Source organism: Drosophila busckii, chromosome 2L, assembly GCF_011750605.1.
Source record: "Drosophila busckii strain San Diego stock center, stock number 13000-0081.31 chromosome 2L, ASM1175060v1, whole genome shotgun sequence".
In the NCBI taxonomy this organism is placed as follows: domain Eukaryota; kingdom Metazoa; phylum Arthropoda; class Insecta; order Diptera; family Drosophilidae; genus Drosophila; species Drosophila busckii.
In genome coordinates, this window is record NC_046604.1 from 18248433 (window position 1) to 18382903 (window position 134471).

Consider the following 134471-nt stretch of genomic DNA (forward strand, 5'->3'; position numbering starts at 1 on the left):
TAATGCAAAAGAGTAAACGTTTAATACAAAAGTGAAAATAAATTTAGCTTTTGCAATTATTAATAAATTAATTGTGCGCACATGTGATAAATGTGATAAATAAAAACTACAGAGTATATGCTAGTTGAGCATTTTAAGTGCTGCTGTGCCATGTTTTCATTTAATTCCAACTGTCTCCAGGCAGGCCGCAAATTCCAGGGGTAAATTTAACGTACTGCGAGCCACAAGATGTGTTCAGTTTCATCTGAAACTTTTGGCGCAACGGTCGATAAATAGCGGAAAATAAAACTTTAAGAAAAATCGAACTAAAATCAGCGCGAAACGCGTGTGCTGGGCCTTTAAAGCACAGCCTAAATATTTAAGCAGCGAACGAACAAACATAAATTGTGACTTGTAAAAACAATAAACAATTTGGTGAAATCAGTGCCATTGACATTCAAATTGCCGTCGCTGAGCGTAGCTAATTTTGCCGAGCCAAAAGTTTTTGTCTGTTGTGATTAACCAAGGGCCCGTTCCCGTTCCCGTTGCCGTGTGCGGGCAGCGGCTGAGGCTTTAAACTGGGCGAATACCGCAAAATGACACGTGTCAGGCGCATTGTGGTAAGTCTTTTTTCCATTCTGTTGCCATCTTTTAATACAACAAACTCTGCTTAAAGTGCTGCCGCAAAAGGCACACAGACACATATAAATGTGACCCAGCTGCATGTAAATACTTAACACACACTCTCACAAGACAAGCAAACTTATGTATAGATTAAAGCTAAACCCCCAAGACCCACAAGTATTAAATATAGAACACACCACATTCAAGTGCCTGCCAGCATGCCGAAACTTAACTAAATTCAATTTACACATTTTAACGCGTTTGCATGCGAGTGTTGAGCAATTTCACTGCTAATTTCACATATATATTTGTTTTATTTTACGTTCGGTATTGAATTTACGCTACTCTTTGAACTTTTTACGTGCTGCACACATTGCGTTTCATGTTTAATACTCTACTGCAGATCCTTGTGGTCGCCATTGCGGCATTTTTGTTTGTTTATTAAGTTGAACACAGCTTGAAGTTGAGAAAAATATATTTGGGTTGAGCGTTTAATTATAAAGTTGTAAAAATATAATACAAGCATTAAAATACTTGCATAATATTTTATTTATGCAGCTTTCAAACTTCCTTATTTAGCTTGCAATACATAAATAATTTTTAAACACACTTTTTATATATAGCACTGATTTTTATAATTAATGTTGTAGCAGAGTATTGAATAGCAATCATAGCTGAGCGCCTTGGTCACCTTTTTCGGTAGTCGAGCGCAATTTATATATTTTTTTTACGATTATTGCCCAAAAAAACAGCAACGTTCAACTGACGTATACGTAATGTTTGGCAATCTGTATACAAGTGTGTGTGTGTGTGCCACAAGTTTACTGCCCCAAATTGTTGAGGTTAAATTTAAACACACACAGTCGGGCGCTTGGCAGACAGACAAACACACACACACAGGCACACACACATTGACAAAAGGAATTGTTCACATACTTTTCAGCCTTTTGCAGAGGTTCTGCTGCCGCCCGCTTGAGTGTGGCATGCAGCTGCTGCCACGTTTTATCAGAATCAGCGCGGAATGTTCTTTGCCAATTTTGCGCAGAGCGCACAAAAAAGTTAACAGTATGAAGAAAAAAAAACGAAAACGCGCATTAATTTCCCACAGTCTTTATCTAAGCCTTGAAACTAGCCAACAGGCAGCAGCTAGCTGACCAGCCAACCAGCATAAAATGAACAAGAAACAAGACACAAAAAAATGCAAATGCAACGCGCTGAACTTGGCTTCATTTCCTTTTTGCTTTTGTTGCTCGCTGTCAGTCCATCAGTTTTGCTTAGTATGTATAGTAGTTTATAAAAAACTGAATATATGAAAACACCTTAGCTAGCTAAAAAGCGTTCAAGCGCGTAAACGAGCGGTGCTTAATATTTATTGAGTATACGCCAGGTGTTGCATAAAATAACTGAGCTATGAAATTATCGCAGCTTAGTTTTAGCTGCTGCTATTAACATGGAAATGAATCTGTTTTTAATTCGAGACGTTGAAATAATTTATTTTGTTTTTATCGAGCATCGAGCTATAAATCACACATTGGGCGCAGCTAGGCGCAGCCTTTGCCTTTGTCAATTGCTTTTGTTTAGTTTCGAGTTGAGCAGGGACTGGTGACAATTTTCCAGCTTGTTCGCTTTTCAAAGTAGGTCGCTATGATTGTTTATTTATTGGTGCTCTGAAGTTTGTGCTTCAGCTTTCAGTTGTGTGTGTGTGTGTGTGGGGGCAAACAATTGGTTGAGTTATTTGTGAGCATAGCTAAGTGGTTCGAATGCTTTAAGCTTTAAGCGTTGCCAAGCTGTCTCGCTTGTATATAAATATGCGTTTTGATGTTAACAGAATTTGCGTACAATTTCTTTTTGCTGTGATTAATGATGCGTAAACTGAGCTTGAGCTTGAGCTTGACTCTTGGCCTTTGCTCTCTGGCTGCGTACATTAAGCTAATTTAAAATAATTTATGTATGCGCATCTAACTGTTGCAGCAGCTGCAACAAATTGTACAAAAGATAGCGAAGCTGGCAGTTAGCTAAGTGCTGTGGGTTACATTACTCATACGCCCCCTCCCCCATATGCGTACAAGCTGTGGCATTAACCTGTTGGCCTGCTGACATTTTGGGGCACACACACACACAAATGTCCTGTCCGCCTTAAGCGCTCTTCGGTTTGCCGTTTGTTTGTTCTAAAGCGCGTCACGTTTGCCACAAAAGCGCAATAAATTTTATACGCTTGTCTCTCGCTGACAAACATTTTTATGCTGCTCTTCAAAATTTTGACAACAGCAATAATGTTGCTGGCTTCGCTTTTTTTATTTTGTTGCATGCTAAAAATGCAGCAACAAACAATGGCAACATTTTGTATACGCGTTGAAATATTGTTGCTGCTCCTGTGGCCTGACACGCCCTACGCTGCCAAAAACACAAAAGCTTATTAGCTTAGTGCGAAATTCTGCCAGCCACGCCCCCCACTCACTCACTCACTCACTCACTTTGGCGGGGCGCACAACTAAAACAAACATTTTATTTAAGCATTTTGATTGATGGCTTAAGCTTGACATTTTTGGTTTTTTTTTGCTTCGCTCCTTGCGTTTGCTTTGCTGGCAGTTTTGTTCCGCTTTAATTAAACTATGTGCGCCCCCAAAAAGTGGGCGTGGGCATGGGCGTGGGTGTGTGTGCTCGCAGCCTTCTGTTCATCAACTTGTGGCAGGCTTAATCAGTGCGCTGCTGCGGCTGCTGATGCCCCAAAGGCTTCAAGAGTCGAAATGAGATGTGTGGCTTTCCTCGTTTTTTTTTTCCGTTTGCTGTCGCTTGATTATTGCTGCCACACACACAAACTATGACTTTGACTGTGGCATGCAATCATTAACAAACGTTGCCTTAGGTGCTGCTTGCTGCTTGCGTAGCCTAAAATATGCTTTGATAAATGAGGTATCGCGTTAAGTGGCAAGTAAAGTTGTCAAAGTCCAAATTCAGGCTTCAGATGGCAGTAATGAGAAAACAATTGCCAAGGCAAACAATTGATATAAATTGCAGGAATGAAGCTTTAAGTGCTTGATTGTTAGATTAAGATTTTCATTTTCATTTTAATTTGGCAGGTTCACTTTAGTTCGCAATCAGTAATGTTAGTAGTGAAGTCACGATCTGTTATACTTACAGACTATGTTACTAAGCTTAACAGTTTATGTTAAAGCTGTACTGTAGACTATGTTATTATGCTTAACAGTTTATGTTTATGTTAGGTCTATACTTGTAGACTATGTTATTATACTTAACAGCTTATGTTAAGCTTAGAATCGATAGGCTTTTATTATCGAGCTCACTGGCCTTTCATACAATTTATTTAGACGTTGCTGCAATTGGCAAATAACAAGTTTGATCTTGGCTTCTGTACTTTTGATAACTATCTTAAGTGTTTCATTTTCATAAAGTTTATTGTTTATTTAAACTCAAATCTCTTATTAAAAGCAATAAAGGTAGCAATTTCACACCTAACTAAGCAAACTTGGTAATATTTTGAAATTGCGTTACTCAAATTACCACAAGCGCATTAAGTATACGCAGCATTAGCTCAAAATAAGTTTAATAGCTGAGATTAGAGCAGCACTTGTGGCCACAAAAGTAAATTGAAACTAAAAAAAAAGTGAAATAAAAAACTAAGAATTTTTTTTTGGTTGTAAACCCAACGCAGTGAATGTTTAATGTACAACAGTACGTATACGTTATGTATAGGGACAAGTGTCCACAGCAGCCACAGACCATTAGCCAGTTGCCGTTATCAGTTGTGTGAGCAACTTTAACGTTGTTGCTGCTGCTGCTGCTGCTGCTGTCGTTATAAAATTGAAGTGGCAAAGCCAGCGGGATATCAACACCACAAACTACAACAACAACAACAATAGCAAATTGCTGAGGGACAGCGACAACAGTGAAAGCTGAGCTTGGTTGCTTGCTCTGGTCGCTCACTGTCAAAACAAAATTGCTTTTGCTTTTTTTGCTTTTTGTGCTGTGCAGACCTCAAACCATGCGATGTGTAAACAGAGCACGCAGCAGGTGGTGGCCAGCAGGCGCCTTGGCACACAAAAAAAAAATTATGCAGAAAAAAAAATGTTAATTTTTTTTGTGATATTTAATATTTGGTCGCACGTGCGCTGTTTGTATTTTAATTAAGCTAAGCACACATACAAACAAATCTAACTGTGGATTTTAGAGCTATGCAAGTTTACAGTTTCCGTTACACTTCATTAAATTTCATGCGAAGTTCAGTGCGCCTTTTGCTTATGCTACAGTTTGTTTTGCTTTCGTCTTTGGTTGCCAATTATGGCAGCAAAAGTTGCTTTATTTTTATTTTTTGCCAAGCGAACACACACATTTGCCAAGCTCTGTAAGTGGCTCTCTTTCGCACACACTCTGTCTCTTTCGCTCTTGCTGCTTTTACGTTTCACACTTTTGTTTGTGCGCCTGGCAGCGTCAACGCCTTGGAAGCTGCTTTATTAAACCTTAGCCAGAACGCAATCTCAAAAATGAGCTCACACCAACACACACACATGACTGCATGCACACACACACACACACACAGACACACATATGTTCTCATATGTACGCTGTACTTGTTTTTAGCTACAAAGGTGTGGCACGTGCAACATTTGTATTTAAATTTGTATGACTTGCCACACACACAGACACACACACACATACTATAAAAGCTAGTTGGCAACACGTTTGTGTAGGCTTATTAAATTAGCTGCAATTTTCTTTGAATTTATTGCATAATTTTCTCAAAATGTTTATGTGTGTAATATTTTTGGGGTAGCAAGCAGTAGAAGAAAATGTTGAAATAAATACAGTGCGCATTGTTTGCTATAAATAAATCTACATATATATTTTGATTAAATTGCGTATGCGTAAGTGCACAAAATAAATTAAAGTTAGGCATATAAATTTAAATAAAATTCTAAGTGCAAATTATTTGCGTATGCGTAATTTTCTAACTAAGTGCATAAAATAAATTAAAGTTAGGCATATAAATTTAAATAAAATTCTAAGTAAGCGCATGAAGAAAATTGCAAATTATTTGCGTATGCGTAATTTTTTATCTAAGCGCACAAAATAAATTCAAGTTAAACATATAAATTTAAATAAAAGTTCTAAGTAAACGCAGCTCATGGATGTTTCATTGAAGAAAATTGCAAATTATTTGCTACAGCTGTTGATTATTGCTCATTAAAAGTTATTATAATTATTGCTTGCGTATACGTAATTTTCTAACCAAGTTCAGCAAATAATAAAAATACAAATTAATTGCAGAAAATGCAAATTAAATAATTACAATAATCTTTATTTAATATTGCTGTCGTTTAGTTCTACCAATTTCAGCTTTGCGCCAACTTTGCCTTTAGACAATTATTCAGTTAGTTACTGCGCAAACTTTTTATAAAGTTCGAGATGCCATTTCAAGCAACATTTAAGCTGCACTTAGCAACCTATACCAATTATTTAGTTATGCCAAAGGTAAACTCAAAGCTCAAACTCGAAACAGAAGCTGAAGCAACTTCAAAAGTTGTTCAACTTGCCCAAGCTCTGGGCTAATGCAGTCAATTTTTTATACAAATCTGACAATTACCTAAGTGCAAGTTACGCTTCGTGTGCTCCAATAATGGGGCCACATATATTTTATGTGTTCCCAATGGATTTGTTAAACGCGTTTGCCCAACGAACGAACGAGTGGGCGCGCGTTGATGCTCAATTTTATAAAAATGTGTTCGCATCAAACTATACGCGTGTATGTTCATAATTCTTACAGTTCGTTACACATATAATATGCAAGCAAATTGCCAAGCTGTGTGTGTGTGTGTGTGAGAGAGTCTTTGAGCCTTTTTTTCTCGCACAGCAACTGAAGCACATACCTTAGACTTAAATGATATGCAAATAAAAACGTAGCGTCCCTAAAAGCACGTGAGAGCTGCCACACACACACACATACATATGTGCGCATGTGTGTGTGCGTTGGCTAGGGAGCTATTTAAATTCAAATTTAAATTGTTTGCTTCATTTAAGCATCGTAAATCGCAACTCAGCATACGAAATGTGATCAACTTCGCTTTTTCATACACATTTTTGCACTTAATTAACATAATTATGAAAAGGCAAGCAAATCCTTTGAAATGAATATGTCAAACTTGCAATGAAACGCAAAAAATTGCTTTCATTTTTAAACATATTTTGGGTGCAACTGTTTGTGGCAGCAAAAATTGCGCAAATATATAAAATTTTAATTGAAATATTTGCTACATTATTTGATTATGAAACTTTTTGCTACACTTGCTGCAAATTAAATGCGCATAGTATCAAAAAAAGATATCTTATATTTTTAAAAATTCTTAGAAAAATAATTGCTAAAAAATATTTTGCTTGCTAATGAAATTCGCTTTTGTTTCTCAGAATGTTTTTATTTTCACAGAAAATTTAATTTTAAATTTTGCTTGTTTATTATTTAAATTTATTGCTTAAAAAAATAAATTTTATTTTCCTAGCAAGCTAAATGTTTGAGTTTAATCTTTGTATTTAAACTTTGCTGTGCACATATGAGTTGAGTGTACGCATTTTTATGTGCGCTACTGTGCAGGAAATTAAAAGCCAAGTGCTATGAATTTCAAGTGAAAAACTTTTGCTTACCTTTTTTTTTTTTGCTCGAGGGGTGGGGAAAGTCAAAGTTTCGCTTTGGTGCTGAGAGAATTTGCATTGCTGTAAAACCTTTTGGCTGGCAGAGATTTGTAGTGAGAGCAGCTATTTATCTTAAGCGCCTCAGAGTATGCAACACAACACTATTGCACACACACACACACACACACACTAATAAACTGCAACTGCTACGTGCAGTTTGGCTTTAGAGCAACTAAACTTGCAGTCGCTGCTCTACTTTTCATTATTTGTGTTTAGCGCACGCAAGTCGCGCATAACACGCTGACAACAATACAAAGTTGCGCACACACACACACACACACATACATTGTCATTTGCGCCTGAGCATATGCTCAAGCTCAAGCGTCACATGTCCAAGCACTAAAAATTCCATTTTAGCTGCAATTTCCACTTGTTAGAAGCGCATACTATTTTCGCTTGCCATAATGGCAGACAACTGTAAACATATACACACATACATTTCTGTGTGTGTGTGTGCGTGTGACATTTGAGCTTAGTCTAAGCTTTGCCGCAGTTTTAAATTACAAAAATCACAAACTTGCATTGAGTGCAAGCTTTTAGCTGCGACTAGATGATAATGGCGTCTGCTCGCTGCGAAACTGAGTGCAGTTATTAAACATAAAGATGTTTATATTTAGCTAAGATAGTAATGAGAGAACTCAAGACAGCAGAGCTGGCTAGCTATAAATGCTTGAAGATTGTAAGAAAACTGACAGCGAAGATTCAAAATAAATTTGTAAGACGTTCTAGATTTTTATTAAATTTATGTAACTAAGAAAATTCACTTAATATTGCTATTAAAATTAAAAATAAGTTTGGCAGTCATTAAAACAAATTTTTTAAGAATTTATTAGCCTATTAGAGAGATTACTTTTTTTTCATAAGTTTTTTTTTAAGATATGTATATTTTATTATTTAACCAGTTTTCTGCTACCTTTTTAGCAGCTTGGCAAGTTATATATTACAAAAAATTCTAATAGTTATAAATTACAAAAATTCTAATACGAGAGATAACTAAATGTTAATATACAAATTAAATACGTTCGGCAGTCATTTAAACAGCTGCAAAAAATGTAATAAAATTTTTTTTAGCTATGTAAAATTATTTAAAAGCTCTTTGCTTTTTTCTTTGTCTTATAAAAGTTACAACATTCAGCCAATTAAAATCTTTTGCATTTAAAAACTGCTACTAATTGTTAGCCTCTACTAAACTTAAAATATTCAGCCTAGAGCTAAGACTTGTGCCACTGCTATTTTAAAAATTAAAAATTTTGTGCTCAATAGAATTTTTAATAATTTATTAGCCTAGAAAAATTATTTTATGTTTATATACAAATTAAGATACGTTCGGCTGTCATTTAAGCAGCTACAAAAAATTTAGGAATAATTTTTTAGATATGTAAAATTATTTAATAGCTCTTTGCCTTTTTTTCACTTATAAGTCTAACAACATCAATATATCTTCCAAAATTCAGCCTTGAGCCTTCAGCCAATTAAAATCTTTTGCATTTATGAACTGCTACTAATTGTTAGCACTGCTACTAAATTTTAAATATGCAGCCTAAAGCTGAAACTTGTGCCACTGCGAGTGCCCGTTGCAACAGCAAATTTTGTGCTTATTGTCACCAAGACAAAGGCAAAGGCAAGCGAAGAAAAAAAAATGCCGTATACGCATTTTATGCATTTTTTAGTAGTCCTTTGAGCCTTACAGCATTTTGTGCTTAGCAACTGACCCGCTTAGCTGTAAAATTCTCTCACTCGACCTCCATGTTTGTTTCACAGGCTTAACGCCCCAAACTTATGCAGCAAGTTTCGTAAATTCTCCATTTTGGTTTTTTCTGCTCTTGCTGTTTGTTTGCTTGTGTCTGTTCATTTCTGCTGTGTTTGTCTTTTGTTATTTGGTTTTGACACTCTTGTGTTTTTTTTTCGAAGCATTTTTTCTGTTTTTGTGTGTTTGTCATGTCTGTTGATTGTAAAAGTTGCTGAAGCGCTTTTTAACAGTTTTCGTGACATTTTTATTGTTAGTGCAGCTGTTGTTGTTGTTGTATCGCATGCAAAGAGCTTCAATGTGTGTGACCTCTGACCTGCTTAAAAGTGCGCGCCATGCTCCGTTTGCTGCCAATTTAACTGTCGCTACACATGAATTTAAATTAAAATTGCAATCGTATCCTATCAATTGCATAATTCATAAGTTCGCCCATGCACAGTTTTCAATACAAAATTAATTGGCCTTCCACTCGATTGATTGACCAGCCACCTAGTCGAGTCTATATAGATAATTTATGGCTCGAAATTGCTTCACTGCACGCTTCGCTTAGTTAACAGCTGCAATTTTCACATACAATTGCTTAGCTTGGCTTTTACTTGTGCTGCCACAAAAGCAAAATGCAATTACAATTACAGTTATTACAAAATATATATACACAAACAATATGTAAGCAATTCTGAATGTAGCTAAGTAGCTGCAACTAAGAATAAACCATCACTTATGCTTAAGTTTAGGTAGAAAACAAATTGCATATGGCAATTAAATTATTATTTATAGTTTAATTATTCAGCAATGAAATTATTATTAAGATGTACTAAGATTTATCTAATACTCGGAAATGTATGAATTGATTTGATCTACTGCTTCTAAATGATTAGTACAGCTATTCATTATTGTAGTCTATTTTATATTATTTTTTTTAATATTAATTTTCGCCGGAATCGTTCAGGGTCTTCTGCACATAACCGGACGTTTAACAAAGAAAGTGAGATATGGTACAAGAAGCCTTAAATATTTACATTTATTTAAAAAAAAAAATGTATAAAACTATGATATTATACGGGTAGAGAGATCAGTGGGTAGTCTAAAGTTGATTCTAGACTTCATCAAAATATGAAATTGATTGTCATTTTAATTATCAAATTATTAATTTCGTTTTCAGTTTTATGTTCTGTACTTCAAATTTGAATGGCTGACTTATTATTGAAAGTCTAGGTTTATTCTAGACTTCATCCAAAATTTAATTAAAAATGAGATTGATTGTCATTTTAAATATCACATAATTAATTTCGCTTTTAGTTTTATGTACTGAGTTTTAAATTTGCATAGCTGAATTATTATTGAAGTGTAAGGTTAATTCTAGACTTCATCCTAAAATTAATCATTTAATTTTACACATAATTATTTTTCGCTTTCACTTTTTATATATTAAATTTGATCATAAAATTTTTAGTATTATTGAAATGACTTTAAGCATTTTGCTTCTCCGACTCTGCGTCTAACTCTAAGCCTAAGTTAGTATGCATCAAAGCTGCTTAGCAGCAAAATTGTAGCTTGAGCTGCTTAAGCTTAGCTTCAAAGATTATATTGAGCTCTTCTCGCTGTGTGACTCAATTTTACAGCCCCAAGTTGCCTTTGCTCTTAGTACCAACAATAGCTCATTAAACTTTTTTCGCAACTTTTAGTTTAATCTTTGCTTTGCTGCATTTGCTTTTTACTTGAGCTTGGACTGTGCGTCCTTGCGCGCGGCAATTGGCAAATGCAATTGAATTCATGCACGTAATGAACTTTGGTTGTATTGCCTTATTGCATTTCACCTTGTGCGGCAAATCCAAGTCCAAGTAGCTACTTGGCCAGCAAAGCAAAAAATGTGTTTCTATTAAATTCCAGCTCGAGTGGCAATTAATTATTTTCAATTGCTGCTGCTACAAATTTGCTGCATAAATCAGCACTTGATATATATTAGATATATGTTTTAACTAATTGTAGTGGCAACGCATTAATTATTTATGCAACACACACAAACGAAATTCATTTGTTTACGTTTTGGCTATAAATTTTTCGCTTTGTTGAGGCATTTTTCAATTATGCTATAAATAATTTTATGCGTTTATTTTTTAACTAATGAGCACAATAAATTAGCAATTTTAATTAACAAAAAAAATACAAATGTGCTTAGTTTAAACTGGGGCATGCTGCACTCACTGTATGTCAAGCTGTCATGCTGTCAATCATTTGGTTTGGCTTTAATATTTACATCAACTTTGGCTAGTGCACATTCCTTTTAGCTCATTTGTATCTCGCTTTGTTTGTTGGCTTAATGTAAAATATTGCGCATACGCGCTGTTGTACATTAAAAGCTTTATGTCTTGTCTAAATTTTCAGTGTGTATTTTTATACACTTTGCTCTGTGGGGCCAAATGACAGCGTAGCTGGATATGCAGTTCATTTTTATGAGCTACTTTCAAATTGGTTTTAAAGCAAACACATTAATTTATATTTAAATTCTCGCATGGAAAACAAAGCCGCAATGCGTAGAGTCCATAAATCTGCCATTAAGCAGTCTTTTAACAGCCCATAGAGGTCAACCGCAGGTCATCAGCACTTCAACTAGACCTCTGTACGTAATCAACAGCTATATATTTTACATCAGGCGGGGCGTATATAAACATTTAAAGTACACTGCGCACAATTTGTATGCACATATAATTATTTGAAATTTAATAAATATTTGCTTATATTTTTTATTTAATCATAATAAAGTTAAAAGGCGTTTTTATAATCTTTAAGTACACTGCGCACATTTTGTATGCACATACAATTTTTTAAAATAATAAAAATATTTGCTTATATTTTTTATTTAATCATAATAAAGTTAAAAGGTATTTTTCTAAGCTGAAATATAATATAAAATTATTTAAAATAATATAAATATTTTTCTTTATAATCATAACAAAGTTAAGTGACGTTTCTTTATTATTTGAGTGCACTGCAAACAATTCTTAGTCACATACATTGCTTTAAAATAATATAAATATTTTTCTTTATATTTTTCACTACGTTTATTTAATCATAACAAAGTCAAATGGCGTTTGACTGCACTGCAAACAATTCTTAGTCACATACATTGCATTAAAATAATATAAATATTATTTTGCACTTTTTTTTTTATTAATTTTTATTTAAACATAACAAAGTTAAAAGCGTATTGTAGCTGCGTGTGCTACCAAAAATAATTTTGTGGCCGCCGCTTTGTTTATGTTTTCTTCTTTTTTTTTTTGTGTCTTGTGGACCGTGTACTTTTTGTTTATTGATCTTCATGAACTTGACGCTAACGGCATCGCTTATTGATTTCCATTTTCAATGTATTTTTAGTTTTAAATGCTCTGGCCACGCCTCCGCCTCCGCCTCCTCCTGTGTCTGTTTATTGTTGTAAAATATTTGCACAATTTTCATGTGGATTTTCACATTACTCAGCGCGCCGCGCCGTGCGCTTGTTTATTTTGATTTGCTGCCTGTAATTTTGCTATTGCTATCTCGCTCTATGCGCTGTACTTGACTTTTACAAGGTGAAGGCAGCTGTAAGCTACTTTATTAGCAAATCTTGCTCTTGCTCGTTGACTGATTTTTTGTATTCAGTCTACCCAAAATAGACAACAGTTTCCAACTAGGCAAACATGTCGAGCTGTTTTGTTTGCCCGGCGGACGGACGGACGGACAGGCGGGCGGGCGGCCATTGAATGGAGAAGACGAGCTGACGACCGAGTGCTCAATGACTTGAGCCATAAAACGGCGTCAGTTATGTTCAAGCAGAGGGGGCAGCCAATGCCAGTTAATAGAGATGCCGACGTGTATGAAAAACAACATTAAAGCGTTGAAAGAAACCGCTAAAAATGTTTATAGCGCTGCATTGTTTGAAGAATTTGGCATTCCAATAATAGAATTTGTTGTTTTTCAATAAAGATGCGCGCCTATGAACTATTAGATAAAATTAGTTTATAAATTCTTTTAAGCTAATTTTGATGCGCTAATGGAAAAATTCGTATAATTGTTTAAAAAAACATTGAAAAATATTGCATATAATTTAACTGTATACAAAATAAACTATTATATCAATTTAGAAGCCTTTGCTAATAGAAAAATTCATAATAAAAATAAGGCAACTTCTTTTAATTTGAATGCTCTTGACTTAAACAGCAAACTGTAGACAAAATTATTTACATATCCGTTGAATTCTTTATAAGGCCTCAATTTAAAAAAGCTATAGAATTTATATCTCAGATATAACCACAACCACAGCGCTTAAAATTATTAGATAATGCTAAATGCTGCTGACTTAGCTTAGGCATTCGATTTCCAATAGCCAAACAGCAAAAGAGAGAAATGAGTTTTTATTCATTTGAGAACATTTGTGAAAAAGCAGCCCAAGCAGCCCGATTTAGAGAAAAACAAACAAACAGCATGAGGATAGAGAGAATTTGGTTAGAAGTGAGCGCCTACGAATTTGTATGAATTTTGAATTTCAGAGAGTAGTTGAGTCAATGAATTATGAGAGTAGATAAGAGTTTATTTATTTTTTTTTGTAATTTTTGGTTTTTGTGTTGATCACTTAAGTAACATAAATTAAATAAGCGCTAAATTCTATTTAAAATAATATAGCTATAAATGTTAAGTAACATAAATTAAATCGAATGCCTGTAGCTAAATTTGGCATTTTGCTGCCTAACTTATGATGCTCTCGTACTCTTTGGCTCGCTCGAGATGCCAAAAGCAATGTAAATTGAAACCACACACACACACACATACAGTTGCAGAAAAAAGTATACACACAGTCCGTGTCATATAGCAGGCTTAATTTATGTGTTTTTCTTTGCTCTCTGGCCGATTAAAGCTGCACACATTTATTATTTTTCTTAATTAAATCTTCATTTTGCTGCTGTTAAAATAAATATACAATACAAAACATGCATGTGCCACTTCCGGTGGCGCAATGGAGACGTTGCAAGGCTTGAGCTTGCGATTTATATGCAATATTGCGCCACAGGAGGCAATGCAATAATAAAATTGCATGCCAAACGACACAGGCCGTTAAAGCAGCAGCAGTTGCTGTTGTTGCTGCTGCTGTTGTTGTTGTTGTTGGCACAGCAGCAGCTTAATGCTGGCAACATTGAAACTCATTTAAGTTAAGCCCGGGCACAGGCAATGCCACTAATTAAGCCTAATGGCGCATGAAACATGCATTAAAACTAATGTGCAATCCCAGCCTGCCTCACACACACACACACACACACACACACACACACAAACACATATTATCTTGCTTTAATAGCCACTGCCTAATTTTATGCCATAGCCACACACATTTGTGTTTTATTTTGCTGTTTGCGTTTTTATTGCCTCGCACCGATGATCAAACTATTTATATAGATTGCAATCTGTACAATGTGTCAGCGCTAATGTTAACGTAACGTAACAAAGTGTTAAGGGGCTGCGTACTTTTAATTGCCACAACAGTTGCAGTTGCAGTTGCAAGTAAATGCAACATTTATGTGCAAATTAATTTGATGTATGAGTCGAAATAATTTTTTGCATTCATTTGTTTGCCCTTGGCAGTTTTATTGAGCAATTAACAAAGCAAACTGTCAAATGCAAAAAATGTCACATATGTAACTTATAATTAAAAAAAAAGGTAAAATTGTTTGTTAATAAATATCACTGCTTATATTCCGATTTCAATTAAAGCTTATTAGTTACGATTTATAATTAATTACGATTTACATTTGCAGCTTAATTGCACTTAATAAAATATTTTCTACAATTAGTTGACTGCCAATTATATTTAAAAATATTTGTACAACAATTTCAAACAATAATTAAATGGCAATATTTCTTTTATAAATAAATTTGTTCGACTTATTAAGTTGTTGCAATTTCTTTACAATTTCTTTTCAACAATATTTTTGCTCATAAGCATCCACCTTTGTTGCAATTTCTTTACAATTTACAATTTCTTTTATATAAAAGGTTGCAATTTATTTTTATAAAAACTTCAGTTTCATAAGCCAAAAGCTTTCAGCTACTTTGGCTGCAGCTGCTTCATAACGAATTAGTGTGAAAAAATGAAATGCGTAGCCAATTTATTGATTCAGTGCCAAGTGCTTAGCACACACACACGCACACACACATACATGCAGTTATTTATAGACATGCTGGACACTTGAACTCAAAGTAACTGTGGCTTACACACACACACAGACGCACACACATTGCACAGACTGATTGCAGTTGAGGGAATGAGCAAGGACAGTTCAGTGGGGGGGCAGAGGCGTGGACGGAGCAGCCACTAATGAAACATTATGGCTGTCGTAACCCAGCCACGCCGCACAAATCCACTAAAAACGTTTACGGCTTACGTGCAACATGGCTGGCTGCCAGTTAAGTCTACGACCAACAGCAGCAGCAGCAGCAGCAGCAGAAGTGGCACGTAGCGCTGCCTCTGCCAGCAGCAGCTAGAAGTGCTGCTGCAACACGTTTTGTGGGCAGTGCCTGCAATTGATTTTTGTAGGTGTCACACACACACACACACAGGCACACTTAGATAGCGCTTAGAGCCGGCTGCGCTCAAATGTAGGCAATACTTTTAGCACATGCATCAATTTTTTGCTAGCGCATTTGTTGTTGCTAAACAATTCACATTTTGCCGCTTCACTGAAGCAATAAATTTAAATTTCTAGCCAAAAAAAATATATATAACGATATGAAAACATTTGACAATGATATATGCGTAGCGCTCGAGAGCCTTCATCTCCCAAGCGGAAGCAGCTTACGCACGGTTGCATTACGCCCGGAAGTCAGCCATACTGCCAGAGCAAAAGCAGTAACTGTTACTGTACGTGTGTGTGAGTGTGTGGGTGTACATGAATGTCAACATGTTGATAACAAAATACAAGCGCACACACTTTGGCACAAAATGTTTTGTTTAGTATGACAATGAAAAGTTTTTTGCCTGCTGCTGCTTCTTTTTATTATTTGGTAAAATACCCTGCATGCAAAATCGTTTAAAATGCAAGCGGGTTATACAGACTTTATATATAGTTAGCGAATCGTTAGGTAAACAAATTTAAGCAACAAATTTTTGGAAACAAAAAACTTTGTACCAAAACCAAAGCAGCAAATTTAAATTTACATATACTCAATACAATATTATAACAATAAGATACTTAGTTCCTAGTTACGCTTGAAAAATAATTAATTTGTTTATAAATTTGTAGCTTTGCTGCTTATTTTAAAATCGTTTTAGCTTTAACACATATTTACCAATAGTCTCATATATTTTATTATTAGTTTTATTTGCTTTGTAATGTAGTTCAACATGACTTTGTATATCCTTTTGTTAAGGGGGCGTTGACTTTTGTTTATATTGCGACTTTTATATAAATCTGTAGCTTTTGTTTTCTTTCGGTCAACATACAGCCAGTTAGTCCGCGAATTGCTGTTGCATTGCAATTTTTGTTTTAATTTTTATATGTCACATTGTTTGCCTCTGTAAAAACAACAAGCAAGGAAAATATGAAAATGATTTTTATGAAAACAATAAGCGCGCCGCTTGGCTGCTCAGGCGAAAGCTTGTGGCAACAATTTTGGCAACATTAATGAAATTTCAGCATGTTGTTGTCACTGGCCTAACAAAAACGAACAATTTCTTTTTTTGTTCAGTATGTTGCAAATGTTATTTTAATTTATAGCTACAGCGCCGAGAGTTGCTGAGCTATGGCCGCAACTTTTGCTTTGTCATTTGGCTTTATGGGCGGCCAGCAGGTCAATAGCGAAGCTTTGCTTTGTGTGCTGGGGGGGACAAGCATAAATGCTTTAAGCTATTTGCCAAGTGGCTAAGCAATGGCACAAGTGTACATTAAATAAAATGGAGAGTATGAATATCTCTGGGGTGTCATTGCGCTTTTGTTGGTATTTTTTGTTGAGTGGCTTTCAAGCGAAATATAATTAATTGCGTTCAATATTAAGTATACGCAGAGCTTAGAGTGAACATTTATCAAAGGCCAAATAAATTATAAGACTATCTTAGCATTTTTAAATTATACTTTATCATATTTAATGCACTTTATATCCTAAATTTAAGCACTTTACTACTTTTAACTGCAGCTCTAGTTTTTTATATAAAACTCCAACACATGTAATTTGCATATTGCAGCTCGTAGTAAAAACTTTGCGCTACCTGAAATTGAAAATGTCATTAACACACTCTAATATACACACACACACACACATACGTACAGCGGCAAGCGCATATTTGCATATAATAAAAATTGTTAGTTGTTAGAATTATAATGAAGCCAAAGCTGCAACTGCAACAGCAACAGCAGCAGCTGCTGCCCTTGTACGTTTAGCGCATGGCATGGCAACATTTTGCATACTAAACACACACACAACAACAAGCAAAAGAACAAGCATCATAAATGTAACCTACAGCGTGCGAGCGAGACAGCAAATGTGGCACGTAATTAGAAGAAGAAGGAGCAGTGCCTAAAAGTTTTTTGTTTTGTTGTAAATATTTAACACTAGACTACTTAACCTACATAAAATGCATGAAGGCAAAGGAAACACACGCACACAGCCACACACACAAGCAAATGACTCACAACTAATGCGCCTAAAAGTATGCAACGCACACACACACACACACACCTAAATTGGCACTTACAACAACAACTGGACAACAACAACGTGTGTTTTATATATTTTAAAATTGTTGTTTTCTCTCTCCTCCCCCCGCCTTTCCCATCTCTTTCAATTTAGCGCGCGCAGCTTAAAAGTATGCAACATCATTAGTGACAAGCTTGCGCCTTGCAAGTCGCCGCCTCAGTCTCAGTCTCAGTCCCAGTCAGTTTGCCTCATTAGAAAGGACGACAGCAAAAGCGCATTACGAGGGCCAAACGACAAGTTCCTAAACTTAAAGCAATAATTACAAAGACCAGCAAGGACAACAACAACAAGCAGCACAAAGCTGCTGCTAAGCTAAATTCAAGGGCAGCTCAAGTGTGTCGTTTCCCTGCCGAATATTTGTGAAAAGCATGAAACGCACACAGGCAACAACAACAACAACAACAATAATAACCAGACGTCACTTGTGCTGCTACACAAAGCTTGACAGGATGCCAGCAAGCTGATGCGTCTCCACCCACGCACACAACTTTCATTCAAAGCTGCAAGAGCAGAAATAAATAAAGCAAGTCGAAAGTTAATATATACAAAAGCCAAGCGCACGACACAAATTAAGAGCACTTGCGAAATTGTTGCCAGCAAATTGATATATATATTCGATTAGCAATCTCGAAAACGACAAACGCAAACAGCAGCAGCGAGAGCAGCAGCAGCAGGTTCTACAATCAGCGCATAGGTTACGCCCACTGGATGCTTGCGCGCCTCCAACGTGCGCCAACGAACGCTTTTAACGCAATTTTAGCTGCTTTAAGCCACATACAGAGCCAGCGAGCGACGAGCTAAACAAACGCCAAGTCATGCCGGAGCAGGATAATTACGATGATGAGGTAATTTCTTTGTCGCTGCTATTTGTGCATAACAAAAGGGACACAGCCGTTATATGTGTTATGCATAAATATCATTAAGCATAATTAATTTTAAAACAAATATTTATGCACGTGTCTGTGGTTGGCACGCCATAATTATGGGTAGGGCTGCCCCCCTCCCCCCGGAAACTCACGGGGCTAAGTACTAAAATAAATGCTAAACATATTTTGGAGCATTATTTTGCTTTCACAAAATTATTTTTAAAAGCTAATTAGCTTGACAAATGAATTAAATTAAGGGAGTTATAACTTTTGCAATTCCAAGTGCTTTTTAAAATTTAAGAGTTATTATTAGTAAGTACATTTTGCATAAGACTCTTATACAACAGTCATAACAATGTTAAAAAACTGTTATACAATTGACATAACATTATCACAAAACTGTTATACAACTTGTATACAACTGTAAGTGCCATAAAACTCATATAAAACTGAAATAAGATGGTTAGGCAACTGTTATACAAATGATTTCAAGTGTTCTAAGCAATTGTCATAAAAGTGTTATACCACTCTTACTCAACTAATTTAAATTACTCTAAACATTTCTCATAAAAGCGTTATACCAATCTCAACTAAATTAAATTACTCTAAACATTTCTCATATAAGTGTTATACAACTGTTATACAGCGCTTTTTGAATATTCATCACTCAAAAAGTTGCATTATAAATCTGCAGCTGCATTAAACAAACTTTTACTCATGTAATTCGCAACAAAAGCGAAACTTTGTTTCAACTGTTATAAACAGACACTCTGGGCTTAAACTGCAAGTGATTTATAGCTTTTAATTATGTATAAATTCAAAGTTAAATGAGTAGCTAATGGAAGCTCGAGCATAATAAGTGGCTATGTCGACTACTTCAGCATCTAAGCATACTACGCTCCACTTCAAACATGAAACGCGCCCCTTTGCACTGCTAAAAAAAATTGTTGTAGCAGAAAAGTTCACTCAACAACTTGAGCTGCGGCGCTCTCAACGCCAGCAGGACTAGTTTCGTCGCTGCTGCTGCTGCTGCTGCTGCTGCTGCTGACGTTTGGTCAACTTCAGTTGGCCACTTGCACGGCTCGTTGCACACTTTGGCCTAGCGGCGTCGGCAGCGGCATTAACTTTGACGCAGCTATAGCTGCGATAATTGAAATTTATTCCGCGTGTAATTCAAATGCGCTGACAAACAATTGAACAATGAGCAAATTCAATTATCAAAAGCTATGGAGACACTGGCGACGGCTTATCAGCGCAGAATTTCAGCATTTCGCGCCAAGTGTGAAGTGTGAAATGTGAAATGTGCGCTTGTGATAAAAGCATTCAGTTCAGTTGGCATGTCAATTACGCATTCGAGCGTAAATCAATTAGCTTTTCGGCCTCTCATTATGCGCAAGTTCAAAACTGTGGCATATCCGACAGGCGCTAAATGCGTTACGGCCCCCGTGTTGCCACAAGCAATTATTAGTTGATTAATTAATGCCGTTAACCAATGCTGACAGTCAACAGATTTGGGTTGTCCGGAGCGCCCCTCGACAGTTGAACCAACTGACACCTTATTGTGTTTTGCTGCTGACGCTAAAAGTGTTGGTAATAACTGTTATACAAAAGTTTATTTGGCTAAAAGTCATTTAAATGACAAGCTGCAACAAATAAACTGTTATACAAGTGTTATACCAACAATTATTATGAATATTCAACGCCAGACATCTAATTGAAGTTAGTGAAAGCGCTCTCATACAACTGTTATACTGAAAATATGCAGTTCAGCCATTTGCAGTTGCATTTAAGTGTCATACAACTGTCATACAAGTGTTTTACTGTCAATTATTATGAATATTCAACTTCAGTAAGCTAATTGAAGTTAGTTAAAGCGCTTTCATACAACTGTTATACTGCAAATATGCATTTCAAGCATTTGCAGTTGCATTTAAGTGTCATACAACTGTCATAGTGTTTTATTGTCAATTATTATGAATATTCAACTTCAGACAGCTAATTGAAGTTAGTTAAAGCGCTGTTATACAACTGTTATACTGCAAATATGCAGTTCAATCATTTGCAGTTGCATTAAAGTGTCATACAACAGCTAATTATTATTAATATTTAGTGTCAGACAGCAATTTAAAGTCAGTTAAAAAACTGTCATACAACTGTTATACATTTTCCGCTGCATCTAGCAGTGTCAAACAAATTCTAATATGCCCATTGGCGGCTCTGTCAAATAAATTTTGTACGTAATGAAATGAAAAATGCATAGCAACTTGAATATTTGTTAAGCAGCCAGCATATGACACATTTAATTTCATTTATCAGTGTCGCCATATTCAATTCTTTTTTGTTGTTATTGTATAATAAATGTATGGAACATAACAGTCGCGACACCTGCAGGCCAAAGTGAATACGAAAAAAATAAGCAATCATGGCCGTGTAATGGAAGCTCAAGTATGTGTTGACATAGACGCGAACACAGAAAGCCAGACACACACACATGGGCACACATAGGTGGTTAGAGCTTTACACAGACAACATAAAGATGCGCGTGGCAGTTATAGCAAACGCTATGCCGTTATGGCCTTGAGCTAAACTGCTGTTGACAACGGCAAATGCTGAGGTAAAGGTAAAAGGTAAAAGGGTAGGATCAAGCAAACGGCACAGACAATGCTACTACGACTGCGACTAGTGGCGTGCCGGAAAGCCAGACACGAACGGCAGACACTGAATGGCTATGATGACGACGAGGACAATAAGAGTACAGCGCAGTTACCTAATGCGAACGCCTGTCCCTGCCCCACTATGCAATGCGGCAACATTGTAGCATGTGTGTGTGTGTGTGTGTGCATATCCCTTGCAATCGTGCCCTGAAGTGCTGTTTATGGATTTTATGTTTGGCAGGAAAGCCAGCAAGCCATAAAGATTGGTTTGTAATGTCGCCCCAGTTGTTTCAATCGACAACAAATGCAATATTGTTCCAAGCGGGGGCGCTTACTATTCACTTTTTTTCGCTGCCGTTTGCGTTTTTTTTAAAAAGAAAGGTAAGCATTTATGCTGAGGTGGAACAAGCCGCGTGAAATTGAAGTTTGAGCAGCTTGGAATATCCAGCGCAGCTTTGAACTCTTAGCTCACATATTTTTCATAAATGCATAAAGAACTTAATTGAATATGCTCGCTACGTTTGTATATCAGTTACTTTTCATTCATTTTAATGCGCTTAAGTTTCAGTCATTTCTCTCTCTCTCTCTCTCTTTTGTTAATACTTTTGCGCTCGCCGCTTAATAACTATGGCAACTTATGCAAATAACTTGAGTACGCTGCTGTCTCTTTCTGGCAACTTTGAACTTTTGGCGCGGCAACAACAAAAATCACAAAAGTTTTCAGTTTCAGCCGCGTGCCTTCAATTTCAACCGCACAAGCAGCTAATGCGCTCACTGCCCCCCCACCTCACCCCACAACGCCTTCTCTTTCGCACTCAGCTGAGTGGACTTTGAAGGTTCTCGCTCTCTTATCTTTTGCCGCCTCCAGCGCATCACTAGCGCTCCATTAGTTGCTGGCAGTTGGAATTTAAGCAGCGCCAAAGGCTATAAGTTGTTGCCTTTGGTTTTAGGGCTAAGCCACGGCACTCGGCCAGGTAGCCTGGAATTTAATCAAGCAACAGGCTAGGGTCAGTTTCCCCATGGGCGAGGCGAACGTTTCGCTTCCAGGAAAAGGCGAAATGAAATAATAACATTGCTGGCTTCGGAAAATTCCACAGAATTTCAGCTGCCACGTGGAATTTAAATTTTGTAGCATGGAAAATTGTGTTAAAAACTTTAGCATAAATCATTTAGCAATAGTAAACTTTATGTGCAAAAGTTAAGCTTAATAAAATCATTTGATCAGCGCAAGTTTGTCAAGTTAATTCAATGACAAACGCTATTGACTTCACAGCAGTGAAGCCTTAACTTGGCTTAATTGCAGCTCATTAAAATTGTATTGAAATAAATAGCGACTCGCACACACTCAAGCGACAATTTGTATGTGTGTGTGCCGCAGGCAAAATTGATGAGCGAAATTACTTTTAATTCATTTAGCGTTAACGGCAACTCATCAAGTTGAGTGTTTAAATTTCATTTATGCGCACATTTCATTTGCCATATTTTCGCTTTATTTTCTTATTTTTATTTTTATTTTGCATATTTACTTGCTTGCACGCTTTATGGCCAGCAAACTGCAATCAAGTTGAGTGTTTCGCTTGCTTATGAATTTCTTAAGGTCGTCGTTGACCTGCGGCTTGTCCTCTGCCCTGAGCCTGAAGTGCGCGCTCTGCTCGCTGCTCTGCAGCATAATAAATTCAATTCAATTAAACGTTTATATTTATTACGTGCATTATGTTTGTTTGGCAGACTCAAGCAAAAGCCAAAGAAATTGCTACAAAAATAAAGCCATTGAAACTTTTCAGCCACATTTGTTATTTGATAGTTTGTATTTTATGTTGTTTTCGTAACGAACGCTTCAGGGCTTCAGCCATAAATTCTGCGCTAGTCAAGCAACAAAAAACGCTTACATGTGTATGTGTGTGTGTGTGTGTGTTGCTTATAAATATACATGGCGCACATTTGTATGCTACACGCTCGGTTATTAATTAAGACCCGCAGCAATTGTATAGAACTGCAGTTTTAGCTCTCACTAATTGCACACGACACTAGCAAATATTTATGCGTTTTTAATTGACAGCATTGGGTTTGGCAAAAAAGCGTAACTCTGATCGATTTAATTGCAATTTGTAATTCAATTTACTTACATGCATAAAATTTGTAGTTTTTGCTGTCTATTGTTTGTTTGATTTATGTCGCTGTAATTTAAGGCTTTTGTTACAATAATCAATTGATGGATTATTTATTGCAAACGAGCATAAATTATGTGCTTTATATATTGGAATACAGCACATGCCTTGAATAATTTAAAATGCTAGGCATATGCATTTTTATCAAACTATTAAACAAAACGGCAATTAAGCAATTATTCAATATAGAAACTTGCTCGTTGGCACGTTGAGCTTCAATGTTATGCTAAATAATTGCGCTCAAATCAGCTGTTGCTTAGCTAAGTCTGAAGCCAGACTGCTGCTCAGACTGTAGCTGCAAGCGTCGCTGCTTTGTTGCTGAGAGAGCGCATCGTACGATGCATCAATGCGCTCTCTCAACTGACTCTCACACACATTGATCAGAGTGCAATGCTAGAACATGATACAATAATACAAAGTAGCGGACTGCACTCTTCTTTTTGAGTGTTTGGCTTCATTCGCTCTCGCTCACACCGTATACAAAACGAAAAGAGCGAGAGCGAGAATGCCAAAGCAGCAAAAGAAGAAGAAGCTAAGTAACTTAGAGCGCAGTCCGCTACCTTGTATTATTCTACCATGTGCTAGAAGCTGAGAGCGCAAGCCACTCAGAGAGCGAGAGCGACAGCTTGACCTACGCGCTCGCTAGCGTGGGCAGCGCTGCTTTCGTTCGTATGCGCTCGATCGCTCTCAGCTGTTGCGACTGAACGAGAGCGTCGCTGCTTTTGTTGCTGAGAGAGCGCAACGTACGATGCAGCTCATCTTCTTAGCATTGCACTCTCATCAATGTGTGCGTGAGGCTGGCAGGTAAGGCAGCTGGCGAGGCCTCTTAGGTCAGTTGTGTCTGAACTGTTGCTGACTAAACAAGCAGTGCAGGTGCTGTGAGCCTAAACTAAGCTACAATTAATTTATTGTGCTAGTTTGAGCAATTTATTCTATAACAAATGCATATACTGTTGATATTATTTAATTTTGAATAGTGATATATTTTACTTTGAATTTTAATTAGTTTTCTTAATATAAATGTTTAAGATTATGTTTTCTCATATTTTATTTGCTGGCCAAAATTTGTAGGCAAAATAAAAAGACCTATATATTTAATGTTAACTTGTGTTTAAAGCGCTCTATACTTTTTTATTACTATTATTATTTATTTATACATTTTATTTTTCAATTATTTATTGCTGACTTTGCCAACTTGTATGCGTATGCGTAATATTGTGTAGTCATATTTTAATTATTCACTGCTGGCAGCTTGTTTAGTCTGCATTACGCGTAAATCGTCTGTATTGTTGTTAATTAATTGCTTGTAGATAGAATTGACATGATTTACATCACAGACTGACTAAACGACTTGCTGATTATGCCACCTAACTCGAACGAGTAAGAATAATAAATACATAAATGCGTGGAATACAGCACGAGAAAAAAAAGTAATATAAACGGTGTCAGCGCGTACGAAGTGCGTGACATGAACACACATACACCCACACACACATATGCGTGTGTGTGTTGCAAAAATTTGTTTTATTCTTGTTGACTACATTAAATATGCATTAGGCGTAAATTTCATAGGCATTCGCTGTTCTGTTAATTTGTATGCATAATGTAAGTTGCGATGTAACTGCCAGACTAAGTATAAACATGTGTGTGTGTGTGTGTTAACATAAATTAGTCAAATTGCTAGATTTGCGGTGGGTTCAACAGCCTTTTGGCTTTGGCTGCGTATCCTTTTTGTTTTTTTTGTGGCTACATAAGTTTGTGATTGCTCAACGGTCATAATGGCCGCAATTCAGTTGCATCCCTTTTTGTTTTTCTTTTTTTGCTGCCTTTGGTTAAACCAATTATTTGCGGTCTGTTTAGTATTTTGACTGATTTCCTTTTTTGGGGGGCCACGTGCCTTTAATGCTTTCGACATTTGGCTTGGCAGTGGTTTTTGATATTTAAATCGTTTGCTTTTTGAATTTAATTGTTTTTAATTGTTTTTCCCCACAGTTGGTCTCCAGCAATCCCAACCAGCGCAACTGGCGTGGCATACTCATTGCACTGCTGGTCATAATCATAGTGCTGGCCTTAATTGTAACATCGGTGGTAAGTCTATATATGATACTTCAGTTTGATAAATGCCACAGAGCACAAATAAATGTGAGACAGCTTTAACAGCTCTACGATCTAACACGATCTGTTACGCTTACAGACTATGTTATTATGCTTAACAGTTTATGTTGAAGCTTAAATCGATAGGCTGTTATCGAGCAGAGTCTGTTATTCATACAATATCAATAGTAGCGCAATAATTTAATTAAAGGCTACATGTTTTTGCTTTTAAAACAATGTAAATAATATATTTTATGCAAATTTCAAGTGCAGGCTTAGCCCAAATTCAAATTGCAGCTACTTCAAATAAGCCGATTTTGCAATAATTATTCAAATGAAACTCACATTGTAAATAAAACACAAATAGCTGCTTAAACGCAATTGTGTGGCAATCATTTACCAAACTGAATACACAACAACAACAGTACAACACTAACACCAAAGCACTCGTTATGCCATGGAAAATGGAAAATGTTTTTCCCGCAATATACACGCACTCACCATAACCGTAATCCAATTGCAATTGTATTTTAATTTGTTTACACCAGCAAAAATCAAAGAAACACACAATAAACCCCAAAACTCAAATCTTAATTATAATGCATATATGTGTGTGTATTTGTGTATATATTTGTAAATACGTTACGCTCATTGTACTTTCTTTTATACACTTTTCTTTCGTACACATTTCGCCCCCTCACCAAACAACAAATTTTGTTCTTTCTTCGCCTATTGTTGTGTCGTTTGTTTGTTTGTGTCTTTGTCTTTGTTGTTGTTGTTTTTTGTGTGTATACTGCATGTAGAAAACAACATATAAAATTTCTGCATTTATCAACAAAGGTGCTGCTCACGCCCCCCGATGAAGGACCGCGTGTTAAAGGACAACGCATTAAGCTACAGGACATTGTCGATGGTCTCTATGTGCCCCAGCGCGCCAATGGCAGTTGGATTGATGGTCAGTTCCAACTCAGTTTTGTTATCTCTCTCTCTATAGTATGCGACAACAAATTGCTTTTAATTTACGATTGTTTCTCCGCTTGTTTTTCATTCGATTCGGTTTGGACTCCTGTCTGCAGCTGAGGAGTTTCTGTATCAGGACCACTTGGGTCGCATCTGTCTGCTAAATGCAGCCAATCGAAGCGAGCGCGTACTCATGTCCAATGTCACATTTGTAAGTACACAAAGAGAAATAATAAATTAAGTGAGCTAACGAAATCAATAACAATAAATCAATTGTATTAAAAAGCATTAGAAATTAATTTAAGTTGCGGCAGTAAGTTTAAAAAACTTAGAAAGGAAGTTCATTAATCACAATATAGAATTATAGAGTTTATGTAGTTTGATATAACTCAAATTATATATGATATTCTTTAGTTAAGATTCCAATAGTTTTGTTTTTTATAAATGTATAAAAAATGTATTTATTTTAAACAAGCTTGCTGTTACCGCTGGGGCAACTTAATCTAGTTATATATAAGGGAAAACAATAACAGAGGATCACATGGGTGCATACATATGCTAACTAGACAATATTATACTTCTTCCTAAAATATACTATATTCATATTCAATTATTTACATTTAAGTGATGATAGTTGAATTAATTAACTCAAATAAGTATTTACTTATTTGCTATCTAAATTAATTCATAGAATTTATTTAGATTTATATAATTTAAAGCATTACTATCTCAGCTTAAATTTCAATAGTTAAATGTGCGTATATATTTATCTAATTTAGTTACCTAAACAACCAAAACTGTTAACTTTTAGCGTCAGCATTTTCTCTGAGTGCAACTATTAATATTTAACTTAGAACGTTAGAACATTTATTGTTTGCTTATTGCTTATCAAGACAGGCAGTGCACAAATATTTGCAGTATATTGTTATTTACGATTGGGGTGGCGTGTGGGCGCGTGGGCGTGGCGCCTATCTCAAGTGTATACACTTGAGTTGGCAGCCAAATGCTGTTAACTGTTCTACACAGCAAGCAGTGAAAGTAGGCTAAAACAAATGGGCCAAGTTATCGCTACAAACATAACGATAAAAAGACGCAACGATTTTTATGTGAATGCGCACAAGTTAGAAGGAGGGTGAGGGGGGGGCGGCGGCAATGCATAATGCGTGCGATGTGCTAGCAAATTGCAAAGCAAACAAATAAATACGCCAAATGTTTATGGGAGCTGAGCCAAGTTTTTGGCTTGTGGCATGCAACAAGTGGCTTGCAACTGCCAAGTGCAAGTTGTAAAGACATTGCTTATGTCAACAGCTGCCAGTTGCTGCTAGGCAAATAATTAATATGCGTAAGGCAAATGAGCAGACACAATGCGAGCAGCTCAAATGGGGATGTGAGTCAAACGGAAATTTCAATTTAAACAAATGTAATGCGCTGTTGTTTGTCAAGGCGCTAGAGTGGCTAAATATTTGCTTACGAGTTAGTTGCAGATAAACAATTGTCAACATGGCGTATGCGCTATTTTGAAGTTCAATGTAATATTTATAGCTTTGCACACGCTGCGTATACTTAATTTAGCGTATGCTTTTATAGCTTGCGCATTTACGTGTTGGCATTAAAAACGTAACAAATAACGAAATTAACATACAACAATAAAAACTTTTGTTTCGAAACAATTAAAAATTGTAATTACGCATACGCAGCGTAAGTCAATTGTAGCAGCTATATTGTACAGCTTCTTTTTCTGTGTTATAGAAAAACTTGGCGCCCCTAAGCTTTAGCATATCAGCGGATAAGCGTTACCTGCTGCTGACACAAAACGTGGTAAAGCTCTTCAGGCATTCGTTCCTGGCCCAGTACACGCTCTACGATATACAAACCAGGTAAGTGTGCACCTCACTCTCTCACTCACTGTTATGCTAACTCATGCGCTTTGCAGCGAGTCGATTAAATTACGCCAGCAGCAGCCGCCGCAGCAAGAGGATTGGCCGTATATGCATTATGCGCGCTTTGGCACTACGGGCAATTCTTTAATCTGGGTGCATAACTACGACATCTATTATCGCCCCGAGGCGCGTGGCACACACAACTATCGCATCACGCACGACGCAGTGCCCGGCGTGGTCTATAACGGCATACCCGATTGGCTTTATGAAGGTAAGCGGGCGGGCAGACAATGCACTGGGGGCTATTTGAGAGTGAGTATTATAGCTGGTTGAACTTTATAGAGGAGCTGCTGCATGAGAACAACGCCATTTGGCTTTCGAGCGACGGCAGTCGACTGCTCTACGCCAGCTTCAATGATACGCACGTGCAGGAGCAGCATTTCGCTTGGTATGGCACCAGCTCAGCGCCGCATACGCCAGGCAGCGGTTCAAAGGAGCACGCAGGAGGAGCAGCAGCTGGTGGTGGTGGAGTTGGCGCTAATCCGCATGCCAGCTTGTATCCGGAAATTAGATCCTTACGGTAAGTACATGCTGCCATGCCAGGGCTATATTACATTCCGATTAGGTGTTAAAGCTCGTGCTCGTGACTGTCATTAGCCTTAAGAGTGTTGACGCTCAATCCTTGTCGCACTCGCTCTATATTTCAGCACTTAAAATTCATGAACTGCATTTAGTTTTATTTCTCTTTCTCATTTTTTTGGGGCACCCTTTTTGCCGCTTGGCCTGGCCTGACAAGTGCCTCACTCAGCAGGTGACATTTGTGGCATTAAAATTAGTTTTGCTGCCAGCCAGAGAGACAGACACACACTAAGCTGAGCTGTCATTTTCAATTTGATAAATTGCCAAAACCTTAACTCTTACTTTTCAAGTGGTAATGTCATCATTTTGAGGTTTACACAAACTATGCAAATGTCTACTCGTTAGCTCATGGAATTAGCTACAGCAAACTACTTTACCAACAATCTAGGCAAATCCACTTTGCCTTTGTAACTACTCAACGCTTGTTTCTATGCGAGAATTGATGGCTAAAGTTGGTCGTGGGGTGCAAGTTAATCAAAGTACTAAGCTAAAACAAATTTTGTATTTAGGTAAAACATATTTGGGGTGCATAAATTTATGCAGCTAATATATTTATATTATGGCATTAGGCTTAAGGCATTAAGCGCTCTATTATGTTAAGGAAAAAGCTTAATATACATAAAAAGAAGTGATTTATATGCATATTAGATTAGTGTATACAACTAAAATTCTTTTGATTTAATTGCAGCTATCCAAAGCCAGGCACACAGAATCCAACAGTAACACTACGCGTAGTTGATTTGGCGGATCCAGCAAAGCTACGCACAACGGACTTGACACCACCGCAAATTATACAAAATACGTAAGTTGAAGTTTACTAAAGCGTATTGTTAATGTTGATTTGCCTTTTCTTTTGTGTAGGGATCACTACTTTGCCAGCGCCAGTTGGGTAAGTGCCACGCAGGTAGCTGTGGTCTGGTTAAATCGCCCGCAAAATATATCCGCGGTCAGTGTTTGCAAGAGTCCCTCGTTCGAGTGCGAGGAGGTAAGTTGTAATGGCCTAATTAAGCGTAGCAATGTGCACTGTTCTATATATATACATCTGGCCATATATAGACACATCGAGTGAGCGGAGATGGACGCGGTTGGGTAGACACTGTCGCTGTGCCATTGTTTGCGGCCAATGGCAGCGTGTATGTGGCCATATCGCCGATGCGCGATGGTTCATTTGGTAAGTGCGTCCATATGTCAATTTGGCTCTTTGTTTCCCAAGCTCAAGTTACTTACGCACACGTACACACACACACACACACAGGTTATTTCCGGCACATTGTGCGCGTGGACGTTGACAATAATCGCGTGCTGCCACTCACACATGGACCCTACGAGGTGAATCGACTGCTGCATTGGGATCAAGTGGATAATTGGATGTAAGTAGCCAATGGCACACATAGCGCTAGCACTCAAAACTGAATAGTTAATGTCGCGTTTGAGTTTTGTGAGCCAAATAAAGTGACTTTAATGTGAGACCGTTACATATACAATGTCAGTTATTAAACGCATAAATGTCGTTGTCATAAACTCGCAAGTGTCAGCTTAAGCGTGTACTATGCATTAAGTACCTTTGACAGCAGTTAAAACGAATTACCAAGCAACAGCCATTTTGAGCTTTAACGTACGCTTTAGCATAGATTTCAAACTTAACAGCAATGTTAAGTTACATTCGTTAAGCTTAGCTTACAGAACTTGTTATCGAGTAGTACTTATCGCAAGTGATCGCTCGCAGTGTGTGTTAAGTTGTGTGCTGTTAAGCTTACAGCTGTTAAGGCAACAGCACATAACGAGTCGTGACTATCGAACAGTGACAATCGAACGCAAGTCATTTGACAAAAAGTGCAGCTTAACTTAATTTTGTCTTTTAATTAAATAAAATTTAATATAAAATTAAGCAGTGGGTGCAGTTTAAGTTGCCATTAGCTGTTGCGCAGCTGCAACTACAGGATTTTAGTTTTGCACGCCTAAATTGCAATTTGCAGCAACTAACTAAAACTTGTGCATTTTTTACAGTTATTTTCTGGGCACACCAGAGCGGCATCCATCGCAGCAGCATTTGTATCGCGTCTCAGCGCTGCCAGCACGCCAGGGACAAGCGCTGCATACGCCGGATTGCCTAACATGTCCGGCCCAAAAGGAAAACAGCGACAACGCTGAAGAGGAACAAAATCAGACCAAACCACCGCCTAAGCTGGTAACAGCCTGGGACGATGACTGGGAGGAATCGGAAGAGTCAGATGCTGTGCCACCACCACCAGCACTGCCCAGCACCAGCGGCACACGTGGACGTGGCTCGCTGCCAGCGCAGCCACTACTCGATTGTCTATACCATGAGGCAGAGTTTCCGCATGCGCTGCAAGCGCGCTATGTTTTAATAGAGTGTCAAGGTCCAGTGGTGCCCAACTCTATAATTTATGGCATTAAATCAAGCGCTGGTCCCAAGGCCAAACGTCAGCAGCAGCAGCCAGCGCAGGGCGAGCCAGCAGCCGCTGAGGTAAAGGAGCCCAAGCTAAAGTTTCTGGAGCTGCTGGTAACTGTGCAGAATAATACGCGTCTAAAGGAAAAAATAGCCAAAGTAGCGCTGCCGCAAATACGCAGCTTTCCAGTGATGATCTCGGGCGGCTTTCATGCGCAAGTGCGTCTGTATTTTCCGCCAGTGCTGCGTGAGGATGAGATAACACGTTATCCAACAATACTGCATGTTTACTCTGGTCCTGGCACACAGCTGGTGACAGATCGCTGGCATGTGGATTGGAATACATATTTGTCCGGCAGCAAGGATTACATTGTTATGGAAATCGATGCACGTGGCTCTGCTGGTCAGGGCTATCAGCTGCTGCACGAGGTGTACAAGCGACTGGGCAGCGTCGAGGTGTCCGATCAGCTGGAGGTCAGCGAATATTTGCGCGATAATTTGCATTTCATAGACTCGCGTCGCATGGGTGTGTGGGGCTGGAGCTATGGCGGCTACACCGCTGCGCTGGCATTGGCTTCACAACAGTCGATATTTCAGTGCGGCATAAGCGTTTCACCTGTGACCAATTGGAAGCTTTATGGTGAGTTAAGGCGCAGCTATAAAAAACAAATAATAATGTGTTAATTGCAGACTCCACTTATGCTGAGCGCTACTTGAGCTTTCCCAATGTGACCGACAACTACAAAGGCTATGAAGAGAGCGATCTTACCAAATTTGTGGACAACTTGCGTGAGCGTCAGTATCTGCTGGTGCATGGCACTGCCGACGACAATGTGCATGTGCAGCAGTCCATGGTGCTGGCTCGTGCTTTGACCAACAAGGGCGTGCTCTACAAGCAGCAGATCTATCCGGATGAGGGGCACAGTTTAGCTGGCGTCAAGCGGCATCTTTATCGCTCCATGACTGCGTTCTTTGAGGATTGCTTCAAGAAGCTGGTAAGTCGCCAGCTCTAGGCTTAAGTTGGTCTCTTTTGTATATATGCTCCAAAAACTCTCCTACTACCATAACTCTCTATTTCTCCTGCTCTCCAACAAAACTACGCCCACCACCACCACCACCACGTTCATTACTTAAAAATTAAAACCACAATAACAACAAATGTCACTTTCAATCTGTCCATCTGCCATTAAATTCATTGCCCAACACCCATATGCGTGTAGCTCGACCAGCAACAGCAAAATCAATCAGATACAATGGATTTTCTGGATTTCCATAGTTTCTATGGCGGCTAAATATTGCTAAGGCTGTTGTCCTAACCAACCAAATTGCTAACTAGGTACAGTCGCCGTTGGTGACAACTAAAAATTCATTGTCGTCGTTGTTATTTGTTGTTGTCATTAGACTTCTCTAAAAAATGCTATATAATTAATGCGACAGGAAGAATGAATATACAAATATTTAAATTTTATTTTTATTCAAAGCATGTGTTGCCATAAGTTAAATATTTTTATTAAATTTTTTTAAAATCAAAAGAAGCTAAAATAATCCAAATGAAAAGTTACGAGTAACAAAAATATTTTAAAGCTCTTATTGTTTAATTGCTACAAGACTCATGTGTGTAAATTTAAAATTGTTTTAGTTTAGTTTGCTACACATACTCGAATGTAAAACTTGTGTGTGCATCATATAAATCATGAACCGTTATAGTTCCTGTTGTGTGTTCTTTGCCTGTAAGAATCCAAGAAAGCTCTCTGAATATTTCACTTTCTTGTTTTCTTACTTTGCTATTGCTGCTTCTTCTTCTTCTTCTTCTTCTTCTTCTTGTTTTGTTATTTTGACTTTCTTGAAACGCAAGTTTTGCGTTTATGTTTTCAGTCTAAGTTTACTTATTGCTATTTCTTGTTGTTTTAAGTTAGTTGCTGCAAGTTTTACTTCAACTTTTACCTACTATACTTGATGTGCGTACGAGAGAAAAAGAAAACTATATCTTACTTTTGTTTTCTTCAATTTGTTGCCGCAAGCGAGATATGCGTGTGTGTGTTACGTATACGTAATATTTGTATTTCGGGGCTTGAGCAAGGCAATTCAATGTGCTTTATGTTGATTTATTTTTTTTAACTGTGTTTAGGTGTAAGCACACACACACACACACACACTCAAGCACACACACACTTGCTACTATACCTGAATGTTGCTTATGCTTATGATTGTGTCTTTTGCTTTACATAATGTCTCTTATGCCCGTTAAACGTACGCGCGCATTAAATTCAATTCGAAACTAAATCGTAAAATTTGCTTTCTCTTCTCTTATTCACGCCCAACAGGTGCCGCCGGAAACGAAAGCGGGTCTGGGCAGCGGCGGCGATGCGCAGCAGCAGCAATAAAAAAAAACAGCAGTGGCAATGGCAATTTCAATGGTAAGACAGCAATAACAAACATAACAATAAAAGCAACAACAACCAACAACAACAACAGCTGATAACAAAAACGGCAAAAGCATAAAAATAAGTGAGAAGCGAAACGTGCGAGAGAAACGCTTGCGTAAATTACATTTAATATAATTTATCATAAACACAGACACACACACGCACACATACAGTGACACCCACACACAGTCAGTAGCAACAGCCATTAAATGGTTAAATAAAAAAACCTGTAAATGGCATTTTGTATAAAATTAATAAGCAAAAAGTAAATGCTCGACAAAAAAATATGCAAAACAACACGAGAAATCAACATGGTTGTGAACACACACACACATATACATAAATACACGCACACACACACTCACACACAGACGCAACGCGTTGGCGCAGAAATGTATGCTATGAAAAATTAAAAAAAAAATGAAACTAACACACGCGTTACGGCAATAAAAATTGAAAAACTGGGCAAACCGCACACCACACCACGCCACGCCACGCCCCCTCAGCAAAACCACCTTTTATAACTGTATAACTGTCACTTGGGTTTGCTCCCACTTTCTCTTTTTGCTATTTGGTTTTGTTGTTAATTTATGCATTCGGTTTTGCATAAATTCGCAATGCGTCAATATTAAATATTTAAGTGAGAGAAATGTTTATTTTCTTTTTTTGCTACAAAAAAAGGGCAAAGGTTACAGCACAGAGCTATTAGCTGCGGTTAGACTTGTGGCTATCGGCTGCTGGCCAAATATTTGTGTGCGTGTGTATGTGTGTGTGTGTGTGTGAGCGGAAATTATCTACATAAATCAAATGTGCAAACAGTTTCAAAAAAGCAATCTAAATGACATTTACAGTTAGCGGTAAAAGTCGATAAGCAAACTTAAATTTATAGCCATAGTTGCTCAATTATTAATGCTCAACAAAAATGGAATAATAATAATTTAAGCAATAGTAGAAATTTATTTATAAATTGCTCAACCTAACGACATTTCGCTCAGTGTAGAGAAGCAACAGCCTTTGTCCTTTATTCAATTTTTAGCGCGTATAAATTTTAATTAAACGCAATAAATTGCAAAACACAAACAAGTCGTAAATAATGAAATGAGTGAACATAAAAAGAAAATATATAATACATAAAAGAAAGCGTATGATTAAACATTTAATGAAACTACGTGCTGTGGCAAAGCGGCAGCCAAAAGGCAAACAAATCAATTTAATTGAACTTATAGAAATTTAAAAATTAAAAAACGAAAACAAAATTAATGGCCAAATTGAAATGCAATTTAATTGAAAAAACAACTATTAAGCGAAATTAATTTATGCAAACCACATACACAAGTGTAGCAATAATTCTAGTTAAACGTAGATGGAATAACTGAAATTATTTGAAACCACAAGCAAATAATACTCACTAAACGTAGTGCAATATATATAGCGTATATAAACTTAACTAGACATAAGTAAAAACCAAAACGAAAAGGTCAAAAATAGCTGCGATACACGTAAAAAAAATATGGAAAACAAATTTGTAAGCGAAAATGCTGCGACATTTGGGGCAAAGGCTACGAAAGCCAAATGAGACAGCGAGTTAAGCATATGCGCCAAAGGATTAGCTTTAATTAGGTTTTTAGCACACACACACAGACAGCTTTTGAGAGCACGCGTGTGTGTTAGTTAATTAGCAGTCGCAGGACAATTGCGGCAGCTTAATTATATGATGGCTGTCATACATCTACAGATGTGTAAGCTTCATTTGCATTGACCTACTTAGCCAGCCAGCAATTTGTATTTTCTTTTACTAAAAAACTTGGTTGAGTGGCTCGCAATCTGTCAAACTAATTTGCATATTTCAAGCTTTATTAAGTTAAGGCAGCAATTTTATGACGCACACAAAACGCGCAGAATTTATCTAATTTATTTAGCAGTCAGTTTACATTAATGCTGCGATCATTCCAGCAGTGACAAACTGTTAGCTTACCGACTATGTTATTGTTTAACAGTTTATGTTAAAGTTAGAATCGATAAGCTGTTATCGAGCGCACTCAGCTGGGCCTAATATTAATTTCAAGCTTTATTAAATTAAGTCAACATTTTATGACGCACACTCAAATTTTTCTAATTTATTTAGCTATAAAGCTAAATGCTTAAAATATGCGCATAAACAGCTGTGCATGTGTGTGTCTGTGTGTGTGAAGGCCAACATAAATTTATATTTGACTGACACTTTATGTGCGGCTTAGGCGCTGCTTTTGCTTTTTTTACGATTTCGTGACACACAATTAACAAGTGGGCGTTTGCCACGCCTACGCGCATACACTTATGCACACCTGAGCATTCAAGCTTTCGGGCATTTCATATTCATTTTTAGTCTGTTACGGCCGTCACAGCTGTGGCTGGCATCAGAAAAAATCAAAAAAAAAAACACAGCAAAGGGCAGCTGTTGGTTCTAACGTGTTTCTCTTTTTTTTACGGCTTGCAGCTTATCTACATTTCTTTGTGCGTATGTTGACACAAAAAGGTGTTTGCTTTACTCATGCATGTGTGCGTGTGTGTGTGTGTGTGGTCAGACTGTGCGCATTTGGCTGCCTCGTTGTCTCTTTTGACTGTGGCGCCCTCAAATGTATGCTATGTTTAAAATTTAAATGTTGCTCTACAGTTTTCAAACGCTTTTCTAAGTAGTGTACTAAGGACCAATTACCAAAAAAGAAGAAAAGTACTTACATTAATATTGAGCTAATAGCGACATTATAATTGTAGTAAATTTGTTGCATACACCTTACGCAAATATTAATTGATAACTATTGACTTAGTAATTATACAAGCAGGAGCGCATATTTATATAGCATATACATTATTATATACGATTATATATTTAGTAGTCTAGTTCATTTAGTGGATCAAGCGTTTGCATTATTCGAGTTACAAATTTATATATAAATTAAAACTATATAGGCAATATTTTCCCTTGTCCTGTTTGTTAGCTCAGAGCGGCATACTACTATTGAGCGCAACTGTATAAATTAATGACTTTAAGATGCTGTACGTATGCTGCCCCCCGCTCCCCCCAAAAAAATTCCCCGTATATTACCTATATAAATAATTCAACTTTGATATACTGATAAACATATATATTTTATAAACAACTTTTACTCTTACAAACAATAACATTTTAATACTCTGTCTTCAGCCTTATAAACAAACCAAGTATATATTTAAAGTATGGTTATGCAATTGTTTAATAATAATATATTACAAACTAAGCTGAACCAACGAACTCTATGCAATTGTTAGTTATGTTTAATGTAAATAAGCTTTAAACAAATGTGGTTAATTATACATTTAACTCCCTATTATTTGTTGTTACTATACTTAGCACAACAACATCAAAAATATTTAAAACCTTTGTGATGCAAAAACAATTTCTTCGCTTCCATGCAGCAAACCAAACAAAAAAAAAAAGAATTGAAAACCAAGTAAATAATTAAATTAAATTTAATTAAATTATAATATTATAAATTCCAACTAATTATGTAATTACAATTGACTTAATTAGCTGACGAATGTTGAATAATTTCGCAAACACATTTAGCAACAAAAACAAATACATAACCTACATAAACAATAAACCAAAGCATGAGATACTAAACGATAAAAACAATACGCACGCATTTTTAAATTCATAATCAGCGTTGCATAAATCTCAGCGCACAAATGAAATATTACATTGCCAAACTCTGTGCGGCGGCTAAAAATCGAAAATGCTAACCAAATGAATGAGGCACCGAAAATCTGCATAAAACACGTAACGGTAACGGTAACGAGGAGCCCTGCAGCATGCACCGCCGCGTTGCACGGCACGCAAATGACCAGCAAATGTGCGCGTGGCATGCAACGTGCAGCGGTAAAGAGTAAAGGGTGTTGGGTAGGTGCTACAAACTTTCAGCTTAATTGGCCAATTGTTTGGCAAAAGGCGCTGAGCAAGTAAAAACTGGGTGCAAACAAAAAATGTGTTGCATATTTCATGGCGCAAGGTGGCTCGACTGCGTTTGCGACTGCTGCTGCTGCTTTAGGCGTTCGACTTTTTCAACTGCTCTCTGCCACTTGCTACAATTTATGGAGGCGTCGTCTCGACTAATTGCCATCTAAACGTATTTCGGCCAGCCAGCCATAATTATTATGCCAGAAATTACGAACCACTTAAGGTGCAAGCTGAGCAGGCAGGCAACAAAAGTAAGTAAATATACGTATAATCAAACTTAAATTGCTTAAAGCGAACTTGGCATATTTTTCTTAATTTTCTCTTTTCTGCTTTTTATTTGTAGGCCGGTCACACAATTTATATTTGGCGCTGGACTAATGCCAATCAATTGCTGCCTCCCTCCCACACGGACACAAATGCTGACGAGGGTGAACAACAGTTAACAGTTGCCAACGGTTTTTTATTCGCTCATTTTCGTTGCTTTTCTTGAAATAAGACGCCAGGAGTTGGCAACTGCCAGACCGTCGCTAGCGAGGATAATGCCTCCTGCTATACAGATATTTATATAAATAATTTACATTTCGCATGGTCACGCACAAATCATGTGAGTCAGGCCCCAGACGAGCCGACAACAACGCACTGCCCCCTCCCAAACAAAAAACAGCGCCCGCCTCCGATATATCTCTGTCTTGGAATTTGACAGCATTTTTATTTGGATGGAGGCGAAACTTTGCTGCTGCTGCATCATGCGTACGAAAGTGACAGTTTAACATGGAAACACACTCAAAATGTTAATTGATATGCAACGCCAGGCGGATGATAATGGGAGGCACAGACTGAGAAAGTTTGTTTGCTTCTCTGCTCCGCTGGCGCGCCAATGACAATGAGAATTGTTTGCATGACTGTGAAGTTTTATTGACAACAGTTTTTAAGCGTCATGCTCTGCTTACTCCACATATCCAGATTAAAATCTTCTGTGACATCATTCACAATAAATTATGCTAATAAAGCATGCATTGACTAAATTCATTTGGCAATGCTTGCTACTTGCTTAACAACATGCTGTAAAAAACATTTATGTTGTTTGGTAATAAAATGATATGAGTTAATAAAACTAAAGCGAGTAGAGTCCTTTAAAGGATTAGCAGCAGCAAGCACAGGCAAATCGTCGCTGGAGCGTAAACGCAATGAGCAATTTTTGCTCTAGATCCTTAAATATGCTTCCAGGATCAAAAGGACATTCATTTTCGTACTGCTGCGCCTCAAATCTATCGAACCGCATACAAGAATTTTCAAAATCGAACAAAAAATTTCGCAATAAAAATTTACAGGGGGTGGCTTGCAAAAATCGGTCAAAAAACACAAAATCCTGTTTTCCTGCCAAACTACAAGGACAAGAGTGATGTCCTTTGGCATGCAAGTAGTGCTCCTTAAGACCTTTCAGAATATACCAATCAAAGGACGAAAGTCCTTACAGGAGCTGAGAAAAACAGCTTTTTTCGTATACAGAAAAATGGCTATAACTCCCGAATCCTTGCCAGGATCAGGACGAAATTAATGCCAAACAACGCGGATTAAAAAGGACTATCGACTGATCGTCCTTGTAGTTTAGGAGTAAAACAGGATTTTGTGGTTTTGAACAATTTTTTGCGTGCCCTTGGCTGAAAATTTTCAAGTCGCTGGACCCTAGATGACCTCATAATCCTTAAATGCAGTTCCATAGAGTTTGCTTCTGTGAATCTCAACAGCCATAAGTTGTGGTCCTGCGGCAGGATATAGCCGAGTTATGGCTAATTTTATTTAGTGTAATTGCTTGCGCTAGTAAAATACCATTGCATACTTTTATGCACATAATTTTTTTAAAATTCGTCTTGCAATAATAAAACGCATAAATTTCAAAAAATTGTAAAATCGTTTGTTTATTTTACGCTTAAAAATCTTAGATTATAGGCACTATTTGCTGCTTTGCTCTAACTTTAGCTGATTTCGGCCAATAAACGCTGGCCATAAATTTGTTGTACATGTTTTATATATAGAAACGAACATAACTGTTCGCGTTGCAGTTCATACAGCGGCTAGCAAAAAAGCAGAGCCTGTTTGCTTGACATAAGTTTTGTAACAATTGCAGCCAGTTCGGTTAGGAGCCATGCAAATTGGGATGCTGCCCGTTGCTGTTGTGCAGCGCCTTAGCCACCTCTTCCTGCAGTGTGCTTGGCGGATCCGAGACAATATCTGTGTGCATTGATAGGTACTTTAATTTGTTCGTGACAGCTGCAAGTGGAATTGAAGAATATAAATAAATGAAGTAAAGTTTAAATTCAATTACTTACCGGGTCGCAGATCAATGAGCGAACAGTGCTGGTCAACCCAAAGGAAAGCGGTGCGGCGCAGCTCATCGAGGCTGGCACTCGAGACTGTGGACGTATATGAAGCAAGCAATGGCTCTAATATAAGACCCAACTGCAAGTAATAAAAATGTAAATGAAATGCAAGCTCAAACTGTGTGAACGGCGCAGCTTACAATCCAAAACTTCCAATCGTTCATCGTATTATAGCGCACATAGTTCTCGAATAGCTGACGCACATGCTCCGTGCCCTGACGCGTTACCGGCGCGCCATTTGCAGGCAAAATTGAGTGCAAATGTCTGTAATTATATAACATAAGTTAAGTTTCTATCATAAATTATATACTAGATAAACATACGTCAGTGAATTGTTAAGCGCATCGCGTTCCATTTTGAGCGCTTCGATTTTATCCTTGAGCACATTGCGCTCCTGGCGCAGCTGCTTGATGTGCTCGGCGCCCTTTTGCAGCATTGCCGCCTTGCTCAGCTTGGCATTGGGATTCAGCTGCAGCTGCGGTATCAGCGCATGCAGCGTATCAAAGCCGTTTTTAATATTATAGCGCCGCTTCTGCTCGGCATGAATGTGGCCGGCACGACGCTGCGTGTCCCGCGGCAAATACTTTAGGCTCGATGACGGCGACAGCGGCGAGTCCTGCGAGTCGTGAAACGGCGACTCGGGCGACAGGCTCAAGCTGCTGCCATAGCTCGTTGTCGTTTGGCCAAAGCTAACCATTTTACTTGCAGGCGGACTGTGCAGCGACGTGGCCGTGCCGCTGGCTATGGCCACAGGCAACGAGGCGGACTTCTTTGGCGAGTGCTGCTGCGACGGCACGGGCACGCTCACAGGCAATGGCAATGGACTCGCTGTATCGCTAACTGTATAGTAAGTGGGTGTTATGGCATTGACGGAAGAATTTTGATGCTGCTGGGATTGTTTGCTGTTGGCAACAACTGCTTGCAGGCGTGTGTCTGTAATTAGATCGGAATTAGCAGTTGCTACTGTGGTGAGTAATCAATGCAACTTACTTGAGGTGAGCAATTGCGCTAAGGTGCTGTTGAGCATGGGATCGCTTGTGGCCTGCGATAACAGCAAATTGCTGGTGCTGCTGTTGTTGCTGTTGCTGCCATGGCCATTGCTGAGCGGCGAGCCACCGCCTGCAGCCACAACAGTGTGTTGCTGATGCATTGAATTGCTGCGCACGCGAGATTTGCCCTTGGCATGATATTTGGGCACAGCAAACTGCTGATGTTGCTGCTGCTGTGGCTGTTGTTGTTGTTGCTGCTGCTGCTGCGGCTGTGCTGGCTGCTCATGATGTATAAGCTTGGGCAGGGATACGTTAAGCGGTAAGCTATTGGAGCGATGCATCTCCTTTGGCAAGATGTTTGTGCTGGGCGTGGCCCAAGAGGCAACGCTCACAGCTGTGGGCTGCTGTTGCTGTTGTTGTTGTAGTAGACTAGTGACAGTTTGTGGCTGCAGCTGCAATTGCTGTTGCTGCTGCTGTGAATTTGTTGCCTGTTGCTGCTGCTGTTGCTGGCGTGTCATTTGAAACAATTGCTGTGTGCTTAGACCCAAAGTAAGCGAAAGTGATTGCTGCAGCTGAAACTGTTGCGGCTGTTGCTCCTGCTGCAAATAGTTTTGCTGCTGTTGTTGCTGCTGCTGCTGCTGTTGTTGCTGCTGCTGTTGATTGACGCGTGGCACATTCAAAAAAGTGCCTGTCGATGCGGATTTCTTAAACTGCGGATAGGGTTTATAACTTATTGTATTGTAGGCACCATCGTTAAGCAAAGTTATTAAATCCGTATTATGTGGCTCAGCCTTAACATTAAGCTGCTGCTTGTGCTGCTGCTGTGGTTGCTGCTGCTGATAGTTGTTTGCATATAGAAAACTTGGCATATTATATTCATTTTGTTGCTGCTGCTGTTGCTGCGTTGGAAAGTGCAAACGCGTTTGTTGCTGCTGCTGCTGTTGTTGTTGCTGCTGCTGTTGCTGCTGCTGCTGTGTAGTTTGATACGGCTGCAGCACAACGCCTGCAGCCATTTGCTGCTGCGTCTTTTGCTGCTCCGCCAGCATTTGCTGATAGAGGTTCGTCTGATGCAGCGTGGGCTGCGCCTTGTCGTAGTTGTGCGGCTCGCGCGTGCTGCGAAAAGGACGCAGCGTATTCTTAGCAATGCGTCCATTGATGACGCTCTTGCTGCTGAAGCTGTCGCCGGACGAGCAGCGATTGCTCATATCGCTGCTGCCAAAGTGTTTGCCCACATGCTGGCGCACCGAGTTGCTATCCAACATTTGTTGCTGCTGCTGCTGATGCATTTGCATTTCATTAGCCGCGCGCGTTACCTCGAATTGCTGCTCAATGTCGCCATAGTTCATATTGTTAATGGGCGTGTTCAGCTCCAGCATGTTGGCATCGTTTACGCTGCTGCTGCCCACCACATCCATCATGTTGTTGTCGTTGCTGCTGCCGCTGCTGCTGTAGAGCGTGTGTGGCGCGCCAACAATTGCTGAGATGCAGTAGTCATCGCTCTTGAGCATGTCGGCATCGGTGCCCTCCTCGGGCACGGGCGGCAAGCGGGACGATGTGGCGGTAAGCAAATCTGCAAGAAATTTTAAATCTGATTTAAATAAATTGTAAACTGAGCCGTGCCACATGCCAATTCACCTGAGAAAGTAATGTCGATATCATCTAAATTCGGTTGCAACGGTCCCAGACTGGGCTGTATAAAGTCCGCAATGCCCGCACCGCGCGCTGCAAAAACACACAAATTGTTATTAACAAATGTTAAGCGTAAATAATTTAAAGGGCGCTTACCAATTTCTCTGGAATCGGGAAAGGGAAATGGCACATTGATGGCTGAGAACAAAGTATCTGTAGTCCAGTCGTCTGGAATCAAGTTTCTATCATTTGGCGGTGACCATTCCAGAAAGTCCAGCTCACTCTTCTGTAAAAAGGAGAAAAAATAAATTAAATATTTGATACATTCTATAGGTTTCTATGTTGAATGCATGGATTTTGAAAGGAATACAAATTATTATTTATAATAAAAAATATTTTATTTAAGCTTAGACATTTCTAAACTCCAATAACTCATTGTACGATGAATTTGAATATTTTCAAAATATTCTAGACAGATTTGAAGACACTTCTAACAAATTCTATCAAAACTAATTGCTATTAAAGACTCCAATATTAACAGATATCATTCTAGTTAACTATATTTATGCTTGACAAGCAACGAAATGTGTATAAAGAGCTGGTCTAATCAGTTAAGCCGCCACTTGTATCGCACTAATTACTTTAAGCGATGGTTTTAGATGCGCCTAAGCGATTCAGAGCTGTCGTGTCACTTTAGTTGCAACAACGCTGCGTGTTTGAAATGTCGGTGAGGCAACAGCGACTGCTTAACATTCTGCACTACCAGCGCTATTTAGCCCTCACCGATATAGACTACTCCACCAGTTTGGATCAATATATAATCAATGGCAATTGGCGTTTGTCTAGCATACAGCTGGGACTGCTGGCGCTTATGATATGGACATTCTACTGCATTCTAGTGGAGCAGTGCATCTATTTTGTGGACATGAATTCGAGCACTGCCAACAGCTTCTATCATCTGCTGGTGCTGGCTACGCCCATTGTGCAGCTGTTGATACATTGCTGCTGTCGCTTGCAGCAGCAACTGCAGTTGCATCTGATACAAACGCTCGCGGACTTTGCTCAACGCTTGCAGGTGAACACTTTGGAGCTGGCAGCGCCTTGTTGGCTTTGTCGCCTTTGGTTCGTCACTAGCGTGTTGTACGCTTTGCATATCACAACATTTGGCTTATTCTATTGGTATGTCGATCGCAAATTGGCGCATCTGCTGTCGCTTATCGTTTTCTATGTGCATATGGTGCGCTCTAATTATTTAATCACTTGCTACTCGAGTTTGGTGTTACTCATAAATAATTTGCTGCAAGCAGTTGCTGAGAAATTGCAAACGAGCAGCCAAATGTCACTCGAGCAATTTGCTAGTTATTTGCTGCTGTTCGATGAGCTGCATTTAGTTTGTCAGCAACTGTTGCTGCAAGTCTATGGCGGCGTCTTGCTGCTCATATATCCGTATCTAGCGCTGGATACCACCTGCATACTTTATATATCTGCCATGAACGAACGCTATTCGGTGCTGAAGGTGCCTTTGGTGCTCAGTTGGCTGGTGCCGCTGCTGCTGTATTTGTGTCTGCCGCTTATTATAAATAATCTGGATAAACAGGTGAGTGCTTTAACCATTTGGCAGAATTTCACCAGTTAAAATAGTTAAAAACATAGCTAGGAATAGCTAAGAAAAACGCTTCCGATTTTGTTAGATTTTTTTTTTAACTATGTTGAGAATTGATGAGCGTTGAGAATTGTTTAGCTTTCAATATTTGTTTTAGCTTGAAAAGTAGCTAACTTTAGCTTTAAAATAGCTTATATGCTAACACTAATAAATCGATAAACGTTTTGTAGCTTCTTTTGCCAATTAGTTTAATTAAGATCTACAGATTGCGCTTGTCGCTTAGTCACAGGCTAAGCGACTTTTAGTTCTAAGCATGCCTTTCACATTGCTGCACTACCAAAGTTTTTTGGGTCTAACAAACTTGGCTTACTCCAAGGCCTCCAATCGTTATACGTTACGCAGAAGTTGTGGCTCCTGCTGCGCTCAAATTTTGTTGCTGTCGCTTGTGCTTGGCTCTTTGTATGAGTTGCTTACAGGCAAAGGATTATACAAGATTAGCATGCAATCGAGAGCAGGCATAATCTTTCACTTTCTGATGAATATAGCAATTCCCATTACCCAACTGGCCATAACTATTTGGCTGCAAGTGCAACAAGAGCTGCAGCTCAGTCTAGCGCAGCGTCTAACTGAGTTGGTGTCGCAATTAAAAGCGGAGCAGCGCATTGGAAACGGTCCGCGCTGGTTGCTGCGTGTTTGGCTGTGCTGCTGCTGCTTCTATTCCGTCCAAGTGGTTTACTTTACGTACGCCACATGGCATCAAGATTCGCCTTGGGATCGCATATTGACGCTCTGCTGCTTCTACATGCATCTTGTGCGGCTTGGTTATGTCTTCACTTGCTACACTTCATTCGTGCAAGTTGTTCAGACTCTGCTGAGCGCTCAATCTAAACGAGTTGTCAGGATTAGATCGGAGCAGCAATTGACTGAGTGGCTTTGCATTCACGATGAGCTGCTGCTGCTTTGCACCGATGAGTTGGTTGAAATCTATGGCGTTGCCTTAATCTTGGGCATATTTTATTTCATACTGGATGGCACATTCATTTGTTATATTTCCACCTTGGAGGAAAACTTCTCATTGCTGCAAATCGTACTCATACTCAACTGGCTGTCGCCCATTTGGATATATATGTCCATGCCCTTAATGATCAACGATGTAGCCAGACAGGTGAGTCGATTCAAAATCTTTCTTCCATAATTTCATCGATTCTTTGCTCCATTACTTCAACTTATTGTATTGGCTGTGAATTCATTCAAGCGCATTGCTGTTGATTTAATTCAAAAATGTCGCGCAGCCCCTTTGGGAGTTTCCACACAAACACAATTAGTTTAATAGCTTTCAGTATAAGCCATAAATGCTCCATGACTTTGTTCCATTTAGTTCAGTTCCGCTTAGCTATGGTCGAAAATCAACGCAGCGAGCTTTATCCATTCTATTGGATTTGTCGTTATCTCGGCATCTTTTGCGTTGATTTCAATACGAAACTAAAGCGTCTCGAATTTCGCTACAACCTTTTGAGCTATTCGGTGCATCTTTTGATGCAATCCTATCTACTCGGCTGCATGGTGGTGTTAATTTTGTTCTGGAGCATGGGCTTTGTCAGTGAGATGACCACAACGGGCAATCACTTTGAGCGTCTCGTGCTATTTGCCGCTTGCATTTCGCAGTTTCTGCAGAGTCTTTGGACGCTCGGACTGCAGCGCACTCAAGTGCACATCGTGCGTCAGTTGGAATGTTATCGACGCAAATATTTGTCAGCAAGGCGACTTCGACTGCCGCTACGTCTGTTCTGGCTAATTCTCTTTGCTACTGCCGTTTACTTGGTCAACTATATGCGTTCCGGCTTGATCGGCTGGTGGTATAATCGATCGATTTGGTTTCTGCTCAGCACTTTGGGATTCCCATTGCGTGTGCTCATCACCAGCTTTATGCTTGGTCTATACATCTGCCTCATTCACGTTGTGCGCTCCGTGCTGCGTTCCAATCAAGCGCAACTGGAGGCATTAGCTTGGGAGTTGCAGCAACGCAAACGACTGTGCAACGTTGTTGTAAAACTACGAAATTGTCTGGATATCCACGATCGATTGTTTGCCTTGTGTTCAGATGAGTTCAGTCTGATCTATGGCTTTAATATTTGGCTGTGTCTGCTATTCTCATCGCTGGATGCCACCAGCATTATCTACATCGTTACAGTGAGTGAAACAAATGAAACTCTATTGGCTCACATAGCCATGACTGCCATTTGGCTCTCACCAACGATGCTAATTACAGCGACTGGTTTCATCAGCAGCACTGTTCAGACTCAGGTATGTCAAAAGATTTGAATTACTTCACTTTAAGCTTGAGCAGGCACTGCCTAGAGATTTTAAACCGACTATTCGGACTATTAATAAATAAATGTACCCCTAATAGAGAATTCTGTGTCTTCTAAAATTAGCTTTAAGCTGATTTTGTGTTAGTTTGAGATTCATATGGCCATTGAGTATATATAGTGTTGATAAGAAAGACTATTTCAGTCGTTGCTTCTATTAAAGTCGTGTACTTAATTTTTTTAAAATGTAAAACAAATCAAATTGATAAATCTTGAACGCTTGCCCCACACTTCAAGTATACAATATATAATTTATAGCAAAATATTTGAATTACTTCACTTGAATTGAAATTGTTGGAGGCGCAACACTTAGTGATCTAAATGGAATATTATTAAATAAATGTAGCCCTTTGGCTTCTAATAGAGAATTCTGTGTCTATTAAGACTAATGATATTAAGACTATTAAGGCTAATTATAGCTTTAATTAGCTTTAAGCTGATTTTGTATTAGTTAGAGATTGATATGCCCATTGAGTATGTATATTGTCGATAAGAAGTCGTTGCTTCTATTAAAGTCGTATACTTAATTTTTTTAATGTAAATCAAATCAAATTGATAAATCTTCCGCACTTCAAGTATTCAATTTATAATTTATAACTTGTTAGTCATTTCAATATCAATTTATAAATGAAATACGTTGTAGTAAAGGATTAATCAATTATGCAAAGCCCATTTCTTTGATTAGAACAAGCCATTTAATGTTGCTGCTTAGCCATGTCGCTCAGTTGTTGCTGCTCGCTCATGTCTATCGGTGTTGACCTGCGCGTATACTTAATAAGCCTTAAGTGCTTGGGCCTGCTCTGTCTAACGCACAATGCAGAACTCGCGGCTAGCAAAGCGAATGAGTTGCAAGCTCTGCTCAGTTTGCTGCTGATGCAAATTGTCGCGGGCTCAGCATTCGCCTATGCTACGTTCAATCCACAGCTGTTCGAGCTGCCCATTTACACGCGCGTGGGCAACATCTTCATGTTGTTCAACTTTCATCTGGCCTGTCTGTTTATATCGCTGATTTACCTGTGTTTCTATATAAAACGACGCAGTTTGGCCGCATTGCTCGCGCTGCTGCTCGAGCACAATCGCCTGGATCTGAACAATCGGTTTGCGCGCAGTTTTGTGATTCGCTTTGCCATCTATGTGGGACTGTTTACACTTTGCGGCATTACACACGTCAAGGCACTTACTCACGCCCAGTTGGCACCTCTGCCCTGTGCGCTGCTAATCGTAATGTTCACCTACAGCTATTTGCTGATTGGGCTTATCGTGGTGCTCTACAGCTGCTTGGCGCAGCTTCTCGCTGCCCTTTTGCATCTTTACAATCGAGATTTGCTTGCTGCAGCCGCAATCAGTGCGAGCCACTGTCGCTTACGTTTGAAGCAACGCAATCGCTTAATCCACATTTGCCACCACCAAGTGAACTCGCATTTTGGACTGCTTATGATTCCTCTCGTAATCTACATGGTGTCCACAGCGCCCGGCGGGCCTTTCTACTTCATAACAATTGTCTTGGAGCTCAAAGTGAGTCGCGAGGGTCTTCAGAATTTCGCTCATGCATTCGTGACGAGCTTAATGTGGAACATTCCCTGGCTCTACTCATTAGTGTTGGCACTTGGCAATGATTTTGTTACACACGAGGTGCGTATCAATCAATTCTAATCGAATTGTTATTAAACAAAGGAGGAGTTTGCGTTAATTAATTTATAGAAAATGTAGCTGAGACGAGTTCACAATTAATTGGAATTCTATCTCACTATATTTCAATCAAAATTATAGAAAGCAAAGCAATTTTTGGGTTTTGTGTTCGTTTTTGAATAATAGCTGCTGCTATTTAATATTGTTTACTAATGTAGCTGAGACGAGTTCACAATTAATTCAAATTCGTAATAAACAGGTTGCCATAGAAATCTCTAGCTAACTATCTCCCTACTTTGGTTTGAAATCTTTCAATCAAAATATATATAAATATAAAGCAATATTTGGGTTTTGTATTCTGTGGTAATTCCCCAAACTTTGTTTACTTATAGGTTATATTTAGATTTGGCTCGTCTAGCCTGCAAGCAATTACTCAGCTTGAATATAGTTTGAGCGCTAGTATATTAAAAATTTATCTTAGATAGCGCCAATTAATTAATGTAATGTGTACTCAGCAATTATTGTAGGTCAGTTCAGTTAATGTCGCCATGTCTGTCTGTCATGAGCTGCGCTTGTACTTGAGGCTACTAAACCTCGCGGGCATGTTGTGCTGTCAGTTCGAGGCGGAGTCGTGTCTGCTGCAGTGCACCAAATCCTCAGAGCGCTACGCACTCGTCTATGCGTCTTGTGTGCTGCTGCTGACGTTGAGCGGCTTTGGCTTCGCTCAGCTGCAGACGCAGCTGCTGTACATGAGCATACAAAGTGAGACTGGCAATTACTACGAAACTGTTAACTTTCGTAGCTTCTGCTTGGTGCTGGCGCTGCTCTATGGCTGTCTCTATGGGCGACGCCGGCGACATCTCAGGCTGGTGCAGCAGCTGCTGCAACTGAATCGACTTTGCTATAGCCCAAGCTCCGAACGCTGCTTTCGGCGCTACTTTGTCATCTATCAGTCGCTGCTGCTGTTGTGCGTCTTCAATTATGTAAATGGCGCTATTCAAGCTTATATGTTCGATCCAGCTGTGCTGCTGTTTATCACAGTTTACAGTTATGGCTTCTTTGTCATTGGGCTGCTGCTCATATTCTTTGTCTGCCTGCAACGCATTGTGGTCGCCGGACTGGCCCACCACAACGAGTTGCTGCAACAGGCTGTGTGCAGACGCGTGCTGCTCCAGCGGCAGCAGCTGCTCACGCTCTGCGCCGGCGAACTGAACGATTGCTTTGGCGATGCTGCCGATTGTAGCTCTGGTGCTCATCATGGCGCCCACTGGGCTGCTCTATTTACTTAGCACAGTGGTGGATGGGAAATTTTCTCATTACTATCAATACGTCATTGTTTTCATTTCGTCGCTGCTTTGGAATGTGCCTTGGCTGTTAATGGTGGCGCTTATGTTAAGCGTCAATGTTATTAACATTGAAGTGAGTTTAGCCGTGACAGCAACCAGTGCGCTTTACATTTTTCGTTTGTTTATCTTTGCAGGCAAATAAAACGGCCAAGATATTGGCCAAAATCCCACGCACTGGCAGCGGCATTGATAAAATGGTAAGTGTTAAAAATCAAAAACAATAATAAATAATTCTTTTTATATGCAGGTTGAAAAATTCTTGCTAAAGAATCTACGCCAGCAGCCTATACTAACCGCTTATGGTTTCTTTGCTTTAGACAAAAGCACGCTGTTTAAAGTAAGTACAGCTAACTGGGCTTAAACTAAATTCTGTTTAACTTTCAACTTCATCTACAGTTATTTACTGCTATATTCACCTACATGGTTATATTGGTGCAATTCAAGGAAATGGAAAACTCCACAAAATCTTTACAGCAAACATAACTTACCGAATCGTAGGTCAAGCAGCCAATTGCTTTTGATTTATAATTTTTGCGCCATTTTCTGTACTCAGCTTTGATAACAGCTGCATGACGTTTCCAGTATTTGCCTTCAAGCACAACGGTCTGTGGGTGGAAGAGAAGTTTATATTGTAATAATAATGTTGTAATCTGCTTATCGCTATATATATATATATATATATATATATATAGTGCTACCTTGCACATTTCGCTTTGAGTTGGCTCTGCACTCTTGGCTGGTTGCTTATGAACTGCGCTGCAAACTCAATAGTTAAGCTAATCATGCGGCATTTATTATAAACAAATTGTGAATTGTTACATTTGTTAGCTCTCGATAAGATAAATCTTTATACGTTTGCCTATCTCTTCAGTGCTTAAGCTTACAGACAAATGCGATAAGGACAAAGATTGAGTGAGCAGCGCGACGATTAATCTGCTAAAATATTTAGTTTGTAACTGCTTAATCTTTGATCTATAAATAAAGCAGCAGCGTTAATCAAATATATAAATATTTAAAGGGGGGTGCAGCGGCTCTTATCACGTGCTGCCTGCTCAGAGAATTCGGCTATATTTATATACTCGGGACTATTACTGCCAAAAGTCGTGCGACAACGATCACGCGTCAATCGAATGATGAAGAGTCAACTGCCTATGGCTTTGGGCTATGACTGTTGCCTCACAAATTTCATGCCGATAGCCAAAGTCGCGGGGATCCCGAAATTATTGATAAGCGCATTCAGTTCAGCGCTTCATAATTGATATTTTGATTTTGCATTTGTTAATCTTCGCACTTGGATTGCACAATCTGCTGAAAGGCTTACCGCACAAACGTTTGTCGACTGAGCGATCTTGGTTACTTACCTGAGGATTACTATGTATATCAACGTCCAGCGGCGATGCGAATTGACACACCGGCGTTCTGCGCTTTTGTATAACTGCAAAGGGAACAGATAGATATATACTCAAAGTCGGACAGTGCAAAATATAAAAATAAAAACAGCGTGATAAGATTCGAGCAGTGATAAGACTTGGAAGATACGCGCACTGATGCTTTGCCCAGCAATTAAGACGCGTCACGTGTTGCCAACTTAGTCAAAGTTTCACAACAAGTCAACAAACTAAACGATATTTATCAGTTATATTTACATGTACTAGCAGCTTAGGCAGACAAACGTGACTTGGCTGCTTTTGTTACTAATTTAATTTAATTGCTTGCCCATATCTATTTCAATTTGCTTTGTATTTAATGCGTTTTTAATGCCAAATTTGTTTGCCAAATTTATAGCAGACGCGCCCACTAAATAGTTAACTTATCTGTAATCTAGTTTAAGTCTTATAATTAGTCAAACTGCAAGTGTAAAGCGCTTTACAGACGTCATTGTAATACAAAGTTTATATTGTTTATATTTAAAAATAGCGCTTAAAATTTTCCACTGCCTGCGTCTTGCTGTTGTCAACGTTTTTATAGAGATAATCAGTTCTGCATTTGTTTTGCTTCCGCAAATGATGTAACGCCCCATGGAAAGTTTCTCTGCCCCAAGCTGGGCACAGCCTAAATCGCATATCACGAAGATTTAAGCAATGTCATGGCTATAGATTTTTAGTCTATAAATAAATTGATTGTGCTAATTAAGCAAATCTCAAACAATGTTGCCAGTTTAGAAAATATGTTAAACATATGTTTAAATTAAAGCAGCCAGCAATCAGTCAAATCGCAGGCAAACAAAGTCGCAGAGCAGAGCAGAGCAAGTGTTTAAAATATGCCAGACAGGCAACGCTGATAAGACGCGTTCCACTGATAAGAAAAGTAAGAAAAGTGCGACTCGACGCGAGTATTGAATCTGAATCTGGGCGCGAAGACCAATGAAAAATACTGCAATAAATGTAAGTAATATACTAACGCTATAAGAAGTTGCCTCATTTAAATATTAACTAAAATTATAAAAATATATTACAACAGCTTGTCATACAATTTTCTTTTTTATAACAATTATTGTTGTATTTTTACTAACACTATTGAATGTTTATTGCTTTAAATTTAATTTGCCATATTGTTTTCTATTGTTTATTTTATTTTCTATTTTGTTTTGTTATTTTTTATATAATATTATAAATATATATATAACAACAGCTTGCCATACATTTTTTATATTTATTAAAATTATTATTGTATTTTTATTAACACTGTTTATGGCTTTAAATTTAATTTGTCATATATTTTTCTATTGTTTTGTTATTTTTAGAGCTGTTAATATATTTGTGCACTTATCACTTCATTGACCATTTGTATGGATTAAGTCCACACATACTTATTAATTGCTTAATTAACTGTTTGCTCCACTTACACTGCATATGCCAGCAACGCCAGATGACATTGTTTAAACGTATTTTGTCCTTCCAACGCAATCGCACACCTTTGAAATGGTTCCATTTGGGTGACGTGAGCTTCTGGCTGCAATGCGAATTGACAAATTGACCAAATGTTAATAATGTAGTTTACATATTTTTGCATGCTTCTATAAATAATAAAACATTTGTATACAAATGGACAGATTATTTGCTAAATATAGATTCACCCATAACCCGACAATGGGGCGACAATCTCTAAAGAGAATCTGCGTTCGAATCTACGCTCCCAATTGAGAATTGAGTACATCAAATGCATTCTGCGCTCAATTAGATCTATTATTATTATTTATAGCAAATGCGTATAAAACAAATAAGAGTATCAATAACAATTTCCGCATGTAATAAACTAATCAATATTAAGTTGAAAAGATGATTATGATTCACATACTCAACTCAATAATAAACAAGTGCCCACTTAACAGCTGCATTTGTTGTTATTGTTGTCATAGGCACACACCCTCAAAAGCGTTAAATAAACAACTTAACTTAACAGTCGACTGCATTCATAAAATGTTTGCAACTAAATTCCCAGCACCCGTATAAAAAATCTCGGAGAATAACAAAAAACAATGAGGGGTATCACCCCAACAGCTGTTGAGCATAATTATTAACATTTAGCCTTTTGTTCGTAGCAGTAGCAGAAATGACGTTTTAAGCTAAAACTGGATTTGAAACTGAAACTGAAACTGGCTAGACAAGTCACTGATTAAGTTAATAACAAAAACTATTTGTGGACTAGTTAATAAGGCATTGAGCAGACAAAAGTTGTCACTTTTTTAAACATAGAGCTAAAAATAAATAATTAATTATTTATTATATATTGTGGGCACATTTTGTTATCTAAGTGAATTTAAGCGCGAAAAACGCACTGAATGAAAGTCCTGCAAAATATATTTACAAGCTGATAACAGTCAGAGCGAAAACATAAATAAAATTAATCAAACTGATAAGCGCTTGAAGGCAATAAAATATGTTTAACAACAATACACAAACAATATCGATATAATATTCAAATGCACTTGTGTGCGTTTGCTGATGACTAAACCAGAACAAGAGGACGTGCTTGAAACTCAATATAAGCGAAAAGTTTATTGAGTTCAATAGTTTATATTGTAGTAGTAGTTCATTGGTCTAGTTCAGGCTGCAGCGCATACAAAAGTCGGACAAGCTTTTTATTGTTTTGATATTATTATTGCAATATTATTTTTTCGGTTGCTTTTGCCAACGTGCGCAGTAATGGGAGCTAAGGTGCTGGGGGCCAAAGGCGGCGCAAAGTTTGCGCTTAAGTAACCCGAGCAGCAGCAGCGCAGTCGGCGTCGACTTCGACTTCGCTGCAACATGTGCTACGCTTTGTAGCCCATACCACAGTTCCAATTGCCATTGCTTAAACATAATAAAATCACGTTCTGTTTGCATGTTAATGGCGTCTTACCTGTAGGCCAGGTTCATGCATTTAAACAGTTTGGTCAGCGAAGTTTCAATCTCCAGATGCGAGGTGACCATGCTCATGTCGTTGTCATCGCACTCGCGATCCATGTCCATGCGCGGAAAGTGCACCACAGTCTGTGGCACATACAGCTGCACGTCGCGACAAGTGTTTGCCGGCTCGCCGGCTTTGTCCAGGCTGGGATCCTCTGGATCCAGCATTTTCACCTCACCATCATCCTCGAGATCATCCTGCGCCTCCTCGGCCTCAAAGTGCGACACCATAAACTGTCCCGAGTGTATGGACTCGCGCTCCGCCTTGGAGGCGGCCAGCATAGCCGCCGCTGCCGTCAGCTCTGCTGCAGTGCTGCCCGCAGTTCCATATTGCAGCTGCGACAATTGGTTAAGTTGCTGCTGTGAGAGCTGCTGCTGCTGCTGCTGCGATTGTTGTTGTTGTTGCTGATGCGGGAACATATTGTTTGTGCGTTGATAGCTCTCGTATTTGTTCAACATCATTTTTTTCCTTTTTGTTTTTTATTGATTGTGGCACTTTGAGTAATTACGTTTCGCTTGTAGTAATTGTTTGTTTATTTATTCTTAATTGTTGCAGCAATTTCTTGCATTTTATACATTTTCAAATTATGTATAGCTGTAATTGTAATTAATTGAAATTTATTATACAAGCGCGCACATGTTTCAAAATATTGTGGCTCAAATTAACACTTGGAGTTTATTTATGACAATTTAGAAAATTCACACTGCGCTCCACTATTTTGTTGATATTTATAAATTAGCACATTTTTTAATTGCACCCCAAATTTACACCACACACTCGTACAAATTATTGTTCTCTTTTTCTACACACATATAATTATTTTTTATTTTTTTTCCTGCACTTGTTGCGTTGCCTTGTTGTTGTCCACTTGACGCCTTTCACCGACTCACGATGGGAAACACGCCCGCTTTTTACGCGTGTGCCGACGCTATATCTATGTAGTCACAATAATCAGCATTTGCACGCATACAGGCGCACTCTGGTCTGTGTTTGTGTGCGTGTGTATGGCAGATAATAAACGCTCAGTAGCTGATATAACAGTTTAACTGTAGAATCTCTCATAAGCACTCACGAGTCGCGACGCCGCGTCGCACTTGACGACTTTTCAATTTCAGAGACAGAGACAGAACTGATCAAGCGATCCACGAAGCAGAGCTGGAAACCTGTGGGATTGCCATTGGTGTGTGATTACATACACACATAGGCACACAATCAAAACATAAAACAGCTGACACTAGCACCTTGGCTCGCTCTCGCTCTCTCTCTCTTTCTGGCTGTCTGTCGAGTGCGCTCTCCCCAACTATCTCTCTCTTTTTGTTATCAACAAAGGAATTTTTTCTGGTCAACGAACAAAACTTTGCTGTACTGCTGCGAACGGCAGCGCGCAGAAGAAGAAGCACAACAAGTTATTTTTCTCTTCTTTTCTAATGCAAAACAAAAACAATTACTGCCGTTTCATTAAATATCATGGCATACATAGTATTAATTTCAATTCACGTCATACATGCATTTCAAATGCTGCATTTTATTTGGTTTGAACTGGTTTGCTCAACGCCAACGTGCACTTTTGACCTCTGCTTTTAGTCAATTACATCTGAAATAGTATATATGTACGCACGCACACACACACACACACACAATCACACACTGCTGCTGTTGGGGGCGCGACTTGCAATTAGTATGCATCTGATTCCGGCGCACTCACGACAAGCAAACGACCTTGACCTTGACCGCGCACGCGTACGTTTTCACGCAGGTTTACTGCTAAATTAACCACTCATATCAATTTATTTGTCCCACTTTTGCGACGACAACTAAACATCAAAATTCAGAGTTGTGATAACTACCCACCTGTTACTTGTCACAAGTAATGCTGACGAAAGTAGCAGCTTTCGCGATAGACCGCAAACCGATTATTCAGCACAGCTGTTAAATTCCGACTGTTCAGCCCTGGCAGCATATTGAATTCTGTTCGCCGCAGGCGCAACTCTAATAATTTCTTACTTGTCACTGTTGTTAGTGATGGCCATTTATTGTTTAATAAAAATTTCACAGTGAACAGCAAATACACAACTGATACATCGAATGGTGTAACATATCGATTGCCTATCGTGTGCACGTTACGCGCTTTGCAACACTATGTCATTATATTTCCAAATGAAACGCAAAAAGGTTCAATTATTTTCGCTCGAGTTTTTTGCATTTATATTAACGTGAAAAATGGATCTATAGTTTGCCCCCAAGCAACCAACAAGCACGTCAGTGCCCCAACACACAAGGAAATGAAAATGTACACAAAAAAATTGTAAGTAGCTGTGAAAAAGAAAATTGTAAAAACTGCAAACTGAATCTGCACCAACCATTTAACTGTTGCGAAAACACACATGTATGCACTATTTGTATGTGTGTGTGTGTGTATTTGTGTTGCTTGTTTTTGTCGATTCATGGTAACGTGGCAGAATTGCTGGCCAAGTGCAGCAAACGTTTGTTGTGGCATGCAACATGCGACCTGCTAAGCAGCTGGAGGGACGGAATTGGCTGATGCAATCGTGAGGGAAATTGAGTAACTCACCTTGCCACTTGCCGCAGCACGTGCGAGGGTGGTCGTGAGTCATCAGCCCTTATAAACAAGCAATGTTTACAGTCATATCAATAACAATTGAAAATATTTGCATATATAAACAATTTTGTTGTTGTGTGTGCATCTAGATCTATTATTATTATTATTGTTTTCGCGACGAGATCTGTCTGGAGAGAATGCGCGCTGTCATCGACTGCAGTTTGAAATTATCACTGTTTAATTGAAATAATGCAATGTAATGTATTTTAATGAAAAATTTGATTTTGTGCATCATTTTCAGTGCCACCATGGCGTCCTCACAACAACAAGAACAACATCAATCGCAACAAAAATCAGCGTTCATCACAACTCTAGGAACGGAACTCATCTATACAGCATCAAGTCTTGACATACACTCAGATCAATCATATGAATACAGCATTAATGACAATGGAAAGTTTGGATTTACCCAAGGAACTCTACTGGGATCTGAAGATGGAGCCAGCTTCGCCAACTTCGGCTGTGGCCAGCGAGCTCTTTTCGCTTAATGAGCCCACAGTATCCACCTACCTATATGACGATAACTTTGCAAATGGTTAGAGAAATGAATTTCAAATATTTTGCATTTTCTTATATAAAGTAATTCTAGGACTAACACTAATGAGCGATGAGGAGGTTGTTAACCTAACGGAAGCTGCTGCTTTGGGGCTGCTCAGCGATGAGGATTTGGTTGTGGAGTTTTTGGACCAGAAGGATGAAGGCAAGTGCCAACTACATTTAAGATATAAATCGATATATGCTGGTATTCACGAAATTTCAAATATTGAACTTTGAACGTCTGAGCAGCGTAGACGGCAATCTTGATTAACAGCTTCAGGTTACTCAGTGTTATTTTGAATATAAAAAGCTTGACGCTAATATAATTTATACATTTTGTTTTAAACTTGTTTAAAGCTCTATAACCTGACTTTAAAAATTAACTGTTAGCTATAAAATCTTATACTTTGCTTGGAGATAATTTTGATTTTTCTCAAGCAAACATTTTGCTGTATTCATTGTTAAAACATTTATGTAATACTTTTTTGTGTTTAGATTTTATTTACGTTGTGCTCTTTGACAGAAACCGGTTTATTGTTATGGTTTTGTTATTTACACGCTTTTCAGTAGTTGCTGTTACCCTAAATCGGACAACGTAATAATTGTTTACAAACATAGCTTTGATTGATCAACAAACAGCTTTCAAAAATAAATAAAATAATTTCAAATAATCAAAGCAGAATTTAAGCGCAGAACAGATCAAGTTTTTGAAAAGAATGCAAGATTTAGAGTTGAAGGACGGCAAATTCGAAAAGTTTTATAAAAATAGGTGTACTATTCATAGTCAAGGTTCAAGATCAAAAATTTAAAGCGAGCAATGAACCACAGCTGCTAGTTTGGCATAAGTTTGAGTAGTAATGGAAATTTTTAAGTGCACAGGTTTCTTTGTGTTAAATTTAAAACTGAATTTTGGGACGTGCCTCTTCACGCTCTGAGGCTTGGCCGCAGTTTTTTAAGAAACGAGAAAGCTGTATGTAGGACATATGATCGAAGGCGTTGTATATATGTAAGCTGTTATTTAAGTTATTGTTGCTTGCACTGTGGTGTAGTTCAATGAACGTTTGTAAATTGAGCTGTCAAAATTATAGAACAGTCAAAGCTTGTAACTAATAGTGTAAGAATGCAGCTTAATTAAGTTAGGGCATTAAATGAATGCACGTATAATTAAACCGGACTAAATATAAATATAATTAACATATTAAAAAACGCGCTCAACTCGCTGAGAGTATAAAAATATGGTCAGCAGCTGTTTTTTGCGCTCAAATCTACGTTTGCACTCCACTGTAGTGAGCTTTGATTTGCTGATAGCAGAAAAGAGAGCGCGCTCCGAACTGCGCTTGGGAATTCGCTCTCTCGCTTGCTGCGCTCTCGCTCAATCTCTCAGTCCGTTAGTGCAAAAGCGAGCGCACCACGCGATCAGCGCTCAGTGCAATTTGTAACTTTGACGCGTGCGGTCGTCCCAAAAACTCGGTTTCGATTTCAACGACAGCAATAAAAACAACAACAACAACAACAGTAGCAGCAAAAGACTGGAAACAAAGAAACTGCCTTCAAGCGAAAACAAGACAATAACAAATACAAAACTCGAACGTCGTAACAACAAAGACTCACGTCTTGGCGTTTTAAAACGCGCATAAAAATAAACACACACGAGGCGACGACAATTTTATAATTGTTTTGTATTCGAAAAGGAATTTAATACAACTACATTAGTTAGTTAGTTACCTTTGAACTGTGCTCGCTCGAAACTCAAAGCGCTTTTCGAAACGGCGCCAAACAAAACGAAACGTGTACGCTTGAGGAGATATGCTATAGCCAACTATATGTAGCTGATAAACGGAACAACTTACAACAACTCCTCCTCCCCACACTCATCCTGAACCCTTTGCCTGGCATTAACGGCAACGAGCTGACGTCTGTGTATTGCAACTGTTTGAGCTTTAAACTGGAATATCGCTGGCAAGCAAACAGTCAGAATTCCATTGTTAGCGCACAGGATTTTGTGAGCATGATACCACACTGTGGATACCGTTACATGTGGAACCGTGAAATTGTGATCAATTCGCAAAAGTTGGTGAAGCGACGTTAAGTGCGCTGCCCCCCCCTTGGCAACTCTCAGCTGAACACGCATCCACAACTTAAACTTGCGGCAGCAGTTGACCCAGCAAACAGAATCAGAAATAAAAAAACAAAAACTCTCAAATCGCAAAACATCAACTCAAATATAACGAGATTTTTCTTTTAGTAGCTAACTTTTGATTTCAAAATTAGCTGTGATTATTTCACAGGTGCTTGTGCCTGATTTTTCAATTATATATATATTCTATATACTTTTAAGCGCATCTCGTTAAACTAGCAGCTAGTTCAAAGTTTTTATATTTTAGTTAACATTTTTTATTGTTATTTACCTAAGCTACACACACACACTTCAAGTTCATATATTCCCATTCCTTACTGCCTTAGTTTAGTTTCTTTTTTTGCATTACACATTGAAATTTGAGAACTGCCTTCTGAATCTTCTGAGTCGCTGCTGCCGCAACAATGAGCAGTTATATATTTATGCAACAAGCCTATGGTTAGTATACCCCACCCAGATGTTAAACTAGCAACTACTAAAATTTCCCTTATCTCAAACTAATGGAGAGTGACAGTCTTGTTGTTATCTTCATTTCTTTTGCTCTGAGACGCTGTTTAAGTCTCGATTGCAGTGCAAAGTCTGTTGAGTTACTCAAGATACTTTACCGGTCAAGCGAGTTTATCATGCATGTGTCTGTGTGTGTGTGACACTCTTTATTGTTTTCCATTTGCTGTGATTGCTACGCTTTCAGTTTAATATTTATAAATTTCATTTACTTGTTTATGATTGACTTGATTGACAAGCTCTCGAAAAGGGTTTCTAAATCAATATGAGCATAAATTTGAAATATATAGCCTACTAAATAATTGATAGGCTTACAAATTATAGTAATTTATAGCTGTACTAATATAGTTTACTTTATAATAGACTACATATTAATTGTTGAGCTAGGCTTTGAATTTCCAGCATCATATTTCAGCGTTACTTTGTTCTTTCTATAATTATAACTGACCTTGGCCTTCTTAAGTAGTAACTAAACTAATACGCAATAGTATTTTAAGTTTAAACTAACTTTCTGGTAAATTTCCCTTTATTAAAACTGGGGTTTTTTTAATACCGACTAACTTGTGTACAGCTTATAAATTTTTCAAAAAGTTTTTTAACGCCAAGGTTGCTCCCATTTGTTACTAATATATGTTTTAGTATGTATTATATATAATATAGTGCATGCAGTTATTTCTTTGTTTTTTTTTTTTTTGCTTTGATAATAATAATCTTTGAATTTTGCCTCTCTAGAGGGAAAGCCTGATTTCAATTGTCAATTGCGTAGTTTGTGCGTTATAGATCGAGGTCTGCTTAGACATATGACTACATAAATATATATAGACTTATCTGCTAGTTTTTGCAATTTCAGTTCATAATTATTTTACTCTTTAGCTGAACTGTATACTTTAAAAATTAAGTCTGACAAACACCTGATATATTAAGTAGTATATACAGCATATATTTATATTCGCAAGTATGTTGCGCCTTGATAAGAATTAGCAGGGCCCGCCCAGACTGTGTTTCAAAAATTATACAATGAAATATTTCAACAATTTAACATGGGCTGGGTGTGGAAATCTCTGAATTGAATTGCAAATTTAAAATTAAAACAAGATTTTTATGTAAATCAATGTAATGCAGTTACAGTTGCAGTTGCTCTGCTTACAGCTGTTGCGAAAACATTTAACGAACGTGTTATGCTAATTCACAGACAGTTGAGTTGAGTTGGGAGGAGAATGCGACCCAGCACAAGGTGTTGGCCACAGGTGCCCAACCGAAGGTTGTCTATGCCAACAGCTATCACTTTTTATTATTTATATATTTGTTTGACTTGTAATTGGTAACTGAGGGGGGGGGATGAAGCACTGATAACCTCTGCTGACCGTAGTCAGTCAATTCATCTTTATTTGGTTTGTTTGCTGCTGCTCAATTGAAATGAAATGGAAACACACTCGGCGACAAATAATCGGATTGGCGACTACTTGGACTGCGTCTAATTTCAATGTGTGTTGCCTTCTCTCACTTCGATTAAGAATCAATAAAAGAATTGAAACAACAACATCGGGCCACAACACATTTATCAATATGCAAATGTTTACTATGCGCTCGCCGCAGCTTCCAGCGTCCTTCAATTCAATGCAAATGTACATTTGAATATAGAATATAGAAGTAAACAGTGCTCTGACATCACAACACACGGCATAGTTTCGAATGTAACGATTGTGGTGTATATAGAAAAGATTCCGCTGATTATCAAGAAAAGATTTGGAATATGTAATAAGTAAGCAAAACGTTTGGGGAATGTTCTATAGAGTTGAGAAATCAGTTTGAGTGAGAAATTTAGCATATTCGATATCGAAATTTTAGATAGCAATAACTCAATTGAATATACAGTTGTTGTCTATATAGCATATATGCCACTGATTAATAAGCATATGCTTAAAAACAGATTTCGAATATGTAATAAGTAAACAAATCGTTTGGCATTTACATATTTCGAATTCGAATTCGAATCTTAGTGTTATTTGATTTAATTTTAATGTGATTACTGATTATTAAGCATATGCATAAAAAGAACTTTAGCATAAGTAATAAGTAAGTTTGGAATTTACATATTTCGAGTTCGAATTCGAACTTATATATTCGATTTATTTTTAATGTGCTTTTCCTTTTGCTTACAGAGTGCCTGCTAGATCAAAAGGCGCCCAGCTACATCGATTATGATATCAACAGCTTTCATTCCCACTTCGATGTAACCTCTGCGGATGGTCTTGTGTCCATAACCAAAGTACAAATTGCTGATGGCGGCGCTGCCACTGAATCTGCTGAGTTGCCACAGGCGGATGCGTCAATGATATTGCAACAATTGACGCCGCCGCAGTCGCCACCACAATTTGATGGCTACCAGCAGCAGCAGCAGAAGGAAGAGCTAGTTAATGAAGAACAAAAGCTGGTGAGTTCAAGCAGACAAAATGCAGTGAATTTTAATTAAATGCTAACTTTCTTATAGCTCTATGCAACAGCAACAACAACAACAGCAGCAGCAGCCTACAACTTTAACAATGGGAACAACTGGACAGCAGGCAGCGAAATTGCACGCGAAATGCAGCTGGTCGATGAGATTGTCAATATGCGAGCGCAGGAGATGCAGCTGCCCACCAATTGGCAGCAGTACAACGACAACGATGATTGCGACTCGCAGTCGTCTTCGTCTATTGGCAGCTTATGCGACAGCAGTGGGGCAGGCAGCAGCATTGCGGATGCGGATGAGGATGAATGGATGCCCGCAAGTAGCAGTAGCAGCAGCTGTGGCGGCGAGGAAAAGTCTGCAGCTTCAGCTGGTGCAAGCGGCAAGAAGCGCACGCGCACCTACGGACGTGGCGTTGAGGATCGCAAGATTAGAAAAAAGGAGCAGAACAAAAATGCCGCCACACGCTATCGCCAGAAGAAGAAAATCGAAATGGAATCTGTGCTGGGCGAGGAGCAAGTGCTGCAGCAGCTGAACGACAAACTGCGCTGCACTTTGGCTGAGAAGCGCAGTGAGCGTCGCTATCTGCGTCAGCTCATACGCGAATTCTATCAAAGCCCCAAGCAAGCTTAAGCTCCCAATGGAAGCAGCAGCAGCTGCTGTCTGCCCTCTGCCCACTTCATCAACTCACAGCACTCAACTCATTCTCTTAGTCTTAAACTATTTGCAAAGTAATTGTTATTATCACGTTGTTACTTCCCCCCTCCCCAACTATCCAAATATTAATTTTAATTTCTGCACAGTTGTCCAAGCATCAGTTTAAACAGCAGTCGGTTCTGTCCCCAACACATTTGGCACCCATGACAAGTGTCTGCCGGCGACGGCGACTTTGAATTTACCTCTGCCAGTGCTGGGGCAAGAACAAACCAACAGCGTAGCATGCCCCACAGGCCAATGTGCCTATTTCGATACCCTGGCATACAGTTAAGCCCTTACTGTCCATTGTATACACCCTGTGGGGCGGCTGCTGTCCAGTTGCTTGTTGCTCTCACTTTTTAAATACAATTTATTTACTTTTTAACACAAATATATATTTTTATGCAGAAAATCAAATATACACACCAATAAATCTAAAGGGTTTAAAAAACAGCAGTTGTTACTCTTTTTTAATTGACTTTCAATAGCTTGTAAATGTTGCTAAGGCAATTCGCATATATAAATTAATGTAAATTGTGCAAAATTTGGTTGAAGTGCAATTCAAAACGTAGCTAAGGCCCATTAAAAATAATTGTTGCTTTAATTTCATTGAAAATTAACAGATTTTCAAGCTGTCATTCAATATTTTGTTTATATTTTATATGCTTAATATTTTAAATGCCACTAGCAGTCAGTTTCCATTTAAATTTGTAATATAATTTAATAATATTGTATAAATATAATTTAGCAAAGCCATTTACAACTTTAAGCTGCAAAAATTTGCAATATTCGTTTTGATTAAGCATTTCCCAAAAATGTTTTAATCTTCAAAATTAAATGCAGTTTATTGTATAAATCTCATGAGAAGCTATAAAAATCTTTAAAAATCGATGCTATATCGCCAAGTTCCTGAACTACAAAATTTGTTTGCATAATATTTGGCTATTAAAATTTTCATATCAATATTAATTCATTTAATGACTGAAATTAAGCGAAGGGTTCCAACAAACTTTGGTGTTTTATGTATTTATATTTTAGCCTTTAAAAATGTTAAAAAGTAGATAAGACGAGCGTTATTTTCTCCTTTTTATGCATAAAAAAAGTAGATTTTATAGGATGATAAGCTTAAGAGCTTGATTTAAACAATTCACAGCTAATATGTTAAAAATTGTTGCAATTTGCTGTTTGATCAATAAGCTTGCCAATTTATAATCAGCGCTCAAAGCTTAATTCAATGAAATTAAGTAAACAGCGCCTTCTTTTTTATTGCTGTTAGCTTGAGTATGAGAAATTTTTTGTTGAAAACTTTGCTTAAACAATGAGCAGACTGTGAAGAGCCCTTGGCTGTGCTCACATGTGACGCAGTTGGCGATTGATACGGCGAAGTATAATAGGATTATGTTTATGTCTATGCGGAAGGTATTAACGACAGTGGAGACATACAGAAAGAGAGAGAGAGAGAGAGAGACAGCTACGTTGTTATTAAGTGCACTACAATTAAATCAGAGCGCCAATTAATTGAAAAATCGCAGCGACATCAGTGGCGAGATGGAGATTGATGCAGTGAGTGCCAAAAGTGAATCCAAATTACGGTGGGCCATGTATTTATACCTATGTGTGTGTGTATGTGTGTGCATGTGTGTGTGCGTTTACCCAAAACAACAGCCAAACGATTTCTCAACACAGATTTGCGTTGCGCTGTGGATTTGTGCGCCAGAGCATTTGACTGATGAGCTGGCGACGTGAGCTTCGAGCTTGAGCGACGCTCCTGTTGCTGTTGCTGGTCCTGGTCCTCTCCATTCCATTCTATTTGCTGCTGCCACTTGGACCTTTCGACTGCTTCGGGGCGCCATTTTCACTACTAAACTAAATTTTCCACATCGTTAATTTATATTAATATGATTTCTGTGTCAGCAGCGGTCGACGCCGCCCAAGTCTAGCGACATTCTCTCAACGCTGCTCTGGGCGCTCGACGCTCGCTGCTCGCTGCTCTCCCGCCGTGTGTGACACCCACATATACATATACATATATATATATAGCCAGCCCATAGCTGTGAAACGACGCCCATGGAGGTCGGCGGGTCTCGACGTCGCCGTCGTCATCATCGTGGCAATGTTTATCTAAATTGTTATTTTTCACACTCACACGCAGTTCAATGAATTCGTGAAAATTACGTTTGGGACTTTGTGTTTGCTCGTCGACCGACGCTCGCTCGTCCTACTCAGACTTGTCAACTTGCTGTGACGTCCTGGCCTCTTCCTGGGCACGGCCTGGCTTGGCCTGTTGCAGCAACTCCGCGTGACTTTAAGCGTGTGTATTGGCATAAAATTCAATTTGCCTCCATTGTGCTAATCCTGTTATTAGCCCGCGTAGTCGTCGAATCCTTTTCTTCTATTATTAAACGCACGAGACGGCGCTGAAATTCGAACTCAAGTGTTTGGCAGCGCGAAATCAATTTGATGAGCGCTTGTAAAATAAACAACAAGCACATTTCGAATATTTGCAGCAGCCAGTAATATAGTGAAGGCCTTAACCGAGATTTAACAACATAAAAAGTAATAGTAAAAGTTGAAAATTTACAACACAGCTACTTTAATAAATCAATTAATAATGATTTATAATTATTTTGAATGAATTTTTTAACAACTTTGCAGGAATTATTGACGTAGAGCTAAAAAATCAGCAGAACTATTTAATAGAGGTTATCAATTGTAGAATAAGAAGTTTAGAAATCGAGCCCTTAGTTCAGACTATTAATCCTGAACTTCTAAAAAGCTTTACTTACATTTTTTCATTCACTTTTTGAGGAATTACTTAAAGCAAAAATTCCATTTTAAATGCCACTTGTACTATTTCTTTTTACACTACTTCCAAAATAGTTTTTTATATTTCAAAAATGCAAAACAAAGTTCAAGCATAATAACTGAGATTCCATTTGTAACTATTTACGCTATTTTCACTAAAAGCTAAAAATAGCGCGAGCACTTCTAATCTCATTTGGCAAGCTACAATAGCTACCCCTTGCTCACCCCTGTTGAGTTCACAATTTGAGTACAGTAAAGTTTGAATTTAATTGAAATTGACCCGCATTGGTTAGCCAGACGATTGAAACCCGTTTACACACAGGCTGTTTACATATTATTTAGCTTTATTTTATTGTTGTTGTTGGCCAAAAGGTGCAAATAAAAGTGTAAGCGTGTGTGGCCTGCGGGCTGAGATAAGCAATCGAGGGTGGGTGGTTGGGAGTTTGTTTTGCCACTCAGCGCGATTAGATAAGCACAGCACACAAAATAGTTGAATAAATAGTAAAAATATATATGTTGAGCTGTTGTTATTTTGGGCTGCATAAAAAACGCTTTTAAGGCTGCTGCTGGCTGTGGCTTAAATGAATTGAATTTTGTTAGCTACTGACATTATAATTATTAGATCTAAGACACTACTGAAGAGAGCCTCATGTGGTGCTAAACTAATTTGTGCGTGGTGCGTGGTAATTACATAAGCTCGTTTCGCATCTTTCTATCTTTTGCTATTGCTTCCTTTATATATATATATATATATGCGTTAATAAAATTTACACTAATGGACACACATAATGCAACTAGCTGTGAGTCACGCCCAGTCGCCCACACTCCACTCCCTCTACTGGCACATGTGTTTATCTAAATCTTATGCGTAATCTATTGTCTCATTAACACTTGCCCAGGGGTTAACTCAATCTCATTACGATTATGTTAAATGTTATGTTAAAGAGTGTCATGTTTTTGTTGAACTCTCATTCCAGCCACGCCTCGCTGGCGACTTGCAAATTGAGTCCACCGAGACTCTCTGGGACTCACTGGTAGTGGCTTTGGCTTCCCTTTGACTTTTAATTGTGTTTTAAAGTGCCGGCGGCGGCGGCGGCAGCGGGGTTGGTGCTGATTTTAACACGCTTTGGGTCGCTTACAGGCCATTTGGCTGTTGATTTAGCTCGACTGTTTGGTCATTTGATGCCTAATTAAATCTAACGATGGCGTTGATTTCTACTGCTTAACCCCCATTGCTCTCTCTCGCTCTCTCTCTCGCTGGACTTGGAGGCGATTCGAGGTTTTATTTTACATTTATGAACCAAAAGCAATTGAGTGCACTCCCAGTGGTTTACTCTTATGTGTGTGTGTGTGTGTGTGTACTTACTTTGATTTGTAGGCAATGGAAATTCGAGCATAGCAAATGACAGCATAATGAAATTATACTAAACCACAAGAGTTCCATTTGGGACTGGAATATGAAAGAAAAATATTCATTAGCAAAAAAGTAGGCAACGTTTTTTGTTCTCTTCATACTCTAAAGCAACTTAAATTTATCACAGCTTCAATATCAATTGTTGTGCGGATTTGAACTTTAAATACAAATAAATAGAAAGTGGTTTAGTCTCATTTGTTGCCAGAGCCAAATCGAATGCAATTTCACGGCTATTTGCATGGCTTGTGGAATATAAAATGGCAAATAAATAAAAACTGACTGCGGCGTTTGCAAATAAATGCAATAAATGAGCGCAATTTTCAATTTACCCAAACAGATGAGCCACAAGCAGCTGCCCCACACACTGCAAAGTGCGTGAGAGTTTGTAGCACGAGCTTAAGCCAATGGCATACAGCGACAATGCGCCTTGTGCCTGCCTGGACAAGTGCCACAGGTAGCAATGCAACAATTAGCGGTTGGCTGCCTCTTCTGGCAATTTACATGGTGCACGTTGTACGTGACATTTGGGCAATTGGGCTGCCACAACGAGTGGCCAACTCCACAGTGAACGCTGCAGGGTTTGGAAGCTTGACAAATGTGCATTTAATTAGCAAGTGCGCGGATTCGCATTTCTTTTGCCATTTTGTTGATTTGTTTGCCTCGTCGTCGTCGTCAGTTGTCATTGCAAAGGCTTCAAAAAGACACGCACACAGCGACCGCATGCAATGCAGAGAGTGAATGAGTGAGAGAGTGGAGAGTGTAAGATAAATCAGGATGTGGCATCATGCAAACCAACAAGCGACAGTTGAATCCTTATAAAAATCAAAAACAATTAAAGTTTGTTCAAGAAAAACAAAACTCATCAGCGTACACACACACACACACACATGTGTAGAAAATCATGCTAACATGTGTGTAAACATGTTCCACACTCTCTCCCTCACACACACTCGCATTCGCTTGAATAACGTTGCCTACTTTCGCGCGCTCGCCAACGCAAACAAGTTTTGCGTGACGTCTGACGTTCGCTCCCCCCCCACACTCCCACCCAACGCTCCCTAACCAAGCGCATTTGCAGCCAACCCAGCGATAACTAAATTTGTACATTTGGTGTAAATCTAAATAGATTGTTGTTGAACTCATGTGTGTGTGTGTGTGTGTATTGGGTGATTAAAGGGTGGCCTGCTCTAAGGTCTGACGCTGGCTTCTAGGTCCTGGCTGCGCTGGCTGTGTGTGCGGCGTCGCTCGCTCGCTCGTTTTAGGGCGTCGATTTTGCGGGCTGGTCAAAGTGGCGCCAGGCAGTCGCCAAAGCAGCAACCGAGGCTGTGTCGCCCCCTTCCCAGCTCTTCACCCCCATCAAATGGAAATTAAAATATGCATTGCTGTTTGTTATATCGGGTACTATAGAGAGCATCGAGGGCTGTTGTTGACGCGAGTGTTTGCAATAATTCCAAGTAAGCATTAGGTCAATTTTTAAAAATTTAAATAAGGCTGGAAAATTTTCGAAATTTCTACTTTAGCAAGCAGTTAACTCAGCGATTGAGTTAGATTTATATTTACGTAGCCTTTGTATGTATAGCTATGGTATGGATCAATCCTAACCCATATCATTAATTCCCATTTCGATGCCCAGTCAAAATCTTTGCAATTTCTGCCTATTTAAGAAAATATAAAATTTTAAAATTAAATACAAATTTGCATAGTTGTCTCACTTATCAGACGTAACTATTGTGCTATATATAAATAAATTAATTCATAATACGCCTCGCTGTTGCTCCATTGAATCTCCAGCTGCTCATTTACAGCCAGGTCGGTCGGTCGGGCGGGCTGCTTGTAAAAAGTTTTCTTTAGCCAACATTGGATAATGCTCTGCTGCCATCAATAACAATTATCGGTCGTGTCATTGCCAGTGCATTGCCGCTGCAAATCGCGGCGGCCATCAAAGACAGTTGTCCATGGACGTCACGGTGTCCATGTCCATGGCAGGATATTCCAATTAATGCTGCTTCATTGAACTGCGAGCTGCTAAAAACTAAGCGCGCGCAGCACGCGCGTAATTTAAATGCTAATTTTTTGAGCACCTTTTTTTTGCCCTACAAGTTGCACCTGGCGCCTGGCGCTATGCAATGAATTTTTAGCAACATTTTCATAATCACAAATCAAGCGTAAGCTGCTAAAAAACTTTGATTACATTTACATTGTAAAGCAGTCGACGCTCAGACTCGGCTCAGCTCAATGCGTATTTAAAGTCATGTCTTCTTAACTTTTTAATGACACCAATTAGCAACTGTTGCGTCAGCAGCCAGAGAGTTGGCTGGGGCAGAAACATAAGCCCACTGAGTACATAAATGACGCAGGCTCTGCCCCCCACCCCCATACATAGCTTGTCCTTTTGCTCGTTAAGCCAAATATGTGTGCTATAAATTCACTCGCTGCTGCTGCTGCTGCTGCTGCTACTGTGTAAATAATAATTATTTCTGTGCGCTTTTCAATCGAGTCGGGCAGACGACGTCAAGCGCCTGAGTTAATGCCAAGCTATATACAAATATATGCACACATATCTTCAAATTTGACTACGCTTTAAAGTTAAGCCTTAAATAAGCAGCAGGCTGAGTTATAAATAAAAGTCAACATACATTTATAAAATTAAAAAATATATAAGCTTAAATATTGCAGTTTGGGTTAATTTAAAGCATTCTTAATACTCAAAATATTACAAAAGATATTTTGAATAGTTCAATATAAATAATAATTACACAAACTTAGATTAGTACAGATCGATTTGATTGATGAAAATGTGTAAAATCTTTTTTAGAATATTTATCGCCATAAATTCAACAGATTTTCAACTGTTTTACTATTTTGAGCGCATCCTGATGTTAATTAAACAGTTGCATTTATAAATTATACATTTTTATTTAAAAGGTATTTTTTTAATTAATCATCTATCAATTTGACCCAACATGTTGTTGTTATTTATATCAAAAACAAGTTGGGACTAACTTTAGTGATTAAAGTTTTTCACTCCACATGCATTTTGTCTTTCAATTTGATATTTATTGCTTTAATTTAATATTGCACTGCATAAAATTCATATAATGTTCAAAATCATTACTGATCTTTGCACTTTATATGAAGCACACCAGAGATGCACCCTTCAGCGCTTGTAGCGCACACAACTGTCCTTATCGAAGCGTCCTTTGAAAATCTCCTCGAAGCCAATGCCCAGATTCATATACGAACGATACTCAATGGGATACACCACAGGCTGCCGCTCTGTGACCCAATCCGCTGGCTTCATTAGCTCCTCGACGCTCTTGTCCAGCTTAATGCCACAACGTCCTTGATGCAGCTTGAATCTATCAGGCTTGTTCAGCTTATTATACGGATCGCGATAGTAGTCGCGATAGTTTTGACACTCCAAATAAAAGTTGTCGCTTCTTTCCGTTTCGGTATAGTCCACAATGGAGAGTCCAATGCGTGGCGCAAAGCCCAAAATGGCGCGTCTTGTTTTGCGCGATCGCGCCGAGACGGCGAGCATATCAACCTCGGGTGTGGCCATAATTGATTATTTTTTAAATAAACGCAACAGCGAAATTAACGCAAATTTAATTGCAACACAAATATAAATAAAGGGGGAACGTAACAAGAAATATTGTGTATATAATTCGTTTTGAAATGAAGTTTTTAACAACTGAAACTAGAACGAGCAACAAGAGAAATGAAAAGCTAACTAAGATTGTTTTTGTATAATTGCTTAAGTGTGTAAGCATTAAAGTAAAAAATTTGCATTAAATATTTATAAAAATTAATGTTTTTATATGAGTGTTGCATTAAAGAAAGAATAGATTGCAGTATCGAAGCAATATATATAGATAGAAAGGAACAGCATTGATTTTATGATATAAATATCAATTTTCTGGAATTTTATAACTTAAGACAAGATAAAGCTGCCCTAGAGCTAATAAGAATTAAATTAAGTAAAGTACAAATAATTACAACTGTTAGTTATTGAAGCTTTATTATAAACTAAACTCTTATAATTCTTAAATTGTGTTTAAGCTTTATAGATTTGCCTTAAACTACAAAATAAACCCGCTCGACTTTACTTCAAAATCAACAATTGAATGCTCGCATGTCCCTGAAGCAAACTGACCCCAATATTGAATATTGAACTAGAAATGCTCACACTACAGTCCAACGCAAAGTCCTTGGCGTAAATACAACAAGGGCCCGATTATAGGTATTTAACAGGAACAAAAAATACGCAATGTGCTGAAGCTGAAGCGTTTTGGCATAATAAATGTAAATATGCCAACTGACTGACCCTGTCAACAAGACAAGCAGCAGCAGCAGAGTGGGTGGTGGGGTGGCATGTCAACTGCTTGTTGCGGTGATCAACAGCGAGCGAGCGGGCGGGCGGGCGTGGGGGCGCATGCTGAGCAGCTGTTGACAAAGAAGTCGTCGTCGACTAGATTTTGCTATTGACATTTGACAGGCCGCGTGGGTTAGCCTCTGGGCATGAATTGGCTGAGAATGGGGTGTAAGTAGACTGACTTTTCATTTTATTGCTTCATAATATTTTCTCTTGTTTTTAGCATTTTTTTTTTAAATAACCGCGGGTGTGATTTTGCTGCACCCCAGCTTGGAATAGAATTCCCCGTTGGGGCTCTATGATTAAATTTTGTGCGTTAAGCGCTCTTAAGTCGCTGCTGAGAAAAATGCTGATGATGTTGCTCCTGCTTAAATATGCTGCTCGTGTTTAGTGGCGCCTTTGATTGCATTAAAGCGGACCCCGTTGCTGTCTTTGGAGTTGATTGACAACGCGGCGCTTGCGGTTGCTGCAACTGAAAGGTGTGGCAACTAAACTTAGAATCAAAATAGCTGTAACAAATAAATAATTATCAGGGGCTATGGCAACCAAGCTGCGATTTTGGCTAGCAGTTTGCCCTTTATAGCCCAAAGCAAGTAGCTGCTATTTATTATTATATTTGCTTGCACTTGTTGTTTTGTTTGAGCTTGTCTAGTACAATGATCGGTTTAATATGTTAGGAGCGGCTACAGTCGATGACGACCACAACAGCAGCAGCCAGCATCAACTACTACTACTGAGGCATAATCATAGAGGAAGCGCCCACACACACACACACACACACGCAAAGCCTTTGGCCTTCGTTTGCTCAGCATCTTTTTCCTGTTTATTATTTCCACATCGCTGTGCGGTGCGTTGCGGGCTGCAGGGCGGCTCCAACTCGAGCCATAGATTTACATAATGTCCTTGTCGACAGGCACGGCCCTGCCATGGCTGTCTACCCGCGCTGCTCGCTGCTCGTAGTTTAAAAATATTAACTGTCAATTTGTATTTGGCAACACTTGGCTGAAGAGGCATTTGCCAAGCGCCAAGCGCCAAGAGAGCAGCCCAGCCCAAGGATGCGCAGCTAGCAAACGCACTTAATAGTAAAGTTCGTTTATTTTCTAGCTTGCGTTTAATTGGTGCAGAGGCAAGAGTAAATCAATAAAAAATATGCTAAGTGAGCTTAAGTTATATTTTAAAAATGAGTAATAAATAATAGCAGCGATGTATAAATAAAATGCTAGATGCCATGCCAGACATTTTATAAATTTAAAGTTTAGCAGCAAATACATTAAAAAATAATATAATTGCAAATTTTAAGCAACTAGCAGCAACAATTATTTTTTTTAAAATTTTTAAATATTTTTATGAGCATTTAAACATGAACTATTTGCTTTGAAATTGATATAAAATTAATATAAAAAGCTTAGCTTACTTTTATATCATTAACAAACCTGAGTCTTCATTTTGCTCATATATATCTTTGCTATCTGATAATATGTATAAATCACACTGACTAAAGCTGATTAAAAATTAGTAATAAATAATAGCAGCGATGTATAAATAAAATGCTAAATTTCCATGCCAGAAACAACTTATAAATTTAAAGTTTGGAAGCAAACACATTAAAAAATAATATAATTTGCTAATTTAAAACAAATAGCAGCATCAATTATTTTTTTTAAATTTTTATCATTAATATGAGCATGTAAACATGAACTCCCTGTTTTGAAATTGAGCTAAAATTAGTATAAAAAGCTTAGGCTACTTTTATTCCATTGAGTCACCATTTTATATATTGCTTACATATATCTTTGATATCTGATATGTATAAATCAGACTAACTAAAGCTAATTAAAATTATGTTCGATGCTTAAAAATTGCATTAACTTTGCCGTTTGCGTTTGTTTACAATGATATAATAAATATGAAAAGTTTCACTTCAGCTGCTTGGGAGTAATGAGGGCAAGTTGCAACTTTTGTTGCTGTTGTTGTATTTCAACTTCAATAAAAGTTGTGTCTAACACTAGACAATAGTTTATCAGCCAGAGCCAGATAGATAAACCCCTTTTTCGATAAGGACATAAGCACAGAGTTGTTGATAAGCGAACAACAATGGGCAGCACAACATAACAGAGCAGAGCGGAGCGGAGCGTGGTGGACAAACAAACGAAGAGCTAATAATACATAATGCGAGTGTGTGGAGGAGACTGCAGTTGGACGCCGAGCACTTTCACATACGTCAATGATGCTAATCAGAACGCCCAACGCCCCATGGCAGCGCCCCCGCTCTCTCCCTCAATAGCTGCTACCCTCTCATCAGCTCTGGAGTTGGGGCAGCCGAGACTTTCAACTCCAAAACACGCCACCCCGCGGTGCAAGCGGCAAACTCCAGGGTGTTTGCTACGGCTGCATGCCCAGTGTGCCCAGCAAAATTCCACTCAGCTGGCAACACTCCCAGTTGACTCACTCCGAATTGGACTCAAGCATTTGAGCGTCATGAGCAGTTCTCGATTCGTCAGCCAGCGTTCACTAGTGTGGGTGGGTGTCTCTCACCCCGCCCACGCGCTTGAGTTTTGGACTGCAACAAGTCTGCTCGGCTCTTCGGCTTCGTGTGCGGCAGGCTCGTGATTCGCCTTTGGGCCTCAAGCTCACTCGGCTGGCGCTATGGACGAGCCGCTGTTGCTGCTGCTCGTCGTCGCGTTCATTCCACAAGTGGCCGTCAAAGTCGTCACCGCGTTTCCGGTGCTCAGCCTGGCTAACAACAGCTCCAAAAGCCAAAAAGTTTCAAGCGCCGTTCGGTATTTGGAAAACTCAAAACGTTTTCAAACTGTTTGTTGTGTTGTGCCATTGAAAAAAAAGCAGCAAAGTGCATTCTCAAAATATGTTTTCGTTAAATGTGCGTAATGCTACTAAAAATTGTATCAAAGCATGCGAAAATGCTTGATCAAGTTCATTGTTAATAATTAATAAATAAAAAGTGAATTATACACATTATATATTGAAAACTAATACTACACTTGGCTAACTAACTTCATATTCAAAATTTATGTAAGTTTCAATTTTGAATACATTTATAAATTTATAAAAGTGATTTGAAATCATTTTTTATTTATTTTGAACACAATTGTGAGTGATTTGTTTATTGCATCTGTCTAAAATAAAACCATACACAAACCAAACATAGCGAGAAATATTTTTATAATATATAATTTTCTTTCTATATTTCTGCATAAATTTGTATGTCTCGTAGAAAAAATAATATAAAAAGCATGTATACTTTGCCGATCTATTTAAAATTTAAGTTAAAATATAAGTTTGGCATAAATTTTCATCTTGTTGCTTCATAATAATATTTAAATCTTTGTTTTGGGTGTTGCAAATTCTTTCTTCATAGTTCCATAACGAAATCTTATGCAATCATTGAAAATTATGCAAGATTCGAATTCAAAAAACAACAAGTTTCAATTAAAGCAATAGCTAATTGATTTAATAGAAAAGTGACGAGTTCTTAAAACTGTTTTAAGCATTAAATCATTAATCTGCTTTTGTTTACACATTAATGTCCGCTGCAGTTGGCTTTTGTTTTTAAAGACGGCATTGAAAGCGTGAGCAACAAAAGAAGCGCATAAATGTATGCAACGCTTATTTAATAGAAAGCACAATAAATTTTACACAAACTCAGCTCAGGTGCTAGTTGGCTGGGAGTCTCTCTTAAAGGCATTTTCGCCAAACAAAGCCACATAAACGTTGGCCTGCATTTTCAGTGTCAACAGCAGCAGCAGCTACTGAGGCAACAACAACAGTTATAAATGTTACAATAGTTAAGATTCGAGATGCATTTGAAAGCATCACCGACGAGACGAATCTCTAGCTCATTGTCGCCATAAAAGAAAACAAAGTGCGCGCCTGGGCAGTCTGAACAGAGAAAACTTAATTCAACTTCACTTTTGCTAACGCTGATGCTGATGCTGACGCTGTTGCCGCTGCTTGTAAATTACACAAGCAACCATTACATAACATCATGTTGTAACACTATAACCTTATGCGCATTATGAGCAGCCCCGTTCATTGAGCTGTGGCTCTTGTAGCAATTCTTTTAAAGATGCGATGCAGTTAAATAATAGCGACACTTTTGCTCGCTTAGGGTCACAGGCAGGCAGGCAACAAAGGAAATGCGCGCCGCAAAGTGCGCGTTTTGTATTACAACAAGTCAACGGTTTAAATGCTCCACGCTGTTCCGGTCAAACGTTCCAGCGAGCCAAGCCAGGGGGCATAACCATAACAACTATGTCGTCGTCGTCGTCGTCACCAACTGCAGCAGCGCCTCAAATCAAAGCAAACCGTGTTTGCTCTACGCGTATTTAAAGATCAAGCACACAATGCATTGCTCCATATCCCAGGAGCAATACAAATAAATATATAGCCAACTAAACTGGGACAATTTGTGATTGCTTTGATTCTATTTTAGAAAGTGCATTGCATTAAAAATATATAGCAGCCTTTAAACTTTAAGTCTAACTCAATGCGTTGACTTTAATTTATTTATAGTACTTAGAATGCGTTTTTAGCATTCAAAACTAATTTAGGCTTCTCTTTGTTTCTAATAAATCTTTTGCAAAACAGTTCAAAATGAGCAGCAAATTGTTTTGCGTAGAACTTAAAGTTTCTTGAAGTTTAAGAAATTGTTATAATTCCCGTAGCTAAGAATCTTTAGATCTTTGGCAAACATATTCTAAGTCTAGAAACATTTTATTGGTTACCCCAGCCTGAAGGCCTTTGTTGCTCTTAAAATAAATAAATAAATATTAGTTACCCCTGTGCTATTTATAGCTTAACCTTACTAAAAGTTATTTTAATATAATATTAATTGAATTAAAATAAATTAAATTAGCAGCCAATGACAAATCGTTAGATACTCAAAGATGTTAAATCAAACATTGTTTCCTTTTGTTCGCAACTTTAAAATAAATCTAAAGGCAGCCACTGCGATTTTGCTATTACTATATAAATTTATATATATACTACGTACATTTTGTGCGGCAACAGATTGCTTACCACCTACGCAGATGTCAGGCAAAGTTCAGGGTCTATTTGTGTGAATGCTGACATCATTGAATATTGTACAATAGAATGCGATGAAATGCAACTGAAAGCTTGCATAAATAATTCGAAACATACCTGGAAATAAAAGAGGTATATTGTATATGAGATATGAATAAAATTCAGATAATCACGTGTAACTGTTTGATATTGATTTTCGATAAGACTGCGGTGTAAAAATGACGCAAACTTTGATGATAAGGCAGACATAATAATACTGTTGACATATAAAATGGCCACAAACTGTCAGTTCCAATATACAAAATCGTATATACATATTAAAGATAATACATACAGTACAGATATCTGCCAATCAAAACAAATAGTCAAACTGAATTTATCATATGCATAAATTTATGATAGTTTGTGATGCACTGTAGATAGAGCTTGAACTTAAATATATATTGTATAGTTATTAAATAAATAAATAAGGTTTACGCTTAGGCAGAGAGTTGGATTTACAGAATTACTAAACAACAATTTTTAAAGAATTTTTACTCGAAAAAGCCAAAGCAGAATTTCATTTCATATTCAAATACTTTTCCCTAAAACTTATAAAATAATTCTTCTGCTACTTCTTACTCATTGATTGATTTCAATAAATAATTTCGTACCAATAAATAATTCAATCTTAAATAAATAATAAAATACACTTTTAAAATAATTCATTTACTACTTCAATTCAACTATTTAATTTGCTTATAATTTTAAAAATAATTTTCCAGGCTCGCTCTTAATATGGACGCCACCCAAATGACCGATCTGATGGGCGGCCATGACTTTATGCAGCTGCAGCAGCAACTGCAGCACAACAACAACAACTACAACACAGATGGACACAACGGGCTGTCGCCAGAGTCCGCAGAGCGCAGTTCGCGTCCCGTGCGTCGTGCCACAAGACGCACCTCACAGGTAAGGCAGCCAGCTAAGGATTTACTCCAATTCATTCGCTACACATTTGAATTTGCTTACAGCTAAGCAATAATACATACGATCTGGAGATGACCGACTCCAGTTCGCAGAGCGATGACACCAGCGGCGGCGGCGGCAGCAGCAATGGCGGTGGCAGCAGCACCAACAACAACGGCAACCAGCAGAGCAATGCGAATGGCCAGCAGCGCACCTCGAGTCGCAATCGTGGTCAACAGAACGCTGGAGCTGGAGCCAATTTGATGCCCAACTCGCAGTCGAATCGACGGCGCAAGGGCGCTCTGAATGCCAAGGAGCGTAATCTGCGCCGACTGGAGTCCAATGAGCGCGAGCGCATGCGCATGCACAGTCTCAATGATGCGTTCCAGTCGCTGCGCGAGGTGATACCGCATGTGGAGATGGAGCGACGCCTGTCCAAGATTGAGACGCTGACGCTGGCCAAGAACTACATCATCAATCTCACACACATTATACTCTCCAAGCGCAACGAGGAGGCAGCAGCCATGGAGCTCAATGGCGGCGCTGTGGGCGGTGTGCTGCTCTCGGGCCTCACAGCTGACAGCAATGGAGGAGCAACAGTGAATAGCGTTGCTGCTGCTGCCAGCAATGGTGGACTCTGCTTTGAGGATGCTTTGACCAATGGCGGCGCCTACGATTGCGCTTTGCTGGCCGCCACCGATGGCAGTCTGCTCAATGCTGCCACCGTGTCAGTTCCAGCTCCCGCCATACAAAACTTGCAGCCACCGCCCATGCACCTGTTGCCTCAGAGTCAAGCGCCGCTGGAGCAGCAACAAACGCAGCAGCAACAGCAACAACAGATTCATACACATGCTCATCATCATCACCAGCAACAGCAACAACAACAGCAGCCACCACCTCAGCAGCAGCAACAGCAGCAACTTTTGCATGCTCATGCTCATCTGGGCGGCAACATGTTGCTGGCACCACAGCAACAGCAACAGCAGCAACAACAGCAGCAATCCCAGCAGCCAACACTTTTACTCAATGGTGGCCCAACAGTTGGAGTTGGCAGCGTTAATGTAGCCATGGGCGTGGGCATAACAGTGGGCGCTGCTTTCCCAGATGTTAATGATAACTTTGATGAGCCATTTCGAGAATTTCTCTAAGCTTTAATGTTAGATCTGTGGTAAATGCGTAGACCCGAAATATAAACTGTGGGATTTATGATATACTTCATTTAAATTTCATTAATTTTGAATTATATTTTTGAGTTTAAATAAGTTCGCGCAAGTATTGCGTAAGCATTATAAAAGTTTTCTGATCCAAACTCATTTCCCAGCTCTCCTTAATTTTTCAACATTTTTTTTTGCCTATTCAAAATCTTTCCTGTAATACTTTTAGCGCCTTCTCTACAGTTATGCCAAGTTGTTAATATTTATAAACAAAAAAAAAGCTGCTAAGCTTTAGATTAAGAATTATTAGTATCTGCACTTAAAGGACGAATCAACACCAATGTAGAAATGTTGACATAAATCGTAGAAAATCCTTCAACTCCTTTTTATGTACATAACATAAATACAAAGTATATTATTGTAATTGCCAGCAATAGGAACAAGAAACGAAGCATCAATTAACGTTAATCAAAAGTACTGGGATAAAAGTAAATGTTGATGGGGCAGCATTGGCAAATGGCGAACCGACAAACGGCGTCACTTGCCAACTTGCAACAGTGAGTGACGCGTCGCTTAGTTAATTTACCACCCATGATCTTTTTAATGCACTTGAAATTTAGTGTCGTTAGCATGGGCAAGGGGACAAGGGGCGGGTGTGGGCGTGAGCAACAAAACAATTAACACACAAAGCCGTTGAATGTGCACTATGGAAACTCTGACACACTTCCGCTGTGTGGAGCCAACAACTCCTAGACCGAAATGAGAAAACATGCTATGGATATTGCTGACGTCTCTAAGAGCGAGAGTGAGAGCGAGAGCGAGAGAGCCTGCTACGGTAAACAGTAATAAAATAACGATGCTCAGTGGGTGGTTGTGTGTGTGCATACTTAGTGTGTATGTATGCGTATGCGTGTGTTTGTGTGCGTGTGTGTGGGGCTTAGCAATAATTAAGTGAAAAATAGTAGTTAGAGTGACTGGAATGTTCATGGGTGTCAACTTAAGCCTGTTGATTATGTTTGATTAGTCAAGATTTAGCAACTTAGTAGAAGCAAAAGGTTATATACTAGTTTATAGCAACTAGCAGTCAACGAATGGAAAGTGAGGTTAAGTGTGCTTGCATTTGGTGGGTGCTTCAATTACGAGTTATCTAGTCAAATTCAGCGTAAAATATTACAAAAGATTGCAATATAGTTAATAGAGAACAGTAACTTGTTGGCATAGCAACTGAAAGTCTTAGCTTAAGTTATATGCATGTATATAGAACGCATAAATAAATATACTATACAAAATGTACTTAATTATAAATGTTGAATATCACTAACAGATTTAAAGTCATATTGTAAATAATATTAATCTTGGTCGAAGAATTCAATGAGCATTTGGTGTGTACAAGGAAAAGAGTACTCGTGTGTGTATTGTGTATTGTATATTAATTAAGAATGCATACACATGTATATATATATTTAAATATTTATGTATCAACACTATCAATATTAAAAACATACATCTACCTATGCATACTTTGAGCGTAGATTAAAGTACAAGAGTGTGTTGAATAAAGTCTACAAATATAAATTAATCGCATTGTTTTATTTAGAAAGTCAAACTAGGCAATTGTACAGTCTGCAGCTTCATGCAAGTTTGTTCATGTCATTAAGACAGCTTCAAATTATCTTATGGCGCTAATACGCGATCGACGCTTATTTTAGCAATCAACAAGTATTTCAAATATATCATCTTAATTTCATAATTTTGTTGTAAATTGAATAAATATTTACCTGTTAAGTTCAGCTTGGCAGTCGAATTATGAAACTTTTTACAGTTATTTGCAATCATTTGCCAAGATTTGCAAAAGATCATCAAATTGCATCACATCCCAAAATTTCACATAGTACGTCATAAATTTATAGATAATTACATAATTTACACTAAATCACTGTTATATTATAACATAAAAGCTACGAAAAGCTTATTTATATAGTTTTACAAGCTTTTTATTTATTTTTACACACATTTTGCGCGCCGCGCACTCACTAGCCCCGATAGACTGTGGCGGCAGCTCAATAAAAGCTTGCCAGATGGTTGAAAAGAGAATGAAGCTTGAAAATATATTTAAGCGGAATTGTTTTGTGTAACGACAATATGCAATGATCTTATTAGGCATTATGATACAATAGCTTAACATAAGTGATGCAAACAACAGTTTTACACAAATTAAATTCACACAAACCGCACGCGCACTCGTTGGTATTCGATTTAAATTAATCGCGATGCGTCCACACGTTTGAGTCGAACTCACACAAGTGAGACGATAGATCGCTTACAACAAAACAACAAAAACGATAGCACAAACATTTTCAACGGTTAAAGATAAGAGAGCGGGCTAAGTAGACAAAAGTGTAAATACACAACAGACGGTTGGTTACAAAAATATTATTGCTAAGCGAATGTGAGTATAAAAACAGGGGAATAACAAAAAGTGAATATACAAAATATTGTTTGTGATTGTTTTGTACATAAATAAGTGCTAGGCATTAATTGTGCAAAAGATAACGGTGAATGCAAAAGTGGTATGAGAAAAAAACAAGATTTAGTGCAGGCGGCATAGGCATAGCATAGTGGAGTTATTTCTTGTTTTCAGGTTCACTACCTGCTTCCGTTCTACTTAACTGGCCTTTTGTTTGATGCTCTTTGTTTTACTTCTCAGGAGTGCTGTGGAGTGGGCATGGACTAGTAGAGAGTATATGGCAAGCAAACAAGTTGTGTATTGTTGTGATTTTGTGTGTGTATATGTAGGAGAGGAGCAAAGAAATTTCAGGTGTTAAACAAAAACAAACCGAAAATTGCATCGCTATGTGCGTGACTGTCTATGAATGCTGATGTATACATATACATATGTAATATATAAATGTAAAATGTACAGCTGTATTATGCATTGCATCCGAACGGTGCTTGCGTGCGCTCTACGCTTGAGTTCGTTAAAGTTTATTAACCTGCCAGACGCTGGCGCTGTTGCTGCGATTTGGATTTAGATACACTTTTGGTCTAATTCTTGTTTTACTTGTTTCCTCAACACTTTCGTCTATTGCGTTGCAATATTTATTACTCTCATTCTCAAGCCAATACATAGGCCGAACTTTTGTATGTGTGTATATATCTAAGTGGAACAATGGACAGTCGGATTCCTTATTTACGTCCGTTAACTATGCCTGTAGGTAAATTTCCGGAATTAGTCGATGTCACGCAACTCACGTGTATTATTATTATGCGCACACACACACATGCATACATATATGTATATAAGGAAACTTCATAGCTCTGTGTTGTTGTTGTTATTTTTACCCTCAACAACCCACTAACCCCAACACGCTCAACACTCTTTGCCAACGGTCAATACGGTGGCACCCACAACAATGACGGCCTATAAAATATTTTACAGTGCCCCAAAATCATTGCATAATATTTGAAATAATTCTAAAAAATCTTTAATTTATTTTGGTTATATTATAAAAATATAAATTAGAAAATATTTATTGCTCTTAGCCAGCGGCTTCTTATCGATAAACTCATAAAAGTTTTGGTACTCTTCTAGTAATTTTATTGACTTTGGCATAAATTAACGCATTTGCTATATTACAAATAATTATGAAATCATTGGCAGTTTATTATTCATTGCTTGTTATCTGCTCATCATTCCCATAATAACGTAAATAACCAAAGGTGAAAAATAGATTACAAAATGCGATTATTTTTTTAAACATATTTTTATTTACTTTGCTTTTGTACTACTGTGCAGTAAACGGACCCATCGTGTGTTCATGTCTATTGACAAGGCGTTTTTATTGGTTTTGTCTACGCGAGTGGGTGGTTGGGTGCTAGTGGGTGTGTGTATGTATTTGATTAGGCCATTCTCGCGCCAGGTGCGACTGATGAACAGGTGAAGCTTTTCACTTCGGATTCATTTTTAGCACTTATTTATTTAAGCTGTCCAGCAGTATTAACCACTTTTACGCCGCTGACACAATTCCAAAGCGATCGATTTTATTGGAGCGCTACGTCTAATTTGTGTAGTAGTTTGTATAGAGTGATTTTAGCTGCTATTTTGCAATTGGATATTATGCTCGTTGGTCAAAGTAATTGGTACAGTAACCTCTTTCAATTAAAGAGTTCAAATGATGGGGTTGGGCACAGCAATGCTGAGAACTCAAAGTTTGTCTAACAATAAGAGCAGTACTTTAATTAAATAGAATTTATGTTTTGCTTTGCATGACAAATTCAAAATTAGAGTTCTATATATTCTTGTCTGCGCGTTATATCGATTTTTTTGGGCTGTTGCATTTAATGCACTATGCGTTTGGGAATGGGGACAGCTAACGCGTCCTTGTAACCAAAAGAAAGCACTCACCCGATTAGTGGCACTACCAATGATATATACATACACATAAGTATAATAACAAATAATGACGCGACAGAACTGGGGCAGCGTCAACTAAAGTGCAAAATGGTTAAATGCAAGCAAAACTCATTTGTATGTAAATATGCCATAACTGATGAATGTGTGTGTGTGTGTGTTAGTAACGCTGCAGTTGGTTAAGTGTATGTGCACCTGACAACTTTCACTGTGGGGGAGTTAATCCATGGCCAGACGCAGGGAGTTACGAAAGAGAACAAAGCAGATGGTCACAGCACAGAGAGTGGCCAAAGCGTTTGCGTGTCTGTGATTTAAGGGTTGGCTTCGAACTCTTATTTTAGTTAGTAGCCAACTGCATATTGATTATAACGCGTGCGTTTTTAATCTCAAACTAATTGTATTTATATTTGCAGCTCGACTTGAACTTTTGGCGCAAAAATGGCATCCGGCGGTTTGGCATGTGTCAAGTACATAACTTTCTTTTGCAATCTGCTGTTTGCGGTAAGTAAATATAAATATAATATAAAAATATAAACTAAACTCTTTGCTCTTCTAGCTAAGTGGAGTGCTCATCTTGATGGTGGGCGCCATGGTGCAGCTGAACTATGCGCACTACTCGAACTTTGTGAGTGATCACATTTGGACTGCGCCCATTATTCTGATGGTTGTGGGTGCTGCTGTTGCATTCATTTGTTTCCTGGGCTGCTGCGGCGCCTTGAAGGAGAACAGCTGCATGATCTTGAGCTTTGCCATTCTGGCGGTTATTATCTTTTTGCTGGAGATCGGTCTGGGCATTGCGGGCTACATCAAGCATTCGGGCTTGCAGGGTTTGATGGAGACGCAGTTCAATACGACCATGAAGCATTATAAGGAGCGCGACGATTATCGCGATGCCTGGACTCTGCTGCAAACCGAATTGGACTGCTGCGGCACCTATGGACCCAACGACTGGGAGACTGTATTCCAGAACAAGACACTGCCACCAGCCTGCTGCAAGGTCATCAATCTAAGCGAGGCCAAGGAGTGCACCACCATACATGCCGTTCAACAGGGCTGCATGCGCAAGCTGCTGGGCATACTCGACTCCAAGACATTGATCCTGGCTGGCGTAGTGCTTGCTGTAGCTGGCATACAGGTGAGCTTACATATATATCATGTGCTGCTTTATATTAATTGCAATTTATTTTACAGCTGCTCACTATACTCTTCGCCTGCTGTTTGTATCGTTCGTTTCGCCGGAGCTACGATCATGTTTAGGCTGCGCAGCGAGGATCCTCTGTGTCGTCTGTAAAGTGAACACTTTTTTGTAGTTTATTGTAGTAGCCGTAACTACGCGTTGCCGTCTTAAGAAAACCTTTTGTTTTTCATAAGCCCTAAATATATACTCAACACAATCTCAACACAATCACAATTGATTAGATCTGAAACGAAAACATTACCAACACACAATTTGTTATGACTATATGAATACTTTTAAAACTTTGTTAGTGTTTATTTACATGTTCCATATGTATATACATATCTCAATTTGCTGCATTGTTTGCAATTCTTTTATAATTTAATTCCAAAAGCATATCAGAGACATTCATCATCTATGACATTCGTATGAATGTTTGACTGATGCTTTAACATACAATCGCTCATCTGCTCAACCAATTCATCATTTCATCAATTTACAAAGTGTCCTTGTAACGAGTTTTTGATTAATATACCCTTTTTATACTGAGGCTTTGAATCCGATATAACCCACCATTTGATAATTGCTTAATTATATTATGCTCCTTCATTAGAAGCTACTTATTTTATTATATGTATCGCATATTAATATTACCACATTGTGTGAGACCAATTTATCTATATGTATGTCACACATTTATCTATAATTTACACACACATGCAAATACTCATACAATTACAATTACAATGCATATAAATATGAATTGAACTCGCAAACTGCGTGCACTCAAAATAATTTAATCGAATTTACAAGCAATTTGAATTAAAGCAGTGCATTTTTAAATTTGTAGCTTTAGTAAATGCGATTTTCTGGACGATCACAAAATATATAAACTAGACTTCATAAATAAATAAACTCAATACGTATAGCAAACTTTTATGTCACATGTATTTTGAAACGTGTATTTTCAGAACTTAATTGAATATGTTAGTGCAGCACTGAACAATTTTAATAAAGAAGCAATTTTAAATGGTACATAAGCAATTTTTTTTATTTTATTAACAACCGGTTGTCAATAGCAACTGTTAGCAATGTTTGTTCAATAACAAAACAAGCGCTGACATTGTTTGTTTAAAATACTAGTTCGTAAAGCTAGTGTACAATATATAACTTAAAATTGAATCTATAATATATACAAACTTAATTGAAATAATGTCGCAAGTGCTGGGCGCAGTTGCGCCGCGTAAGGAGGTGACAGGCTTGAAACGCATGACGCCCAAAGGATTGAGAGATTTGTGTAAAAAGGACAAACTCTATCAGACTCCGCGTCTCAATGATGTGCTCTATTTGCACTATCAAGGTGAGACTGCAAAACAATTAACAATTGCACTTTAATTTATACTTATTTATTGCTAGGCTATCAATACATTGAAAGCTTGGAGGAGTATACGGAGCTCAAGTGTTTATGGCTGGAGTGCAATGCTATATCCGAAATTGAAGGCTTGACACAGCAGAGCAAACTCAAGTGTCTCTTTCTACAAAATAATCTTATTAAGAAAATTGAAAATCTTGGACCATGTGCTGCACTGGATACGCTGAATCTCAGCTTTAATCACATACGCAAAATTGAAAATATTGGCAGCGATATTTTGCCTGTTTTGAATACGCTAAACATTTCCTCAAACTATTTGAAAGATAGCGAAAGCATTGCTCAGTTAGCTGAGTGCAAAAACTTATCCGTAGTGGATTTATCCAATAATCGCATTGATGACATTTTAGTTGTTAAGATATTTGAGCAAATGCCTTGCCTCAAAGTTTTGGTGCTACAAGGCAATCCTGTTGTATCTCGCTTGCCACAATATCGCAAGACTCTAATACTAGCTTGTGTAAGCAACAATTAATTAAGTAATTAACAACATTTATATTATTATTTTTTAATGCAGAAAGAGCTTACCTATCTAGACAGTCGTCCTGTGTTTCCACGCGATCGTTCTTGTGCTGAGGCTTGGTATTAATTTATTGTTTACGCTTATATAATTATTAATTATATATATTGCAGGAAAAAGGGCGGCTATGAAGCTGAGCGCAAGGAAAATCAGCGTTGGAATCGTGCTGAGCGCAAAAAAATGCGCGATAGTGTTAACTGTAAGGCAATGCATTTAATTTATGCAGCTAATAATATTAAACATTTTCTTTTAGATACCATCAAGCTCAGAAATAAACATTTGGCAGAGGATAAGCAGGAAAGTTTGTTAACCTCTACTGATTCCGAAGCAGAAAATGAAGTTGACATGCGTTCGGAGCAAAATCGTTTAAAATCAGCTATAGAGTATGGTTGTGTGGATGACATGTGGAACGAAGTTTCGGGCTCAGAGGCCAAATCAGCGTCATCTGATGAAGAAAATACGCGCCCCATAGTTGAGCAGTCAAGCAAGCATAGGCTAGCGCCTTTAGATGGACGCCCTAAGGTGTTGCATGAATCACAATATGATGATATGGATGAAGCAGCAAAGCAGCAGCTTGTAGAGGAAATTATAACAGAAGTGGCAGATGTGGGCGCAGCTGACAATATTGAAAGTATTAATATTGATAAAGAGTCTAAAATTGAAACTATCAAGCAGCCAGAAGGCAAGCGCTTAGTTATTGAGGAGGGCAGCTTTAATGATGTTAAAGAACAGTCTGAATTACCAGAGGCCAACATACATGATGAAATTAATGCGCTAATTGATAAGACAGTGTCTGAATTGCCTGTGCTGCAAATTGAAGCCAAGAATAAACAAATGGATTGTCCAGACTTGGATGAGAGTGATACCATCTCTGAAGATCCAACACTTGTAAACAGTGAGCCATCAATAGGCTTGGAAAATGATAGTGAAATAGGCTCAGGCTCAGATCTGGAGCAGTCATGTCAGGCCTTGGGTGCTGTAGCCCAAAGCTATGAAGAAAAAACCAATGAAGACTTAGTGAGACAGTCTATTGATAAAATGTACAATGATTTTGGCACTGAGATGTATGCAGAGCATGCAAAGCCACTTGGTGCTTTACTAGATGAAGGCACAACCGACTTTGAACTTAAACTTGATCTAAGCAGCGCAGATTATCCGCCGTTAATAGATAATGAAGAGTGTGCTACTGAGCGTACTAAGCGTAATACAACTGATAATGCAGTTAATATAGCAGAGGCAAATGCAAGAGCAGCCAATGATTTTGAATATCTAAGCTCAAACTTGGATAAGACTTTGGAAGCAGTAAGGCAACCCATAGAGCAGCTGCATGCCGAACCCAATAAAGACTCTGATGACAGTGATACTGCAGCACTAGATGATAAGGAATGCATTGAATTAATCACCACTGTGCGATCACGTCGCATAATAGAAGAGTTTACTGTGCGACGCGAGCGCATAAGCGACAGCAGCACTAAGTCAAAGGAAGAAAATGTAAATGAAAATGAAACAAGTGCAGCTCAGTCCATTGATAAAGAATTGAAATTAGAGCACATTGTAACTAAAGTAGCTGAAGCCGAATATAACTTTGCTAAAATACTGGATGAGGCCACTGATAATGTGCCGAAGCGTGTGTTTGGCGCTGGCTACGATAAGCCCAGCCACGATTGGCTTAATGAGGAGCGCTGGCGTCAGCTAAAAGTAAAGGACATGTTTGATGACTTGACTGAGGATGAATATGAGAACATTGTACCGCTTAGAGAACGTGAGCTCACAAGTGCTGAGCAGGCGCATGAAATTTGTGAACAAATGAATAAAAAGCTAGCAGAGGATGAAACTGATTTGCGCAATCTGCTGCAGCAGCTGGAGAACGAAAACGAAGCCTTGTATGCTATTTGTGATAATCTAGAGGCTGAAGATTTGGAGCCGCTGCCTGAGCCAGACACTGCCGATGTATGTCAATCAGTGCTGAATGGCATTATCGATGAGCTGCAATATCAGGAAGTTATAAATGCACAAAATATAAAAAGCTTTGACTTTGGACTCATTGAATCAGATGAAGAGTACAGCTACTCTGCTAATCCCAAAGTAGAGCGCATTGTGCCAGCTGAGCTGGAGGATCCTGCAGGCGGCAAAACGCTGCGTGAGTGTCTGGATACTTTTGGCGACTTCTATGGCTCACTTAGCGAGCGCGAGTATCAAAGCGGCAAACAGCGCAAACTATCAACAAGCTCTGAGAAAGTTACAGCAGCCAAGCAGCTATTAAAATCAAAAATGTTAGCCGAACTCAATGAAGACAATGTAGACGCTCAGCTAGCCAAACATGAGAAGAAAACTAAGCGACGAGCTGCAGCAATTGCAACGCGTTGTTATGAAAAACGCGAGCAATATGAAGATACACTTGAAGTTGTTGACGGGCGTTTGGTTATTGTTAAAAAGAGTACTGGAGATATAGAAGATTTGCCGCCGCCACCTGAGCTTATAAGCGATAGTGAGCTGTCTTCATCATCATCGTCGTCGTCGTCGTCTGCTGAGGATGATGACTATGAAACAGCCGAGGAGGAGTCACAGCACGTGCTTGAATCCGATGGGCTGCATGTGTCGCGTTTAACTACAACTCGCGCTCAGGGTCCAAAGTCTGAGCTGCCAGAGTCTGAAGTGTTTCATTCAATGAATCTTTGCATAACTGAAGACGCTGTAGAAGAAGAAACTGATGCTGAGCCAGAGTCAGAGTCAACAAATGAGTTTTTCTCACTGGAGGCCAAGTCAACATTTGATTCTTTGGATACGCAGTTTTTGGAAATGTTAGATCTGCAAAAGGTTATAGGCAACGATGGAGAAATAACAACTGATGGCATGCGTAACTATAATGAGCTGACTAAAGATGATGCAGAGCAAAGTGTTGTGCAGTCGCTTGAGGCTGATGAGGTTATAATAAATTTGGTTGAGCGGCAACATGCGCAGGAAGAACGCGAGCAAAAGCTGCAGGAAGCTAAAGAAGCACAGGAATTGCCTGTGAACAAATATAAGCTAGTGGAGTCTGATATATTTGGAGATATTGATGAAAACAAAACAAATCATTTGTCTATAGAAGCAGCAGCTGTGGAGGCTGAAACTATAGAAATAAATGCAAGTACAGTGGAGAATCAGTGCAATGTTTTAGAAAACGAAGACATTGAGCAAAAGTTGCCAAACGAGCAGCTTAATGCTGAAGAAAATATTGAAATTAAAGAAAATGTGCAAGCAATAGAATCTGATGATTTGGGCGCTGCAGCTGCTTTAGGCCCCATCAAGTTAACATTAGGTAGCTGCACTATATACGAGCGTGAAAGTCAAGTAGCAAATGAGAATATAGAAGCCAACCAGACTAAAACAACTGAAGCTAAAATTGAGCTAAGCAGTTTAAATGCTGCGAATGAAACTGAGCAGCAAATAGAAAAATCTAAATGCACAACTAGTGTTAAGCTAGTGTCTGAAACTGAAAATTTGGCAACGCAGCAACAAAATGCTGCTAATGATAAAGTTGATGATGATATATTGTCAGATGATTATACAGATTATGAATCTGATGAGTCTATTGCTGTGGTTGAGCCTCCCAAGCTGCCAGCTGGCGAGCTGATTGAACTTTGTGCCAATCAGTTTGAGGAAAGCTCCAAAGTTGATCGCGAATGCGACGAAGTTTTGCGTAAAGCGCTTTTTAATTTGCCTATAAAGCAGCAGAATTTCGAAATAAAAAAAATGGATGAAGATGAAACAGAAAATCAAGATTTACAAACAGTTGAGAACAGTCAGGATGAAACTAAAGTAAAATGTAAAATATGCGAAATTACAGATATAAATAATCAGTCAACTGAAGTTGGCGAACAAATTGTTAAGGTAATGGATGAAAATGATGAAGACGATGCTACAGATGCTTTTGGAGAGCTGCAAATGAATGCCAAACAGCAATGGGACAAACTATCCAAGAGGCTGCATGAATTTATAAGTGCAGATGATATGAAGTTGCTGGAAAAACAAGAATTTAAAGAGTCGGAGAACGAAGCTGATGACGACGATGAGGAGGAGGCAGAGCTTATGAAAGATTTGAGTGATTTACAAGCAGTAAATGTTGCATTGGATGGCAATATAGATATTAAAGCTGCAGGTGATTCAACAATGATAGAAACTGATGCAGAAAATATAGAAAACAAAGATAAAGATATGGAAGCCAAGTCGCCATCAAATGATAATCAAACTGCAAAGCCAACAATTAGGCTGGACTATTTTGAAGACCCCAATGTGGATGTGGATGCTGCAGACTTTGGCGTGGACAGTGTGCTAAAAACCGAAGAGATTGAATGCAATTTAGAAATACTCAACGAAGATGATGATACAGTTGTCAAAAATGTGAGCGTTAGCGCACAAGTGAAGTATGAATTTAAATAGTTTAAGTAGTTTGCTTTTTATAATTTAATAGTTCAAAATTTATTTTACATATCGTAATCTAAGCGCCAGTGTAAACAAAGCAAATAATGAATGAAAACAGAAAAAAGTAAATAAACGTACGAAAAGTCAAATATATGTAGTTTATAAACAAAGATTAGTTGGACTTAATTGGAACATTTTGCACCAGTTTAAACTGCTTTAAAACATTTATAGTGCAGTACTCGAACCGGTTTAGTTTGTTTGTTTTGCGCACTCGGGTTATCAGTGGTCAATAAAGAATTGTAGCAAAGATTAGCTATAAGCTTGCCTAGGGACTTTTGCTGGGATCAATGTAGTGTCATCAGCTGTGTACTGCGTGCTCTTAGCATAGAGACATAGCAGATTGCATAAGTCTGAAGCATAGATCAGTGATTTGCTAAAATGAGCAGCTAACAACAGCTAATCGCACCTGCAAAAGCAACAAATTATTTCATATCAGCAGCATTGCTGGGGGCAAATTGAGTTTAAAGATATTTTTATAAATGTAGCACAGTTGTAGACAAAAGTTTTGTGCCTAGATTGAACCAAATTGCATTAGCACAATGAGATAAGTGACCATAGCTGTAAAAATCTAAGCAAATTAAACATATAATATTAATATTATTTATATAGCGTGTTAGAACGTTAGACGCACCGACATGAGCAGACTGTAGTCAATGTCCATAAAGCCTTCAGCGCTTATAGCAAGCGCATCCTGCTCCACCTGCATGGTGAACTCGGCAAGCACCGAGTTATAAGCGTGTATAGCGGGCTCTCTAAGCCGCTGCGAAGTGCAGGCCAAGGCGCGCACATGGCTGCCAATGTGCATGTGCTGCAAAGCAAAATGAGTCACTGTTGGCAGTCACTGTTATGGACTCACCTGACGCCTGCAGTACTCGCCAGCGCGACAAAAGGCAAAGAGCAGCACGAGCAGCGGCACAAACGTCGATATGGTCATGTAGATAAAGACAAACGAGTAGATATCGGCCAGCACTAGCAGCGTCCAATAGATGTTCACCATGCTGTCCAAGAACATTACCACAAAGATGCACACAATGGACCAGCCATACAGCCCATTGAACTGCCCAAACAGCAGATACAGCTCCATATAGGCGCGCTTGCAGCTCAGCAGATACTCCAAGGAGCAGAGCTGCTCATACTTGGCGTCCAGTGCGCTGTTGGACTGCCGGCAATTGAGCACAGCCTGCAGACGCAGCTGCAGCTGCTCCACATGATAGCCCAGCAGCTCCACATAAACGAGCAGCAGCAGACACTGAAAGCGAATGATGAGCACGGAGCCCAGCGAGTACCAGAAGTAGCCAATGTAGTCAATGTGCTGCACAACATAAATCGAAGGCACAATGCTCAGCACATTGAGCAGCGCCAGCGCAAAGAATTTTACATAACTTGGCCAACCCAAATGCTTCAGCGTCTGCTGCAGTTCGCACTGAAAGCGAAGCCGCAAACACTTGAACTGCAAACACAAAGCGTAGTAGCGTCCATATTGACACATTGCCTGCAGCTCAATAACTAATTTAAAGCATAAACTAGAACATTAGAGAGTTAAGTGTGTGACTGCTCACCTGACATGGTGACAATTTGTGTAATGAACACAATGCAACTGACGAGCATAGAAACTAGCAGATCCTCCTCTGGCGGATCCTGCACTACAATATAGAATGCCACGCCTATGTGCAGCGCTATCAACGCAATCGTATAAATCTTTTGCAGTCGCTGCTGCAGACGCTGCTCCGCCCAAGGCACCAGCCCCAGTATAGCAAAGCATCGCAGATAACGTTGCAGCGCGTACAGCATGTTGCAAGTTTTAAAAGCAAGCTGCAACTAATTGCGTATACGCCATGCTAGCAATCGATTGCTAATTCAATTAAAATGCAAACTTTGCTATCTAGATGGCGTTTAATAAACAATTTAGCTTAATTGTCGCTCAAAACTTTCCATTTCTCCAGCCACAAAGTCAGGCCCACTTTTGCTGATCATGCTTATCAATAATTTCTACTGTGGCGCGCGCTTAGGCTTTACTCAGCTGATAAGGCAACACGCTTTATAGTCGCTAGCATTATTTAATTTCATTAATTCTTTATTATATTACATTTTGTGCAACTACTCGCATTGTCTTCTACAAATGTTGCCACACATGTCTCTAAAATTTATTACTAAGTTCATTTTCACTGTTTACATACTTTTTGCTGCAACTGTGCACGTTTCGAAACAGCAGTTTTCAGTCTCATTTTTTTACTTTTGTCATAATCAGCTGATAATATTTAATGCCTTAGGTATAAATACAACATACAAATGTTCGTCGAGATTCAGTTTATTAAAGTAGTTCGCTCGCATTGCTCGCATTAAAAACAAAGTGCGTGGCTGCTCAATCAAAATTCCAATAAAAAATTGATTAGATTATAAAGTCTAGTGCAGTGAAATTAATTGTGAAAGTGCATTACAGTGAAATAAAATGGCTGTTAGTATAAAATTGAATAGACTGGCAAGAGATTTTAGTTGAGCTTTAAAATAAGCTGGAATTTTAAACGTTACTAAAACTTAAATCAAAACCAACTGCGTGCTTAATTCATAAAATTAATTTGTGTAATAAATAATTGTGCTTTATGAATTTTAAATTTACTGCTTATATATCAAAAGCAAATTCTTGCAAAAAATAATTTGCATATAAAACATTTGCACATAAAAGTTTTAAATTAATTGGAATTGTTTGAAAAGATTCAAACTAATCTGCTAGCGAATAATATTTTTATTGTAGTTAATTATATTATTTGCCTATAAACTTAATACAATTTGTGCTGCAGAATTATTTATAAAATATTTCTGTTTATAGACGAATCTGCGCGTTGCAATAATTGGTCAGAGCAACTTTGCTGCGGATGTGCTGGAGCTGCTGCTGGAGCGTCCGCATGTGCAGGTTGTGGGTGTGTTCACCATACCCGACAAGGGCAGTCGCGAGGACATCTTGGCCAGCACGGCAGCCAGTCAGGGCATACCGGTGTTCAAGTTCGCCAGCTGGCGACGCAAGGGCGTGGCGCTGCCCGAAGTGCTGGAGCAGTACAGATCCGTGGGAGCGACGCTTAATGTGCTGCCCTACTGCTCACAATTTATACCCATGGAGGTGATTGATGGCGCCGCTCTGGGCAGCATTTGCTATCATCCATCGATATTGCCGCTGCATCGTGGAGCGAGCGCAATCAGCTGGACGCTCATTGAGGTGACATAAACTTTAAAGTCAGTTAAGCCTTAGCTAACCGTTTGAAATTGGCAGGGCGATGAGGTCGCTGGCTTTAGCATCTTTTGGGCTGACGATGGACTGGACACGGGTCCGCTGCTGCTGCAGCGTCAGTGCAATGTGGAGCCCACAGATACGCTGGACAGCATCTACAAGCGCTTCTTGTATCCCGAGGGTGTTAAAGCAATGGGCGTGGCTGTGGATATGGTAGCCAATGGCACAGCGCCGAAGATTACACAAACCGAAGTGGGCGCCAGCTATGATGCAGCCATGTTCAAGGCAGAGAATCAGCTGCTGAATCTGCAGCAGTCGGCGGCGCGCATTTGGCAATTTGTGCGTGGACTGGACTCTGTGCCAGGTGCCATTGCTGTGGTGCAGCATGCTGATGGCGTGGAGGAGCAGGTGCGCTTCTTTGGCGCGCATCTGTACTCAGCGGGACCGCTGAAGTCGTGCAAGCCGCTGCAGCTGCAGGGTCTGGCCAAGCCCGCCTGGGTGCATGACTCGGGACTGCTCATCGAGGGCAGCGATGGCGCCTTTGTTAACATACGCCGCATTAAGCGCGGCAGCAAGATGATCAATGCCTGCGATTGGTTCAAGCAGGCGCAGCACAAGCCCATCACAGACTTTAGCGAGGATGAGCTGGCCAAGCGGCAGCTGTTGAGTGGCATATGGCAGGCTATACTCAAGCAGCCAATTGAGGCAAGCACAGATTTCTTTGCTGCTGGCGCTGGCTCCATGGATGTTGTGCGTCTAGTGGAGGAAGTCAAAGAAGCATTCGATGTGCCGCTGGAGAACGAGCAAGTGTTCATGGCGCCAGTGTTTGAGGAGTTCTTCGAGCTGCTTGTGCTAAGTTTGCGCCAGGGCAGCGGCTTGACTGGCGGTCAGCAGCTGGAGTATGAAGGCTTCACGCTCAATGCCAACAAGCGTCAAATACGCGTGCCCACGCAACTCTTCATCAATGGACAGTTTGTGCCAGCGCAGGGCAACAAAACGCTGGACATTGTGAATCCCAGTGATGAGCAGCTGCTCTGCCAGGTGAGCTGTGCCAGCGCGCAGGATGTGGACAAGGCAGTGCAGTCGGCGCATGACGCTTTCTATGGCGCCTGGCGTCAGGTCTCGCCCAGGCAGCGTGGGCTGCTCATGCTGCGACTCGCAGAGCTGATGGAGCAGCACAAGGAGGAGCTGGCCACCATTGAGTCGGTGGACTCGGGCGCAGTCTACACGCTCGCGCTAAAGACACACATAGGCATGTCCATTGATGCTTGGCGCTACTTTGGCGGCTGGTGCGACAAGATTCAGGGCAGCACCATACCCGTGAATCCAGCGCGTCCCAATAATGTTTTGACTTTCACGCGCAAGGAGCCCATTGGCGTGTGTGGCCTGGTCACACCCTGGAACTATCCGCTGATGATGCTGTCCTGGAAAATGGCCGCCTGCATTGCCGCTGGCAACACCTGCCTGATCAAGCCCGCGCAGACTTGTCCGCTGACTGCGCTCAAGTTCGCCGAGCTCACAGTCAAGGCGGGCTTCCCACCTGGCGTCATCAATGTGCTGCCCGGTCAGGGCTCTGTCGCCGGTCAGGCCATAGCAGATCACACGCTGGTGCGCAAACTCGGCTTCACCGGCTCCACGCCCATTGGGCAGCATATAATGAAGTCCTGCGCTGACTCCAATCTCAAGAAGTGCTCGCTGGAGTTGGGCGGCAAGAGTCCGCTCATTATCTTTGCCGACTGTGATCTGGACAAGGCCGTCAAGCATGTAAGCAGCTTACACTTAATTTAGTTAATTTTCTTTAATATTTCCTTTTGTTTCCAGGGCATGTCCTCGGTGTTCTTCAACAAGGGCGAGAACTGCATTGCCGCTGGTCGTCTCTTTGTCGAGGATCGCATCCACGATGAGTTTGTGCGTCGCGTGCTCAAAGATCTGCGCACCATGGCCATAGGCGATCCACTCAATCGCTCCACTGCGCACGGACCGCAGAACCACAAGGCGCACTTCGACAAGCTGCTCGAGTTCTGCGAACGCGGCGTCAAGGAGGGCGCGACGCTCGTCTATGGCGGCTGCCGTGTGCCCAACATGAAGGGCTATTTCTTTACGCCCACTGTGTTCACAGATGTGCAGGATCATATGTTCATTGCACATGAGGAGTCCTTTGGCCCTATTATGATCATCTCCAAGTTCAATGGCAGCGACATCGACTCGGTCATGCAGCGCGCCAATCGCACGGAGTACGGCCTGGCCAGCGGCGTCTTCACCAAGGACATTAGCAAGGCGCTCAACTTTGCGGATCGCATTGAGGCGGGCACAGTGTTTGTCAATGTTTACAACAAAACGGATGTGGCTGCGCCCTTTGGCGGCTTCAAGCAGAGCGGCTTTGGCAAGGATCTGGGCCAGGAGGCGCTCAACGAGTATCTGAAGACCAAATGCGTTACCATTGAATACTGAAAAGACTTGAAACACTTAACTTACTTACACTTAAATGCTTAACTTTAATAAAAGTATCAACAGTTACGTATACTTAATATGCGTATCGCCTTAAAATGTTATTAAAAGCATACAGTATCTACTACTACTGTACAGTTAGAATAGAAAGAAAGACAGTTAGCATTACTCAGTAGCCATTTATTGTTATTCAATTATTTAAAATTTGCCATGAGTCAGTCAAGTTCGCTTTCATTAAATCACAGATTTTATTCGGCAAACTCTTTTATTTACAGCGCCGCAGCTAAACCATGGCTAACCATATAAAAATACACACATATGGGCTATATATATAATGGCATGAGCCAAACTAGCAGTTGCCAAGTGCTTAAATAAATGTCAGCCGGCTAAAACGGCAAGCCAGCAATAAAGAAGCCTGAGCTTAAGCACTTAACGAGTCGGCGTAGCGAAAGGGATGAGCATGCGGGCGGGGGCTATGGGGGGTGGTTGTTGTAATTCAAGCATAGTGAAGATTTGTGGGAATTCGACCGCTATGCGGGGGTGTGTGTGGCCTGTGGCTGTAACTCATCTCGAGTCCAGTCGATTGTGTAACAGCCACAGTAACATGAGAACAGCTGAGAGATGACGTAATTGAATAAAAGGGGCGCAACAATCGAATCGAAAGCTGCCAGCACAAATGAAAGTAGCTGAAAAGCTTTCGATTGTGTAGTAGAAATTTCAACTATGGCATTGTTATTAACTTGGAAGTTAAAGCAAACTAATTTATCAATAAGTTTTGCACAACTTCAACTGTGAAACTCTTTGACGACAAAAGTTTCGTTTGCTTGAGAAGTTAAAACTATTAATTTGTATTTCTTGATTGCGCGCTCTCGCTCGCTCTCTATGCTGCGCTCTCTTTCTATGCGCAGGACACGGCAAAGTGCAAGAAATTCGCCTTGGAAGCAATTTCCCAACAGTTACGCAGCGAAATTCCTTGAGCGCCAATTTGATTTAAATTGAAATTGATTGAATTGAAATAATTAAAAAAATATAAATAAATTAAAATATATATTTAATTTAGTTATACATGGCAGTAGCTATAAGCGAAATGTGTGTAGCTCTTAGCCAGTGTCTACTTTAGCAATTACAGTTTGAGAGTCACTGTACAGAATTGCAAATCGCATACGAAAGCAGCAGGAGAGCCTAAAACCTTGAAAGCTTGCAGTACGATTGTTTGTTGCTCTCTCCCTCTCGCTGCCTATCTCTCTCTCACACTGTCGCTCAGGCACCGGCTCATATGTCCCGCCCCCAGTAGGGCCACCCACATGCCCTGTCGTCGTTCCAGCGGTGGCAGTAGCAGCAGCAGCAACGGCACCCAGCTGAGTGAAAAAAGCTGTGAGACAGCGAGACAAAAAGAAAGAAAGAAAAAAAAAACAAATAGCAAAAGCAAAATGAAGCGTGCAAAATTCGAGATTTAGCTGTTTGTTCTGCTGAAATTTGTAATTCCTCAAAGCCAATAGAGTTATGAATGTTCCAATTGAACTCGTCGGCTCGGCTCGGCTCGAATCGACTCGGAGCAAAAGCACAGACCGAAGCGAGCTTAACGATTCGCTCCCAGATGCAGCTGCGGAGCTGGCAAAGTCAACGCTGGGCTGGCACTATCATTGGCGTTTTAACTGTGGACGGTTGCTACTCGCATTCGCTGGCGGATTAACGGCACACACATCGATATACATACATACATATGCATAGTATATGTACACACACATATATTGAGAATTATAATGTGTATGTATGCGTAGAGCAGAAGAAGCTAGAAGAAGAAGACACGCGGGCTGAAAGGGAGCAACAGCAGCAGAAGTAGCAGCATTCAAGAAATTCAAGCTGTTCTAGCTGCTGTTGTTCCTCCTTCGGTGCGCTGCTGCTGCTGGTGCAAAAAAAAAGAAAATACAACAACAACAACAGCAATCAAAATTTTCATGTATTTGCACAAAACGAACGTTGGTTACATAAAAATAGCAGCTCGTGGCTGATGCTGCAAAAAGTGAATTAAAAACGCAAACTGAATAAGCCGAAACACATGAATATCAAATTAAACTAATGCCAATAAGCTAAAAATCAAGAACTAACTTAACTAAGTGTGCAAGTTAATAGACAAATTGTGTGTAAAGTTCATTTGTGTAACAACATTATATAAACGGGCGAATGAAAACGAGTTTTCAATCACATAATCGTTATGAGCTAATATGTCCTTGAATCGAAATTCGTTAAACTTGTGTGCAGATTTTACAAGACTTTGAACGCTTGTGTAATCAATATGCTTACATAAACGCCAGCCAGCCAGCCAACAGAAATCTCTGTGTGTGCCCCATAGAGATCTTCTGGCCAGGCCTAAGAAGTGCAATAATTGTTAAGGCTTAATGTGCAAAGCGTTGCCTACATTTGTGCGCTGTGCCCTTTTCGCCAGACATACGCCCACCCGCTCGCTCTGCCGACCGCTCGCTCGCCTAGCTAGAGGCGCAGCTATAGCCCTAGCTTTTGCTTTTGTGGGTAAATAGGTATATAGCCAAGCCAACGTCAAGCCCAAGTCAAGCCGAGGCCGCGCTGCTTTTGCTTTCGTGCGCGTTGCGCAATGTACGCCGCCAAATAGCAGCGACTGCGACGCCAGCAGCGACAGCGACGCTGAAAAGTAAGTCAAGCCACCAGCAGCAGCAGCAGCGGCAAGTTAACTCGCGCGCAACTCGTAACTGGCGTTGGCTCTGCGTTTATCATTTTTTTCGCTGCTTAAAATAGAAAATTCAATTCAAATTAACTTCAAAATTGCAGCATACTTTTGGGCGTCGCTTGAGCCAGCCAACAACAAATTGCAGCTGCCTCCGCTGGGGGCAAACCAACTAATTGCCAGCAGCAGCGCCCTGGCGCCCAGCTGTCAAGCTTTTGTGGCATGTTCATGCCATCAAGAAATGTATTTTTATGCGAATTCCAAAGCTGCAGCAAAACGCCTTCCAGCGCACATTCCAGTCTCTCGCTCTCTGTGTCTGCGCAGACTCTGTGGGAGGCCAGAGTTGGCTGCTTTGGATGCTTGGTGCTGCTCCTGACTTGAGATTACATAACAGTTGGCAAAGTGTGTGGCTAAAATCGGCAGGCAGCTGCAATTTGTTTTTACGTAAAGTTATTCAAATTAACATAATTAATGCAAAAAAAAAAATGCATAAAAAACAAAGTTTTGCAATTAAAAATTTAAATTAAGTTTGCATAACGTTAGAGCGCTAGATAGCGAGCGGTAGCGTTTGTTAATTAAGCGTGTCCTTGTGGAAAAATTTGTGCCCAAGTGCTAGCAACTTTTTTTCTTTCCTCTTCCTTTTTGGGCATAGATATAACGTTTATATAAGCATTTGATTTTTGCAAGCAAATTCAGAAAATTTTGCACACGATCTGAGAGTTTTCTTTGCAGCTTAAGACTTAAGCTTGCTTTGCCACCTTCGGACCCCCTCCGCTCACCCCAACAGGTGGCACAGCAAGCAGCGCACACCCACATATATTTTTCAACTCTTCTTCTTCATTCCTCAGTAACCACTAACTAAGCTTAGCGCAAATCTAACCGCAATACTGCTACGAACATTCCGTAAAAACCAAAAGCCATTTTAAAATGTTGTACCAACGCAGTTGATTAAGACAATTAAAAAACAAAAAACCAAAACTCCAAAACCAAATAAAACAGCATTAAATATATAGCATATATAAATAAATACAGCATATATAATCTATTAACGTTAAGCGTTTAACAACCAAACAAACCAAATAAATAAACTTAAGCTCACAACTTAAATCAAAGTCTCAAGCCAAGCGACTTTCAACATCAACAATGGCCGATAAGAAGATTGGAGAATATTATGCGCCACCGCCAAAAATGGGCAAATGGGAGGGTTTCAAAAAATTCATATGGAACAGCGAAACTAGCCAATGCCTTGGACGCACCGGCTCCAGTTGGGGTAAGTTCAATACTGATTATATAATTGTATATAGCTGCAATCAAGGACAACTGAATGGCAATTAAGTAGCCGCAGCTAAGGCTAATTAGCCTTTGATATGCGCACAGAACAAATCAATAAAGCAAGCATTAGCATCAAAATAGCATAGCAAGTAGATAAAATTATAATTTTCAGACAATGCACATCAATGTGTGTGCGTGTGTGTATGTATAATTTGAAAAATTGTATGCTCGCCGCTTTGGTCTCTGCTGTGTGTGTGGTGCGTATCGATCCATTGGCTTCATTCTGCTTGCCATGCAGCTGAGCAAGTCACGTACGAATTGCCTGACAGCAGCTAAATATAGCAGTAAATATTATAAAACACTTGCACCCGCTCTCTACACCTGCTGACAGTTTGAACACACTTCAATCAGTCCGACTGAGCTGCTGACTGGATTGCATAACAACAATTTATTAGCAGCCTGCCGAGCCTGCCACAAGCCAAAATGTCCTTAGCTCAAATGCTAGTGTTGTTGTTGCAGTGTGAGCTACTGTATTCTGATTGCACTCATACTCAAGCTTATTTGCTATTTGCTATGACTAATCGCTTGGCTTTTTGTGTGTTAACGCCATGACAACGAAAACGTCGTAAATTTTTTATGTCGCAACAAAATAGACAAGAGACATGCCCAAACTAATGCTCAGTCCATGCCTATTTCGAAAAATATTTCTGCTTGCTCACATTTCAATTATTTATTTAATATGCTTGATTGATAAGCAGTTGAGCATTTGATAAACAATTTCTTTTGTGCGTGCTTTGCATATTTTTATTCTTTGGCAGCTCAAAGCACGTGCTGTTAAGCTTTTTATATTTATATTATTCTCAATTAGAATTCAGCACAGTTGTGCTTAATGAAATTGATTTGATCTGCTGATTAAGTATACGCAGCGTGATGCGTTGAGTTAAATGTTTTTATTTAATCAGTAGTGCATATATGCACATAATATACGTATTTATATATAAATGTCTAAGCATTTAATCAGTTCACGCGTTACTTTTTAATACAAAATATAAAACTAATACTTTTCTTCAATACATTTGCTAACTATTCATGTACGTAAGCTCAATCTTATGCAGTCGCTTAAGCCTGCTGTTGATTCTCTTGTGCTTCGCTTATTTATTTTTTGCTGCACTACCGGAATTCTCGTGCAATTGCCTATAACCCACTTAAGACAAACAACTGAGAGGTGGAGGCGACTTCAAAACCTGTGCAATCAGTTGCTCAAAAGCTCAACAAAAATCAATTCTAACCTCATTTCCAAAGCACAGTAACAAACAGTGTCAGCGGCCACAGTAGCAGCTGCAACAATAGTTACGACCAAGTGCCGCCCCCACACAGCTTAGTGCCAAATTGTGGGCGTGGCAGGCTGACTACCCCAACAGACTGTAACACGTTGCTGCAGTTTTTTTTGTCGTTGTTGATTGCTTTGTTTCTAACCTACTTAGACACAAGTTTTGCTTCTTCTTTAGTTAAACACTTAACACGACAAGCCGAGCAACAACCACACCACACCCCCCAGAAGAAGACACCCAAGTGAACAGTGAAAAGAGTGTGGAAAACAGAAAAAAATGAAGAAAAATTTGAGACTTTTGTTGGCAGCTTACAAAATTAAATATATGAGCTGAAAATAATTAAAGTTATTACATTTTTTAGAAGCAATGTGATTTAAAAGGAATAATAATATTGAATAAAATTTTAAAATAATTTTTTAGCTTACATTTTATATAATTAGCTATAGCTCAATCTAAGCGACTCTAGCATTAAATTTGCCAAAACAATTTTTACAGCACTTTAGGCTTGTAAATCAATTAAAAATCGAACAAATTTTAAAGCAAAAACATATTGAATTTGATAAATGCCAAACAGCAACAACTACAAAGCGAAATCAAAGCAATTGCAAATCACAACGCATTTAAATTGTTCTACAACAAAACAATAAAATGAATCAATCTATCAACGAGTTCAATTTAGCAGCAAATGGGAGAGAGAGATCGCGTCTTGAGCGAAGCAACGGCAACGTCAACAAATTTGCACTGTGCTACAAAAGTTGTGCCAAATAATAAGCTTGACCTTAAAGGCAAATGTTACGAAACATGTTAAACAGTTTGCACCAGATGCTGCAATGCAATTATCCAATCGACACTTTAATTAGCAAGCGCATCATGAGTTAATTACGCAAGCGTTAGATTTGTAGCTTGCAACAGATTTTCATGGAAATATTTGAAGCTGCAGCTGCAGCTTTAATTAGATTGAAGCTGCAAGCTTAAATTCAATTTTTATAAACTAAATACAATTCAATTTTCGAGCTGTCAGCATTTATGCTTTGAATGCAAGTGTATGTGTGTGTGTGTGCGACTCTTCAAGAGGCACAACTGAGGGGGCGTGTCAGCTTTTTTCTCTTTTCTTTTCTTTTCATGTAATGCATAACCTGCGGCGTTACGAGCTCTGATGTTGACAGCTGTATTTTCTGTTCCACTTTTTATGCTCGTTCCACATTCAATGCATGTGTGTGTGTGTGCGTATATGTGTGTGTAGCTACACATTCCATGGGCGAGCTGAAAATTTGTAGCAAAAAATAGGCAAGCAAAAGCAATTGTTGCAACGCACACACACACGCATACACACACATACACATTTATATATGCAACTAACACATACATACATATTAGCAGGCTCGTTACATTATTGCGGCTGAAATTGCAGCTGTTGTTGCTGTTTTAGCTGTAAGCTATGCAAAATGTCAAAGTTCAGGCGAGAGAACACTCAAGTTCCAGTTGGAGAGAGAGCGCGCAACTGAACGAGAGAGAGCGAGCGACAAAGTGCGCACACAAATGTTGCGTATACGCCACGTTATTGCTATTACCAAGCCCAAAAAAAAAAGCATAGTCAGGTGCTCACCAATACGCGCACACAAATTGGCCGAGAGCCCAAGGACCAACCTCTAGCATTTTGATATACTTTAATCTATCTATTTATAGCTACAGCAAACTTATTCAATATATATGTATATATACTGAAAACTGTAGTATAAACCAAAACTGCGCTGCCTGTTCACGTAACAAGCTCGAAATTATTTGCGCTGGCCACATAAACCTCAACCGCAGCTCGTTAAGTGCCAACGAGAAAACTTCAGCCAAGCGCAGTCAACTGAATTTAATGCGCTGCCTGCACTTATAAAGTTTTTAAACTCAATTGTTGTCATGCTAACGCTTTCCCATTAACTCGTTGTCAATAGTAATAAACCTGAGAACATCTTAATTTTAAATATAAATTTATTTCAATTGCTGTCATTAATTTGTTTGCAATGCAATTAAAATTTTAAGCAATTTGTTTCTATACAGAGCAAACTTGCGGCTGAGCGCGCAGGCGTGCTGTCAACTAAATATAAACCAAGTGATTAACTGTCGCAACTATCAATAGCTGAATCTCTTGTAATTACAGTTGAAGCCTGAAAAAATTCACACGCTCTCGACGCTGTCTGGCGCTTATATGATTAATTGCTTTTAAAGTTATTGCAATGTCAATGTAAATGGCAAATTGCTGTGGCGCCGTCATACGTTCTACAATGTGCAACATGGGGCGCATACTTAATCTATAAGCAAGAGAGAGCAAGCGAGAGAGAGAGCGTGCTTATGACAATGGCTACAAGCATAAAGGTCATAGGTCATTTGTAGCACTGCAGCCAAAAATAAAACAAAGCATTTAGTCCCAAGAGCGACTCAACTCGAACTGTAGAAACTGAAAGCTTATGTTTGTTTTTTTTTTGGTTTATTAAAAACGCAACGACCTTTCAATCAATCTTAATTACAAGCGCAACATAAATGTCAAACTGACAAACTACTGGTCCAACTCTCAACTGCTTGTCAACTTGCCACCCGCTCCCCCAGCTAAATGCCAAAAGTCCTGCTTTGTCGTATGTCCTTACCAAGGTTATTTGCCTAACATCAGCGGATTCACTTACGCTGCAGCAAATTAAAACAAATGCTATACTCTATATTTAAATTTGCAACTTAAACTCAACGCGCTCTTGAGCCTCATTAAGACTTTTCGAAATTTACATAAATTGTAACACAAGCCTTGCCATAATATCGATGTCAACTTTGAACATGGCACGCGGACTTGCCATAAAATTTTAATTGCCATTACGTGCTTGAGGTTTATTTAAAAATAGATTCAGACATAAATTATGTAGTGCTTGTGCTAATGAATTCTTTTACTCTTTGCAGCAAAAATTCTACTATTCTATATAATATTTTATGCGGCGTTAACCGGATTCTTTGCTGCCATATTTGCGGTGTTCTATCAAACGCTGGAAGCGGATAAGCCCAAGTGGATGCTTGACAATGGCTTGATTGGATCAAATCCAGGTAAGTTCGTTAGCGTGCTAAATATAAGAATCGATTTATTAATAACGCTCTTTACAGGTCTTGGCTTCCGACCAATGCCCCCAGAGGCGAATGTTGAGAGCACTTTAGTCTGGTACGAATCATCGAAGAAGGATAACTATAAGTACTGGGTTGATGAAACTGCACGATTTCTGAAATGTAAGTATGCGCCCCAAGCAAACTCTTTGGGTTCAATTAAGGCAGCGGCACAACTTTTGTATATTTTTTAAAATATTTTACATATTTGTTTTTTGCCAAACAAAGATCACAGTAAGTGAAACAGATTACTTATAAACTAAAGCATATTGCTAGGCAGTAAAGTAAAACCAAAAGCCCGCCCCAGTTTTTAAATTTTGTATAAAATATTATATTAATTTGTTATTAACGCCTTTTCATAGCCTATGACGACTTGACCAAGAAGAATCATGTCAACTGCTCATTTGATCATTTGCCTGGAGAGGGCAAAGTATGCGGCGTTGAGATTCAAAGCTTTGCTCCCTGCACTCTTGATAATAACTTTGGCTATCATGTAGCCAGACCCTGCATATTCCTCAAGTTGAACAAGGTAAGGCAGCAACTTATAATTAAAATAAAATTTTATTTAATTAATGTCATCAATAGATTTACAATTGGATACCGAAAATTTACAACGACTCAAAAAGTCTGCCTGCTGACATGCCCGAGGAGTTGAAGCAGCACATTAAGGAGAAGCAAAGCCTTCGACCAAATGAGGTAAGCAACATTTGTAGCAGTTTATTTAAGTTTATTTATATTTCTATTTGTTTGCAGACTGGCGTTGTTTGGGTCTCCTGCGAGGGTGAAAATCCTGCTGATGTTGAAAACATTAAAGCTCGCGATTATTATCCACGCATGGGTTTCCCCCACTACTATTTCCCCTTCAAAAATATTGAGGGCTATATACCGCCAATTGTTGCAGTTCAATTCACCGTTGAGAGTAAGTAAACTATATGCATATAGAAATAATTAAGTAGGCAACTAAAGCTCCAATTGCAAAGTACAATTGCAAGCAACTTCTGGGAAAGTAGTTTATATCCGTTCTTTATGCTCGCTTCCTGGGCTATAATAAAAAGAATTATGACTGTTCAACGCACTTTGAATTGCACTCATGCAAACTCTTTTATTGTCTTTGTATTTGGGTCGCTTGCAGATTTCTTACTCAAGCTAAATAAATGCGCTTATTAAAATACAGACAAAGAATATGCAGACATGGTTTAGCTTTTGTTTTGCATTTATTACAATAAAATATTTTAATTCCTTTTTTTTAGCTGGCGTTTTGATCAACATTGAGTGCAAAGCTTGGGCCCATAACATCAAGCATGATCGCTCGGATAGGAGAGGATCCGTCCACTTTGAGTTAATGGTCGACTAAGTTAAACGCCATGAAGTTAAAGCTTAAAGACCCAAGAACAGCTTCACCAAACAAACAACAAACTGAAGCCAACAAGCAGAAGATGGGTTAGACATGAGGACCGAAGAAGGGCAGAGGCAGAGAGTGCAGGAGCGGAGATGGAAAACACTGCAGCGCAAATTATTAAGCATTCTTAATGGAATAGTATTGAATGCAATACAAGGTCACAACACTTAATAAAAACAAAATATAAAAGTGACATAACACACGCAAAAAAACGTAGCAATGCAGCAAGCAAAAATATAAAGCTAAAGTAATAATAATGAAGCAAATTAAATACAGCAACAACCAAAGAAAAAATGCAAAAAACCAAAAAAAAAAAAAAATATATAAAAAATTAAATTAAAAAGAAAAACCAAACAAATGAATAGTATAACATTATTTAACTAAATGCTAAAGAGCTACTACTACCCAACGCTAACATGAATTTCCCACATTACACACACACACACACACACACACGCATACACAAAAGTATACACTTAACAACAAAAAAAAGGAGAAATTTACTTGATTTGTTAGAATTTTATTTAGTTAACAATTTAGGCGAAAAGAAAATTTAAAAACATTTAATAAAAATTGGCCAGTCACGTAATTAGCGCAAATATTATTATAAAATAAATTGTTGTTAACATATTCGACTTTGTTTTTTAGTGTAATTTATAAATTTACACATAAACGACAAACAGCGCAGCGAACAAAATAAAACAAACAGAAAGCAACTGTTAAATTATAATTTATAATTATAATATTTAAAAATATAAAATATGCATTTAAAATTGCAATGCATACACACTCGCTACCATAAATCCCGAACAAAATAATAAAAAAAATATAAAAAAAAAATAAAAGCCCAACCCATACCTAACTAACTTTTGTTTTATGACATTAATGCAAATCCACAAGAACAAACAAACGTTTAACCACAAATTTCTAGGCAAAACAAGAATATAACTGTAGATTTTTAAATAGAACTTAACAAAATAATGAGTAACTACTACAAAACGGAGAAGATGCGCAGCTTGTTAAAAGAAAAAGTAAAAAACAAAACACAGAACATATTTAAAATTAATACTCTTCACTTATTATGGAAAAAGACAAAAAAAAATTTCATAAATGTGAAAAATTGCATAAAAAAATAAAAAAAAAAAAATTAATTCAAAAAATGATATGCATACATATATGTGTATAAAAATGACGCAAACAGTTAAATATAGCTGAAGGTAAAAAGTACAGAGTAACTGGTTACAATAACATGAAAACAAAAACACATATAAAGAAAGGAAATAAAAATAATATTATATTATGTACAACACCAAAACCAAACGAAAGAATAAAGATGAATAAAATCGAACTTAATTTAAATAAAATAAAAACATCCCAACCGTTTCGATATAATAACTACTTTTCACAGCCATCTTAGCCCAAGAAAAAAGACAAATATATATAGAACAAATAATTACAGAACCAGAAGCAGAAGCAGAGGCAAGCCATTACTAACCATAGCTAGAAAATAATGTAACGCAAAGACAGCTCCCAATTTTTTGAAATTGATTATTTTTTATTGAAAAATGTCCACATCAAGAACTAAATTGTACAATGAAACCCTCAAGATGGTATTTGTTTTGATTTCCCCCAAGGAAACTAATAACACAGCAGCTAGTACGTTAAACAGAATCGAAAGAATAAGAAGCTACAACTCTTAAATGGCATACCAAGCTTTATAACTAATCCCCCTTTTACCATTTACTTAATTAGCGTTAGTCTAAATATGTAAGTGTGAACAGCGGCTAAAGCAAAACAAAAAAGCAAAAAAAACCAAAACAAATATAAAACGATTATTAAAATTAAACATGAAATGTTATAAGGTTTTGCTACACATGCAACAAAATCGCTTAAAAATAGTTAAATGGAAAATGTTATACTTAAATATACAGAAATATATTATTATAATACCATTAATTTAATTACATATATTTTAAATGAAGGAAAGCGATGAACAGTATCAGGTTACAATGGAAGAATATACTATTAAGAAAATGTTACTGATCGCCCTCGTTTATTTGTATCTCGAATTCTGTTTTACTTTCATACGAAATTTACAAGGATTGCAATATTTTGAAAACATTTATTCTACAGCTAAAAACCATTTGAGTTCAACTTTACAATACTAATAAGAAACACGATATAAAAACAAATTAGATAAGTAGTCAAATAAAATGCTGCAGTTTGCATAAGACAAAGAAATAAATACCAAAAGTTAATAAAAACAAGTGAAGATTATTCCAACAGTCACGGGCATAACTTATTCTTAAAATAATTTCAAAAATAATCCACTTTTGAGTATTTTTTGATTTACATAAAATATTTCACGCACAATGTTTCACCTTAATGATTTAGTAATCGAACTTTTTACCGGGCAAAGTGTTCCCAAAACCGCCGATAAATATTAGTAGGTTATATAGGGTAACAAAAGCTAAAAATATAATAAAAACTAATGAAATTATATAATAAAAACACATACAATATATACATACAACATATATAAAAACTGCCAAGATAATGTTGGACCCATTCGTGCGTTCTAAAAATTCTAAACACACACAAATATAAAAAGCTCTAAAACGTAATAGAAAACACATTTGATTTACAAAAATTAAATATATAGCACCATATGTTTGATATGTTTCGGTAGTGAGCATTAATTTTATGCCATACTTTGCACTATTCAGCGTTCGACAATTACTATAGCACAGTTAAAACAGCATATTTAACAAAAATATATGTATGTATGTATATTCCTATATATGTATATATATATGTATGAATGTATAAACTGCCATTTTTACACCAAGTGTATGTTTAAAAAACAAGACAAAACACAGCATAATGAAATCTCTTTTGTGTCCGTGTGTGTGTGTGTATGTGTGCATGTGTGTGTGCCTGCGTGTGTGTGTGTGTGATGTGTTTATTCAGCTTATGTGATCCAATTACCAATCGAAGGCCGTAAAATATTCTAAAACAATGAATAAGAAAATTCGTTAAAAATTCATAATCAAGAATATAATTATACTCGTAGGCAAAATTTGATTGATTTTCAGACATTATAAAACGTGTTTTATCAATTAGTTTTGCCGTTTAATGGGAATTTGAATTCAGCTCAAATTGTCATTAGTTCCATTGGAATGATATACTTACGAATTCGCAAAAGAGCCACTGCCACGCCCACATATTGGCAAGTAGACATATGTATGTGTGTAAGTATATAAGCTTTTCCATTGAACCACTGAAAGTGCAAAGTGTGCTATCCTTGGATTACATTTTGCCCGCGACATTTTCATCCAAATTTCTTTCTTTCAATGCTCAATCTTCTTTCTCTCTATCTATCTGTCTGTCTCTTCTTCCTCTTCACACCAACAACAACTAGAACAAGAACAAGAACAAGAACAACAACAACACGTGCAAACCGCGGCGAAAGGATTTATTATTAATAAAAAGCCATTGGCTTGGAGTCCTTGGTTAATCCTGATTTGCAATCCCACTTGGTTTTAGCAAATTCAACAGAAATTACATTGTGAAAAGAAATACAACCTAAAGCAAATGAAAAATGTATTAATAACAAATTATAATCTAGATCTTTAAGGTACATATGTAACATAATGCTATATGTGTATATGTATGTATTACATACATGTGTTATATATAGGCAAACACTGCATGTAAACTATTATTAAGTATGTCAACAAATTATTGCTTTTCATTTATAACAATAAAAATAGCCAAGACATTAAACCCATCCTCTCTAGAGCAAACAATCCACTAATCCCACACCTGCTTTCCTATGGCAAATTATGGGCTAGAAAAATTAAAACCTAAAAATCTTTGGTTTGCAATTCGAACGAGTAATTGTAGAAGAGAATTTTAATTATTTAAACCGATTAAACACATGTAGAAAAATAAATAAAGGCAAACGTGAGACGATATTTAATATAACACAATTTATTTGCACTAGTTTTGACATTTTATTCGTATTGAAATAAAATACCAAACCCTAACAGAATTGCTTTAATTTAGTCTTAAAAAAAAATAAAATAAATTATACATCATAGTTAAAAAAAAACCATATTAAAAAGATCATAATAAATAAAAAAAAATTATATGTATGTGTAACAATATGATGGAAAGACAAAAAAAAACACTGCTTTTGTATTGTTTAAGTTTAACTATAAATTAATGAAAGAGTTTAAATATTAAAATAATAAAATGAAATTAAAAAAAAAATAAAAAAATATGAGATGTAATTGTCTTATAACAACAAGAAACAACAAGTGTTATAACAACAAGTAACTGAACATCAAGAACAACAAAATGCTTCAAGACAACATTAAAAATGTCATGATTGTTTGAGTAACGAAAACGAGCAAAATGTTTAACAAATTTTACTGAATTCAATAAAAATATTATGTTGATATGGAATTAAGTAATACCAAATAAACAAAAACAACACAACAGCTTTATTAGTTGCTGAAATGGTTTACTCTGGCAATTCGACTAAGCACTAAGGGATTGTATTTATTATTTCATTAATTTTGAGCGTCTTTGCTTGACTTGAAACTATCAATATAAGCAATATCACTTTGAAACAATGTTACTCACCATGGCAATGACTTGCTTTCCCGCAAAAGGCAGCCCTCAATCTGGTCCAGTTCAGACGATGCTCGAGGTGCACGCCCACGTTCATATTGCTGTGATTAGCCATAAGTGACATAATTTCCACAAGTTGTGCAATAATGGTAATGTATCCAATTTAAAATCCATTTACAGCTTTTCTGTTTTCAAAACCAAACATTTAGATCAGCTGATGATATTAATAAATTGTGGTTCATTTGAGAACGATAGAACGCAAGCTAAGCGCTGCAATCGGAACTTGTTCAACATGATCGTTCAATTAATTGTGGTGTATTTACATACGTATAGTTTTGTGCATTTAATACATTTAAATATTTTGGTTAAGAATACGGGCCAATGTGCGGGCAAATCGATATAATAAACTACTCGAGTAGCTGCTCGATATGTGCACAAATATAAATGAAAACATTCGATTCGTGACGCCGCCTATCGAGAAAACGAATGGACAATCACAAATTATTTATCGGTAAAGCAATCGACCGACACCGCGTCACTTTTTTCTCGTTTAAATAACTCGAAATAAAATATTTATATTTATAAAAGTCAAAGGGTTCCTCATAACAAATCAAGGCATTATATTTTTCCCTGTGCTGTCGTTAACCACCAAAAGTGAAATCAAGCAGCAAACGCAGAAAGCTAAACGAGGTGCAAAAAAGGACGCTGACATTGCAGAAACTACAAATTGAGCGTCGTTTTCAAATTCCAGCACACTCAACGTTGTGTCGCTAGTCGAGGCTTAAACTATATATATACAAAATGAGTAAAGACATTTACTATTCAGATAAATACTACGACGAGAAGTTCGAGTACAGGTATGTGCAGCTGTAAATTGCAATAAATATGTGACCCTACATTTTATTCATATGCGTGTATGTGTGTGACCTTACAGACATGTGGTCTTGCCCAAAGAGCTCGTCAAATTGGTACCCAAAACTCATCTGATGACAGAAACGGAGTGGAGATCAATTGGAGTACAGCAGTCCCGCGGATGGATACACTACATGATTCACAAGCCGGAGCCGCACATTTTGCTATTTCGGCGTCCAAAGACTGAGGAGTAGTAGTAATGCGATTAACAAAGGCCACGCACACATACTCATACTCTCATATACACAACACACACGCACGCACACTAACACACGCACAATACAAATATTCAGATACAGCTGTAAGACGTCCGGGCAGCTGCTGCTGCTGCGCAAACGGTGGTAGCTGCACACACAACTGTTGCTGCCTGTTCGGCCCTTAACCAACGATAACAAAACAACAGCAAGAACAACAACAACAGCGGCAACAGTAGCAGCAAAAATAAGAGCAACACTACTAAGCCAAGCACACTTCGATGTTATCATGTTTTTTTTAGATACGCGAGAACGAAAGTTGAAAATGTTAGACTTTTGAGTTAGGTTTGCCATATGCATATGGAAACATATTGCCTTAAGTTTACTATATATAAAATGTATGTATTTAGTTGGCCATACGATATGCAAAACGCGAGTTCCTTGCATTTTGATTACACGCGGCCATAGTTAAGCACGCCTCATAGTTTAGTTGCTATCTCGAAATTCACAAACTAACCGAGTAACTCAAATTGCCTACACACACACACATACATACACATTATTTCCACACAATTTAATGTTAAATGAAATCTGATTTGTGATCTTGAAAAAAATTCTTATCATTACTAAATACGTTTAAAGTTTAAACTTAATATAAAATTATAATAAAAAATAATAAACGTGTAGAAAAATTTCAGCGTTGATTGCTTGAAGTTTTTAAATACTCAACATATACACGTATTGCTTTCATTTCGCGAATTAAGATAATGGAGAACTGATATTTCATGGAGCAAGAGTTGATTGCTAATAAGCGATATGTTAAGAGAAAGAAGAGCAGTTATCTATAATCAGTTTTTGCAGATATTATGTACAATTTAATCTTATTCATTTTGTATTCATATAAAAATAATGTTTGTATACAACTTACCGTTCAAATAATGAGCAAAGGGAAACTTAAATAGGTGAGAACTGTTTCTACAGCTTCAATACATTTAGGTTAGCAATTCATTGAAATAATTTGTTTACAACTTGATTAAGTCACAAAAATATAAAACTAATAGCTCTAATCATTCTTGTAATCTTCAATTTACAGAAGATCAAACTACTTACGCTAACTATTTGTATACAATTTACAATTCCTAAAATTGATATAATATTTATGCAATAAGTTGGTCACTTACTATGATACTATGTTGATGTATTCGTATGTTTGTACATTGTACATATAAATATTGTAATTTTTTGTGACTATAAAATATGAAGATCGACAGTTCCGGTAGAAAAATGAGAGAGCTGACCGAAATATGATATAAAACGTGCAAGGGTAGGTGCCTAGTTAGATAGGTAGAGGTATATGTAAATTTGCCATTCAAGGGACTGGAATGAAACTACGACAAAAGCTGTGGACTGTGGACTATGGACAGCAGCAGCATTTTGCTTGATGCAGTGATGCTGCGCACCCCCCACCCTGGTACGGCCACATACCCTTAGTTATAGAATCAGCGATGCTCTTTATTTTCCCACCAGCATGTGTTGTCGCCCACTGGCAGCAGAACTAGCCCCCAAGGCAAATCGAATTGAAGCCTAACAGAGGCAGATATTTATTACCCGATGAACTTATTCTCAAACAATGTGTTGGAATGCCGGAAATCCTTAAATCAAAATTGTATAAATTTGTTTTGTTTGTTGCCATTCTTAAAGTTAATTGCAAGCTGCTTATGACTGGCCAAACTATTTTAAAGCTGTTGTCTAATTGCAGTCTGCAAATAATAGAAACCTGATCACGGAGCGTGCATACAATGGAGCTGCTAATGAGCAGCGTATGCAGCTGATGATTGCTAAGCAACGACCCCAAAACACTGAACTACTTTTGAGAGAAGTGCGTGGAAATGCTGCTTTCTGATAATGAATTCCTTTCAATTTCTGGCGCTAGAGCATGCCAAAAGAAATCGAAATAATGTGCTAAGAACAAGGCAACTAATTTGGCGTCAACAACAACTAAAAACGACGACGTTGACGCTGCCAACGGGTCGTATGAGTTACGTCGCGTATCATGCAATTGAGAAACATAAGCACGACGCGAGCAGCGACTAAAGCAGAAGCTGCTACGTCGACTGCGACTGCAAACACGCTGATGAATGAAAATAATACAACACCCACACACACATGCAAAGCAGAGCAGAGCGCGCTGATGAGAACTGTTTGTGTTTTGCTGACGCTGACGCTGGCAGCGCAGTTGCAGTCGCTGCGGGCAGCATTTAAGCGCGCTCGTTGGCTACATTTCGAATTTGATTATGATGTAGTTCTTAGTACTATTTTATAGGCAGGCCAGCCAAGTTGTTCGCTCTCTCTCGCTTTCTTGCGCGCTCTCTCTATTCCCGAATGGTCAGTGGTCATTTGTCCGAAGTGATGCTTGCAGTTCTTGGATCTGCGATCAGTCATATTAACGTCGTCGCGTGTTTGAAAACACAAAACGTGTGCGCTCGCGTTCAAAATTAAATAAATCAAATAAGTACTATACGGATATTCTAAATATTACACGCAGTGCCAAGTGGCTGGCAGCTAAAAAGTTTTTAAGCAAAACATAGTAAGTGCATAATAAATGTAAGAACAACATTTGTGTAAATATAAACAAAAAGTTTTTGGCAAAAAGGACACAATTGGTTTTTCTATAAATTTCAATGCAACTGGTAAGCTTTGAAAAATTGTTTAATAACATTTCAAGTCCATCAGTGCCTACAGCAACTGCTCCAGTTTGTTAATCACATCGATTTTCGCTCATTAGCTTGAGAAAGAGCCCAGCACATGAGATTCCAGTCGCTGATAAGTCTTTGGCGCATCAGCTGCAATAACTTGTAAGAGGAATAGGAATATTCAATAGGCGTAGGGCCAAGGCTCTTGGTTGGGGGTGGCCACACACCGTTTAGTTTGTTTTGCTTTTATTTGCGCTATTTTTAGTGCATTTCTATTTTAGGCAGCAGCAGCTTATGCTACTTGGCAAATTAAATGATGAGTAATTAAACTATAATCATAACCAGTTAACATTTATAGTTTAATATAAATTAAATTGAACACGCTATAAGCGGCATAAATTGCTAATTAATACAATCTTTAGTCGGCTTTAACTGGTTTGCCATAAACAACAGCGACAACTATTTAATTTATGCCGCAATTACTTAAGGGTTTGGTTCAGTGTTGTATGCAAATGTTTTATTTACATGCATTGCATTTTTTAAATTTCTGTTTAAACAGCATTTTAAATAGTTATATAACGACGTGCCTATCACTTACGTTCAGTTTCTACACATGTTCTATTTGTCAGCTGTCTAACCAGCAATCAATGAAAGCGTAGCCCATTCAACTGTTTGTCATTACGAAATTCAGCTCAATTGACTTTCCATTCAATTAAAACAGTTTAGTGCTCAGGTTCAAGTTTAATAAGTTTGCATATTTCACAAGCAAAAGTTAATAGAGTTCAAATATTTCTATAAGCTTTACAAATTATGCCCTAAGCTGCTGTTCATTTGTTATTTGCAGGCTGCACTTGATTTATATGCATTGTAGTTTTAATTAAACAAACAGCCGAGTTAAGATAAATGCTGATCGCTTATCAGGCGTTGCAAGATAAATGGACTAGCTTGACAGCTCAATTAAATAACGTTTATAAGAAAGTTTTCCAGTATATATAGCCAATGGAATTTGCGCAGATTGTGTGGCTTGTTTTTATAGCTTAATCAATAGACTGCGATGAATATCAGTTTAGTTATAGCTGAGCTGTCTGAGCACTCAATTAAAAACCCTTTGGCTATGCGATCATCCTCAGTGGCGGCAATTGGCTGTCATTTGTCATTTGGGGTAAGCTGATGCCTGTAATGTGTAACCTTTGTCCGCTTTTGTAAATTGAGCACATTTATTAGGTGCACATGCAAATGAATTTGTTGTGTCGCTGCCTTAAAAATTCTTCAATTAAACTCAATACAACAATCAGCAGCGTGTTATTAATTGATCTGCATATTTTTGCGCGTTTGTAAATAATAAACATGTGCAAATTTATTGTAATTGACGCTAAATGGCATTGAAATGAAATACATTTTCAGCTTACACTTTAGTTGTACAGAGCAACAGTTGGCTTAGCAACGTCTAAGTCCAACAGAGTTAGCCACGATGACGCGACCCAAGCAGGATGCCAACAAATTCAAGAGCTTCATGCAGGAGAATGTGCTCACCATGGCCACCGTGATTGGTGTCTTTGTGGGCGGCCTGGTGGGATTCATAATCAAGAACAGCACGGGCGAGTGGACAAAACGTGAAATTATGTACATATCGTTTCCGGGTGAGATTTTCTTGCGGTAAGTGGCAACTAACTAACTATCATTATGCGATTAAAAACTTTATTTGGCTTACAGCATGCTTAAGTGCTTAATAGTGCCATTGCTAGTGTCGTCCATAACCAGCGCTATTGGTGGACTCGATCTAAGCATGTCCAGCAAAATTGCCACCAGGTGCGTATACTTAATTTTAATTTGATTACTTTGCTAAAGCTTTTCTGTTTCTTTGCAGAGCCATTACTTATTACTTTGTTACCACCATATCAGCTGTAATTTTGGGCATTTGTCTAGTCACATCCATTAGACCCGGCCAGGGTGCCAAGATTATTGAAACACGCACCGAAACTATTGACAAAGCATCCAAGGTCTTGACGCCCGATACACTCATGGATTTAGTGAGGTAGGCAGCCCATTTATACAAACTAACTAATATATAAATAAAATGGTTTATTCTTAACAGAAACATGTTCACAGACAACATCATACAGTCGACTATGTTTCAGGTATGTATCTTTGGCAGTTGGCATCATTTGCTTCGGTTTAGCAACATTATTGCCACCAGCAATTATCCAATTGTGGTCTTTGGCGAAGTTCTGTTCGTTTACATAATTTGATTAAAGCAAAGCGCGCGGCACATAATCAAAACTGACAATGATAGGATACTCGAAAGCAAAGTCTTTCCGTTTCAATTGGGGTTCGCTTCAAAAATGTATAACGGGGGATCGTCGCTCTCTGTATGTGTGTGCGTGTGTGTGTATGTGTCTCGCACAATCCCATAATAAAGCTTTATATCCATATGCTGAAATTTAAATTATCACCACAGACATAGTCTGTGAGTGCTTCCAATAGCAGCTTAGTTACGCAGCCTCAATTCCACACATGGTACCCCCCAGTAGCTTTTGCAAACACACACACACACACACACACACACACATGCATGTGAAATTAAGTGTATATGCACGTGTGTGTGTGCACATTAGTCGGCTGCCATAAACTAAATAAATATGCAAGTGTGGAATTAGATTATTGTCGCTACTGCTTTTGTTGATTCACTAAAGGGGATATTCCAATGGCTTTGGCATACGAGTATGTTGCTTTTTGTATATAAATTTATATATAAATATATATTTATTTATTATTTATTTGGGCACAATTGACAACGAAGATTTTCAAATACATATTTTCAAGATAATCTTTGCCAAATTAATTTCTGTTGAACTTTCTTTTGAGTAAAAAGCAATGCGTATTTATATGTATTTATTCGACTGCTGCAATAATAAATAAAATATATAAGCTATATTTTTCTTAAACTTAATATTAATAAAATGATTTACAGCATCGCACGGAGATCTTTGAGAACACCAGCATCTCACCAGCTCGTAAGTAATTGGAAAGCTTTGCAAGTGTCGCTCTTAATATGCAGCTTGACTTAATTTCTTGCAGAGCCTATGGAGAACTGGGAGTTCAAGGCGGCGCAGCGTGAGGGCTCCAATGTGCTGGGCTTGGTTATGTTCAGCGTCATCTTGGGCACAACCATTGGGCGCATGCGTGAGAAGGGACAATTGCTGCAGGATTTCTTTACAACGCTAAGTGAAGCTATGATGACCATCACATCTTGGGTTATATGGTGAGTTAATGAGTGCTGGAGCGTAAGCATGGCTTAGTGACATTTAATTTGAACAGGATATCACCGCTTGGAGTGGGTTTTCTGATAGCGGCCAAGATTATTGAAATGGAGTCGATTGCGGCGACTATACAGTCCCTAGGCTGGTATTTTATAACTGTTATGATAGGCCTATTCCTGCATGGCTTCGGCACAATCGCCATCATATTCTTCCTGGGCACTCGCAAGCTGCCATATCGCTTTATAGCAAAGCTCAGTCAGGTGCTGGCCACAGCCTTCGGCACTGGCTCCAGCTCCGCCACTATGCCGCTCACCATCAAATGTCTGGACAACATGGGCATTGATCCGCGTGTGACACGCTTTGTTATTCCCGTGGGTGCGACAATCAACATGGACGGCACTGCTCTGTATGAGGCTGTGGCAGCGCTCTTCATTGCTCAGTATCGTGAGATGAGCTACTCCTTCGGCACAATTGTGGCGGTGAGCATAACGGCAACGGCTGCATCTATAGGCGCCGCTGGCATACCCCAAGCGGGCTTGGTAACAATGGTAATGGTGCTGGACACAGTGGGCCTGGAGCCCAAGGACGTATCGCTCATCATAGCCGTCGATTGGCTTTTGTAAGTAGCTGAGACTTCAACGAGAGCTTCATACTACATTAAGTTGCTTGCAGGGATCGCTTCCGCACCACCATCAATGTCATGTGCGATGCTTTGGGCACTATTTTGGTTAATCATCTGTCCAAGAACGATTTGGCCAGCGTCGATCGCGTAAGCTCTAGTCATTCATTTAGTTTATTTAGCTTTAACCATTGATTTGCATTTGCAGCTGAATGCTGAGCCACATGAGCTGCTCGAGCTGGGCACGAATGGACATGAAATGAAGGAATGAAGGCAGTCTTCGCTTGGCGCCTATAATCGCAAGCGATGAGTGCAGCAGCAAGAGGACGACAGCGAGGAGTAAGTCCAACGTTATCGTCCGCAGTCTACTGCATTTTGTTTGTGGTTAAAGCGACCAAGACGCGTTTTGAATTCAAATCAACTGAGAGAGAATTTGCTTCAACGAATTTGCTTTTATCGTTCAGTGCGGCATGCAACCGACAACAAAATTTAACAGATTTATGCATTAATTAACAACAACAACAACAGCAACAGAAAAAAGTTATGGAAAGCGCTAAATTTCCAGCCAAGGTATTATCATGGTGTAAATACTTTTTTAATTTATATACAACAAATTCAAATACATTTTTTAAGCCAAATCAATATCTTCTTAGTCGACAACAAAACGTTTAAATAACAAATATATGTACGGAAAGTAAAATAAACTTAGCATGCACCTTTAGTCTGCAGTTAAATTAGTAAATATTATAAATAAAATAACAAAAAAAAATTATTGTATTGCCGTTGCAAGTTCGTGTTCAAAGTTGAGCTTTGTAAATACTTAATAGCCTAAGTATTAATAAACATTTATACGTAATTTGTCTATTTAATTATAGCCCGAAATTAAACGTACACTTATGTATTTGCAAAACAAACATTCAATCAAAATATATTTAAAAAGACAATAATGCAGCCCAACAAATGCTCAAAGCTATACACAAGCATACGTTCAAATAATACTCGATTTAGTATAAAATACATCACATGTTATTAATAAAATACAAGAAAACTTAGCTTAAGCATATTTAATGATCAAGAGCACGACATTAATTTCAAAATAGTTATTTAACATAGCTGCAGTTCAAGCAGAGCTTTGGCCAATTTAATATTACTCGCTAATAAATTTGAATATGTAAGAATACGAAAACTGTTTGTAGTTGCATGTAGTCTTAAAGTTTGCAAATAAAATGTGGAATCTACAAGTTATTATGTTTATAGTTGTAAACGATTACAATTGATTGTTTTTTTGGCAGCGACATTTTATAAATGCATAGCTTGCCAAAAGCTTTCAGCTATAAAACTTATCCCAGGCACTGGTTTGTTTCTTCGATACAAATTTACAATAGTTTCGCCTTAGATTTAAATTTCATATATTGCGTTTGCTTCTATGACTTGACTTTATACATTTTCTTACAATTTTAATTCAAGACTTCTTCAAAATTTTTAGTACATACACCCGGTCATTCCAATATTAAAATTACAGTATCTGATCCACCATTATGACCTCTGCTATCGAGTACTTGCAACAATTGAGCGACACTCAATTACGCCTACTGGCTCAGCGATTGTATCTTAATACGGATCATATATACGAGCGTCGTCAGTTGGAGCGCAAGCTACATATCGCCATTATTGCATATCGTGCCAAGAGGCGCGCCTTTGATTTCATATACAATACAGAGATGACTGCCATGGAAACGCAGCCGTACCAAAGGCCACTTTTTCCAGCCAGTTTTCCCAATGCAAGGCCTGCAAGGTTTCGAAAGTTTCCAAAAACAAATGACAGCACGCCCAAATTAAAGCGGCGCTCTCCGTACGAAGATAATTCAGATAGTGATTTGGGTAGCGTTCAACTATTGCCGTATGAAGAATGAAACTCAACTCAAGTAAGAATGCACATAGCCATGTTCAGATGAAGCAATAGAAACTAAACAAAAATATTTATGCTAGAAAATGTAACAGAGGAGTAATAGGATCTGATGGAATTTTATTGTAAAATTGCTAATTTATAAATAATAAATTTAAAATAAGTTGTTCAAATTAAACTAAATTAATGTATTGTTCAAATAGCAGTGACAACAAATTGTTGCATCTAAAAAGCTCGTAGCTATAAAACTGCGCAGTGCAAGCAGAGGTTGTGAACTCTGCTGTTGGCAGATGGTTTGTGTACATAATTCTCAATAGCTAGTAAAATTTATTTTGCCATGACAGCTATGAATTACTTTTCGTCAATTTGTAACAATGTTAGCATGTTAATTATTTTAAAATTTGTTCAAAATTTGTTGTCTACACAGCCGGGCATTTGTGGAATTTTATAAAAACCGCTGCTTAGCCCATTAAATTAAAATCAAGTACATCGTTATGTCCTCTACGATTGAACATTTGCAGCATTTGAGCAACGCCCAACTACGCCTACTCTGCCATCGCATGTTCATTGAGACGGAACATACTGCAGATCGGCGCCAGCTGGAGCGCCAGGCCCATGTTGCCATCATAGCCTATCGCGCCAAGATGCGTGCATATGAATTTTTTATAAACAACACAAAGTCGGAGCCGCAGCAAAGCCAACCGTATGTTAGGCCAGCGATTCCAGCGAGTTTTAAAAAACCATTAAGGATATACGGCAATGGCTGCGTTAGGCATGAGACAACAACTGCTGCAGGAACGCCAAAGGAAGAACAAGCGCATGAGAATGAAACAAAAAGAGAGAATGAAACAAGTAGAGAGAATGAAACAAGTAGCATGGAAATACTTACGATATTATTGTCGCGCTTCTTGGCCGCCAGCAGAGCGGGAGGCTCGTTGGCCCTGGAGCGCATTCGTGGCGGACTTGAGCAAGCAGCTAACGCTGAGGTCCAACAGCCGGTGTACTCTTCAGGGAATCTTAGTAGCGATTCGGAGCAGTCTTTCGACTCGGAAGCAGACTTTTATTCCATGAATAGTGACGGCGAGGACTACAGCGATAGTGAGGAGTTTATAAAAAAGACGCCACACTTTCACATGCGTCGGGCCTTAAATCTGGGCCTCAAGAAAACAACCAAGGCGAATTTTAATGTGTCCTCCGAGCGAGAGCTAAAAATTATAAATTATTTAAGTGTTGATGACAAGCAGCTGCTGGAAATAATGCCACGTAAGCAATTTAATTACGACAGTGATGAGTTGGATGAACTATTATCACATGGAAGTCAGTCGCATATAGAAGAGGGATTTTTACAGCGATTTTCCCACCACATTCATATATCCTATATACGCTATCCCATATTTGGCTGTACTCTGTTAATCTGCGCTTATTGGGTTATCAAAATGTTGCATTAAACGTAGACAGTACTAAGCTTAAAGATGACTCCGCTTTGACTCTGTAAAAAAAGTACGCAGTGGGCTTAAGAGACAGCGACTGTTTATCGGGGTAGGGTAGGATAGGTAAAGTAAGCAGCGATAGTTTTAAAATTATTATAGCTTGATTAATAACTTACCTTACTTACCTTGAGTAAGCCAACATTTGGATCGGATTTTATTAGCTAAGTTAAAAGCATAAAATGCAACAAAAAACGAGTCTTCACTATTGGTTGCCATAACTTTTTATTTTAAATTCTTTCATTGCCGAACACCATGAGTTAATTAAGCTATAATACTTTGCAGTACAATTTTTTTATCTGAGCTATAGCTTATTAAAGTCTGAGAAAGGCGACAGCGCAGACAGCAGTTCATAAATACTTTCTAATATATTTAGATTATGTATGTGTTTTTGTTATTGCATTTTTTTCAATATTTAATGTACTCAAATGTTCACCTAATGTACAGCGTCTTCTGCTGTCTCTTGCGCCCGACTCTCATTTACATGCAAATCGTTTGCTAATTACTGCAAAGTAAAAAAAACTTTTGGCTGTAAACAACATAATCTAGAACTTACCCGCCTCTTGCCCCTGCTAAGTGCGTTTACCTAGACCTATAGCTAGTTGTTTACTTACATCTTTTTAACTGGAGCTCAAGCTAAAGTTTTGCGTACGAAACTTTGACAATAAACATTTGGCAAGCAACACGCTGCGACATTTGCCACTTTTGTCACTTGCAAGTTTTCCTTATTACTGCGCTGCTGCTCAACTTATTTTATATATATTTTCTTTATAAGTATTTTGCTTTTAGTTTAGTTTTTTTCTGTTGTAGTTTTTTTTGTGCAGTTTTCAATTTGCAATTGCAAGTTTTCGGTGTTGTAATTGTCGACGCTGCTGTTTTGACGCCTTGTTTTTAAATTATGCATACAGTTGCCACTTACAGACTCGACTCCCAGACTCTTGCAGTCATTTTTTACTGTAACTTCGCAGCGCTTGGTCTAACGCAAAGTTTTTCCGTGCATTTTCCGCATGAGAAATACTTTTAACACTTTTCTGTTTTACGCTTTTTCTACAGTCTCTTGAAAATAAAGCATTTTAAGCGCGTCACCAGACACTTGCCGCAGATTTATGCTATGTAACCCCCAACCCCCCAGTCAGTGCTCAGTCAGCAGCCAGCACTACTTGCAGCCAATTTCGAAGTGCAACAAATGCTTTTGCAGTTTATTAATTTTTATTTGCAATTTAATTTGTCATGTTCTTGTAAATTTTTAAATTATTTTTGTTGTCAACATTCTTACATTTATTTTTAATGAATATGCCACTGGCCTGGGACTGACTGACCGACTGTGGTTTACTTAAACATTGCAGCAGCTTAACCCTTGGGTGCACAACTGTCAACTGAAAGGTTTTATTTGCTTGTGTGTGTGTGCGGTTTTTACTTGTATAGTAATTTTATTTTTCTTACTGCAGAATATTGCTTAATGCATTATTTAGTATCAATGGCTTTAGTATCAATTGAATATTTGTTTTTCTATAATAAATTATAAGACTATTTTCATCTTGGCATCAATAAATTTAATACTTAAGCAGTTTCAATTTTTGTAGTACTTTATTTTTAGACATTATTTGCTTACAATATTAAGAGTTGAATTTTGCAATTTAATAAATTAATAATGCTTGCCCATTATAGTTCCATGCCATATTTTTAAATGGTGTTCTTTTTATTTGCGCTTTCACTTTTTCAAATTGTTTTAATGCGCTGCGCTCTGTTGTTAAAATAGCAATTCAACTTTTAAAATCACTTCATCTGCCATATTTTGATGCACTTGATAAGCCAGCTTAACCAATGCATGTTGCTCATATTTTACAGATTTTGTTATTGCTTTAGTGCTTTAGCTTAACTATGACGTAGGTGTAGCGCCGCCCCCCCACCCCTTTGGCCACAGCTCTGACACACGCTAATTACTATAATTTAGCCAGCAAGCTGAAAGAGATAAGTTGAGCATGGCTGCAGCAATAATGTTGACAAACACACACACACACACACAGAGAGAGAGGATGAGGTGTTAAAAGCGTGTGCTTGTGTGCAAAATAAACTAAAATTAAAGTTTCACAGGCGCGGGGTAATTAGCACTGAGCGCGCTTAAAGTTTGCAACAGCTGCATTGTTAACAGTACAGTGCGTGTGTAAATTAAACTGACAGTGCAGTAAAAACAAATCAAGGTAACAAGCAAGTGCAATTAAAATGTAAATCACTAATAACTTAGTAAGCTGCTGTGCTGATCTTAACACTGCACGCCTGGACGCTCGGCTAGGTGTTGCTGAGCGAATTAAGCTGGCGACAGCGCCCGTCAATGTATGCCCCGATTGCTTTGTCCAGCCCATTGAGCCGAAAACAATCCGAGCAGCTGAGCAGGCCATGCATAATAGCCACAACTTGACGCTTCTGCTTATTGGCATTGTTCAGCGAGGATAAGTGGCACATATTCCGCATATTATCATAGTTCGTGCACACGTAGCTTGCACATTGTTTAGTTGCTCATGCCCGCTGAAAGGATCAACGTCTGCTGCGACCGCTATCGGTATTAGTTGCAACACCTTGAGTTAAGAAGTAGGCCACACCACAAAGCTTCTCTTAGCTGATTATAATATTAATTGGTTTCAATTGTAGCTGCATTAAGACTTTGCTACTTATAAATATTTAAGTAAACATTTCAGCAAAGCAAAATATTTTCATTACAATTCCATCAGCTTACTTTGTTGTCGTTTTAATAATATTTAATGTATAGTCAATTATGTTTGCTGTGCGTTTAAGTAAATTAATATAAGCATTATTAATATGCCAGTTGCCAGAATTTTATTTGTGTAGAAGCATTTGCCTTAAAGTATGCAATAGAATTATCGACAGCCAAAACATTCTGCCAAGCAAATTAATTGTCGGCATATTTGAAAATTCGTCGCTGCACCTAATCATGTCTTCATTGAACTCTTTTGTCTATTTTAAGGAGCTTTAATATGCCATAAGCATGGCTGAACACGCAGCGTGGAAAACCACATTTCTCATTTCATCAGTCACATTTCCATGCGCTACGCGTTTAAGAACTCCACCGGGGACAGTGCATGAGGGAGTGGGAATGAGAGCTGTCTGTCTGCTATTTGGACGACTGATGAGCACAAAACACGCGTATCTACGAATTGCGCCTGACTTGCTGCGATTTTTGTGCGGGAGTGCGGGAAAGCGGTGAGGGGCAGTGTGGAGCTGAGATTGGCTTTGAGCACGGCAAAGCCACAAAACAACGAGAGCAACAATCTCATTGAGCCACATTGACAGCGGGCCAGGGGTACATTGGCAATGTCTGTGGCATTGTCAAGCCAATGCACCACAAGCAGTGCTGGCAACCTAGATAGAGATAGATATAGCGATAGAGAAAGAGCGAGGCTGAGATATGTGCAATGCAAATGCTGCAGCAGTCAAGTGGCAAAAAAAAAAAAAAAATAGAAAAAATGAAAACACAAATTGATGTTGCATTGCAAAAGTGCGCCTGGGCAAATTGCTTGCGGTTGCAATTTAGCTTGTGGCAAGTGCAAGTGCATGCCACATAATTCAATCAAATTGCTCAATTGCTAGCCGTAGTAGCTTAGTGTTAAAATTGCTTAAACATAAAATAAATAATTGTTTAACGTTGTAACAACGCTGCTTGCCAAAAAATCGCAAAAGCTGTCAAAAACGTGACTTATCATTAATCTTTAATCACATAACGTTGCAAGCCGCAGCGACTTAACTGGTTGCCAACACACACACATACACCCAAGCTATGGCAACGTGTCAAGTTTATGTTAATGGGCGTAAAAGTCTTGAAGCCCACAAAAGACAATGACTTGGCCAACTTGACAGACTGCTACTGTTGCATGCCACACACACACACTGACATTAAAATAATGAGCAGCCCACTTATGCTACATTATAAATTGTTGCAATTTATTGAATTAACTTTTTTTGATCTTTTGACATTATGCATTCGAGATGAGCTGCTGCTCTAAATAGAATTTGAACAGTTTTTGAAACTGTTGCAACGACATTGAGCGTTGCTAATGACATAAATGATAAATGACATTGAGGTCAAGCTCTAAACTAAAAGCGAAATTTTAGTTAGTGAAAGCAGCTTATATGAAAAATAAATTCAATTTAATTTGTTACATCAAACAATGTTAATTATATATTCTTTAATTGTAAACTGTTATATATTATATTTAAAATTATAGCAATTAATTTGCGACTTTTCCAAACTACAAATTATTCGCATAACTTTATTATTTTCAATGTTGCTCAACTTTATGCATATTTATTAACTATTGTTTAACAATAAACACACTGCACATTGGCTTAGAGTGCTCGGCTAAAACTTTACTTGGCCATAAACAGCTCATGCATTTATTAGCAGCATATAACAAATTGTTTGGCAGATATTTCGAGTGCTGAGCATCAAAATAAAATAAAGTTTTATACCCCTCTGTACTATACAATATTTTTTCTTTTTGCCGTCAGGCAATTGACAAGCGTAATAAATTGTAAAATATGGCTAAAAAAGTTACTTATGCTCTGCATGCATTTATTTAAAAATTTTCCATGTGTTGCTGCATTTGCTGTCAAATACATGCATATAAATAATAAAAAGCTCTAGCTACAGTTTTGGCAAAAAATCTGTTGCCAGTATAGTGTCAGCAAATGTGTGAAATATAGAATAAGAATATGTGTGTGTGTATGGGTTGCAGCATATAAATATTTTAAGGCACTCTAGCTAAAGGGCAAGTGGCAAGCAAAAGTTGCGAGCTGAGAACTTGCAAATAAAAAGACTTTGACAATATTTGGCAATTGTTGCTGATAAATCGTTGCAAGCACTTAAGTATAGTTATTTATATATTTGACTTTATAGCAAGTGCTGAGAATTAAATTGAAGGTTTAATTGTGCTTAGTTTTTAGTTTTTGCTGATTTGCTTAATTTAATTTTGGCACTTTGGCTTTAACGCTGCTTTAATTTTTCTTTGCGACAATTAATGTTGAGCTTGAAGCAATTTGTGCAGCAATTGAATTGTTTTAACCAATTTGTTGCATGTTGTTTGCCGTGCCACTAACTCATGCAAAACCAATTAGTTGCGGCCGTTTCGCTTCGTTTAAACACTTGTTTTAATTATTGCCACCAAATGCGGCACGCTTGCCGCTCAGCTCAGCTTATTTTGCTTTTGTTCAAGTGTTGCTGTTCCTGCATCTTCAACTTAAATCTTGGCTAGCTGCTCGTTAACGCTATTTTGAGCTGCTGAAGCTTCAGCTTCATTTTCAGATTTAGCCTTGCTAACTTTAGCACCTCAAGATTTTGTGTTTAGTGCAACTTCTGTGTGGTAGCTCACTAATTGCGCTGGTTAAACAGGTGTAAACTGTAGTTGCGCAAACTACTTTAATTAAGCGAAAATGCAAAAAATTAAGATAACTTGCATAAAAGTTGTGTTTGACTGAGCTACAACTTTTGATGAATGTAAACAACTTTTTATTTATTTATTAAAACCAACTACTGGCAATCAAAATCAGCTTAGCGCATTTTTTATTTGCTTAAATTTATAATATATATTAATAGATATTTTGCAATTAACTTAAATTTTTTATTATGTGCTACTGCTTTTTGACAAAGCATAAAAATATTTACAGCCGCTTTAATGTTTTGAACTCATCATTAAGAGTTGCAAGTTGCATTTTAGTTATTTTAATGACGCTATAAATATTAATTAACAAACGCCTATTTAATTATGTGCAATTTGTTTAATAAGTTGCAAGTTAAATATTTACATTCTACATCATTGAAAACATATAAAAAATATTTAATATGCTTAGCTCTGCCTTTGCCAGCTTAACCGATTCACTTTAAAACCCAAGCTTGCAACCAGTATAAGACGATTGCAACTCTTATACGCTCATACATGCATGAGCGCTCTCTCAAACTCACAAGTGTTTGAACTACACTTGGATGCTAAAATTACTAGCACCCTTAAATGCTATCTAAACTATAGCTATAACTATTATTAAAAGCGCGTTTTTATTGATAACTTTGACCATGGATCAAGCATTAAGTCTTCAAGCGCTGCTGCACAGCCAACGGACAATGAAAAGGCCAATCAAATATGGATTGAGTCATATAACTTATATACATAGCTGTGATGCTAGTGGCAGTCAAGGGAAAACTATTAAAAGCAATTTAAAAAATAAACAGCTGCGACATTTAAATTCATTAAATGAATTATAGAAAAAAATGTACAAATAATTGCAAGTGCTTACTAAAAATCACATGGTGAAATTTCAATTAACATTAACAAGCGACAGCAGAGCGTTGACAAACAATTGTTTGCGCTTATTTATTGTTTATGCAAAATGATGGTCACTGCAAATAGATTTTAATTTAGTTATTTACGCTTGGTGCATATTTAGACAAAAACTTGTTACAGTAATGATATCAATGCGACAAATAAATCAAATCCCCCTCAACAGATAAAAACAACACCAGACCAACTGTTGATATGCGCTGCTGGCCAAAGAGTTTCGCATTATAATTTGCCGCTTTACTCAAGCGTTACGCGACAAGCGGCACAAAGCGAGCGAAAGGGGCAAGCTGAAGGGGCAGCCAAGCGGCTACTTGTGGCGCTTCAACGCTTGGCTCATGCCAAATGAAAAAAACAAACAAAGGCGAAAAGTAAATACAACGCAGTTTGCATGCTCTTTATTTCATATAAAACTTATACAAACTAAGCAAGCTATAGCTACATTTTTAATAACAAAATTGAAATGAAAGACAGTAAGTTGTTATTAAATGAGCTAAATTGCATTTAATAAATAACATTTTTGACAGACTTTGCTTTGTTGCAATGGATAAATTCAATGGTAAGCAGTCCGCACTGCCACAAGCTGCAGGATCTGAGCAATGGCGTCATACTGTGTCGTCTAATGGGCAAACTGCAGCCGGACAGCATTGCCAGCGTGCTAATTATTAATCGTCCTGGCAATACCAACGAGGCGCTGCATAATTTTATGCTGCTGCAGTCCGCCTGCACCATGTGCCAGATCAATTGGAGCTGGCGCATAAAGCAGCTGACTGCAGGCAATGAGCACGAGCTGCGCACGCTGGCCAAACGCTTATCACGCTTAACGCGCATACGCTTGAACTTAACGCCAGCGACGCTGCCGAACAGCCAGCAACAACGTTGCTTTACACGCGTTGTGGCAGGACAACAGCCAATGTCCTTGAGCGCCGAGTCCAATGAGCTACAAGAGTCAACGCATTCCGATTCGCTGGACTTGCCCGAAGATGAATCAACGTTGACAACTAAGCCTTCAATTGAGCTGCTGCATGATCTAGATTTGGAGCAGCTGCTCAATCGTCAGCGCTTGCAGCTGGTAGCACAGCGAGCCGCTGCTCCCAAGTCCAGCTCCCAAGCTGATCCATATAAACCACTAAAGCAGCGCAAGCTCAACAGCACATTTAATGACTTTGAAGCGTTGTGCACTTGCCGCAGTTGCATGCAAAACGCAGCAGCATTAACTTTCTAATCAGAGTATCAAATAAATTCACTTCAGTATTAATACACACATTAAAATAATTGTTAAGCTTCGGTTTTGTTTGCCTCAATCATATAGCAGCTATACCCTTTTGAATAAGTTACAACAATCATATCATTATGCTGAGCGTTGTCCCACTCACTTGTACCATTCACCCATTCTCCAGTCTCGCTGCTATTCCCCCATTCACCCATTTAACATGCAACAGAGACAGCGGCAGCAACAGCGACGGCAGCAGCTGTGGGCCTTTTGCCACATTTCAATGCAATGGTAATTACTCCATTAGCGCTGCTGCCGCTTGGCGCTGTTACCTGAAAGTTGAAACTGTTGTTGTCTGGCAACAAAAAATGTTGCATGGCACATGCCGCATGCCGCATGCCGCATACGATATTGTATTGTCTATATGGGCAAGTTAAAGTGTGTCAACCTTTTTCAATAAAATTCAAATTCTAGCACGTTGTCTGCAGCTCTGAAGCTCAACGAGTTGGAAAATACAATAAACTAGCAGTCAAAATGACCAAAAACAGACAAAATGTAATTTTAGCTTGCATATCTAATGAATATAAGACAAGAGAATGGGGAATGATGATGCTGGCGAGCTTTTTGTTGAATTTTCTTTGGCTTAACTAGTTTTGGGGCTAACGAATTTGTACAAGAGTTGGCAATCACTAGACAAGGTTAAAAGTGCTAACAACTTGTGGACTGTGAACAATTTTCAGCAAAAATTGCTATAATTTTACTAATTAATGCAAGCGCCATTAGCTGTTTAAACAAAATATTATTTAGCACATTGAGCAATTTATTTGACACAAATTTATGCAAATTATGTTAAATTGAAATGCGGCTTTAGTTATGCTCTGTTGTTTTTTTTTTCGGCACGCACAAATTATGTGAACACACACACACACGCACACAGCTACACTTCAAACAATAACTACAACACTTAACAAATAATGTGGTATAATGCCAAATTGATGTCAAGTTATTGTTTTGTTGCTATTTTTAGCTTGCAGACTCTGCACAAAAGTTAACTAAAGCGTCTAATAGTTAACTCTAATTATGCTTAATTGAAAGTTAGCATATGCTTAAGCATAGCTTAGACTGAGTGTATTAGAATAAAGCGCTGAATAGTTTTGTTGCACGCACAGCGTCTTACACTGTCGACTGCGCTCGCATTTGGTTTCACTTTTGTTTTCATTCATAAGTTCGCAGCTTGCTTAACGCTTTTCACTTTCGTAGCAGCTCATTAAAATCATAATGCAGACTCTAGTCTTGGCCTGTTGCTCATTAATCAACTCAACTCAAAATCATCTTTTGAGGGCAAACAGGCGTCAGCGCTTTTGTGAATTGCAAACCATTTATTGGCGATTGCGAAATTGTAATTTAATTGCTACACCAAATACATTCAAACTGTGCTAACAACTTGCCAAATAGTCTAACAATATAACAATATATATGTATATATCTGCTGCTTATTATGATGTTGGCAGTGTCATGGTTCCCGTGTGGCTTAAGCGGCTGTAAAGCTGGCTCAAAGTTAAAATAAAAGCCAAAAGTCGTTGTTTCATTTTTTTTGCCTCTCTTCTTTATGCTGCGAGTTGGTTTAAAGTGCTTATTGGATTTGCCAAAAGTTCACTCAGTGCGGCCAACAGCAAATCAAGTTTTTTCCCATTCTCTGTCTCTGTCTTGACTTGACTTGGCTGCTGTGTAAATGCTTCGGTCTCAACTAAATTGACAAAATGACAGCATTGGACATTGGCCATGGGCCACACAGCATGACAATTTCACAGGTAAGTGCAATTTCGCCTAGGGGGGCATATTTTTTATGATTTTATTAAATTTGTGTTATTGCTGTTGGACTATGCGGAATTTTGAAATTGCATGCACAATTTAATAGAAATATATATTTGCTTTAATAAACTTTACAAAAGCTGTTTGTTAAACAGAACATGAAAAGAACAAATGTTTTAAAAGCTTTTGTTATTTCAATAGCGTGCGGAATTTGCTCAATGCTTCAATGATATTGATAGACTTGCGATGCTGCAAATAGTTTTTAGTTAATAAGTTGCGACTTTCTTCATTAACTTTGCAGCTTGAAATTAATAAGTCCTTGACTCTTTTGCAATTTGCTTTTGTTTGCTGCTGGTGCAACTTTAATGAACACATCCAACAAAGAGATTCAAATTAATTTTGCAACCAAATCGAAAGCCATAAACAAAGAGCAGCAGCAACAACAAATAAAAGGAAAAAAATAAAACAACAAATTTGACAAACGGAAACTGTTGTTAATGTTGTTGTTGTTGATGTCACTGAAGCGCAGCGATAAATAAAATTACAATAGTTTTTGTTTTTGTTGTTGTTGTGGACGCTGCTGTTGTTGGTTGGGCTGTTGCATTTAATATTTAAGCGCAAAGCCGACAAGAGTTAAAATATTTTGCGACACACTCAACAAGATTTATGCGCGCACGAATATTTGACGATATGTGCCACATGCAACACACACACACATGGTGTGACTTGCATTAGTGTGCTGTGGGTGTTGCAGCTAGCTTTTTGACATTATGCAATGGCAATTGCAACGAGCGCTTGCAACTTATAGCCAAAGCTATGGCATTCAACGCTACGTCGCCTCACTTGGCCAGTTTTTCGTGCTGCTGCGCTCGCTCACTCGACTTTTGTTTGATTTATACGCCAAAAAAATATATAAATTGTGTTTTTCGTGTTTTCCAGCTTGGCTTGGCTTGCGACCTTCAGAGCTTCAAACGATGCCAAGGAATGCCAAAATGGAAAAAAAGCAGCAAATGATGAGCCGCGCTTAGCTCAGCTGGGACCTCATTAAATCACAAATTTGATGTTTGCATTGAACTTGAAGGGCCCCGCTGTTTGACCAATTTGTCTATATTAATAGCAGTAATAGTGAGAAGCATTTAAAGTGATTTTAGCTTGCGCATGACATTGAATGTTGCTTGAAAATGTTTGCGCAATTAAGTTTAGTTTTGCTTGAGCTGTTGCCAATATGCGCTTGGGCTATAATAATAAAAGTTAGTTGAGCGTTTGATTCACTTAAATGTGTAGCAAATATTAATAAATATGCAGCTTTGTTGCCATTAAATTTAAAGCTGCTAAAATGTGAGTGCATATTTCAGTTTCTCTATTTAATATTGAAACCTTTAAGCCAATTTTATCAAATTAAAAGCTTTTTTGCCACGCACAATTGATAAAGCATTGCGTAAATTAAAAATTAAAATTAATTATGCTAACACACAGCGTATTGTTGTTGTTGTTGCTACTGTTCAATTGAATTAAAAGCACAACAGGACATTTGCACAAATTTCAATGCACACAAACCCAAATGCACACACACACACTCAAACATAGTTTGCGTGCCTTGTCTTTGCTGCCTTGCGCCTCAATTAACGGCCCCTGTGGCAGTTGCAACAAACGCCAATAGCGCTGCTATAAGCTGCAACACACACGCACACACACACACAAAACAGCGAGTGGAATAGCGGGAAAAATAGGGAACTTGGCAATTGCAGCAGTGTTAAAATGGCTGGCATCGTAAATTTTGCACAATTTGAACTCGAAAGTCGTTAAATGTAACACACAGGACATGCACACACACACTTATACACACACGCATACAGGCGCGCGTTCAGGAAATTGGGTCAGTGTGGAAATGCTAGAAATTCCTGGCAATTGCATACAAGGCTGGCAAAGTGAGCACAGAGGATAAGCAGGATATGCACGTTGTAGTTGCAGCAGCAAGTGAAATTATCCTTTTAGCGCGCACTGCGTAAATAAATTTAAAGCTGGCAGTAATATGTATTTACAACAATTTCGCTTAATAACTCTAGCATAAAAATAAAAGCTGATAAAATATTGAGATCAGCGCAGCTCCATCCGCTCTGATGGTTGCCTAAGCGTCTAAAATACACTTTTGGGAGTCCTTACAGCTGAGCTGTCTCCAAGGCTGCTGCCTAAAAATTTCTGCAGCACGTGCTTAAGCCGTAGCCATTATTACTAGACGCTGTTGCTGCTGCTGCCTTTCAAGCGAAATAAGGATAAATAGTCTTGCCATACAATGGAGTGAGAGGGTGAGATACATACACTCACATGTGTCTGCGTCTCTGTGTGTGTGTGTCTGTGAGCTTACGCTTATATTAAAGTTTCTTTTGTTCCATTTGTAAGCCTTCAAAATGATATTCCATGCCAACAAAAACAGTGTAAACATTTTATAATCATCATAAATCCTCAAGAGTTAACAAAAAACATAATAGGCAACGTTAGGCAAAAATTAAACAATTTCATTTTAGTACAAAGTTCAACATATACAAACAAAATTATTACACATTCAAAAACTAATTTAGAGAGCAATTTTAATTCAACAAAATAAGTTGGCTGAATTGCTTTAACTGATCAAATCCAATGTGAACAACTGAATGCTGGATGATATAGCGAAGGTATGATGGAGATCGATGGTAAGTAAGGTAAGTATTTAATTTTAGTATTAATTTAAAAAAGAACTATGCTCATTTTGAATGTAAAAGTTCAATTTGAATTGGGTAAAATTTATGGCTGGATGATAGGTAAGTATTGTGGACAGACACGGTAAGTCAGGTAAGTGTTATCTCATAGCAGACATCAGCGAACGCCGCTCTCACTGGAGAAACAAATAGTTACATCAATAACAAAAGATTGTTACATCAATACCAAACGGTTGCGTTGCTTAAGCTTTGAATCGCCCAAACTCAACGAAACGGCATCCGATTTTGGAGTTTTATGCCTTGTTAGACTCGTTAGATGCATAAGAATAAAAC

General features: G+C 38.5%; 13 protein-coding genes across 20 annotated transcripts; 10 read left to right on the forward strand and 3 right to left on the reverse strand.

Moving 5' to 3' along the window:
* The first annotated feature begins 276 nt into the window (after window positions 1–276).
* Window positions 277–33882, forward strand: LOC108608251 (inactive dipeptidyl peptidase 10). 3 transcript variants are annotated; one of them, XM_017999539.2, is made up of 16 exons: window positions 277–599; window positions 17867–18618; window positions 25454–25549; window positions 26396–26510; window positions 26632–26726; window positions 28265–28392; window positions 28449–28666; window positions 28738–28975; window positions 29723–29836; window positions 29896–30019; window positions 30091–30205; window positions 30290–30404; window positions 31042–32084; window positions 32135–32439; window positions 32665–32780; window positions 33769–33845. In XM_017999539.2, exons 2-15 carry the CDS (start codon window positions 18589–18591, stop codon window positions 32734–32736), a joined length of 2808 nt encoding a protein of 935 aa, XP_017855028.1. In that variant the 5' UTR covers window positions 277–599; window positions 17867–18588; the 3' UTR covers window positions 32737–32780; window positions 33769–33845. The 3 variants fall into 3 exon arrangements, with proteins under 3 accessions (XP_017855028.1, XP_017855027.1, XP_017855030.1); XM_017999538.2 differs by having other exon boundaries at window positions 17876–18618; XM_017999541.2 differs by lacking the exon at window positions 32665–32780 and having other exon boundaries at window positions 17876–18618; window positions 33769–33882.
* Window positions 33883–39763: 5881 nt separating this feature from the next.
* LOC108607690 (protein WBSCR14 homolog) lies at window positions 39764–56034 on the reverse strand. 3 transcript variants are annotated; one of them, XM_017998665.2, is made up of 12 exons: window positions 55887–56034; window positions 54134–55115; window positions 52638–52744; window positions 51154–51227; window positions 50281–50397; window positions 43002–43131; window positions 42852–42938; window positions 41218–42804; window positions 40551–41160; window positions 40368–40491; window positions 40177–40306; window positions 39764–40117 (listed from the first exon to the last, which is right to left on the reverse strand). In XM_017998665.2, exons 2-12 carry the CDS (start codon window positions 54640–54642, stop codon window positions 39984–39986), a joined length of 3609 nt encoding a protein of 1202 aa, XP_017854154.1. In that variant the 5' UTR covers window positions 54643–55115; window positions 55887–56034; the 3' UTR covers window positions 39764–39983. The 3 variants fall into 3 exon arrangements, with proteins under 3 accessions (XP_017854154.1, XP_017854153.1, XP_017854155.1); XM_017998664.2 differs by having other exon boundaries at window positions 54134–56034; XM_017998666.2 differs by having other exon boundaries at window positions 41218–42786; window positions 54134–56032.
* Window positions 56035–56328: 294 nt separating this feature from the next.
* LOC108607691 (activating transcription factor of chaperone) lies at window positions 56329–63463 on the forward strand. Of its 2 annotated transcripts, XM_017998667.2 has the most exons (5): window positions 56329–56486; window positions 57043–57336; window positions 57391–57501; window positions 62142–62413; window positions 62471–63463. In XM_017998667.2, the coding sequence occupies exons 2-5, from the start codon at window positions 57171–57173 to the stop codon at window positions 63059–63061; spliced, it is 1140 nt and encodes a 379-aa protein (XP_017854156.1). In that variant the 5' UTR covers window positions 56329–56486; window positions 57043–57170; the 3' UTR covers window positions 63062–63463. The 2 variants fall into 2 exon arrangements, with proteins under 2 accessions (XP_017854156.1, XP_017854158.1); XM_017998669.2 differs by lacking the exons at window positions 56329–56486; window positions 57043–57336; window positions 57391–57501 and adding an exon at window positions 59756–59913.
* A 6851-nt stretch (window positions 63464–70314) lies between these two features.
* LOC108603663 lies at window positions 70315–71003 on the reverse strand. Its single transcript, XM_017992660.2, has one exon. It carries the CDS (start codon window positions 70903–70905, stop codon window positions 70501–70503), a length of 405 nt encoding a protein of 134 aa, XP_017848149.1. The 5' UTR covers window positions 70906–71003; the 3' UTR covers window positions 70315–70500.
* Window positions 71004–77538: 6535 nt separating this feature from the next.
* Window positions 77539–78857, forward strand: LOC108605217 (protein dimmed). Its single transcript, XM_017994829.1, has 3 exons — window positions 77539–77712; window positions 77775–78560; window positions 78624–78857. The coding sequence occupies exons 1-3, from the start codon at window positions 77539–77541 to the stop codon at window positions 78855–78857; spliced, it is 1194 nt and encodes a 397-aa protein (XP_017850318.1).
* A 2369-nt stretch (window positions 78858–81226) lies between these two features.
* LOC108599050 (CD63 antigen) lies at window positions 81227–85480 on the forward strand. Its single transcript, XM_017985833.1, has 4 exons — window positions 81227–81312; window positions 83688–83775; window positions 83831–84409; window positions 84466–85480. The coding sequence occupies exons 2-4, from the start codon at window positions 83713–83715 to the stop codon at window positions 84529–84531; spliced, it is 708 nt and encodes a 235-aa protein (XP_017841322.1). The 5' UTR covers window positions 81227–81312; window positions 83688–83712; the 3' UTR covers window positions 84532–85480.
* A 151-nt stretch (window positions 85481–85631) lies between these two features.
* Window positions 85632–90950, forward strand: LOC108608478 (dynein assembly factor 1, axonemal homolog). Its single transcript, XM_017999870.2, has 5 exons — window positions 85632–85811; window positions 85868–86337; window positions 86395–86459; window positions 86511–86596; window positions 86651–90950. Exons 1-5 carry the CDS (start codon window positions 85664–85666, stop codon window positions 90817–90819), a joined length of 4938 nt encoding a protein of 1645 aa, XP_017855359.1. The 5' UTR covers window positions 85632–85663; the 3' UTR covers window positions 90820–90950.
* Window positions 90951–91372: 422 nt separating this feature from the next.
* Window positions 91373–92652, reverse strand: LOC108607960 (putative gustatory receptor 39b). The gene is made up of 4 exons (XM_017999091.1): window positions 92421–92652; window positions 91718–92367; window positions 91493–91669; window positions 91373–91429 (listed from the first exon to the last, which is right to left on the reverse strand). The coding sequence occupies exons 1-4, from the start codon at window positions 92650–92652 to the stop codon at window positions 91373–91375; spliced, it is 1116 nt and encodes a 371-aa protein (XP_017854580.1).
* Window positions 92653–93194: 542 nt separating this feature from the next.
* On the forward strand, window positions 93195–96759 carry LOC108594531 (cytosolic 10-formyltetrahydrofolate dehydrogenase). Its single transcript, XM_017979734.2, has 4 exons — window positions 93195–93316; window positions 93689–94072; window positions 94127–95848; window positions 95906–96759. Exons 1-4 carry the CDS (start codon window positions 93311–93313, stop codon window positions 96533–96535), a joined length of 2742 nt encoding a protein of 913 aa, XP_017835223.1. The 5' UTR covers window positions 93195–93310; the 3' UTR covers window positions 96536–96759.
* A 1408-nt stretch (window positions 96760–98167) lies between these two features.
* LOC108608456 (sodium/potassium-transporting ATPase subunit beta-2) lies at window positions 98168–106535 on the forward strand. Of its 3 annotated transcripts, none has more exons than XM_017999836.2 (9): window positions 98168–98299; window positions 100082–100503; window positions 104771–104911; window positions 104969–105088; window positions 105194–105199; window positions 105328–105494; window positions 105551–105661; window positions 105719–105884; window positions 106216–106535. In XM_017999836.2, the coding sequence occupies exons 2-9, from the start codon at window positions 100377–100379 to the stop codon at window positions 106317–106319; spliced, it is 942 nt and encodes a 313-aa protein (XP_017855325.1). In that variant the 5' UTR covers window positions 98168–98299; window positions 100082–100376; the 3' UTR covers window positions 106320–106535. The 3 variants fall into 3 exon arrangements, with proteins under 3 accessions (XP_017855325.1, XP_017855324.1, XP_017855326.1); XM_017999835.1 differs by lacking the exon at window positions 98168–98299 and adding an exon at window positions 99617–99677; XM_017999837.1 differs by lacking the exons at window positions 98168–98299; window positions 105194–105199 and adding an exon at window positions 99624–99677.
* A 5016-nt stretch (window positions 106536–111551) lies between these two features.
* LOC108607910 (cyclin-dependent kinases regulatory subunit) lies at window positions 111552–112718 on the forward strand. The gene is made up of 2 exons (XM_017999024.2): window positions 111552–111859; window positions 111937–112718. Exons 1-2 carry the CDS (start codon window positions 111804–111806, stop codon window positions 112106–112108), a joined length of 228 nt encoding a protein of 75 aa, XP_017854513.1. The 5' UTR covers window positions 111552–111803; the 3' UTR covers window positions 112109–112718.
* A 1723-nt stretch (window positions 112719–114441) lies between these two features.
* LOC108607909 (excitatory amino acid transporter 1) lies at window positions 114442–119921 on the forward strand. The gene is made up of 10 exons (XM_017999023.2): window positions 114442–114695; window positions 116206–116457; window positions 116515–116610; window positions 116669–116836; window positions 116897–116939; window positions 117773–117815; window positions 117880–118063; window positions 118120–118680; window positions 118734–118830; window positions 118889–119921. The coding sequence occupies exons 2-10, from the start codon at window positions 116273–116275 to the stop codon at window positions 118949–118951; spliced, it is 1440 nt and encodes a 479-aa protein (XP_017854512.1). The 5' UTR covers window positions 114442–114695; window positions 116206–116272; the 3' UTR covers window positions 118952–119921.
* Window positions 119922–128836: 8915 nt separating this feature from the next.
* LOC108604105 lies at window positions 128837–129677 on the forward strand. Its single transcript, XM_017993389.1, has 2 exons — window positions 128837–128890; window positions 128945–129677. The coding sequence occupies exons 1-2, from the start codon at window positions 128881–128883 to the stop codon at window positions 129640–129642; spliced, it is 708 nt and encodes a 235-aa protein (XP_017848878.1). The 5' UTR covers window positions 128837–128880; the 3' UTR covers window positions 129643–129677.
* The last annotated feature ends 4794 nt before the right edge of the window (window positions 129678–134471 follow it).

Excerpts from the sequence above, each read along its gene's own strand:
- LOC108608251 (XM_017999539.2), top strand. The coding sequence starts at position 18,589 with ATGCCGGAGCAGGATAATTACGATGATGAG. Across the intron at positions 18,619-25,453 it reads AGGATAATTACGATGATGAG|TTGGTCTCCAGCAATCCCAA; the intron begins GTAATTTCTTTG and ends TTTTCCCCACAG. Across the intron at positions 25,550-26,395 it reads CCTTAATTGTAACATCGGTG|GTGCTGCTCACGCCCCCCGA; the intron begins GTAAGTCTATAT and ends TTATCAACAAAG.
- LOC108607690 (XM_017998665.2), bottom strand. The coding sequence starts at position 54,642 with ATGATGTTGAACAAATACGAGAGCTATCAACGCACAAACAATATGTTC. Across the intron at positions 41,161-41,217 it reads AGCGCAATTGCTCACCTCAA|ACACACGCCTGCAAGCAGTT; the intron begins GTAAGTTGCATT and ends ATCTAATTACAG. Across the intron at positions 40,492-40,550 it reads GCGCTTAACAATTCACTGAC|ACATTTGCACTCAATTTTGC; the intron begins GTATGTTTATCT and ends ATATAATTACAG.
- LOC108607691 (XM_017998667.2), top strand. The coding sequence starts at position 57,171 with ATGAATACAGCATTAATGACAATGGAAAGTTTGGATTTACCCAAGGAA. Across the intron at positions 57,502-62,141 it reads TTTGGACCAGAAGGATGAAG|AGTGCCTGCTAGATCAAAAG; the intron begins GCAAGTGCCAAC and ends TTTTGCTTACAG. Across the intron at positions 62,414-62,470 it reads TTAATGAAGAACAAAAGCTG|CTCTATGCAACAGCAACAAC; the intron begins GTGAGTTCAAGC and ends ACTTTCTTATAG.
- LOC108603663 (XM_017992660.2), bottom strand. The coding sequence starts at position 70,905 with ATGGCCACACCCGAGGTTGATATGCTCGCCGTCTCGGCGCGATCGCGC.
- LOC108605217 (XM_017994829.1), top strand. The coding sequence starts at position 77,539 with ATGGACGCCACCCAAATGACCGATCTGATGGGCGGCCATGACTTTATG. Across the intron at positions 77,713-77,774 it reads CCACAAGACGCACCTCACAG|CTAAGCAATAATACATACGA; the intron begins GTAAGGCAGCCA and ends ATTTGCTTACAG. Across the intron at positions 78,561-78,623 it reads AACAACAGATTCATACACAT|CAGCAACTTTTGCATGCTCA; the intron begins GCTCATCATCAT and ends CAGCAGCAACAG.
- LOC108599050 (XM_017985833.1), top strand. The coding sequence starts at position 83,713 with ATGGCATCCGGCGGTTTGGCATGTGTCAAGTACATAACTTTCTTTTGC. Across the intron at positions 83,776-83,830 it reads TTTGCAATCTGCTGTTTGCG|CTAAGTGGAGTGCTCATCTT; the intron begins GTAAGTAAATAT and ends TTGCTCTTCTAG. Across the intron at positions 84,410-84,465 it reads TTGCTGTAGCTGGCATACAG|CTGCTCACTATACTCTTCGC; the intron begins GTGAGCTTACAT and ends TTTATTTTACAG.
- LOC108608478 (XM_017999870.2), top strand. The coding sequence starts at position 85,664 with ATGTCGCAAGTGCTGGGCGCAGTTGCGCCGCGTAAGGAGGTGACAGGC. Across the intron at positions 85,812-85,867 it reads GCTCTATTTGCACTATCAAG|GCTATCAATACATTGAAAGC; the intron begins GTGAGACTGCAA and ends ATTTATTGCTAG. Across the intron at positions 86,460-86,510 it reads CGTTCTTGTGCTGAGGCTTG|GAAAAAGGGCGGCTATGAAG; the intron begins GTATTAATTTAT and ends TATATATTGCAG.
- LOC108607960 (XM_017999091.1), bottom strand. The coding sequence starts at position 92,652 with ATGCTGTACGCGCTGCAACGTTATCTGCGATGCTTTGCTATACTGGGG. Across the intron at positions 92,368-92,420 it reads ACAAATTGTCACCATGTCAG|TTATTGAGCTGCAGGCAATG; the intron begins GTGAGCAGTCAC and ends GCTTTAAATTAG. Across the intron at positions 91,430-91,492 it reads ACTACAGTCTGCTCATGTCG|ATTTTTACAGCTATGGTCAC; the intron begins GTGCGTCTAACG and ends TAATTTGCTTAG.
- LOC108594531 (XM_017979734.2), top strand. Across the intron at positions 94,073-94,126 it reads TCAGCTGGACGCTCATTGAG|GGCGATGAGGTCGCTGGCTT; the intron begins GTGACATAAACT and ends TGAAATTGGCAG. Across the intron at positions 95,849-95,905 it reads TGGACAAGGCCGTCAAGCAT|GGCATGTCCTCGGTGTTCTT; the intron begins GTAAGCAGCTTA and ends TTTTGTTTCCAG.
- LOC108608456 (XM_017999836.2), top strand. The coding sequence starts at position 100,377 with ATGGCCGATAAGAAGATTGGAGAATATTATGCGCCACCGCCAAAAATG. Across the intron at positions 104,912-104,968 it reads CTTGATTGGATCAAATCCAG|GTCTTGGCTTCCGACCAATG; the intron begins GTAAGTTCGTTA and ends CGCTCTTTACAG. Across the intron at positions 105,495-105,550 it reads TATTCCTCAAGTTGAACAAG|ATTTACAATTGGATACCGAA; the intron begins GTAAGGCAGCAA and ends TGTCATCAATAG.
- LOC108607910 (XM_017999024.2), top strand. The coding sequence starts at position 111,804 with ATGAGTAAAGACATTTACTATTCAGATAAATACTACGACGAGAAGTTC. Across the intron at positions 111,860-111,936 it reads GACGAGAAGTTCGAGTACAG|ACATGTGGTCTTGCCCAAAG; the intron begins GTATGTGCAGCT and ends GTGACCTTACAG.
- LOC108607909 (XM_017999023.2), top strand. The coding sequence starts at position 116,273 with ATGACGCGACCCAAGCAGGATGCCAACAAATTCAAGAGCTTCATGCAG. Across the intron at positions 117,816-117,879 it reads CACCAGCATCTCACCAGCTC|AGCCTATGGAGAACTGGGAG; the intron begins GTAAGTAATTGG and ends AATTTCTTGCAG. Across the intron at positions 118,681-118,733 it reads ATAGCCGTCGATTGGCTTTT|GGATCGCTTCCGCACCACCA; the intron begins GTAAGTAGCTGA and ends AGTTGCTTGCAG.